At 41.2% G+C, this 144,179-nt stretch overlaps 9 protein-coding genes across 15 annotated transcripts; 5 read left to right on the top strand and 4 right to left on the bottom strand.

Annotated features, from left to right (window-relative positions):
- Positions 1-8,111: 8,111 nt before the first annotated feature.
- LOC308303872 (neuroligin-3-like) lies at positions 8,112-23,685 on the top strand (the record flags this gene model as incomplete). Of its 3 annotated transcripts, XM_080748384.1 has the most annotated exons (6): positions 8,112-8,592; positions 12,491-12,550; positions 13,682-13,831; positions 14,335-14,520; positions 19,245-20,034; positions 22,887-23,685. In XM_080748384.1, 6 exons carry the CDS (start codon positions 8,112-8,114, stop codon positions 23,683-23,685), a joined length of 2,466 nt encoding a protein of 821 aa, XP_080604510.1. The 3 variants fall into 3 exon arrangements, with proteins under 3 accessions (XP_080604510.1, XP_080604512.1, XP_080604511.1); XM_080748386.1 differs by lacking the exon at positions 12,491-12,550; XM_080748385.1 differs by lacking the exon at positions 12,491-12,550 and having other exon boundaries at positions 13,655-13,831.
- Positions 23,686-31,341: 7,656 nt separating this feature from the next.
- Positions 31,342-34,067, top strand: plp1b (proteolipid protein 1b; the record flags this gene model as incomplete). The annotated part of the gene is made up of 7 exons (XM_080749386.1): positions 31,342-31,381; positions 31,756-31,942; positions 32,058-32,214; positions 32,533-32,707; positions 33,125-33,198; positions 33,432-33,497; positions 33,993-34,067. 7 exons carry the CDS (start codon positions 31,342-31,344, stop codon positions 34,065-34,067), a joined length of 774 nt encoding a protein of 257 aa, XP_080605512.1.
- A 15,346-nt stretch (positions 34,068-49,413) lies between these two features.
- LOC308304755 (short transient receptor potential channel 2-like) lies at positions 49,414-59,030 on the bottom strand (the record flags this gene model as incomplete). The annotated part of the gene is made up of 13 exons (XM_080749385.1): positions 49,414-50,333; positions 51,174-51,288; positions 51,648-51,723; positions 52,506-52,633; positions 53,355-53,547; positions 55,099-55,191; positions 55,465-55,627; positions 56,163-56,381; positions 56,500-56,674; positions 56,995-57,159; positions 57,574-57,771; positions 57,867-58,559; positions 59,016-59,030. 13 exons carry the CDS (start codon positions 59,028-59,030, stop codon positions 49,414-49,416), a joined length of 3,153 nt encoding a protein of 1,050 aa, XP_080605511.1.
- A 996-nt stretch (positions 59,031-60,026) lies between these two features.
- On the bottom strand, positions 60,027-95,384 carry rb1 (retinoblastoma 1). The gene is made up of 27 exons (XM_080748380.1): positions 95,168-95,384; positions 94,445-94,565; positions 93,790-93,893; positions 93,565-93,699; positions 93,317-93,355; positions 93,146-93,195; positions 92,877-92,987; positions 92,586-92,731; positions 92,102-92,179; positions 88,563-88,672; positions 88,373-88,447; positions 87,026-87,113; positions 86,796-86,912; positions 86,646-86,702; positions 85,543-85,574; positions 85,308-85,384; positions 84,498-84,721; positions 71,015-71,130; positions 70,683-70,840; positions 67,601-67,746; positions 66,477-66,581; positions 65,755-65,868; positions 65,501-65,652; positions 64,635-64,665; positions 64,349-64,494; positions 62,210-62,256; positions 60,027-61,453 (listed from the first exon to the last, which is right to left on the bottom strand). Exons 1-27 carry the CDS (start codon positions 95,248-95,250, stop codon positions 61,389-61,391), a joined length of 2,727 nt encoding a protein of 908 aa, XP_080604506.1. The 5' UTR covers positions 95,251-95,384; the 3' UTR covers positions 60,027-61,388.
- Positions 73,064-74,158, top strand: lpar6b (lysophosphatidic acid receptor 6b; the record flags this gene model as incomplete). The annotated part of the gene is made up of 1 exon (XM_080748622.1): positions 73,064-74,158. The coding sequence occupies one exon, from the start codon at positions 73,064-73,066 to the stop codon at positions 74,156-74,158; it is 1,095 nt and encodes a 364-aa protein (XP_080604748.1).
- Positions 79,796-109,671, bottom strand: slc6a7 (solute carrier family 6 member 7). 3 transcript variants are annotated; one of them, XR_013963028.1, is made up of 14 exons: positions 109,489-109,671; positions 107,933-108,155; positions 107,221-107,352; positions 105,108-105,324; positions 103,769-103,907; positions 102,552-102,686; positions 102,133-102,454; positions 101,807-101,919; positions 101,314-101,451; positions 99,860-99,959; positions 99,552-99,670; positions 98,722-98,895; positions 97,990-98,450; positions 79,796-79,848 (listed from the first exon to the last, which is right to left on the bottom strand). XR_013963028.1 is itself a non-coding variant. In XM_080748382.1 (14 exons), exons 1-14 carry the CDS (start codon positions 109,549-109,551, stop codon positions 98,280-98,282), a joined length of 1,953 nt encoding a protein of 650 aa, XP_080604508.1. In that variant the 5' UTR covers positions 109,552-109,671; the 3' UTR covers positions 96,631-98,279. The 3 variants fall into 3 exon arrangements, 2 of the variants coding, with proteins under 2 accessions (XP_080604508.1, XP_080604507.1); XM_080748382.1 differs by lacking the exon at positions 79,796-79,848 and having other exon boundaries at positions 96,631-98,450; positions 102,133-102,257; positions 102,351-102,454; XM_080748381.1 differs by lacking the exon at positions 79,796-79,848 and having other exon boundaries at positions 96,631-98,450.
- On the top strand, positions 82,519-83,526 carry LOC308304062 (lysophosphatidic acid receptor 6; the record flags this gene model as incomplete). The annotated part of the gene is made up of 1 exon (XM_080748621.1): positions 82,519-83,526. One exon carries the CDS (start codon positions 82,519-82,521, stop codon positions 83,524-83,526), a length of 1,008 nt encoding a protein of 335 aa, XP_080604747.1.
- A 3,727-nt stretch (positions 109,672-113,398) lies between the features above and the next one.
- On the top strand, positions 113,399-114,199 carry LOC308304754 (uncharacterized protein; the record flags this gene model as incomplete). The annotated part of the gene is made up of 1 exon (XM_080749384.1): positions 113,399-114,199. One exon carries the CDS (start codon positions 113,399-113,401, stop codon positions 114,197-114,199), a length of 801 nt encoding a protein of 266 aa, XP_080605510.1.
- Positions 114,200-117,898: 3,699 nt separating this feature from the next.
- On the bottom strand, positions 117,899-142,163 carry taf1 (TAF1 RNA polymerase II, TATA box binding protein (TBP)-associated factor). Of its 3 annotated transcripts, none has more exons than XM_080749816.1 (41): positions 141,944-142,163; positions 141,089-141,206; positions 140,099-140,222; positions 139,709-139,822; positions 139,358-139,480; positions 139,021-139,262; positions 138,478-138,693; positions 137,929-138,168; positions 137,586-137,799; positions 137,188-137,295; positions 136,912-137,082; positions 136,322-136,449; positions 135,619-135,726; positions 135,350-135,523; positions 134,650-134,823; positions 134,441-134,545; positions 134,128-134,328; positions 133,863-134,004; positions 133,605-133,649; positions 132,900-133,030; positions 132,726-132,806; positions 132,461-132,610; positions 132,222-132,341; positions 131,940-132,115; positions 131,390-131,622; positions 130,739-130,946; positions 129,509-129,680; positions 129,066-129,277; positions 128,834-128,942; positions 128,629-128,727; positions 128,362-128,539; positions 128,126-128,193; positions 127,907-128,029; positions 127,662-127,754; positions 125,297-125,381; positions 125,039-125,106; positions 124,803-124,919; positions 121,605-121,700; positions 120,284-120,506; positions 118,963-119,137; positions 117,899-118,469 (listed from the first exon to the last, which is right to left on the bottom strand). In XM_080749816.1, exons 2-41 carry the CDS (start codon positions 141,203-141,205, stop codon positions 118,256-118,258), a joined length of 5,877 nt encoding a protein of 1,958 aa, XP_080605942.1. In that variant the 5' UTR covers position 141,206; positions 141,944-142,163; the 3' UTR covers positions 117,899-118,255. The 3 variants fall into 3 exon arrangements, with proteins under 3 accessions (XP_080605942.1, XP_080605944.1, XP_080605943.1); XM_080749818.1 differs by lacking the exon at positions 133,605-133,649 and adding an exon at positions 122,035-122,139; XM_080749817.1 differs by lacking the exon at positions 133,605-133,649.
- Between the last annotated feature and the right edge of the window lie 2,016 nt (positions 142,164-144,179).

Genomic DNA, 144,179 nt, shown 5'->3' with positions numbered 1-144,179 from the left:
GCAATGGAGGACGCATGCAGTACAGGAGTCAGGAGCAGGACGGATGACGGACGAAGACACTCCTTGATTGTAAACAAATATAATCAGCCTACTGTAAATAACCTCGTCTCGTGTACCGTCTTTTCCCACACGGCGGAGATATAGTCTATATAACTGTACTGTATGGCATGTGCCCAGTGCCCACATGTCTCTGGTGCCCAGTTGTCCAGGTGCCCACATGTCTCTAGTAGTGCCCAGTTGGGTTTGTTGCCCACCTGACCTGTTAACTTTGTTTTTTTACAACAAGGGTTATATTTTAGAGAAAAGAAAAGATGAGTGTTTAAATGTTTTAATTTGGCTGCTTTCTATAGCGATTTGAGTACCGGTAGTTTGATTTCAGTGGGTGGGGACATTCGTAATGGCTAAATATGTCTTTTTAGACAGACTGGCAATTTCTTTCTGTTACTATTTACACATGAAATATTGCAGTGCATCTTGGGATTGGGCTTATTGGGCTGTATTTTGATTGTCTTAAGTACCAGCTCTTATGCCTTAAAGTTATACTATGTAACTTTTTTAATAAAACAAATCTTAAAATTTTCCTAACTATTAAATCGCTAAAGTTTTAGAACACCCACTCCGTTAATTTCAGCCCCAAAAGCCTTTTCTTTATGTTTTCTACAGACCCTTGACAGGGGCTGTATTTCCCGGCAAAATGATGTCATCTCCCACATGATACACTACCGGCCAATCACAGCGCCGATCATACACCACCGGCCAATCACAGCGAGTCTTGCTGTCTCTTCAGAAAATAGCTTCCCTTAGCAACTGTGTTTACATTGGTGAAAGAATCTTGCTTGCTACTCCCTCAATCCTGGTCTAAAAATGACGGGAGACGGCTCTATGGATTCGTATCGGCGAGGCGGAGGCGGTCGCGGGGGTCGCGGCGGCCGCGGTGGTCCGCGGGCCCCCGTTTCGGTGGTCCGCGGCGAAAAACGGCCGAAAAAAGCAATACCGCTACTGACCACTAGTTGAGCAGCTTCCACAGTACAGCTTTAACTTAAAGGCCTGTCCATACTGTCGATCCGACCACCAAACATTTCGTCAGAGAGTTCCGACTTTCCGACATGCAGCTTTCCAAACTCTAATTCGGGGTAATGCTTTTCAGAAGATGCGAGTGATGTCATTTTGTAGTTGAACCGGACCTTTCCGAAGAAAAGTTCGGTGGTCGGAGACAGTATGGACAGGCCTTTAAGTTAAGGTATAAGAGCTGCACTTACAATCAAAATAGAGCCAAATATTGTGTCTAAAAAGACATATTTAGTTAAAATCACTAAAACGATAGAAAGAAGTAAATGAAAACATTTTAACATGCATCTTTTCTTTTCTCTAATGACTATAAAATATATGAACAATTGTTGTAAAAAAACAAAGTTGTCCTTTAAGTCAACCCCTCCAGGGAAATAATCCCACACTAATAAGCCTATATAGCCTTACTGTAGCCTATAGCATGACATAAAGCATGTTAGCATTAAAAACTAACCAAGATAGACAATAGTGTACGTACGGAGCCCCCTAGATATAGGGGTAGTCTAATGTGCTGACAATTAATCGATGGAAGTTTGAGGGCAATGTTATATAGAAGCACTTGGAGTGAGTCATATAGGCCTATAAGTCAGGTTGCAATGTCTAGCCATTTTGTTGCGACCGTCAGGTCGCAGTTACTATCAAAACCTCCACAGGCTGTCTGTCAGTCAGTCTGTCAGCACTCTGATCTAACGCGGACAGTTTCTGTAGGCAGATAGGCGGACCCAGAGAATCTCTCCGGGAGTCTCCGGCCAATAGCATGCATGCATGTGTTCTCCTCCCCCCACCCCCTTCTGCTCCTCTGCTCAGCGCAGAGAACGCTGCTGCGTCATGACGTCAACGAATTCGGTGCGACGCCCCTCTGCATTCTGATTGGTTAGGGAAATTCTACACTTCCTCCAACAGTGATTTTAACGCGATCGCCCAGGCTTATTTTTCTTCCGATCGCCAAAATAATCTCCGCCACCGTTGCCCCGATCCATGCCAAACTTTGCACACACACTCCTTGGCTGCCAAACCACAACCTCCACCCTCATTCTCACATGGCCCTCTTCTGCCACCATGAGGCCGATTCTTGCAAGACACATTTTTGGACACTGCTCCTACAGGTTTTCCCCTAAAATCATGCAAAGCGGTACACATTATCTCTAAAGTCATGTCATCAACATGATCTGTCCCATTTCCCATACTCCCTCCTGAATCTGATTAGCTACCATTGCCTTCTAAAGTTTGTCTATGCGACCTGACAGTCGCTTATCTCCCGATTTAGGGAGTCTTAATGGTAGTAACATAGTTCTGAGCAGGAAACATGAATGGAAAGCAGGCTTAATAAGCATAAAACGACTCCTTGAATTGCAGAAAACAATAGCAAAATGTCCCACTCCCTGCTCCCATTTGGGTATTTCATAAAAGGTTAGTCATGCATTCATGGAAGATCCATTTGTTCTGTGCAAGGGAACAGAATAAAGTATTTAATTTAAATGCACGGTGGTAATGCGCCCTGGCCCCTTGAGGTGGTACAACAACATGCACATTCAAATGGGCTATAATGTTGTCATTTTAGTTTTTATATCTGACTAACTGTTTGACATTAAAGGAGTAGTTCACCCCCAAAATGACTTTATATCTATTGATTACTCATGCCATGGAGACTTGTTTTTTTTTTGTAATTTTTCCCTCTTATCTATCTTTTCTTATGTCTCTGTAACTTTGTAAATAACTGTATAGACCTACTGCTGTGCTTCTACTGGACAACTGAATTTCCCCCTTGGGATAATAAAGGTATCTATCTATCTATCTACTTGAGTTCAATAATATTTTGTTGTATTTGTCACATTCAGAAATGTGATAATAGTAAATTTACCCCCATTGATTCCGGATGGGGACCCAAATGCATGGCACTGGTTGGGGACCCAAATGAATGGCAGTGGATGGGGTAAACATTTTTATTTAATGTATTTTTTGTCTTGGGAATGCGACAAAAATCCAAAAATATTATTGAACTCAAGTCTCCATGAGTAATCAATAGAAAAATGTCATTTTGGGGGTGAACTACTCCTTTAAAGCCCCATGGTATTTGATAATTGGCAATTTAATGACTTAATGAGAAGCAGACAGAATTATTATTACAATTGGTAATAACATACAATTACTTACCATTGCAATACAATAGGCTATAATTACTCCCAAGTATTTGCTACAAACAACAAGTATTAGACCTGTCACAGGAGGGAATTCCCCTCTGTGTTATGTATTTAAATTAGTACCTATAAAGTTAAGCTATTGCAAACTTGAAAACCTGTCACATCATCATCATAAACCAGAGAGAAGAGCGCAATAATGCATCTTGTTGATCTTAGAACATTTTTAATCTACTCTGTTTATTGATTGATAGCTCTTTAATTATTTAAGAAAATGTTTGTTTGTTATTGTTATTATTATTATTCTATTAGGTAATATTATTATTAATATGTCTACTATTATTGTTGTTATTATTATTATTACCCCTATTATTAATATATATATAGGCCTATAAATATATATATAGGCCTATATATATTCTGTACATCTCATGGTGGCTTAATTATTAGGTTTACGTCGCCTTACATGCCGCTTGGCCAGACGTATCCTTAAATTGTACAGTAGCTAGGCCTACAGTGTAGGGTCTACTGTCTGTAGCTACTAATAGCCTAGTGTTTGCTCGGGCACAACACGTGCCATGACCGTTGTCTTGTCCCAGGAAGGTTGTTAATTATTTCTAATTATAAATGAGGACTTGTCAGTCGTTGGCGTTTGGTGTGGAATCTGAGCAAGAAGCGTTAATATAATGTTCTGGCGTATCTCAATGGTTGCCTAGCAACGCGTTGGCAGTGGGTGCCATAGGGATCTCTATGGTGGGCGCTCCATTAAAATCGTTGGCGCTCCTGACCTTGGCGTCGTGAATGCGCAAAGCGCACAGACTTCTGCGAGCAATATATCCATCTGGATTCAACACGCTAGACAGGAATATGACAGTAGAAACATTTTCCACCGAATTAGGGAGGATGTTTTGCCCAGATGCTGCTTATTGCCTAGAGGACTGACGAAAATGGTGATAAAGAAAATCTCGGAACGGAGCGCAAGACAGCCGAAAGCAGGTGAGTTAATAATCGTATTTTCTGGGAGATAGATGGCGAGCTTCATTCATATTCATCAGGCATCTAGAATAATCATGCATGCGAAGTTGGTCCTGCTTGAGATCAGTTCAACATAGGTAGCCAGTATCATTTTTCCCCCAAAATGTTCCAGGTCCTATAGACCTAGATTAAACAGCTCCACACTGCCTTCATTATGAAATAGCCCACAGACTACAGCAGGCTATTTGGGCTGTGGCTTGCTTGGTATCCAGCACATCAGGATTCCTATCTCAAATCAGTGTTCGTTTGGAACCTGCTCATCTTTTATGTGCATGTAAGGCTACACCAATCTCCTCTTTTTGCATTGATGAATTATGGCGATACAGTAAAAATGCGTGTAGCCTAAATTACATCAATCTAATGATTACAAGGGCATAGGAGCCCCACTATTATTGAGCCGATCAGATGATATGCTGGGCTTTTCTATAGCCTGTACCCTGGGCCGCGGCAAAATGGCCTTTAAAAGGAAAATGTTATGACATAAAATATTTCATAGGCTATATGAACATGTCAGTCAAAAGGCATTGATACAGACTACAACTTTTTCTGGCAACTTAGATGAGCATGTTGATGTTCCCATGAGATAGAAGCCAAATTGTTGGAAATATTTGATCCTATAGCCTACATGTTTCACTTTTAGCCTACACCAAAAATGACAAATGAATTGACACTAGAAGGATTGCTTGCCCAGTGACAAGTTGTAATAAAGTCTTGTAGGATTCTGGTAGGCCTATACTAGGCCTACTTTATAGCCTATTAATGTTACTGTAGGTATTGCAATTGTCACACCTGTTTGTGTTTAGGGTGAAGGCCTAAGATTTGATTGTCCCCATAGTGTCAGTAATTGGCTAAAATTAAAACATGGGAATTGCAGACCCCAAAACAAGCAGTCTAGATGTGGTATCCCAATACATTCAATCTAGATATAAGCCTCTAATGATTTGAGTAAAGGTTAAATTAACATGTTATCTTATATCTTAAGAATAGTATTTTGTTTGTTTGATTAAGGTACTGTATAGCCTAAGAGTAATATTGATCACAAACATCTGTGATAGAACTTCACAAACATAACATCCTGCATGTTGTTAGCTGAGGTCCAGAACTTCAGAAAACAAGTATTTTCTCATCACAATCATTTCCTCATCATTCCACAATTTTGAAGGAGATAAACTCCTGTCCTGTATTTGGTTTGTGGGTTCACTGGGTGAATCAGATATAGAAATTGCATACTTTTGTGAGAATAAAAAGAAACGTGTACATCCTGATAATTTCAGAATAAGCTGCCTGCCACATTTAACTTACTATTTTAGTCACAACGGATAGAAGGTGACTTATGGTTTTGGTTATGGTCATAATTGTTCATTTAGATTTATTACTGCAGTCTTTATCAGAAAGTAGGGTGGGCTTTCTACAGGAACAACCATGCATTGTGTTCATATACAAAGCACCTGGTTATTCTGAAATACAAATCAAATATGTGCCACACTCATAGTGCCCGTCTTTAGACATTGATCCCTAGGCCAACATTGACTTAGGAAGTTAACATTAATTATCATTCCCCACATAAGTGGAAGGACCTTCAGAGCACTGCAACATTGGACAGATTGATTCTATTTTCTCAATTGAAATCTATCTTGTATGATATGCAGAGTTTGTTCTTAGCATTTCTTGTCTGCCAATTTAAACTTGTGTTACGTGTTTTGTTTTGGCCTTTATATGGTTGTATGTTATATGTTACATGTTTTGTAACCAGTTCATCATTGAAAAAGAGAGCTTTCTCATAAGTGTCCCTAGTCTGTCATAAGAGCATGGGAGAAATGTGAACATGGGACTCGATGCCACATGTGTCCAGTATGTCAAGTTAATTTGCCATAATTGCACAGCTTGAATAACAATTAAAAGTGTTAACATTGTCATTTTTAATTTACAGCTTGTAGTTGAGATATGCAGACATGGTCTAATTAGTCATGCAGGTGTGTGAAGAAGTCAGACTCATAAACAGAGAAAAAGCTCAATGATACTCAGGACAATATGCATTAATAACTGTTTAGTCATTAGTGTAACAAGGTTGTTTTATTGATGAACCTATTGGAAGATGAATGTCAAGCAATGTGAATGTAGGCCTATTACTAGGTTGCAGTTAGTTTATGGATTCATAAAATGTCATTCACTGGATGCCCTGTTGTTATTTTGTGTTTTCGTGTGCTTTGTGAACTTGTGATACAAGACTCAGATGCTCTAGCAGATGGTTTTTGTACAAGATGTCAGTATAGTGAGCGTTTTATTTATACCATAAGACAAGACATGATGAAAAACAACTTCGCAGAAGATTATAGTGGAGACATTTTGAATGAAGTGCATTTGTTAAGGTGGTGGAACTCCGCCTCATTTGATTTAGATATAAAACCAGTAAGACTCCCTAATCAGGAGATAATCGACCGTCAGGTCGCATACACAAACTTTAGAAGTCAATTGTAGCCAATCAGGAGGGAATATGAGAAATGGGCCAGATCCACGTTGGTGACATGACTTTAGAGATACTGTGGGCCATGTGAGAAATCAGGACTGGTGGTTGTGGTTTGCCAGCCAAGGAGTTTGTGTGCAATGTTTGGCATGGATAGGGGCAACGGTGCCGGAGATAAGAGTAGGGGCAAAAGTGTGACAGACAGACAGCCGGTGAAGCTTTTCATAGTAACTTGCAACCTGGCGGTCGCAACAATCAGTGAAAAGTATTTTATTTTCACTAGTAATAAATAATGCATTAAGAGGCCTGCCTATATGGATGAGTGATTTTCTTGAGTACATCCGTTTCCATTTTATAAGATTGTTATACTATACAAGCCTGCCTGGCCTCTTCAGACATGTTATATGCAACTGCTATACATCTGAAACAAGTTTAATTGTTGCTTTGATGTTTTACATTTTAAAATGCCAATACTAAAAAAAGAAACACACTAAGCAAAAGTAAAATCACTGATGGTGTCACAGTCAAATCAGAGAGTTATATCCATTGTAATCTTCACATACATACCCATCCAGTGCCCATGCACCTTCTTTGCTATTTTTATTCATTCTTTAATCTGTAAGTAAACGTTTATTTCAGGTACCATCTCTTGGAAACAATAGACAATTTAGAACAATATACATGGCCTTTGTTAACTGTACACTCACATGTACTTGTATTACATTAGGTTATGTTTTCCTTTCTTGTTTTATATATTGATATACATTTTTAATTAATCGTCTTGCTTGCATATCAGCCACCCATGAGGACCACAGTGGAGTGGAAATATGTTTTTAACATTTCTGTTATCCTCAATTAATTGAATTATCTATTTGTTCAGCAAATTACATTTGTATTATATTTGGTTATTTTAAAGTACATATCAATCAATTAGGCCTACTCATTTTACACAATTTATCCAAAAATGTAAATGGCAAGTATTATGTGTGCACATGTCTTCTGTGACATATAGATAATGAGGTATATTTTTAGAGGCTTCAGTTTTGCTCTGATGAAGGTCTGATATAGTTCAAAATAGACCAAAGTACATAGATCAAAATGTCCTCTATCAGAGGCCTCAGTTAAATAACATGGCAGCATATCTTTCATGTATTTGTAGGCGTAATATCTTGCACGTGATTTTGATATGTTTTCTGGTCTGTTTTTGTTTTCAGATCTGGTCACACTGCAATGACAAGTAGAACTGGGTTGTGAGGATATACCTGGCTGAAGAGTATTTAATTTTGACAGCATTTGGAGCCAAAGGCACAATGAGTGATGTCTGGTTAACAGGATCAGGGCAGAGTGACTAAGAGGACACTGTAGTGGGCATTTGTGTTGTACGAGGGCACTGTCTTGCCCAGACCATGTGGCTGGCTACATTTAGAGACCATCTGTTGCCTGCACACCTACTACATCAGCAAGGGACTGTGACCATCACCCACTGTGCCCTTCTTTGGTGGATATTATGTTCCTGCTGGTCATTCACCAAGGCAACAAGCCAGAAATTCTATCCAACGGTGACCACCCAATTTGGGAAGCTGAGGGGCCTCAGGGTGCCTGTGCCCAGTGAGGTGCTTCGGCCTGTCGACCAGTATCTAGGGGTTCCATATGCAGCACCTCCCTTGGGTGAGAAAAGATTCATGCCCCCAGACCAGCCCTCCTCTTGGTCAGGGATCAAGAATGCTACCCACTTCATGCCCGTGTGCCCACAGAACATCCACAACACAGTACCAGAGATCATGATGCCCATATGGTTCACATACAACCTGGACACAGTAGCCACGTACATTCAGGACCAGAACGAGGACTGTTTATATCTAAACATCTACGCTCCAACGGAGGATGGTGAGTTGGCTTGGTAAACTGGACAACAGTGACTCTCCATGTCCGTCGATCACCATTGTGGCCGTGATGTCATTGTACTTTCATTATAGAGCATGGGCATCATTCCATTTCATTACTGTCACCGAAGGTTGATTTACCATCCAAAGACATATCACCGTCTCATCACCAGTGGCCTTGCAATCCTTTTAAACAAAGCCATGGTTCTGCATAAAGAGAAAATAATAGTTGTGTGGTAAGCCTGAAGAATCTATTTATCTACAGCATAGATGTACCTGAAGGGGTAGAACTGATTGTTGAGCACTCTTTTGTTCTCCACTAATAGTAGAACTATAAATAAAATAATTGCAAGGTCAGAGCTTTTCTTCCAAACGACATTCCATAATAATATCTTTGTTTTCATGTTCAAAATGATGAAACAAGCACACTTGGATGTTTCCACTGAGTAAACAGAAAATCAATGCTTTGTTCAGACAATGATAAACCCAATCAAAACATACCATACCAGGTGTCAGCTGTGAATCTATTGGTACAAAAGAATGCTCAACTTCAGTTCTTTCCTCTCTGATTACCCTGCCTGTCTCCGCATCATGAACCAGAACCAGTCTGTCTTTTTAGGAACATTTCATCACCTCATCTGTTTTTTGATGTAAAGATCTATTTTTGTACTGTGAATCATCTGTAGATTCAAATACTGTAACATTTGAATACTGTAATTAAGGTAATCTTCTGCAAAAAGACACTGTATTAATATACATTTTACAGATGGCAGCTCCTTTTCCATGTATAAATAGTACTCCCTCTATGCATTCAGAGAATTATGATTGAAGTTGACAGAGTTTAATCTGTTTCAACTTTAATAATATGCAGCACGCTTCTCTTTCACCACTCTCCTGGTACAGTAGCATAGCAACAATTGTTATGCAACCTGCTTGAAAGGTAGCCCTTTTAAAAGTCTCCAGTGTGAACACTGTCTGTGTGCAGCTGCACAGCAGAATGCATGTTTGTTATTACTAGAAGCTCGGGCGGCCGAGCGTCTAGTCGGCGCCCTGGCCAACTCGGGAACAATGTAAATAGGGGATGAATGCCCCGCCCTTTAATGCAAACCCCATTATACCTGTTGTCATAGGATCTGTTTTGACCATCTGTTTGCGTGTGTCCATTTATGCCCATGGCTTGTGAGATGCGTCAGTTATCTCCATATATAGAGATTCAACACGTGCAAAGTACAGGAGTGATGTCAGAATGAGTCAGCAGAAGTGATGTCAGAATGCCCATATGCCCATATATGGAGATCTCTGTATCTGTGTCCTCTTTATGCCCATATACGGAGATTGCGTCCATTTTATGTCACAATGAGTCAGCGCTTGCGCCGATACGTCCATTTATGCCCATATATGGAGATGTGCGGCCGAGCGTCTAGTCGGCGCCCTAGCCAACTCGGGAACAATGTAAATATGCCCATATATGGAGATCTCTGTAGGACCCGTTATGCCCATATATGGAGATGCGCGGCCGAGCGTCTAGTCGGCGCCCTAGCCAACTCGGGAACAATGTAAATATGCCCATATATGGAGATCTCTGTAGGACCCGTTTTGACCATCTGTTTGCCTGTTTGTCTTTGAGTGAGATCTCTGTAGGACCCGTTATGCCCATATATGGAGATGCGCGGCCGAACGTCTAGTCGGCGCCCTAGCCAACTCGGGAACAATGTAAATATGCCCATATATGGAGATCTCTGTAGGACCCGTTTTGACCATCTGTTTGCCTGATACGTCCATTTATGCCCATTGACTCATGTGGCGTACGTGATGTCAAAGCCTTTTATGAAGTGATGTCACAATGAGTCAGCGATTGTGCCGATTTCCTCAGTAACAGCCTGATGTCAACAATCAGCTCCGCATATGGTGATTCGGAACGTTTTGTTCCGGTTCGGGAAAACCGTGCGTCGGGTCGGGTCGAGGCCCGGCACTGCACTCCGCGTCGCGGCGGGGAACGCGCGTGCCGAATCTGAAGCCGGTGGGACGAACGGTTCTCGAGATACGCGGATTACATACAGACAGAGATTTGTCGCATTTATAGATAGATAATAATACCAGTAAGACTCCCTAATCGGGAGATAAGCGACCGTTGGTCGCTTATCTCCCGATATGCCCATATATGGAGATATCTGTCTATTTGCGTCCATTTTATGCCCATATATGGAGATCTCTGTATCTGTCTGTCTGTGTCCCTTTATGCCCGTATATGGAGATCTTTGTGATTCTGCGTCCATTTTATGCCCATATATGCCATATATGGAGATATCTGTTTATCTGCGTCCATTTTATGCCCATATATGAGATCTCTGTTGCTTTTTGTTTGTTTCTTCTTTAAGCAGAATATGCAGCCTGCTTAAATCTGCATCATTCAAGTCATCCTCCCAGTCCCACGCTTTGTTGCTTGTCTTATGTTTGTCTTTGTCTCTGCCATATATGGAGATGCGCGGCCGAGCGTCTAGTCGGCGCCCTAGCCTACTCGGGAATCTGTGTCCCCTTTATGCCCAAATATGCCCGTGTTGTCATAGGAGTGTGGGGTCATGTGGTGTACGTGATGTCAGAGCCTTTTATGAAGTGATGTCACAATGACATGATTTCCTCCGGAACAGCCTGATGTCAACAATCAGCTCCGCATAAGGAGATTCCGAACGTTTTGCGCCGTTTCGGAAAAAACGCGCGTCGGGTCGGGTCGAGGCCGGGCACTGCACTCCGCGCCGTGGCGGAGAACGCGCGTGCCGAATCTGAAGCCGGTGGGACGAACGGTTCTCGAGATACGCGGATTACATACACGCAGACACGCAGAGACTTCTCGCATTTATAGATAGATTACATCAAATATTATCGAAATCGAAACTGTGGCGTCCTGATAGACAAGTATTTACCACATTGCGTAACATTCAATGATCAGCAAGTGTCCAGTTCAATTCCCGTCCAGCCGGACTGTTTGCTTTATATATTATCTCATTTCCTCACTCCACTGTCACTATCAAGCAAAACATAAACCACAGAAACTACATTTATTTGGCAACGTGCAATAGTGCAGGCCAGTTCCCTGTCTTTTTGAATCTCTATTTCAAAAACACCTTGAACTTTCTGAGCCTGATGTCTGATGGGTGCAAGGAAAAGGAAACGTTCTCTGCACATTTCAGTTTCTTACACCTTTTCCCCCCTTTTACGACTATGTCAAATTAACGAGTCTATCTTTGCAGTCTCATGTTTTTTTTTATATTCTTTAAATAGCTTGCACCCTGACCAAGTCAGTATGTGATTGTGCATTCCTCTCTTTTCAATATATTCATATACTCAACCACAAATCCTTAGGTGACACCCAGAGAATCTGAAACCAAGCAGGCAAAATAGTTTGTGTGAAAGTACGGACCCAAAGCAAGATAAAAAAGGAGCCAGGCCGGCCTTCTGACTTCTGTTTAAACCAGGCCTAATTGAGCACTATATTAAAGCTATAGTAAATAAACACATGATATATGAATTATGTATCTGTCATTTTAGTATCCATTCACGGTGTGTCTGTGTCTGTGTCTACCTGTATGTGTGTCTGTGTACCATTCCTTAGCAAATCTAGCAAACACATTATATTCATGTCCAAATAATTGCTTTGTAATAGGGGACATTTGTGTAATTGTCCCATGCATGTTTGAAGAATTTACAATGCCATCTCCAGTTTTTATGTAAGCAGAAAAGCATTTTACATGCAAAGGCATACTTTTTTACAATTTCTTTAACTTTTTTAACTTTATTGTATTTTATTTTGTGGGCTAGACTGGACATCAGATTCAAAACCATTCAAAACCATCAATCTTGCTATTTTGAATTCTGTACTTCTTTTTTCCTCATGCGACTCCCAGGCTCCCAACACAAGAAAAAAGGGGCGGCTTTCTCACATGGTGACAGTGATAAATCTGAAGGTATTTTTTAGAGCTCAGTCTTAATGCATGGATTCTTTTTGCTCTCTTTTTCAATTTTTTGGGGCGACGCGTGGAAGACGCTGAATCAGAATCAAGTTCATTAAAGTGAATTCTAAATAGTTTCTTTTTGCCCCGTCTCACCTGCTTTGAACAACAATTTTGTAAGGGCCACTTTTTAATTGCCACCGATTTTGATTTTGGCATGGCATGATCTATTTTGCCTCATTATGGACCTACTGAAGACAACACTCACTCACAAATCAGCTTCAAATCTCTTAACGGTGGATCTCCTGTGCCTTGTGCCTTTACAGAAACATGTACATATTCAGTTTTGACTTTGGATTTCATTGACTGTACCTGGGTCCTGATGGGCTGCAGCTCAGAATACATGATGCATTTTTAGTGAAAATCTCTTTTAACAAGGTGAAAAAGGCCAAAAGTACTCATGAATATTGCACATTATGTGGTGTTTTCTTTTATCCTGTGCATGCATGTCATATGATCAAAAATATTGATACAATGTCATTTTCATTTTAGAATAACTACTCTCAGTTGAAATAATATGGGTCAAATTCAAATGTGTGTGTTATATATGATATTTTATCCTCCCTGAGCATTGTGGGTTCAGACCTTCAATGACAGGGACACAAAGATATAGTATACTACGGTGCATGAAGCAGCACTATGTCTTTGGAACATGCTTAATTGATACAAGTTTGTACAAAAAAGTGTTGTGGTTAGACTTCACCATGTCTTCTTTTAACCACTTAAACCCCTTTCCGAAGATGTCTTTTTTCCCTCTACACCAAATCTCTTCATTGAAAAGAGAAGATCTACAAGACTCACGTGTTGTGAGGATGTAGATTGTCTATTTGCACTGAATGCATATCTAACTTTGTCGAATGTTCGCCTGTTATGAGCATAGGGATGCTGGTGTTCAAGTGGTTAAACCGTGTAAGAGGGTACCTTACTACACATTACTATATTTTGCCTCTAGCTCTACACTCAGTGGTGTCTCTATCTATAGACTGGGAAACAGTGCTTTGGTGTGGAACATTTCCAGTTCCATCACATTGCTGTTGCCAGTGCAATTGTTTTGTTGAGCATGTGTTTTGTTGACTGATGTTGCAGACATACGGGACTCTGAAGCACGTCCAGTGATGGTGTACATCCACGGCGGCTCCTACATGGAAGGAACAGGGAACATGATGGATGGTAGCGTGCTCGCCAGTTATGGGAATGTCGTTGTCGTCACGCTCAACTACAGGATTGGCATACTAGGTGATTGAAATAGCCCTGTATTTAAATGGAGGAGGTATATTGAGGTGAGGTGATACTAAGTGAAACACAATATGAGGTAAAAATCTGATTTTGGCAGCATAGCTGGACAGTATCCTACTGCATTATAATATGCACTCATCTTACTGTATTGTACTGAAAATAGCCTTCTACAGTAGGAGGGAATAGGGATGCAGGGAGGTCAGGGGTATTTCTTTCCCCAGTGGGTTAACATCCATTACAATGCATAGGTTTAAGGTGAAAGTGAACAAACAAAGGAAGGAGGAGCCAATGAATTATAAGTGCTGATGGTGGCATGAATGTAACGAATCGTCAGAGACCATTTAAAGACATGATCAGTAAGGCTTCATTTTGTGTTTCTCCATACAACAATGCTTAAAGGCTTTAGGTCCTGATGATGGGTATTACGTTATTTAACAACTAAGCAAAACAACGACTATGTCATTTACCACCTGTGTTCTTTCTCTGTAATGTGCATGTTATAGGCTTCCTAAGTACTGGCGACCAGGCAGCGAAAGGCAACTATGGACTCTTGGACCAGATCCAAGCACTCCGTTGGATCAGTAAGAACATTGGTTACTTTGGAGGAGACCCGGGTCGTATCACAGTGTTTGGATCAGGGATTGGGGCTGCCTGTGTCAGTCTGCTAACACTGTCCCACCACTCAGAGGGTAAGACTGTAGGAGGAGACATGCACATACAGTAGGCTACAAAAATGCACGCACGCACGCATGAACACATTTCGTTTCAAATCCATCTAATACTCTACACATTTCATCACTTTGAGGTTTTTACAGTATACATATTATGTAGCTGTTTATTATCCAGGTCCACTGCAGCTCTGCGTGGTCCATGGAGTGTTCTGTGTTCTCATGTGGGAGCAGTGTAGCTGCATGGGGTTTTGGTTAAGTGAGTGACTGCTATTGTTTGCCTCAAATCCAATCAGGCTAAAAGCTTTGCCTCTTTAAAGAGAGAATCTCTTAAAGGGGCATATCTGTGTCATAACATTTTCATCATCTCATCATGTTCACCTGCATTTCATACATAAACATCTGCTGTTTACCATTTCACTTGGTTCATTTCTTAGTGTTTATTATTGTTTATTTTTAGCCCTGCCACCATCCAATGGCCTTTCCTCTAGCACCACCCGTAGGTCAACATTTCTAAATGGACACACAATACAATAGTAGAATCTAAATGGGCAGATTGCCAGGAAACTTAATGTGCTCAGCCAGGATGAACCTTACTGATTTTGATTATCCCATGGTCTTTCCTCTACTCTACTCACTGCATTCTTTGGCTAAACCTTCCACTTGAACACAAGTTATCTCCAAATCTAATGGACAGATTTCCATAAAACTTGCTGAGCACATTCATGCTCCCTGGAGGAAGAACACTAACTATTTGAGTGATCCCATAGCACCCCCATCAAGCCAAAATGTAAACTTTGCATACAAGATATATCTCATAATCTAATAGGCAGATTGCAGGATGAATTGTGTTGATTTAGAAAACATCTAATCGATTTATAAAAATCAGATTTTACATTAATTAAACTGGACCGTTAGTATGTGATTATTATTCGCCTACTTCCCAGGGACTGAAAGAAAAGCATGTTACGATTCTACAAAGTAAAATTATATATGGATGTCATAGGCTCATAGCCCTTTCACAGGGATGTCAGGCTCTGTCACAGCCCTGAAACCGGGATGTCAGGCCCTGCCACAGCCCTGAAACCGGGATGTCAGGCCCTGTCACAGCCCTGAAACCGGGATGTCAGGCCCTGCCACAGCCCTGAAACCAGGATGTCAGGCCCTGTCACAGCCCTGAAACCGGGATGTCAGGCCCTGTCACAGCCCTGAAACCGGGATGTCAGGCCCTGTCACAGCCCTGAAACCAGGATGTCAGGCCCTGTCACAGGGATGTCAGGCCCTGTCACAGCCCTGAAACCAGGATGTCAGGCCCTGTCACAGCCCTGAAACCGGGATGTCAGGCCCTGTCACAGCCCTGAAACCAGGATGTCAGGCCCTGTCACAGCCCTGAAACCGGGATGTCAGGCCCTGTCACAGCCCTGAAACCAGGATGTCAGGCCCTGTCACAGCCCTGAAACCAGGATGTCAGGCCCTGTCACAGCCCTGAAACCGGGATGTCAGGCCCTGTCACAGCCCTGAAACCAGGATGTCAGGCCCTGTCACAGCCCTGAAACCGGGATGTCAGGCCCTGTCACAGCCCTGAAACCAGGATGTCAGGCCCTGTCACAGCCCTGAAACCGGGATGTCAGGCCCTGTCACAGCCCTGAAACCAGGATGTCAGGCCCTGTCACAGCCCTGAAACCAGGATGTCAGGCCCTGTCACAGCCCACAGCCCTATCATGTCAATATCATGATGCCAGTATCATGTCAGTATCATCATGCCAGTATGGTCTGTATCATGTTCCGTATCATGTCAGTATCATGTCCGTATCATGTCAGTATCATATCATGACAGTATCACAGTCAGTATTGTGTCACTATCATAGGTAACATGGTAACATGATACCATGTTACCATGACGGCCGTGTGACAGGCCTGTCAGGCCTCATTTGACTGCAGCGTTAATGAAAGTCTAGGAAGAAATTAAGAAAATGTGCACTTGAATATAGCACCTCGCGGACCCCAATAAAAGAATATATTGCTTTCAGCGCCCCCCGAACTTCTCCGTTGAGAAACACTACTCTAGTGCCACCCTTCAACCAACATTTACATCTGGGTGTAACGAGCAGCATGGCCATAGGGGCTTTTAATCTCTGTCTATGTTTTATTATATAACGCCCAACTTCGAATTCAAATCTTCAGCTTGGGGTCAGGGGCGTCACAAGGGGGGGAAAGTGGGACTGAGTTACTATAGGGCCCAAGGTGGAGGGGCCTTAATTATTTAGCTATTGAAAAATAGATATACAAGCTCAAAGCCGCGCAATTTTCTTTTTTTTTTTCATTTATTTATTTATTTCGAACAAATTAAAATATTCAAAAAGACAAAGAAAATAAAAGGAAGAATTAGATTTAAAAAAAAATAAAAAAGAATAACGCCCAAAATTTCATATCTTCCTTGAATTATAATCCATATTCGAAAAAGGAGTAGGAAGAAGTTTGTGCAACTTATCTAGTCCTACCCCTGCATTTTCTAACATAAATATCTTACGTAGTTGTTAGTATTATGGTTTTCCGCCCCAGTGTTTATACACTTGAATTAGAAAAAATAAAGCAAAAATAAACAATAAACAATCAATCAGGCTTACTAGTCAAAACAATCCAGATCTGAACCAGATCTGCTGTACATATCTATTCTAACTGATATCTATTTATTATGTCTATTTTATACATTTTCTTAAACCTGTTCCATGATATACTTTGTTTCAGTTCGTCTCTAAGATTATTCCATAGAATAACCCCTTTTGCAGATATACAGTGTTGTTTTGCATTGATCCTCACAAATGGATGTTCAAACATACATATACCTCTCAAATCATAATGACACTCCCTCCCTTGGAACCACTTTTGGATGTTGTGCGGCAATGTTTTATTTTCTGCTTTGTACATTATATGAGCTGTTTTCAGGTCAACCAGATCTTTGAATTTTAGAGTTTTTAATAGGATAAAGAGTTTATTAGTTGGTTCTCTATAATTAGTTTTATTTATAATTCGTATAGCTCTTTTTTGAAGTATAAATATTGAGTAAGTATTTGTTATGTATGTGTTTCCCCACACCTCCATACAGTAAGTTATGTATGGTAGTATAAAGGAACAATATAACAGATATAATGCAGTTTTATTTAAATAATCTTTAACCTTGTATAATATTGCAATTGACTTGGCTATTTTAGTTTTTATATAATTTATATGTGGCTTCCAGCATATTTTATTATCTATAATTACTCCAAGAAATTTGACCTCAGTTACTTCTTCAATTTCTATTTCATTTATTGTTAGTTTTTTAGTATTATTTATTCTACGATTACCAAATATTATATACTTTGTTTTATTTAAATTTAGCGTTAATTCATTAGAATCAAACCAAATCTTTAATGTCTTCAGTTCCTGCTCCACTGTATCCAAAAGTTTTTCCAAGTTTTCTCCGCAACAGATCAAATTTGTATCATCTGCAAAGACTATTGTTTTCATTAGTCTCGAAACCTCATCGTTAACATACAAGATGAAGAGCAAAGGGCCCAACACAATCTTTTAAGCGAAGCGATTTGTAACTCAAATTTTGCTTCTGGGAGGTCCCTGGAACGTAATATTTTGAGATGGGGGTCCATGGCCCAATACATATCATTTTGGGGGTCATTCAAAGACTTGCACACATTTTTCACGATTTAAAAAAAATAGCAGATCTACAAGCTCGCAGCGCGGCACTCGGTGCCGCGCTGTGAGCTTGTATATCTGCTACTTTTTCAATAGTTAAAGCACAAAATAATGCGTACTAATGCGTTCCCAGTCTAAATGGTTTAAACCCCCTCCCCCTATGAAGAACATTCATGGGGGCCCGCAGTGAATCCTTGTACCCAGGGCCCAGAATTTGTTGGGACACCCCTGTTGTGGTTCCTGGTGGCTCAGCCAGAGCAGAGACCATAATACTCGTGAGGGCTTGGTTTGAATCCAGTCCCCATCTTGACTCTCATGTCTTACTGCCCTTTGTTTCCTGTCTCTTTACTCTGATCTATCTAAAATAAAGGCAAAAATAAAATAAAGAAATACAATCTTCAGCTTGATTGTGTAGCTTGATATCTCCCATATTGCAAAACCTCCCTCATATTGGGTTGGCAAAGGTGGTTTATATGGGGAGGCGTTGGACTTAGTTGCAAGGACCACAATATTATATTTACTTAGTTTTCCTATTGTTGGCCATATAGATATATATAAAAATGAATAATATTTGACTGTCTTTTTTCACTGACTGTATTATTTCTTTATTACAATATTGCCTTGGTGTGGCTGTCACTCAAAGTGGTATTTCCTAATGCAATTTCTATTTCAATATCTAACTGCTTAAAGTCATGTATGTAACTTTTTCAAATAAACAAAAGTTATTTTTAATTTAATCTTTCACCGGTATACTTTTCCTGTAGCACCACCCTTTGGCCAAACTTTTCACATGCACACAAGTTACCAGATTTCTATGAAAAGTACTGGCACATTCATGCTCCCCGAAGGAGGAACCCTAACCATTTGAGTGACACAATGTGACCTATCTCCACTGAATTTCCACTAGTTAAAATAAGCCATTGACCATCAGGTAAGCAGCTGCCTAGCAGGGCCTTTCAAGCCCTTTTAGTCTTGTTACAGAACTAAATGAACGTTCGGGATTTTACTCTGACCTTTCCTGTCTTTTTGTGTGGCATGTTGTGCTTTCTCAGGTCTGTTCCACAGAGCCATCATCCAAAGTGGCTCAGCTTTATCCAGCTGGGCTGTCAACTACCAGCCTGTCAAATACGCACGCCTGCTGGCCGAGCGGGTGGGCTGTAACGTCCTGGACACAGTGGACATGGTTTTATGCCTGCAGAAGAAGACCGCCAAGGAGCTGGTGGAGCAAGACATCCAGGCCGCCCGCTACCGCGTGGCCTTTGGGCCGGTCATTGACGGAGACGTCATACCAGATGATCCAGAGATCCTCATGGAGCAAGGCGAGTTCCTCAACTATGACATAATGCTGGGTGTTAATCAGGGCGAGGGGCTGCGCTTTGTGGAGAACGTGATGGACCTGGAGGACGGCGTGTCTGGCAGTGACTTTGACTTTGCCGTCTCTGACTTTGTGGACAGCCTCTATGGCTATCCAGAGGGGAAGGACACCCTGAGGGAGACCATTAAGTTCATGTACACAGACTGGGCTGACAAGGACAACCCGGAGACGAGGAGGAAGACTCTGGTGGCTCTGTTCACTGACCACCAATGGGTGGAGCCCTCAGTGGTGACAGCTGACCTTCACGCCCGCTACGGCTCCCCCACCTACTTCTACGCCTTCTATCACCACTGCCAGAGCCTCATGAAGCCGGTGTGGTCTGACTCGGCACACGGAGATGAGGTGCCATACGTGTTTGGCATTCCCATGGTGGGCCCGACTGATCTTTTCCCATGCAACTTCTCCAGGAATGACATCATGCTCAGTGCTGTGGTCATGACGTATTGGACCAACTTTGCCAAGAGCGGGTGAGTAAAACGAATTCCTAATTTATACTCTGTCAGACGACTGTGTAGCTTGCTGACAAGATCTGTTCGTTTCAATGATTGACACCATCATGCGATGGTGTGTATTGGTTTTGAAGATAAGGTAGCCTATGTTTGGGCTGATTTATTTTGTGTTGCTCGCCAAAAGTCTAAGCAATAAACTCTATTATCTTCTGCAAATACAGTTCTAGACTTACAAACGTGTAACTGTTAGGAAACCATAGTGAGAATTTAAACATACCGGTATTTAAGGAAAGTTGTAAAGTGATGTTATTATTTAATACAGTTTCTCATTTTGCCTTCCTGTCTTGGCTTATGAATAGGATTAAATGTTAGTGTTGGAGCTTAACATGTTTAAGGCTAATTAATTTAATTTTACAGTGAGCTGTTGCCTGTTTCAACTCTTCTTAACTTATGTTTCATTTGGCCCTCTTTTTATTACTTTAATGAACAAACAATCTTCACACACACCCAAGGATTTACCCTTTCAGAGAAAATAAAACTGTTAAGTTTAAGAGTTTAAGAGTAACTGTTGGAATTTCAGGATTGAGCCCAATATTATTAATTATCTAGGATCCATTTTCCTTCTATGAAGCTTATCTTTAATACAGAGCCAAAAAGAATTGCTCCTCCTTCCTTCAGCAATGCAAACAACAGCACAGACGTTCAAGTCAAAGCCACCTCAGGGGTAAAGTAACAACACAATTATAAATAACTGAAGGAGGGAGCAGCCAGTAAATATAAAAAACAACAACAAAACAATTTATTTGGCAGCTACATCAGTAACACAAAACATAGAGGATTCAAATACAATCTGGCAGCTCCCTTCTCCTGTTTGTTCTACCTTACTTACGATCCCTTAGTCAACCTCAGCTCAACCTGAACCTCATGCTTTGCTTTAGTTTAAAAAGAAATAATGAAAAAATAAACCAATTATCTGAGTCGCTCTTCAGAGGTACTGTACTTTCTTCTGTAATTCTTGTAGAATTCGTTCTATTCGTGGCACATTTTCACTGCCCTGGGAGTGGAGGGTGGGTGGGTTCCAGATTCCAGGTTACAAAGACCCATTTTTTATATCAGGGTCCCTATACAGAATCATTTGAAAGTTCATGGTCAGTTGAAAGTCAATTTGGGGGTCTGTGACATGAAAAAACCCCTGTCCTAAGACACATACAAATGTCTGCAAAGGGAAAAGTGGAGCAACGATGCAAAGTGTAGCTGTCATGTGATTTTTACAACCAATGACAAAAGAGATCATTCTCTCTACAGCATGGGTCTTCAACAGGGAGTCCGGGAGGGGGGCTGCCAATGGTTTTGTGTGATTTGCCAAAGGTTTTAAATGTCTAAATAAAACACATTAACCACTTGAACCACTTACAAGCAGATCAAAAATTGAAGATCTGATATTGTTGTTGCATACTGTACATAACATGAATCCAACATATTATTAGCAAAGTGTGTAAATGAACACACACAACAAAAACATTTAATTTACACAGCATTGGTGATAGTGTTGTCAAACTAATCTATCGGCTTCACTTGGAGGCAATCCATAGTCACTTGAAAGAAAATCCTGTGGAATACTTCCAAGCAAGTCTCATAATCCTCAATGGTCAACAGACATTGATGAGATAGTCAGCTGAAGTGAGCTACAGTGAGCTACAGTGAGCTACAGTGATTAAAATGCATAGGCCTATACTATGATGTTTAATATGCAACACAGTTGTATATAGTGGGGGTCCTAGCTCCATCTACAGAAAATTATTAAAACACAACAACTCAGACACTCAGTTTGTTGGGGTGAATTATAACATTCCTCACAAAAGACAACTTATGTAACTTCTTATGCATAATTATGGCTTAATGTATATAATTGCAATTTGCAACTACCGATAATGACATATTGCAAAGGAAAGCATGATGTTGAAAGGATAAGGCAGTAGTCATACTGTATCTGACGGGTGTCTTCATCATACTGTGTCCAACAAATGCACAGATATAGTATCTGTAGAGAAGAGAAGCACCCATCATGATCAATGCAGTTTCACTGCACTGCTCCCTTGGCGGTGTTACCCAGAGAATTGCAGCAAATGCCGCCTCTGTAAAAGGTGACCCTGGCAGTGGCAGCAGCAGACAGCACAGGGTAGATCATTGTGGACTGCTGACTACTATGTAACAATAAGAGAATACTGAGCCCTTGAGGAGAGACAGCAGCATTGCATCACAGACAACACTGCTGTACTGCAGTGAACAGAGATGCCATTTGTAGTTGGAGCATTATAATTTATATTTGGACAGGCAACACTTTGATTTATTAACTACGTAAGACCTACAGTATATACCGGTACTTCCATCATACAAGAAATACCTAGAATAGCCAAGCTACATACTTGTAGATCTGCTGTTTCTTGCTATTTCTGACTATTTGTCTAACATTTTTGAGTGGTGCTTCTGGAAGGAGCTAAGTTCCAACATCTGGCTTTGTCCGGGAAGCAAAGCATGGCCTACATCTGGCCTACATCTTGAAACAAAGTGCTCAAAGTTTGTTGTTCGCCCACTAAATGTCCGGGCTCTGAAGCGTGGCCTATATCTGGCCTACATCTTGGCACAAAGCGCTCAAAGTTTGGTGTATACGTATGCCCAAGGTCACACTGGCCAAGCTTTGTGGGACGCTTAATGAAATTAACTCTTAAATAGCCCTGCTCACTTCACACTACAGTAGGTTTGACTTTTTATTTGGCTATATTTGACAATATAATGATTAATGACATGGCCAAAATAGGGAAGCTAGGTTGAAGTTGTTAAGACATGCTTTCTGTCTGTTGTGTCATTAGAGATCCTAACAAGCCAGTGCCGCAGGACACCAAGTTCATCCACACGAAGGCCAACCGCTTCGAGGAGGTGGCCTGGTCAAAGTACGACCCCTATGACCAGCTCTACCTACACATCGGCCTGAAGCCTCGGATCCGAGACCACTACCGCGCCACCAAGGTGGCCTTCTGGAAACACCTGGTGCCCCATCTGTACAACCTCCACGACATGTTCCACTACTCCTCCACCACCACCAAGGTCACACCGCTGGACTCCACACAGGCCGGTGGTAAGACCAGGTCCTCCAGTACGGGACGAACTCCTGTATCCACTGCCCACAGCAGCGACGGGGAGGGAGGAAAGGAAATGGGCCCTCTTATCATGCCCAACCCAAGAGATTACTCCACAGAGCTAAGTGTCACCATCGCTGTGGGGGCGTCGCTGCTCTTCCTCAACGTGCTGGCCTTCGCCGCTCTCTACTACCGGAAGGACAAGCGCAGCCGTCAAGATTCGTCCCAGCAGCACAGCCCTCACCGCCAGAGCAAAGGGAACAACGTCAGCCACACCAGCACCATTGACGAGACGGTGTCCCAGATGAACCAGTGTGACTCCCTCCACGACCCCTTGCACGTCTCCCCCAGCATGGACTATTCAATGTCCCTGCGCCGCTGCCCCGACGACATCCCCCTCATGACCCCCAACAACATTACCATGATCCCCAACTCCCTCATGGGCCTCCCCAACATGAGTCCCTACAGCACTTTCCCCACTGGCTACAGCTCTGCAGGCATGCCCAGCACCCACTCCACTACTCGGGTATAGCCTGATTTGACATGAGACTGAGAAAGGAGCGTGAATAGCGGAGTAAATACAGTAATAAATGTAAATGTAAATTCATATTTAGGATATGTGTGGGTAAAATAGGCTTGAATGTTCATTCTGTCTTTTCGGGGGCGAGGGGTGGGGGGTCTGTAAGACGACCAACATTCTGCCTTTGCTTTCTCATAATAGGAAGTCTATCCGCAGAGTCATTTTATAATACTCATTTTCAAAGGTACTGTAGTGAAAAGAAGAAAAAAAGAAACAAAGAATTACATTTCATTTTCCACTTTTGTCTTTGAAAATCACATTTTTTGGAACTTTACCTAGTAAGAACTCAGTATAATGTTTATACAGTTGGATTTGTATGGGGAGTTTTTTCTTACTCTATGATACGTATTTTGATCTCCTGTGTGGAACAAAGTGAGATTACGAATCCTGGGGGACAGAGAGGATATTGTTGCTGTCGGGTTGAATCCTTAATCCTTCTGTCCAAATCTGTTACTTTACTGCAAATGGAAAAAACTAAAAACTGTTTTCCAATGGATGCAGTATTGTTATTATTTAGTCCTTGCTATTACTTCATGGTTCAATATTTATAAAACCCACAGTTTCACATTCACGTTCGCTTTTTGGAGCTGTGTGGAACACAAGCTCCCTATACGTGGCCGTGTGTGTGGGTCTGTCTGTCTGTCTCCGTGTCTCCGTGTCTGTCTGTAGCCTGCAGTAACCTTTTCTGACCACACATGTTAAGGGAGGGGCGCTGTTGCACACACACACACACACACACACACACACACACACACACACACACACACACACACACACACACACACACACACACACACACAGCTCCACTTCGAACAGAGGTTCGATTTTTAAAGACAATAGCAAAAATAGCAGATCTTAAATGCATCATATCACAACGCGTTGTGGGCTTGTAGATCGCCTATCTTTGCTACTTTTGTGTGCTATGACCAAGTAGTGCATTCATTTACAAAAAGCTGAATTATGGAGATATGAGGTTTCTGCCTGACAGCAACAATATCTGGGGAGAGTTGTAAAAAGTAGTGTTACTATTAAGCTGTTTTATACATATTTCTCATGGTACATTATATTATTAAAAGGGTATTTTTACGGTATACTTACTTAAAATGGCTTGTGCTACAACATGCTCATATAGGCAATTAACATGTTATTGTAACTACAATGCGTTGAGATTTTACTGGAATAATGATAGTGGTGAAAATATCAAAGTTATCCAAAAAGATTTCCATTTTATATTATGCAAAAATATGCCAATCCTCTGTGTGTGTGTGTGTGTGTGTGTGTGTGTGTGTGTGTGTGTGTGTGTGCGTGTGCGTGTGCGTGTGTGTGTGTTCTGTGAGTGTGTATGCATATGTGTGGGTGTGTAATGCAAACAAATATGAATGTGTATATTTGCACGCTTGCACATGCATGAATGGGTGTGTGTGAATTCAGTTTGTGTTACTGTGTGTACGAATGTGAGTGTGTGTGTGTGTGTGTGTGTGTGTGTGTGTGTGTGTGTGTGTGTGTGTGTGTGTGCGTGCGTGCGTGCGTGTTTGCGAATGCATGTGTGTGTGTGTGTGTGTGTGTGTGTGTGTGTGTGTGTGTGTGTGTGTGTGCGTGCGTGCGTGCGTGCATGGCAATATGATATAAAACTGTAAAATTAAGGAATCATTTGAAATTAATTTTGGTTCTGTTTTTGCATATATATATATATACACGTATACGGTATGTTGTACAATCTATTGTAGTCTATTTGAGTATCCTTGCTGTATCTTTCTTTCATGTGTCCACTTTTGTTTCATACATTGTAATAATATGACTTTTGCTTCATTATAAAAAATGACAGCTGCTTAAAATGTATTCTCCTATTCTAACCAACTCATTGCTCTTTTGGCTTGGCTTGTTTGTATAGAATAAACTTAGACCAACGTTTTATTTGTTGTTTATTAATAGCCTATACTGTAAGGTCTCAGAGAGAGATTACTGTAATAACATTGTAGTTGTATGTATGTATTCCACCCAAGTCATTCACATTTAAAGAGTTGAAGCTCCATTCATACCTACTAGGTATGAATTGGGCTTTAATGTGAAAGTTGTGTGAAACTACTCTTAGTCATGGGACAGTGTTGCATGTTGAAAATAACAACGTGCTGGGAGCTTGTAGGTCTGTTATTCTCAGCGTGTGACACCACTGCACGATGGAGCATACATTTGGTTTAATGCTCCTTTTGCTCAATCCTGCAAATAATCAAAGTTGTATCCAAGTATTATCGAGGTTCTCTGGTTCAAAGTGGTGGCTGTTGCATTTGTGAAGATGCAAGCAGAGGAACTGTCCACTTTGATTTCTCTGATCCTGTCATAATGTTATTTAATCTAAATGAGCTGACTATTAAAAGATTTTTGGAACTATGTATGAGTCTTGTGAACTTGCTAAGTTCTATGTGAACTTGCTTAGAATAACGGGTACACATTATTGTGTATTATTATTTTATGCTTTAACTATTGTAAAATAGCAGATATACAAGCTCACAGCGTGGCACCGAGTGCCGCACTGCGAGCTTATAGATCTGCTATTTTTGAAAAATCGTGAAAATTAGAGTTTTGACCCGATTCTATAAGTGTCTTTTGAATCCTAAGATTTTTTTTAAAAACTATGTTTCTATGTCGCTAATCTGGCTAGCCATTGTCAAAGAAAAGGTCCTTTTCGCTTAAATGGAGCTCAGTTAAAACCACTGTAAAAGCCTCCTTTGACTACTATGTCAGTGGTTCTCAAAACTTTTCATGTGAAGTACCCCCAAAATTATATCTATTTGGCCATGGACCCCCATCTCAAAATATTTAGTTCCAGGGACCACCCAGAAGCAAAATTTGAGTTACAAACGTTCGCTTTGAAAATACATATATTCAAAGATTTGCACTTATTTTCACGACTTTTTCAAAAAATAGCAGATCTACAAGCTCGCAGCGCGGCACTCAGTGCCGCGCTGTGAGCTTGTATATCTGCTATTTTTCACTGGTTAAAGCATTCAATAATTCTAGGCCTAAATGGGTTAAAGGGATATTCCACTTTCAACAGGGAGCAGTGGTAGGACCTCTCTCCACAAACAAACCCATTGTAACTTCAAACTCCATTTTAACCATGATAGATTCATTAAAAACACCCATTATTTCTTCTGGTGACTCATTTTACCCTCCTAATACGTGAGCAGGCCGTGTTTTTTCATAACTTTTTTCATTTATTTTTAATAATTATTTTGGAAAATAGAAAAAATTAAATACAAAAAAGTAATTATTAAAAATAAATGAAAAAGGTTATCGAAAAAACACGGCCTGATCACGTATTAGGAGGGTAGTATGAGTCACCAGAAAAAATAATGGGTGTTTTTAATGAATCTATCATGGTTAAAATGAAGTTTGAAGTTACAATGGGTGTGTGTGTGGAGAGGCCCTGGGCCTAGAGGGCCTTGTAACATTTACATCAAATATCTAAATATTCAATCAAGCTAATTAAAAACTGTTCAGGGTGTTCATAAAAGCCTGATTAGATTATAAAATTACCAAAAGTTTTTTTGAAAGTGAAATATCCCTTTAAGGGAAGTTGGAAAACTGTTGAACCATGCAGTGCAGAGTTTGTGTGCCATTTATACCCATCATAAGATGCAAAAACAGTAAGTAATTGATGACCTACTGGTACTGATGGGATTTTGGTTTAATTCCCATATTTGTAATTCCATATTGGATATGGAATTACAAATATCCATATATATCCCATATTGATTTGAAGACACAATAAAGGGAGACCACACCGGGGAATATGGGTTTTCTGTTAGTTGTATTGAAAATATAGTCAGAGTTCAAATTGTACTGTACAAGTACAGTAGAGCATTTTCACCCATAGTATCTCTGAGTACAAAGCATAATGATTTCACAGATATATGGAGTTACAGAATACATTAGTCACATTCTGATTGGACAATTAAGCATAACAAGGTATCAGGAGATGTTTTCGTGTTGTTGGCCCCAGTAGCAAGGCCAGATATCATGGCTTGGTAATATCATTTTGTTATCCTGTATCCTGGGCATTGTGACCTGCAGCGGACAGATCTCATTGCGAGGATTACTCATTTGTCCTAACACAGTATGGCATTGACGTTTAACACTGAAAATGATATCTATACCGTGTTAATCCTAACAACAGGAACATTTTAATCAATTATCTTATCAGGTACCTAACCTGGTGGTTAACATTTGCCTCGAAAAACAATAGAACATGCATTCATCCTGTGGGTACAACAGGATTTGTGAAAATATTTTGTACACATCTAACAGAGGGGTGAATCCTAAAAGATGGCACAGTATTTGCCCCTGCCCCACACTGGCTCCTTTGTACTGGACCCAGCTTTGACATCAACTGGGTCAGAAATGAGGGAGGGAGGGAGGGACAGAGAGTAGCAGTCTCAATGCCCCCTTGTTAGCCTACATCATCAATGTTAGTGACAGGCATATGAGTTATTTTGCTCTGTGTTGTCTAAGTGTGCTACTTATATCTGAGTGTTCTGAAGATGCTGCTCTCTGTCAGACAAATTAACAATATCATGTTGACTTCTACTGTACCGGTACAATGGGTCATTCATTAAATGCAGGCAGAAAGCATATATCGTCAATGTCGGACAGAAACCTGGTATGTCCAAAACTGTTCAGAAAAAGTGAGCATTGCAGAACTACGATCTCACAATGTGTCTCAGCGGGGCTTGTTGTAGACCTGCTTTTTTCCCTAATTCTGCTTGACACGCTTGAAGTAACTCCGAAACAAAAACGGAAAAAAATAAATAAAATAAACATAAAAAGTTATAATTTGGAGATACAAGGTTTCTGTTAGACAGCGATGATATCTGTACTATACATCTGTACATTGCAGACCATGAAGATCTGAACCACTTCAAGCTGACAAACTGTTCTGATGCCTACTAAACAGTAAAGTACTCTTGTGTCCAATAATACTACAAAAAGCACTATAAAATATTTTTAATAATCAGATAAGGTGTGTTGATTTGTTAGCAAACCAACAAATAATATATAGCCTACTTTATCCACTTACAGTGAAACTTTGCTTGCATAGCAACTTGAAGAAAACAAATCCTTAGTGCATCAATTTCCCAATGCAATAGATGTTGTAAGTACAGGACTTTCAACATGCATTTATGGTAAAGTTTACATAGTGGCTTTTGAAGAAACAAATGAATGCCATAATATTCATTTGTGTGAAGTCACTGGTATGTTAAGGTATGAAAAGTGTGAAGGTATGGAAAGAAATGTGCATTTTCTCCTAGACTCGCTACTCCTTACTTCATATTAGAAGCAGTGATAAGAATTTTTGTCACGTTTTCTAAAATAGAGCAACGGGACAATTCCACTGGATACCACCAGACACCAAGAACAAGCCTCTTATTGGAGGTTGTGACCCGTGCCGTGTCCTCATCAGCACTGAACCCACGGCGCCATAAATAATCACTGGCAGCTGAAATGGGACTTTGTGACTTTAAGATGTGACTCTGGGACATGGGGTCTATCTATTGTTGATGAGACAAAAGCGCAAGTCAGATTCATATAGGAGTGGAGGGGAATAAGTTCTCATATCCTCATAACACGGTCACAAGCCAAGCAAAACTTCAATAACCCCATACTTCTGTCTGGACATGGGTGAGTGCAATTATTTTGTGTTGTTTATCATTAATGAGGCATTTGCATAGATTTGCAATATATTTAATGAAATATTCCCTTTTTACACCTACAGTACCTTTAGTAGTAAAGAACTGACGGTTTGTTGCAGCTGAATCCTATTGCTTTATTTGTCGTAAACATTGTTTTATGCACCTTCGCATTATTGGTTTATCATCCATGGATTATGTGTGCTTTCCAGCCCTTTTTGTGAAGTTATGTTAATATTTCTTTATAGAAATAAAGTAATCATTTTGAATCACCCAGCAAATGAAATACACAGAAGGGGATATAATGTATACTGGAAGTGAAGACATAACCCATGATGCCATCCTCTAACCCTGTGTTTCTCACACTTTTACATTTTGCTGAGGATAACATGGAACACCCTTCAAGGATCCCCGGGGGAACCCGGACCCCACTTTGAGAACCACGCCTAACCTTATACTAATAGAGTAAATATAATTAATAAGTAGTATTATTTGGGATATGACCCACATAATTCCAACACACTTTGATAGTTTGGGTTAAGCAAATACCAACCGGACTGTAGATCAGAATCAGTAGAACCACAGCAGCTCACAGTGACAGTCAGTGACCTCCTGCAAGGCCAAGGCCATACAAGGTCACTCGTGTCAATGAGGAATACTCCAGCAGCAAGAGAATTAGAAAATGTCTGCCCCAAACTGCTGACTTTGGAGTTGAGACGAATCTGTTCAGATTGTACTTTATGATCTATAATTTTATGTTGTCATGATGCTTTCTGCTGTCTTTGCATTTTCATTAACTCTTTGACTGCCAGATGTAAAACATTGTCTGCTCTGCCCGTGTTTTCATGTACCTTTTAAAAATCATAGAATATTAGAGAGGTGTTAAATGGTAATTTACTTGTCATGCTTTCCACTGTTACTGAGAAGTTTGAGTGTGCGTTGCCAGAGTAAATTGAACAGGAGAAAGGCTTTTCTAAGGATGAGACCTTAGACAGAGACGAGGACAAAAGTTTCAGCAACAAGACTATCATCAGCACCATATCATATGAAACATATTTTTAGGGAAACCAATACTGTTGCAGCTTTTATTGTTTGTTTCTGTTTCCTTTAATGCACCTCTGTTCCCTCTACACTAAAAGGAAGAACAGTGCACAGACACTTTGAGAACACTTTCTCAGCGTCTGAAAATGACGTTGGCTCAAACATTCATAAATATCTCTTAGTCATACAGTGTTGAGAAGCAAGGCTGTTGTTGTGAAGATATTCAAATGATCCCTCTCGTTCACCCTGCCTCCACCCACTGTTGACCACTTGAACTTAGCTGCCCCCCCGCAGACATTGACGCTCTGCAGAGGTACCAGTACCAGGCTCAGCCAGATGTGAATGGAGGCCAGCCTGAGTGACGTTGCTCTCAGAAAGCTGGTATCCCTGCCGCAACCAGAGAGTTGATTACGTGCGTGCGTGTGTGTGTGTGTGTGCGTGTGCGTGTGTGCGTGTGCGTGTGTGCGCGTGCGTGCGTGCGTATGAGTCCGTGCGTGTGCGCCATGGCACTGTGGTCTTTGTTTGTTTGACCTCAACGCCCTTTGTTCCTCTCTGATCATGGCAAAGACAAAGGATATTGTGTCCCCTGCCACAAAGACAAGTTGTTTCGCCAGCCAGGCCCCTGAAGCACCAAGTCCCACTACCATATCTCACTTGCTTGGTGACGCCTGTGACCAGTGGTGGAGGAGGTGCTGGACGAGAGACAGTAAGGGCTGAGCTGTGAGGCATTGTCACAAGCAGAACAGCTGTCACATGCGGATGAAGCCACAGCAGAGAGCGTTGTCTTTCAGTAGCAGTACCTTGCAGACGGTCCTGTAAACTCACCGGTTGACGTTGGAATCTTGCTTGTTTTGCGGGAGTACGGGATCAAAAGCAGCAAATGTTTCCGGTCAGGCAGCCTTGGCTTTGCAAAGCCTTAGGTGCTTTTCCTCTCTCCCATTTCTACCAATGCAATTATTAACAACCTGGATATTTGCTACAGTATACCTGCTTGAACAGCTCTGCTTGCCCTGGAAGAGTTGTGTGAGACTGGTGACTGGGTTTTGTATGGACGCTTTATTGGGACTCACTGCTTGAACACTTGGCTTTCACTGCTGTCGTTAACTTTTATGTTGCTTTCATGTCTGTTGATGGAGTTGGGTGTACTATGCTGATGGATTTGGCAAGCAGAACGAGGCCATTTCCTTAACTGCCCGCAGAAGGGTGAAAGGGGTCACGGCGGTGGTTTAGATGTGCTGTGTGATAGTATGTGCGGTGTGTGCCGCTGGTGTGCTGATATATTATGCCCCCTCAGGTTGTTATGATTGCTGTATCCGGTGCTTCGGGGCAGTGCCCTACCCGTCCTTGGTGGCCACATTGCTGTGCTTTGCGGGCATGGCATTATTTTGTGGCTGCGGGCACGAAGCGCTCACTCAGACCGAAGTGCTCGTCGAAACGTACTTCGCCCGCAATGCCCAGGACTACGTGGTCCTGTCATCTTTGTGAGTGGCACATAAATAAGACCTTTTTATGTTTTCCTTTCTTGCTGGCAAAATATCTCTCAGCTGTATCTCACCATACCATCTTTAACTTTCCCTTATGATTTGTTCCATACAGTATCCAGTACTTCCAGTATGTGATCTATGGCCTGGCATCATTCTTCTTTCTCTATGGCATCCTGCTGCTAGCAGAGGGCTTCTATGCAACCAGCGCTGTCAAGCAGACCTTTGGTGAATTCAGGAGCACCCACTGTGGACGCTGCCTCAGTCTGACTGTGAGTAAATGGAGGGGCGTGGAGAGGGAATGAGGGAGGGGGAATATGAGGTCATGGTCATGTCATTGTTGAGATGCTGAATGGTCATCTGTTTTAGCTTGTAAACATGCGGTTGCTTTGTTTGTGTGTGTGTGTGTGTGTGTGTGTGTGCGCGCGCGTGTGCGTGTGTGTGTGTGTGTGTGTGTGTGTTATACACTGTATATACAGCATATAATGATATTGGGGTTGAAATAAAGACAACATGGTTAATGCAAAACCTGCACTTCTGCTGTTATATTATTTGTCTCTGTTAACCTTCTGTACTGCCTCCTTCCACAGTTTATCGTAGTGACGTACATCTTGGCTGTCATCTGGCTGGCCGTGTTTGCCTTCACAGCCATCCCTGTGTACTTCTTCTTCAACATGGCTCAGACCTGCCATAACATAAACATCCTGGCCGAGGGCTCCCCTCTTACTCAGCATGGTTGGATTTGCATGGACGCCAGGCAGTATGGTATGTTGTTTTTGTTGCAAACCCATGACTTTAATTTAAGAATGACTGTAGTAACTCTAGTTTCATAGTCATAACTATAATATTAAATAGTTTGGGATAGGAAATACTGTGTGAAGTGTATAGAAGCTATAACTGCACCTGGTCCTCATTCGAGAATCTGTTGCATGTTTCATTCATATTTAACTACAGAACTGTACATGCAAGAAATAATAGAGCCATTTCATGATAACACACAATGCCATCCTCTAACCCTGTGGTTCTCAAACATTTGAAATTCAGGGACCCAGTTTGGCATTAGGCCACAGACTCCCGCGTAAAAAAACTATGGATAGTTAGGAAATATGGAATCTTATGATATGAGTTTTAAGGGAAATTCATAATTCCACTTTGTACACACTCACAATGTCTTTATTTAAGGTCTGCTGCCTTGGAATGCAATGCCAGGAAAGGCATGTGGATTGACCTTGGCATCCATTTGTAAAAGCAGTGAAGTAAGTATATGTATCCACTATTCAATGATCACTTATCCTTCACGTGTCCTTACACAGTATTGTGAAGCAGGCTGTTGTAAACAAATCCACTCGCTTAGTACGGTGCATCTAATTTAATGTGAACTGGATGGCATGAATCAAAAATGTATTATTCACAATAAGGTCACCCCAAAAGCAAAAAGACAGGATTGATGAACCTCTGCTGAACTACATTGTGTTTGATGTCTTCACAGTTCCACCTCACATATGACTTGTACATTGCTGCGTTTGCTGGTGCTGGGGTTGCTCTCTTAGCTCTGGTGAGTAAGACATAGAGTTTAGCCTTCCTCTCGAGTAAAAGGCACTAGTGGTGCAGTCAGTGTGCTTTTAGCATATCGTCGTTGTCGGGTGGAAACCTTGTACGTCCAAAACCGTTTGTTTTGTATTTATCATTTTTTAAATGATTTAAATTAGTGAAAACAGTCATTCTACAAGCACACACCGCCTCGAACAGCGAGGCGTTGTGTGCTTGTAGATCAGCTGTTTTCACTACCTTTGTGCGATGGCCTTGTATGATGAAGCAGTGCTTTACTTTGTGAAAGAAATGTACAAATTTGAAACTTGGAGATACAAGGTTTCTGCCCGACGGTGACGATATACTGTAGGTGTAGTAAGGTTGAAATGAATGCAAAGTACCTGGTTACCTTCCACATCGCTGCACACGTGCCCTCGAGGACTCGCTTGCATCATTAGTGCTGACCCATGCTTCCTGCTCCTTTCCATTCTTCCTCCATCCTTCCCCATCTCCTCTATAGGTTCTGTACGTGGTGGCAGCCACCTATAACTACGCAGTCCTGCGGTTCCTGGGCAGGAAAGGCCTGCGCTGGTGAATGTAGACCTACAGCTACTGTTCAAATCAGTCCCATTTGGCATGGAATGGACAGTGGACAATTTGCACACCACATCCTCTGTACACCAACAAACCCTGCATCATCTGCTTATACTGTTGTTTAAGATTTGTGCCATATAACTGATGTCATGATTGGTGAGAATAATTAATTTATACTTTGTCTAACAACGGTGTCACTCGACCAAGATCTTTTTTGTCAAAAAGATTTTAGACTAAAAAGCACGACACATCAACACTGTCCGACAAAGTATACATTTATGGATTAAGGGGTTTAGTTAGATTTGTCATATGTGAGTTTGATATCATGCTTCACAATTTAAGGTGTAAGTTACTGGTCAAATAGTTTAAACCTCTTTTTCAATTGGCAGTACGGTTACTGAGAAATGTCCATCCCATCCATTAATGGAAACGAATGGGATCAGCTAGCCACTATCTAAAAGCTGACATCAGCATTGCTACAACATGCTAACAAGCTTGCGGGGCATTTCCCATAGTGCCGATTGAATTTATTTCTAAGCTATTAAACAAGACCCATGGGAGATGCACTAATAAAAAATAAAAGAAACAGAACTATCCCTTTAAGGTGGAGGAATGTACATACAGTATAACTCATCGCAACCAATAACATGCTCTGCTTACAAAATCCTACTTTCAAATGTCATTACAAGGGGTAGATTCCCTGAAGTTTGTGATTCATTTCCCCCTTGGGGCAGGAAATCTCTCATTTTGAGTTACACATTTTGTTGTGCTTTGTTGATGCTGATGTATCTGCCAATAGCAGAATAAATGACAGTTCCCTGAGCTAATCATCATTGCAGCATAGAATCCCTTCAGTGATTATAATGATGTCTGTATCTATTTTGAATATAATTTGCTCCCATTGTGTTTCCTGTGATACAGTACATAATATTATTATGTATCTACATTTCCTTTCCACTAATGCAAATAAAGATCAATGCGTCAAAGTTCTGTGCCCACAATGATGTCTAGGCTGTAGTAGGCTATATCTTGTTTCCATCTGATTTGAAACCTTTTTGTCTAGAGTTCATGTGTCAATTTTGGGGGGTATAGTTGTTGCTTAAAAGAAGCCATATCTTGTGTCCACTCCACTGGCATTGTGGTGGTCTTAACAATTTATATTTTTTATTCCCAAGTGGCTTCTTTTTGATGAAGTCCAACCATTTACTGAGCTGGTCTGTGTGTATGCTCTTTTGAAATGATGACTTTGATTAAAACTTTTGAACCTCCATTGTAATTTTATTTAATTCTCTTGCAAAGTCCTGTAATGAAAATGCATATGTAGTAGAGTTTTTCCTTTTGACATTTCAACATATTAGAATATGTTTTTGAACATAGGATTTGGCAATAGAGTAGACTTAAAGATATAACATAAGACAGTGTAAACCTCTTTATAGTCATACAAGGTGCAACTGTGGTAACTACAGTACAGCAGAAATATTACCAAAGAATTTAACATTATTTCATTACATACTATGTGTTACTGATTTCTCTGATATTTCTCAATAAAGTTTGTGTTTATATATAAAAAAGAAATATATATAAAGCATAACGATAATGGCAGAAAGGTTCCTGTAATCACAGTATTCATGATGGTCCTTCTCTAGGGTCTTGGTTAATTAAGGCCTAGATGGTTTTTGCGAAGCAGATTCCACAGTGGATGACTTGCTCATGCAGGAACATTGGTGTCATCATGTCTCCCAGGGCTGTACTACACACACCACACTGCAATAATGATCATCACATTCAATATTAGCTTTGATGCTGCCGCACTGGATAGATAACATCAAACAAAATGAATGACACAACCTCCGACACATGTACTGTATGTATCCCAACAGGTACAGACAACAGAACTAACCTTCAAGCAGTCGGGGTGGCTGTATGCTGGAGGGTAACTAATTGTGATCTTGATGCTTCCATCCACTGCCTTTTTACAGTATGTACAAATGGGCATACCGTCCCTTTAGTGGACAACAGTTAAAAGAATACATGTATCATGAAGCTTCATAAATGTTGTGTTATTTGAACTGTTAAAATAAATAAAAAAAGGTTACTCAAAAATAGCTAAATTACACTACGACTGTGTTAAACTTTCAAGCTATCTTGAGGATGTACTACATATCTCATCATAGCTTTTGTCTGTCTCTGTTGCACTCCCATCTATAAATACATTAAATCAATAGTGTCACAAAATACGCAGAAATTCACAACTCACTTCATCTCAGGTTGTGCCAAAACACTCCAGTCCACCGGAGGCTTTTCAAAGGTCTCAGTGCTGAAGAAATAATTGGCAAAGGAAAGGATTTCTTTTTAACAAAGACAAATACACATGGCACAGGCAGTGCACACACAACAACGATTTGTATGAGGAACACTCACATTAATACTGTGTTGGTGCTGGCAGGTTGTTGGTTTGGAGTTAACTCTGGTGTGCTTGAATCTTCTGCCATGTCCACATGTTCACCTACAGCTTCAACAGCAGATGACTCCACCTGCAGCGCAGCAGCCAGTTCAAAGTTACTTTCCTCCAGTTGACTCTGCACAGCTTGAGAGACTGACTCACTCACAGTCTCAGCAGTAATCTCAACACTGGACTCATCTGTGTGATCAATGGCAGCCTCAGGCGTTGGTTCACAACCTTGCTCTACAGCAGCTACATCCACAGACTGGACTTCATGGGCAACTACAATGGCAGCTTCAGGCTCACTCACAGGGACAGAGACTGGGTCTGATTGAGCAGTAGTTTCAGCTACAGCTTCAACAACAGCCACTTCTTCAGGAAGCTCATTGAGAATAGGACTGACTGGTTCTGCAGCAGCAGCTGGGTCTTGGGCCACAGGTTCTGCTCCTGCTGGTGCAGCATCGGTTACAACGGTGCTCTCAACAGCCTGCTCTACAGCAGGCTGTGTAACAGGTTCTACAGCACCCCCCATTGTGTTATCCTCAGTAAGCTCCTCTGCTGGCAGGGGAGTTGATTCCATTCCAACCTCCTCCAGGTTGGATTTTCTAGCTGGCTCTTGGTCAGCAGCAGGTTTCACTTCGGGGTTCTCTGTGCTTTCTGCTTTTGGTTCATCTGTGAGCTCTACACTGATTTGAGAATTGTCTTGACTCGGCTCTGTTTCTTGACTCGGCTCTGCCACAGCCTCGGCTGATGATTCTTCAACTGGATCGACGTGGAGATCTGCAGGGACCTCGGTAGCTGTCTCACTGGGTTCTGCGTTCGATTGGTCAACTGGTGCATCAATATGTTCTTCCTTATGTTCAGCAGTTCCATTGGCAAGAGCTTGCTCAGTTGGCTCCACCACCAAGTCTTCCACTGAATTTCCATTTAAGCCAGTTAGATTAACTGGTTCCATAGTGTCATTTTGTCCTGTGGGTATTGCAGTGCTGAGACACAGACAGGATTATTAATTCCAAAATATACCAAGATATAACAATATGGTTGTACAGCCTTTCTGCTGTGTAAAAATGGTGTAGTATGATTTAAAGATGAGACAAGGGAATTTTCATAAAGAGTGATAAGAAAACAGCTGTGTGTTCATTTACCTCAATAATATGTCAGACATACTAACCTTTCTGTCGGCTTCTCAACAGCATCAGTCGGTTGGACTTCTACCTTAGTAGGGCTAACATTGTTGTTAGGTTGACTTTCTGAATCACTAAAAGAGAAACGACCCAATACAGGAATTTCAGCATTGAACATTCATAGCCTACCAAATTCAGTCTGAAATCTAAACCTATAATACTGTAAACAGACATCATATTGGTTATCATGGGAAAAACTATGCTCAAGAGTATAATATTGTTTACACCTTAAACAATTTACACATCAGAACTGAAATGCAAACCTTTTAGTCATGCATTCCGTGAAGTCTTCTTTTGTTGGGGAGGACACTGATCTGAGGGATGAGAGACCTTGATAAACAACCACGTTCTGACAGCTAACAGTGTACAGTTGACTATTTGATGCTAAAAAGTGTTAGCCAAGATGACATTTCAAGGGTGATTCAAGATACAAATAAAATACATTTAACATCAAATGTTCACAATGGTTTTCTAATCTAGACAATTTACACTTTGTAAATTTGATTAAGCAGTAAGAGACAATTCTATGAATATGTCAGGTACTCACCCAAATCTCTTGGCTGTTGAGAGGACATATGAACTCTGTCTAACCATAGGAGGCCGAGGTCTGCTGGTCTCCACAGCATCCTCATCTCTACAAAAGAAATTAATTCATATAGTGAATATTCAGCATGACTATTGATAAATGGGCTCCTGATTGGTTGAAAATTTGCAATCCACCTGAATGTAGCGCTCTGTTTATTAAAGAGCTGGAGAGATGGGGGCGACCCCATATCAGAATATAGTGCTTTCACCTTTTAACCAAAACCCTTATGTTTGACCCAAGAATATCACCCTATTAATTATGACAGCTTGCTCTTGTTGTGACCCATTCACTACAAATGCGTTGTCAGAAGCCATAGACCTGCAATCAGTGAAAAGCTTGCTTCTGGGAATACATGATCTATGTGTGGTGATAAAGCTGTAATAGTCCTTATTCCTAAGTAATATGTGGTTTCTTTGATATACTTTGGAAACATCAAAGTCCTTGGCATCAGTGGCATGCAGTTTCTGATCTATTACATGCCAGAGTGTGCACACAATTTCATTGAATCCCCTTTCTAATATTCTCAAGGCATTTTGATAAATTATGATCTACTAGCCCTTACCCGTTCAAAGATATGAGCTCCAAAATGATGTGCAGTGTGTGGGTTATGGGATGTGCACTGTGCATACAGTATATGAGGGATGGAAAGTAACTTTAACTGGTGCTTGCATGTTAATATGTAGGAGCATCAATGTAAGAAATACCCGTTTCGTTTAATGGCTACCCCCCCCCCCCCCCCCATTCTGTTAGGATTCCCTAACAGAATCCCTTTTATGCCCATATATGGAGATCCCTAACAGAATCCCTTTTATGCCCATATATTATGGAGAAATCCCTGCTCTGAGTATCTGACATCAGTGTGATGTCACCTGTTTATGCCCATATATGGAGATCCCTGCTCTGCGTATCTGGTTGCTATGGTAAACAGTTGGTTGCTAGGGTAAAAAAAACATGGTTGCTATGGTAAACAGTTGGTTGCTAGGGTAAACAGTTGGTTGCTAGGGTAAAACCATGGTTGCTAAGGTGGTTGCTAACGTACACTAACAGACCAGCAACAACAGACTGTTGCCACAGCAACGTACACCAGTAAGACTCCCTAATCGGGAGATAAGCGACCGTTGGTCGCTTATCTCCACAAATAGGCCAAAAGTTTGTTTTACCAATTATTACACTCTATGTGAACATTTACATCAACAAATCCCAAGTACTATGCAGAACGACCCATTTCAAGTTTTTAATGTACAACAATATTTAGAAAATAGGTCTACAAGCTGACAGTCCTCGTCCCTTATATTCCCATAGGTTATATGGAGATCTCAGTGTTTGTCAGTCCTTGTTCATTTATGCCCATATATGGACATCTCTATATCTACTGTAACAGTCCTTGTCCCTTTATGCCCATATATGGAGATCTCTTAACTCATTGAGTGCCAATCCCGAACTAGTTCGGCTTTATTATCGTATCGCAGAGTGCCGATCCCGAACAAGTTCGGCTTTTGGAAAAAAAAAAAATGATTTTTTTTTTGATTTTTTTTTGGACCCCATCAAATCTGGTGAACATGATTTCAATCGTGATTTTGCATGTTCCACCCCCATACAACCCCATCTAACATACAGGGCAGCCATGTTTGTTTACATAACATGTAAAACATAATGGCGATTATCTCAAGAATGCCTGAACGGATTTCCAATCGGATTTTTTTGTTTGAAAGCTGTGAACAAACTGCACAAATCGATTTTTTAGAGCTCATTCTTCTCTGTTTTTTTCCCATGCATGAGGTGTGCAAGGTTTAATCATGGCTAAGTTGACGAAAATAAGGCTTCTAAAATGCTTGGTAGCCAATAGCTAACTTCAAGCTAACTTCATCCTCTTCCTGTACATGCACAAAGGAAAGTGTTCAGGCAAGTCATGGCTGCAGGGCTTCTGCATATACCAGCATATCTCTATGGGATTTTCTATGGCCACTGGGCGCCCTCTAGTGGTGAAAGGGGTGGCACTAAATGAGTTAACTGTAAGTCCTTGTCCCTTTTATGCCCATATATGGATATTCCTGATGTTAAGATTAAGAGTTAAGATCTGTTTATTTGACAGGGACCTTGCTCATTAATGGACATGTCAGTTTTCACTTCAATGTAAATGAGCCAGATTTAGCCCGCTGTGGGCTAATTTCCATCTGCAGTCCCTGGACCCCCATTGGTGGTCATCAGTATATGAACATATATGGGCTTTCTGATATGCCCATATATGGAGATCTCTTAACTGTAAGCCCTTGTCCCTTTTATGCCCATATATGGATATCCCTGATGTCATCCGTATATGCCCATATATGGGCTTTCTAATATGCCCATATATGGAGATCTCTGTATCTCCATATATGGGTATAAAAGGATACTTCAGGTCTGACATCAGGTTTGTTTATATTGGGTTGCTAGGTTTGACATCACAAACTCTATGGGCCATCTGACCTAGAAATCTATATTTGGGCATAGATGACTCATCGTGACCTCATCACACGTCGACCGCACGTGTGACGTGCGGTCGACCGCACGTGTGACCGACGGACGGCCGGTGGAGGTTTTCATACTAAACTGCGACCTTACGGTCGCAATAATTCTTCACCCCTGCTATAGCATATCATTTTACAATTTACAATTTAGGAATTTAGCAGACATGATCCAGAGTGATTTACAATAAGCAAGGACAGTAATTCATCAATACATCAACATCAATACATCACATTTTGTGAGATGTTAGAAAACTAATACATTTTCATGTAATTAGTTGAACCACAACACAATGCAAAACTATTTTTATGAGGCAGTCTGTAGGTTTGTATGTGTATAATCCTGCAACATAGACATACTGTATATCTTACCTAACCAGTAAGACTCCCTAATCACAACCTCCACCTCTCACGTCATACGGGTAGCCATAGTTACACCTGGAATGTTGAATCTCCATATATGGAGATAACCTAAGCATCACACAAAGTCTGACCTCACCAGCCCATACTTGGGCATGGACGACTTATATCTCCATATACGGAGATGGCCATATATGGAGATACGATGACATCACAGAGTCCACAGCTGATGATGTGGCGTGATGTCATACAATACACAAACAAGCCCTATATAAAGGGGCAATTCTCACCAGGGAAGAGAGCATTGCCTGGAATGTTGAATCTCCATATATGGAGATAACCTACGCATCACACAAAGTCTGACCTCACCAGCCCATACTTGGGCATGGACGACTTATATCTCCATATACGGAGATGGCCATATATGGAGATACGATGACATCACAGAGTCCACAGCTGATGATGTGGCGTGATGTCATACAATAAACAAACAAGCCCTATATACTGATGCGATACGATGACATCACAGAGTCCACAGCTGATGATGTGGCGTGATGTCATACAATAAACAAACAAGCCCTATATACTGATGCGGAGATATGAGCAGGGCAAAGGTGTGACGTGTGACCGACCGACCGACCGACCGACGGACAGACGGACGGCCGGTGGAGGTTTTCATAGTAAACTGCTCCCTGACGGTCGCAACCAGAGAAGCAGCAATTCTCACTGTATATTCTGTATATCCTCAGTCCCAGGGAATATGCAATTCAAAACAATATGGTCACTCACTACACGTTTTAGATTTTACAGTTTATTACCTTTTAATTGTATTTGACCGTTTTTATATGGAGGAAAATCCCATTGAGATAAAATATCTATTTTACAAGGGAGCCTTTACTAAAATATGACTGAATACCAGTAAGACTCCCTAATCGGGAGATTGGTCTGTTATATTTTTATTACCTGTGTATTACATTTTGCTCTATATAATGCTGGACACATTTCACTGCTCAAGGTGACAAATAGAATCTTATGAATCTGTATATGTAAGTCATTCTGTCTGCAATTGCTTCCACCAGGGAGTGCTCAAATAAGTGCAAAAGTATCTACAAATATATTATGTTCGTATATTTGTGTTAATAATAATAATAACATCAATCAATCAAAAAACATTGGTGCAAAATACCGTGGTTTCTCCTCTTCAACTGCTGCTGTACCTCTTTGGATCCAACTGCCATCTCCCTTCAGGTTAGTGCGCACCCTGGTGGTTTGAAACACCTTGGCTTTGTCAACATCTGAAAGACATACAGAAAGCACACTTAATGGCCCACCCATAGTAGGCCTAGTAGCCTAATTGCCTAAAATTTAAATTGTAAATTGTAGTAGTAATAATAAAATCACACCCAGTGTGAAGTGAGCGTGCCTTTGAGTAGTTCATTTCATTAAGCTATATTTATATATGAATTATTGTGTTATATCCCTTAAGTTCAAGGCTGCTTAACATACAGACATACACACTTGGCCAAATGGTGGAGCGGTTGGCACCGCTCAATAACAATAATAGCAAGACATGTTTACCACTATATCTTGTTCATGCACATTCATCTCTCTCTCTCTCTTTCTTACTCTCTTTTGCTCTCTCTCTCTCTCTCTCTCTCTCTCTGTCTCTCACACACACAGCCAGCACACACCCCTGTGGACGGTTTGGGAATGCAAAACCTTCTTCTCAGTTTACACAAATAACATTGTTGCAGCATAAACTGAATTTACCTTTTGACATAATGATATTGGTTTTCTCCTCAACTTCTGAAAAATCTGAAATCTGAAAAAAAGATAACAAAAGATCCATTCACAAATGGGAATCAATCAATCAATATAGAATAAGTATAGATATAAAGACAGTATTTACACACACGCATACATAAAATCTATGTGAACCATGGCCATGGGCATTGTTAGTCAGGCACAGATTATGGCTTGTGCAAGGTGTGCACGTGCACAGGGTCCCTATGCCAATGGGGGCCCTTGGATTTAATAGCATTCTTTGTATTTTTGTATATATTCTATATTTCTGTATAAACACTTTCTGTAAAACGCAATATGTTTTGTAATATTGCGATGTTGTGCACAGGGCCCATTTTCACTTGAATCCGTCCATGTTGATTGGTCTATCCTATGCTAATCAATTTAATTTTAAGAAACCATGAATCCAAAAACAAAAGACTTGTAAGAACCTCATACTTGGCAGTTAAGTGTAAGTGAGTTATTACACATAGATTATCATCATTAACTTCACAACTTGTTCTGAAGCATTCTGCAGCACAATAACAGCAATGCCAAGTATTGCTAATTCCAGTGAAAGTATTGAGAATACCACACTGAAAGATAAGCATGTGTGCAAGGTTTAAAAAGTTTTGTTTTTTGTCTATAAAACACACACACTTGGGGTGCTCACAGAACATTATGCTTTGGATGCACAATAGTGTCACAGTTTTGGAAAACTGTTATAAAAAAGCTCTGATATCGTGTGATTTAGAGATGGATAAACCCTTATTGAGTGCCCAAGCAAAATTCAAGGTCGCATAGCACCAGCAGCAGCAGTAGTAAAGTAAAAAGAAAAATAAGAACAGGAGTAAAAATTCAAGAACCAAACCAAAACACCATATTCAGCAGAACAATGTATATAAAATACACTAACACGGTTCTGCATAAGCAGAAGTACTAGTAATCATGAGTAGCTCTCACCTGTAAACTTCAGTGGTGTTAACGTTGTCTATTAGGAGCTCGTCTTTCAGCTATCTTCCTCACACACCTGCCACCCACACACTAAATGACCCTGCAGACTTCAAACCGTCTTTAACAGGTGGAAAACACTTCAAATTCCTTACCATCCAAGATTCCATCCTATCATTCGGGCGCCACGCCTTGATGCTGGTATGCAGGGTGTGTATGTTCGTGCTTCTGTGTGTGTGGATGCCTGGATGGTTCACCATAGGCACATTAACCCATTTAGGCCTATGATTATTGAATGCTTTAACCAGTGAAAAATAGCAGATATACAAGCTCACAGCGCGGCACCGAGTGCCGCGCTGCGAGCTTGTAGATCTGCTATTTTTGAAAAAGTCGTGAAAATGTGTGCAAATCTATGACTTTATGTATTTTCAAAGGGAACGTTTGTAACTCAAATTTAGCTTCTGGGGGGTCCCTGGAACAAAATATTTTGAGATGGGGGTCCGTGGCCAAACAAATATAATTTTGGGGGGCCTTCACATGAAAAGGTTTGAGAACCTCTGACAAAGTAGTCTCTCAAGAACAGACTAACTGAGCTCCAGTTAAGTGAAAAGGACCTTTTCTTTGACGATGGCTGGCCAGATTGCTGACATAGAAACATAGGGGTTTTCAAAAAACCTTAGAAGGATTCAAAAGACACTTATAGAATCGGGTCAAAATTCTAATTTTCACGATTTTTCAAAAATAGCAGATCTACAAGCTCGCAGCGCGGCACTCGGTGCAGCGCTGTGAGCTTGTATATCTGCTATTTTTCAATAGTTAAGTTGGGTAGTGTGTACTGCATATGGTTCCTGACACTTCTAATAGATGTCATCTATATTATTGAGAGAGAATGATTCATTCATTTAATTAAATTATCAATGCAACGCTGCCACCCCAGATAAATATTGTTCAGGATTATTGTGTTCTGAGAAAGACATGACATGACAATTAGTAGAGTGCTGAAATAAATTAAAACAAAGCAAATTAGACCATCACAAATGCAGCAGTACACAGTATGATTCAAACAACAACCTGCCCTCAGGCAGTTGGTCTCTGTTTCCTTAAGAATCAAGAGAAACCAGAATTTAAGTGTAGCTTAAACCCAATTAACCCGGTCAGCATTCTGCTTTAAAAAACACAAGTTAAATTAAGCAACATGTGCATTGACCTGCACCCTCAAAATGTTTATGTTTTATGTCTGGAGAAAATATTACGACATGACGTCTGCTTGCCATCTATTATTATATCTATTATGATATAATTTGGCCCCACTCAGTACTTGCTCTCTCAAGCATGCAGCTGCATACCGTATAAGTGAATGCCTATTGGGAGTTCTCTCTCTCTCTCTCTCTCTGCACTCTTGGATCAATTTGGTAAAGTCCTATGAAACCAGTGCGATAGTATTGATACACAGAGGATCATGCCTATAGCCTACATTCCCTTAGACCTTTGTTCCCTTATACAGCAGTGGTTCGCAAACTCTTTCATGTCAAGGACCCCCAAATGTAATTGGGCCTCCCATCTGAAATGATTTTGTGCCAGGAATTTGAAAACAGTTGATCTACAAGTTCATAACATGCAGCATCGTGACTCGTTGTGAGCTTGTAGATCTGCTATTTTCAAGAATATTTTAACATTTTAACAACACAAAATATTTTCAGACGGGGGACCACAGCCAAATATGAGTTTGGGGATCCTTGAAATGTAAAGGTTTGAGAGACCCTTGGAATTCCTTACAAAGTAACTTGATGTATGTTACTGATGATTTCTTGGTTCTTGGTTTACCTACAATCCTAGATTACTATTGCTATGCATTTGATGAATTACCTTGTGCTGTCCTTGCTTATTGTAAGTCGCTCTGGATTAAGAGCTTCTGCTAAGTGCCTAAATCATAAATTGTATTTTAATGGGTGGGTGGGTACGTATGCATTCATTCACACAGTGTTCGAATGGGTGGAATGTAGTAGGACCTGCCCCATAAGTGCTTCCATCAAACAACGACAACCTCTGTCTAGGACGACAAATTCTAGGAATTTGAATCTGCCTCACGTTATCGAAACAAGACAAAGGATCTGTCAACGTGGGGAAACTTTGTGAACACAACATATCATGTCATAATATATGACCGACCTGTTGACACACATGTGATTTACATTGAGTGAGACATTTTTACAATGAATGTATCTTTGGCAGGGCGCAGGTACATTCTGACCTAGTTGGAGTCTGTTGATGCAAGACAACAGGTGAGAACCGTGAGATAGTGGATGTGACCAAAATATAACAATTATATAATCACACATGTATTTTTATTTATTAGCTCCATTTTGACTGCCATTCTCCAAACTAAGTTTTACCAAATGTCAGAATGGTCCAATCCTCCAATTTGTCTTGGAGTTCATGGCGACAAATGCAAACCAATTTTGCAGGTAACCTGCACACATTGCCATTGAGCGCAGTTGGACTGCACTTCTGCTGCATCCCATCCGTTTACTGCTTTATGTCATGATTATCTCAAGCTAGTTTCCTGCTGCTACCCTTATGAATCAAGATAATCTAGAATCAGGTTTATTAGTCACTTATGGCTACAGGTGAAAGCAGTGAAACGCAGGTGGCATGGTACATGTTGCTGCAGCACCCACCGTTTCCCAAACACTGGTTTGGGACCCATGTGTGGGTCACGGACCAATTTGTATGGGTCGTGAGTAATTATTCTTTTTTTCAGATTTAATTTTTATTATTTTAAAATATCTTTAAATAAATCTAAAAACATCTAAAAAAAATACCATAAATCTAATAAATTCAATACGTTTGAAAATAAATGTTTAAGAAGTAGTGAAAATAGCCGATCTACAAGCTCTGAGATTGTTTGGTCAACCCACTGAGGAGAGAAATAGAATGACAGTTAGTAGGAAATAGGGTAGGATCGGTTATTGTCAATAGGGTTGCTTTAGAAAATATACAATACAGGAAAAGCCGTGGAATGCAAAAACTGTGGAATATTTATTGACACTACAGTTGTGCACAACTAAGAAAGACACTAAGAGGTCCGGAACACAGGTATGTGTTCGTTTCTCTGTTTCCTGAATTTAAACAAGTTTCACACATCATAACTTCTGCTGCAGTGCAAACACGTTCTCCAACATAATCTTACACTGCATAATGTAGAAGGATAACCAAATAGTTTTACATGACTTAACAAATGCAAACAGGAGAGTATTTACACAGCCAAGTCCTCAGGGTGGTGTATTTTTGGGGGAGAGGAGGACAGAAAAGGCTAATAGTCAGATATAACCCACATGCATCTACTCATGAGGCAATGTGTTCTATGAAAAACATACTGTAGGATGCTTGTGTTCTTGTGAGAAATGTGAGAATTCATCAGTTGGTTTAAAAGACAACTTGATATACGTAAGCCTATTGGCTCCATGGCTGACTTCTTTTCCTAATTCCCCAGCATTTCGACATTTTAACTACCTTTTTTTTCAGAAATTATTTAAAAAGGTAGTCAGACAAAAACATTACAAACATTACTTCATAATTAATAATTATTCATTAGATGATTAAAAAGAAATACATTAGGCCTAAATGCTATATCAGAGACTTCCACTTCAAAGTACTTTATTTTCCTTTCTGAACTTACTATGTACAATGGTTAAAAGACAACATCCATTCACAATACATAGATGGTCACTATAAAAAGCACTACCTACAGGCTCACAAAGCAAAACATATACAGGTATAGCCTATATTATTTACAACTTCGCACTTCTACTACTACTACTACTAGGCCTACTACAGGATGGAATGAATGGCACCACCCTCGCATTGAAAAACAGTCTATTCGTGTGCATGTCAAATAGCGTGACAGTTGTCTCTTTTGCTAAATATATCCTTTGAGTTTCTTAACAATGTTGGTTAAACAAAGAGATTCACTGAAAAGATGTCTCTTAACCAGGCATTTCCTGGTTGTGAAGCCTGTCCATGCTGCTTTTGTTTATTCCCTAATCTATGCTCTGTTGAACGACGGTCGTGCACTTAAAATAGCAGATCTATAGGCTCACATCAGCTATTTTGGGTAGCAGCATGAGCTACAGTATGATTGGTTTTGAGGACCTAAATTCATACAGACAAAGCCTGTTAAAGATGGCTTGGCCTTCGGCCACGCTGTATTATATTATCGTGTGGCATTTTCAAATACATGTCTATGCTGTAGCTGCACACACATCAGAGCACGGATGTGTTCCCTATTAAAAATGGCTGACAACAATCAAGCTAGAATGTTGCAGCGTTGTGACGATGGACTAAAGAGCAGCCAGGTTGTTTTTCCACTGTAATTTGTCGTGCAGCAGGGAACGGGATGCTTCAGGAGATGAATTAATGAGCTGGTTGTTGCAACCACTAGGGAACAGCCAGTGTAAAGCAAGCTGAGCCTTGCAGATACTGTAGCATCATGTATAGTCTCTTTGCCACATACAGAAAGGGAGGACACTGCAACAGAATTACTCCTAATCATAATGTTTTAGGAGTTGACTGCATTGAGATTCCTTGAAGCATTGATTAAATGCAGACAAAACAAAATTAGAAGAATTGTTCAATTGTTTTATTTGTATTCAAATTCACTATAGGGGAAACACTTTGTAAGCAATTCAACCCAATCTTGAATATTTTCATGTGAGATTGCAAATTCACATTAAGAGGAAGCACATGATAACAAGCATTACCGTAGGTCTTCATACTCAACCACTCCACTATGGAGCAGCCCTACACCGTTTTTCCTTGTGTGCTATTGTAATTTGGGGTAAGATATTGATTAATGTAGTGGTTCTTGTACATGCAAGGCAGCCCTGACTGCTGCCACTGATGCTGTCCTAGGCTTATTGATTTAAGTTGCCTTCTAAACCAATTACTAAGCTGACTTCAGCATGACAAGTATGTTTTTAAAGGGACACTATCACAATTTTCAACTAACCCGAAACCCTAACCCTAATGTTCAATTTTCCATTACAACACTGATCAGATCATATCTTCTGTGAACGGTGTGATTCTGAAATGCTGCCAACGTTTACCCCAGTGAGTGTTGGAATAACATCTGCAAATGTGAAACAATTCCTGTTGTTTAGCCATTACCCTTGGTGGCTGTGACATTGGCTGGGTTTATGGCAAAATAGGGATCTTGACTTCAGAAAATAGCTAGGCCAATGTGTGTAGGAATATAGAGAAAGGACAGGACAATACCTGACAGTGTGTCGCGGGTTTGAATCCCGTTCCAGACGACCTTGTTGTTGTTGCGTGTCACTCCCCATCTCTCTCTCGCCCTTTCCTGTCAGTCTACTGTCCTATCAATAAAGGCATAAAAAATCTAAAAACAAAAATAAAATAAGAAATCTCTGTCAATATGGAATCGCATCATTGTTTGTATAAAGTAGACTATGATAATGATCACCTATGTGCGGAAATGAAAGAGTGATAGTGTCCCTTTAAGCAGAGAAATGCTGAGATCAGGGTCTTCCTAGTGCTCCATCGATAGAGCCCTCCCCTTCCTGTGAACCAAAGCCAGTGTCCTTGGAGCTGCTGCTTCCTGTCGGAGAAGGAACCACCTTAGTGTTTGCTGGTGCCACGGTGCCCTCCTTCACACCAGCCTTCTGCGCTACAGTATCCTCCTTCTGTCTACCAGCCTTCCACCTTCCCTCCACCTTCTTTTCCTTCAGTTCTATGTCTTTGAGCCCTTTCTCTACCTCTGTCACGTCTGCTATGTTGACCTTTCCCTCACCCACGCCTCCGCCTGCCTTATTGGCTTCTGTGACTCTGCCTTGTTCACCTTCTTCCGCAGGGCACTTGTCGTCACCCGCCTTGCCCCCACCTTCGAGTCTTTCGCCCTGACTTTTGTCTTTGGTGTCTTTAACGTCAACCTTTCCCTCAACATGTGTTACCAAACTTTTTTCTGTCCCCTTTTTGTTCACATTACCGTCTGTGTTCTTTTGTTTTTCAGCTTGCTCATTGCTTTCCTCTTTCTCCTTCTGCTCTTCGACCTTTACCCTGCCTTCTTCCATTCTAACAACATCTGTGTCTGTGACCTGCTCAGCTCCCTCCTCAGCCTCCCCCCTCTCCTCCGAATCCACCTGCTCCTTTTTCTCATCTAATACATCCTGTTCTTCATCTACATGCTCGTCATGTGGGACAGCCAACTCTTCCTCCGTATGGTGCTGAAGAGGCACGTGTCCCGCATTCTGCCTGTTGTTGAAACCCCTGAAGTTGTTTTTTGCACCCATGATGTATTTTCCCAGAACGGAGGAGCCTTCTTTCATGGATCCTTCCCGTGCAATGTGGCCTTCGTCCACCAGAGTGTGCTTCAGCTGTTTGACGTCACTGTGTAGCCTGCCCACCACTTTGCTCAGCTCTGTGATCCGATTGCCAATATCTGAAATAATCATAGTAATCACAATGCATCACTTAATGATGGAATGTCTTCCTATTTCTTAAGCTGTTCAGGATTGAAGTCAGCCTTTATTACATTGTATCACAATGACTGTGTTGGACACTACACCATGCCTTTATGTTTCAAAAGGTGACAACACAACATGTGGTGTGAACCCTTGAGTTTTCAATCTACAGTCTATCTATTATCTGTCTTTCATGCACTGCTGATGTACAGGAAATAAGGGTGTTTTATTGACCGAGGACACATTTGTTACACTATGTATATTATTAAGATTCCTCAGGGCGACAAGCCATGTCTTGGCCATCTGGCAAGTGATGTATATTGGACCAGTTACCCATACATGGAGACCCCTGGAACCCATATACTGTATGGAGATCCATGTACTGTATATGGAGATATGCTGTGAGAGCCCAAACATGCTTACTCAGTTATTCGTTATGTGAAAGTCCTATGATGTCTATGACATCTGACATCATACATACAATCCCTTTTATGCCCACACATGGAGATCCCTGTCTGTAGAACCAGCCACACAGATATGGGCTGTCTTGGCTATATATGGATTCTGTTAGTGTGTTATGTGGCCAATGTGGCCTCCATATATGGGCATAAAAGGGATTCTGTTAGTTTGGTTCCCCTGACATCACAGTGATGTCAGAGCAGCAAAACCATAGACCGTAAAAATGTGTACACGTCCAGACAGACAGACGGAGACATGATGTGCAGTTTCACATACTAAACTGCGACCTTGGTCGCAATTACACTGTAATGTTACTTTTTATATACATTATAGAAGTTATAAATAATAATCATATCTACCTTTTCTTTTGGTCTCCTCAAACTCACGGCGCGCTGACTCGATGTATCTCTGAACCAGAGCCTGAACCACCTGCTGCCGGAATGTCTGGCTTTCATCAAGACCGCCATTACCGCTCTGAATGCAGAAATATGACAGATCATTTTGATTCTCTCGCTCTTATTTTTTAAAGGATCCCCAGTTTGGTTTGCATTATGCCACAGAGACCCATAATAAGGGTCTATTTTGTTCCTAACTATCAGTCATTTAGTTGGGGAGTAGAAGCATTTAAATATTTTTTTAAATACTCAAGTAAAGTAAAAGTACCTCAAAATTGTATTCAGGTAATATAAGTGCAGTACTTGAATAAATATATTTTGTTACGTTCCAACACTACTAAAGAGACAGGAGTCTACATAGTCCCTGGGCACAATTCCAAGTTATTTCAGCATTCATTTTACACATTGTATTTGAGCAACAAACAAAACAATACTTACCATACCACCAGCTATAGGGGGATAATCTGGCTCCGACTTGCATTTACAGCAACAGCATAGTCGCCTAAAGATAGCCCTTGAACACAAAATAGTGACTAAATAAATAAAAATATAAACTTGTAAGGTGCGGACAAATCTCCGCCAGGAGGCATACCCTAATGGTATAGCGATGTGTGCAGTTACATTTCTATCTACAGCCTGTACCTAATCTCTATTGTCTGCAAAGTAATTATCAAATAACTGTAGTGGAGTAACAAGTACAATATTTACTGTACCTTTGGGATGTAATGGAATAATAGTATTAAAAATGGAAATACTTGTGTAAAAGAAAAGTTAACTTTGTTAAAATAAGTGTTAATTTATTTACTGATAGTAAATATTGCTGTAGAATGTTTGTTCAGTAACAAGTATGTTCCTGACTGTCCAACTCATTGTTAAACAAAAAATACATTTTCAGGTCAGGAAACCAATTTCATCCCCAGGCTGTATCCTTGGTCCCCTGCTTTTCCCCTCTACACCAAATCTCTTGCTCAAAAATAGCCAATCTCCGAGCTCACAATGCATCACACTGCAATGTGCAATTTTCTCTGAATGGTCACCTATTTTAGACATGATATTGCCTACTATGACATTCCCAGAATAGAGACACCAGGGTTCAAGTGGTTAATAAAAATAAGTGACATAGCCTACTGTAGTTCAACTAGTCCAATTTAAATAAATATCGAAAATAGAGGTTCTTGGCCTGCTGAGAGTGTACGCAAGAAATTACACTCAGTAGCCTATTATGCAAGACGGGCACACAGCCTTAGAAAGATTTGTAATTATGAATTTCTAGAGAATGTTGTAAACATTTCTTACCGTAAGAGGTAAAAGAACGCCTTTGGAGAAGGGATAATATTGAAGGGCACAGGCATAGTGAGACCCTCTCGGAAGTAACTGAGATACAGTTTTGACCTGGCAAACTTCCACTCCACGTCCGCGTCATCCTGAGGTCAAAACGACAAAAAACAGTGAATACTGTCTGCAGAATGCCTTGCGTGCAACATCAGACAAGCTTGTGCCACTGGATTAACGCCATCTAACACCTCAACTCAGGGGCGTCACAAGGGGGGGAAAAGTGGGACTGAGTTACTAAGGCCCAAGGTGGAGGGGCCTTAATTATTTTATACTTTAGTTATTGAAAAATAGCAGATCTACAGGCTCACAGTGCGGCTGTGAGCTTGTAGATCTGCTATTTTTGAAAATGCAATCTGCTATTTTTGAAAATGTGTGCAAATCTTTGAATATATGTATTTTTTAAGCGAACATTTATAACTCAAATTTAGCTTCTGGGGGGTCCCTGGAACTAAATATTTTGAGATGGGGGTCCGTGGCCAAATACATATCATTTTGGGGGTCCTTCACATGAAAAAGTTTGAGCACCACTGATATAGAAACATGGGTTTTTCAAAAAACCCTAGAAGGATTGGATTTTTTCAAGATTTTTCGAAAATAGCAGATCTACAAGCTTGCAGCGCAGCACTTGGTACCGCGCTGTGAGCTTGTATATCTGCTATTTTTCAATAGTTAAAGCACAAAACAATGCGTTCCCAGTCTAAATGGGTTAAACCCCCTCCCCCTATGAAGAACATTCATGGTGGCCCCACAGTGGATCATTGTACCCAGGGCCCAGAATTTGCTGCGACACCCCTGCATCTAAGACCTCACCTCGATCTTTTGGAAAGAGTTGGTGATCATAGCAATAAGCATGTTGAGCAGGACGATCACAATGACGAGGGTGTAGATGCCATACAGTATCCTGCCCACAAACTCTGCCACCACAAAGCTTGGCATATCCACGTAGTCCTGGTTGGCTACGCCAAACATGGTCCAGAACAGGAAGCGGAAGGTCTCGTTGAATCTACATTGGAAGGGTTGAAATGATTATCCCGATTAGTGTTAATCAATCTAACCAACACATTTCATGCCAAAGAAGGAGATCTCCTTCTTATCTCTATTTCCTAGTTCCGTGCTAATACACTGATTAAATAAAAAGAAATGGGCTCGCTAAAAACCCCTAGCATCTAATGTGTTAATACTTGGCAGTCTTTGGTTTGCTTGTTCAGTGGTTCTCAACCTGTGGGTTGGGACCCCCAGGGGGGTCCCCAAATTATTTTGGGGGGTCCCCAGATGGCCAGATGATTAACTTAATGTGCAACATTGTTTCCTCACAACCAGCATAAAGTTGAAGTGTGTGTGGAGGGTATCTGCACATTTCATTTCTAACGTGAGGCGTGGTGAGCATGTAGATCTGCTATTTTCACAATAGAACCGTGTTATACAAAATGTAATGCCTCATCTCTTAGTGCTCGTCAGGGTGGTGGGGGGGTCCCCAGTTAAAATATGATTATTTGGGGGGTTGCGGCCTGAAAAGGTTATTACCACCGCCCTGGGGAAGTACTTGGGGGAAGTTAGTGTTAAATGCATAAACAGTTTGATATAGTATTTCCATGTGTATTTGAAACTGTTTGTACATAAAGTTGCAGGTAAACATTTTATTTATCTTAAAACACCCACTGCCATCAGTGTTTGGTCGAACAAACAAGACAAAGTGGGCCCTGACAATGCCCCCTGCTGCAGTGGTGTGTGTAATGAGCTCTCTGTAATGAATAGAATTGAAACACTGAAAATTATTCAGGATAATCTACAACTGAGGAAATTATCTCCACCCGCGGTCGTTCAACCCTGTACGTGTGTGCGCCTGGAGCTACTCTCAGAAACTACTGAACGCATCAGCACCAAATGCAGGCTGCCAGTAGGCCATGGAAGACACGCCAAAGGTTTTACATGGTGGTGCTATGCCTGCTTTACATTTTGGTCTATAGCTCTTGAACCATATAATAATACAATCCCTGGATTCTTTGGTTCATACACAACTCCCTGTATAGGCCTCATTTCACATTTATAGATTTCTTTATATTCCATAACAACTGGCTGTAACATGGCTTCCAAAGTTTGTGGAAGGAGCCTATTTGACCTAAAGACTATGTATACATTAACCCCAGATTTGAATCACATTCTAAGGGGCATCTACACAAGATTTTATTTAGAAGCATTAGGGGTGCCACAAATGCGACAGATCTTTGTTGCAGAAACATGATTTCTTAGATTTTGTATTATAATTATCATAATTTGTAAAAATACAATTCCTTCCATTTCCAAACCAAGGGATTTTTGTGGACAAGGTACAGTAAAAAAAAAAAAAAAACATGTTTTTCACTTTGCATCATGTTGTCTATTGTGTGATGTTTGGTATTTATTGGTGCTTTTTTTTGTGTACATTTCTGTTTTGTTAGTTAGTTAGTTTTTTCAAATGCTTTGGATGGTAATGTAATTATTTTAATGTTGATTTTATCTTTTTGTGTCAGATGAATAATTATTTATGAATAATTGAATCTTTAACCTCTCTTACTTGCCAAGACGTGGAGAGATGACGTACGGAACATAGACATTGTTGATACCACAGAGGAAGGCTGTTCCGATGATCATCAGTATGAACATGAATCTGAAGGAAAATTAAAAAATTATTTTATTTTCATCTACTGTAACTGTGATGTGTGAAATATACCTTTAATCTTATTTTATAATCTCAGTTCAATGACAATTTTACTGTGCGATATTATACAGTAGTATCATACCTCTATAAGTCACTCTTATTTATTTATCATACAGTGTTTCTTCTGTGTGATATTATAGGGTGTGGTAATAATGGTATACCATCACCTTGAATATTGAATAGCACAAAACCTTTAAATTGCTGTTAAGCCGGGTCTCTCACCTCATCATGTCGTCAATCATCTTCCCTATGGAGATCTGCAGCGTGCCCAGAGACTCATGGGCAGGTAGGATGTATGCCAGACGGGTGAAGCTCAGCATGCTGGTCACAGCAAACAAGACCTCTGCTATGAGCTGAGGGTCTTCCTGTAACCACTCCTCACGCCCTACAACACAGCAACACATGAGACCCACTCCATACAGTGACTTTCCAAAGCCATTAGCCAGGTAGCCGGATAAAACTCATAGTGTTGATCAACTAAAACTATGACGAAAAATGTACGTCGACTAAAAACTAAGCTATAATGACTAAAAGTATGACTAAATATACTATACATTTCGCCAACAAATAAAAACTAGACTAAAATGTCATTTTATGTTTTGCGCTCGGGTGTCTTACTCTGAAAATAGCAGATCTACAAGCTCAGAACGCAGCACGACACGTTGTGAGCTAATAGATCGCCTATTTTCAGCATGCAGCCAAGTGAAAATCAGCCATTACAACGTCATCAAGGCCCACCAAAATACATTTTAGTCGACTAAATCAACTGTCAACTAAAATCTTACAATATTTAGTCGATTTAACTAGACTAAAAGTAAAACCTTTAAGATGACTAAAGTATGACCAAAACTAAACAGAATTCTATTCAAAAGACTATGACTAAAACTAAATAAGGATTTTCTGTCAAAATCAAAACTCACCAGTTTCAGTGAAATAGATGCACTCCTCATATATTACTGTAATGTTAGGAGCCGGATGAGCCACGCAGAGGAGGTGACCTTTGAGCAATACGAGCACGCGCAACGTGAAGGAGGCGATGTACATGCTGAGCACCATCACGTCCAGGCAGTTCCACCAGTCCCAGAAGTAACTCCGCAGCCCTTCGAGAAACACCTCCTTGCACTCGTACCAGAAGAATCCTACATAGTGACATGGCACAACGTCATAGTATGATATAGGAGCAAACTGGTTGCTGTGTGAATATGGTCTATGGTCATAAATAGTAGGAAGGTATTACAGTAGAGAGAGATGGCCTACCAACAACCCAAACCATGTGGAATGAGCTGTGCAGGAGGGTCTGCTCGCGCGAAGCGAATTTGTCTCGATATATTTCCATGGTTATCGACTCCCCGAGCAGTGTGATGAGAAACCACAAGTAAGACGCGGCGTGAAGGAGGAACTTGATGACAGGAATCTTAAGTATCTTTCCCATCTGGTGAACAAAGACAGCAAGGTTGAGGAACACTGTCAATGTCAATATGTATACAATGTGAATTACCCTCTGTATCACAGCTCACTAGGACAGTGTTTCTCAAACTTTCACATTTCAAGGTCTTCCCGTCAGGGTTCATGTGGTTCCATTTGTACACTGCCAGAGTTACAGACTTGTATGGGTCCATTTAGACCCCCCTAAAGGAACCCACAGACTCCATGGAATCCACTTTGAGAACCACTGCACTAGGAAATATACATGAAAAGGAGCTATACTGTTCTAAATAAACAAGCCATCCCAAAATGGTACTGTTTGGTGACCTTTGACTTGGGTGCTATCCAGTAGATGAGGCTGAGGAGAGGCATGGTGAAAAAGATAACCAACGACACCAGCAGCTTCCAGGCAGTCCTACTGCCCCTCCAGCCTGCCAGGTTTCCACACCAGATAGACGATAACACCTGCTGGCAGATTGGATGGGCCACAAACTGCAAACAGTAACACGCATAGTAAGTAGTCACACAACCAAAAGCACAGAAGCCATGAATTAAGACAGTGTGAGTGAGAGAGAGAGAGAGAGAGAGAGAGAGAGAGAGAGAGAGAGAGAGAGAGAGAGAGAGAGAGAGAGAGAGAGAGAGAGAGAGAGAGAGAGAGAGAGAGAGAAATTGAGAACAGATAGACATGAGTAACTTTAGGTGAAAAGGGTCAAAGGACAAGGTCACAATCAAGATGTGATGACAGATTTAGTTAAATTGACAAGCCTTATCTCAACAACGGAGAGTTATATTACAATGTTGGTGCGAGCAGTGTTCACGCTCCCAGATCCCTTTTTAATTAAAAAGGGTTTTTGATGACATTTGCTTTGTGGTTTCTTAATTTACATATGTATATTTTCATTCTACCTGCTTGTGGTTGTATTTCACAGCAAGTCGGAGACGTGACAGGCTGGGGATACCCTTTTCAAAAGCCTGCTCCCTAGACTCCTCGTTTGTGAGCCCATAGCTGTTCAGAATGGTTGTCACCTCACTCTGGTTGCGACACATTCCCAGCAATTCCACGGCGAAGTCCTCACAGATCAGCTCCAGGGCCAGATAATCAGGCTTAGGAAAGAGGTACCACAAAATAATCATCAAATACTTTAGTATTTCTAAATGCCCAAAACTCAATCCATGCAAGGAAAAAAACAATGTCAGACCTTGAACTCTGGCTCCTTCTTGGCAAGTTTGCGCAGCTCCTTGCTGAGGGTAAAAGCTTTGAGCATTGCGTCTTCAGACGTGATGCACAGATAGGCACGGCTGGCGATGCCACGGTAGGTGTTGATGCGGGATAAAGAGAACTTGAGCAGGTCGTACTGCCGGCCATTTCGACACTCCAGGCAGTCACAGGAGATCTTGTGTGGCAACGGGATGGAGTGGCCTTTCTTGGAGAGCATGGTGACTATCTCATACAGGTCCTTCTGGCAGGCCAAGGTCAGAGGGGTCACCCCGGGGGCAAACTGGGAATTGTCAATAGAGCTGTCAAAGATGGCCAGAGAGAAGGAGCGCACGTCCACCTTGTTGCCTTTCTCCAGGTCCAGACGGTCCAGCAGACGCTTGACCACCCTGGGCTGATTGGTGTCCACAGCAACCAGCAGCGCTTCGTGGATCTGACGGAAGTCAAACTTGACTCCCTGCAGGAGTGTAACCATGGCATCCTCGTTGCCCAGGCGGATGCTCAGGTTGAGAGCTTCCCTCCACAGTCGGTCCTCGGAGTCGTCCAGCTGGCGGATGATGCCATCCCCAGTCTGCAGCAGTCTGCACATCTTATCCACCCTCCCTTCCTGGATGGCCGGGATGAGCTCCGGAGGGAACATCATCTTCTTGTTCACAATCTCGCGCCATTCTTCTGGCTGGAAATGACAGAGGCACAAAGGACTATATTTTGTGTCTACTGTCACATTGAATGAACAAACTGAACATTTTATATTATATTAGAGAAAGAATGGCAACTTCCAATGTAATTAAGTCATTGTTGTAACTAATGACAAGGACAAAATCTAAATTTTGCTGAAACAAAAAGTCATGCATTTTATGACATACACACACACACACACACACACACACACACACACATATATATATATATATATATATATATATATATATAATGACAATAGTTATTAGATATATAAAGACAATTATATAAATTAATAATGTCAATAATTCCTGAGTTATTCATTTAAAACATATGTAGCCTACTTACTCATTCATTTAAAGAACAGCTGGGAATATGCTGGTTTTAGATTGTGACAAAAGCATAGCTCATCAAATTCAATTAATGATATTGTATAAATAAATATGCTTACCGTGAGGTTTTCCATTGACAGTTCAGTACAGTAAAAGAGTAGCCTAAAGATCCAAGTGGTGTCTTCCTAAATATTAAAACAGCATCACTCAGCTGAGTAGATTAAACTATCAGCGGGTTGTCACCAACTAAACACTATGGAACGTGTTCATGCGCTAGTCGCTGACTGTTCAGACTATGGAATCATCCACACAAACCAAATAACACATCTTCAACCCCAGGGGCCAGGGCCAATTAAAATGTAACCGTGTGCTTCACGCTTGGCCTGGCCCCTGAACTCAAACAGGATTCAACTATGCCCTTCCCAGAGGAAACACTTGACGATACAATTAAGGTAGCTGTTACCATCTCAGCAGCAGCTGCCGCGTTGGTTCCCCAGTGGAGTTGGGAAATAAGTTCACAATGGTGAAATAAACAAGGAGCAGGCACTATTTCAAATGTTTCAGGTTTGTTCGGGCCAGCACATTCCCTATAACAAACCTTTTAGCCTGTGACCCAAACTAGTGAAAACGGCAGATCTACAGTACAAGCTCACAACGCTTCCCGCCACGTTGTAAGCTTGTAGATCGGCTATTTTCACTACTTCTTAAACATTTGTACTCTAATTTATGGTATTTCTTAGATTTTTCCTTTATTTCGTCATGAAATTACTGAAGAATCTTTGAATTTGTTTTTAATTCATGAAAAAATATATTTTTGGGTAATGTTTTAAGAAAATATTTTGAATATATATATTTTTTTAAATGTAGTAAACAAAAAACAAAGGGACCAATATGTCTGCGAGACACAAATGGCAAAGCCCACTGTTTGGCAAAGAGTGCCCTATAGCCTCTGTAGGGACAGCATTCACAATCAAAGACCAACTACAACAGCAGCATAGCAACAAGACGTCTCATAAGAAACATACAGAGCATTGGGTTTCACATTTATTTACAAATATAAAGATGGGCAACAACACATGTAAAATATGATTGAAGTTATAGTGAATGCTGTATGATTCACAACTTCCAACAGATGATTTTCAACTCAACTAATTAATCCTGGTCTACATGTAGGCGACAATAGCAAAAGAAAAGCACTGCGTCTGTTGTAGTGATTAGCAAAAGGAAAAAAAAGAAGGAAAGACATGTAGCATCCTCCCTCTGCAATCAAGTACCAGATAACTATGACAAAGAGAAATCAAATTAATTGCCTATGAATGAATTATTTATTACATTCTTCAAACAGCTACTTCAATAAAAAATGATCATGTTTTATTTCTTTTAAAACTCTGACATATTAAGCACATTTAAAGGAATATTACACTTTGGTGAAACACCCTTTTTTCACTATCACTTTTTCAAATTCGTGTTACAAATCATTTCAAATGGACAAAATAAGAATCCAGGTGGAAACAAATGTCAACAGCCAACCCACATTTTAGACAAAAACCTAAGTAAATTTAGCCAATAAGTTAGAAACTTAACTGGTTACCGGGAGACTTCTTGTGTCCGTTATAAATACTAAAACAAACATTATACCAAAGTGAATAACTAATAGAAATGTAACTGAATGTGTTAACTGAATGAGAATGCATTCAAGAAATTACAAGAGGACTTTTGACTTTGTGCCTGTCAGAGTTCAAGAGCAGTCAACCACAATCATATAAGTGTAGATCACTAGAGCATCATAGACACTTATTTTGATTAGTGTTACCTTATTGTTATGGCTACGGAAAACCTAAACATTAGCAGTGACAGTCAGTGGTGTAGATCGACTGTTCTTGAACAACAGGCAATGTGAAATGAAAACATTCTTCCAAAGTTAAATATCACACTAATGATTAATTGATTTGAATTGTACATCATTACCCACAGAGCCTGGCAGGTGATGTACTTTGAGGAACGTAATCATTATTTCACATATCATGACTGGAACATATGAGTTTAGTTATTATGCCAGTCAAAAACCAGGGAAGTCAGCAGTTCCAGCAACACAAGAGGGATGACTATGATAAAAGATCTAACAGAGCAAGTGAACATTCCTGAAATAAAAGCATGACAAAGACAAAATAATTTCTCACACAATATTCACAAATTAAAGTTCCTCTAAATTAATCTTCGAGTCTAAAACATGGTCAGCCATGGGAACTCGACACCGCAAATCCAATGAAAATAAAACTTGCTCAATTAAAACACTGTTGTGTACTGTATGATTATGCGTAAACAAAAGGTTCTCTATATACACATATTGCTCTGCAAAAGAAAATTGCTCACAGAAACACATTAGGTTTGAAGTAAAATCTACACCAATCTTTTTTTTCCTTCTTCCTTTTTTCCACTTAACTTCAGGGGAAGACAAAGAAACCAGGGTTTATGTTGTGGTAAACGTCAGGTCACTCCTTCCTTGATTCAGCATCCTCTTTCATTTTCTGCTCCTGCATGCGACTTCGAGTGGAACCTAATTGAAAATATATCACATTATCATCGTTAAATTAGACATACCGATGTCCACAGACGTACATCCAAAGGACAGACCATGATGGTGCTAGTGACAGAAATATTACATTATATATATATATATACCGGTATATATATATATATATATATATATATATATATATATATATATATATATATATTTAACAACAGTGGAATTGATGGGTTTGAACGTGTGACACACAGCAGTGGTATCAGTACACTAATGTAGAATGTCATTTTACACCAATGGTTCACATTGGAGTCAATTCTGAAGTTTCATTTATGTTGACCCTCAAACATCAACTTAAAGAATCATGCTTGTACCTAGCCTGGCGGGCCAGGCTCTTTCACACTTTGTGCGGTCTGGTTTTTACCAGGCTAGCTTGTACCTACCTCTAAAGAGGATGAAGTTGCACCCAATATAATGCATACTTCATAGTATACTCATGATGTTGGCCCCTGTCCTGTTTTGCCCTATGACGGGGGTTCTCAAATGTTTTTATATCACAACCTCATTTTGTGAGGGACTTTTTTTTTTTTGGCTTTTCTTTAGTCTGTTTTTTATTCTGACCTAGTATAGCACATGGTTGGCCTTGTCATTGTAAATGTGCTCTATAAATAAAGTTGAGTAACAGCAGCTCATAACACTGCAGTGGGTACAGCGGTTCCCAGCAGAGGGCGCCAGTGTACCACCCTCAAACTAAAGGTCTTTGTCTCCAAGACAGTTTTCACTTACTAATCTCTGCAAGCTTCTGTATCATTGTAGAATCTCCATTGGTTTTGCTGTCAAAAAGAAACAAGGATGTCAGCAATACAGTACATATGATAATATAAAAACATTATTTTACTTCACTAACCTCTTGGGAATGAGAATTGTACAATGTACAATAATGTGGTCACAGAGTCACATCAGACATGATTTTTTTTGTTGCCTTTTTAAGTGTAAAACTTAACGAGTCAACTCTTATTTATATTGTTATACAGTAGATATATTAAGTCTAACTTAACTTAAACCTTCCTTTTTGATAATATAACTTACATATTTCTCAGATTAAATGAGTTGCTCACTATTTGCTTTCAATTTCCCAAACTTCTTGATCTGTCCCTGATTATTTTAAGATTGTGATCCACCTCTTCTTCTCAAAAGACCCATCTATTTGTAACGATTACAGGCCAAAAACATTTTGGAAATCCTCATTACAACTTATGGAAGCCGTGAAATACAATAATACTGACATATTTGAACATTTTCATTCAGGATTTAAAAATCACCACAGTACCAAGACTGCACTTGCATTAGTCAAACTACCTTTGACTAAAACAAAACTGCAGATTTAGTTTATGTAACTTATTGACCACTTCCGCCCCTCTAACTTGTGGAGTGCCCCAAGGTTACATTTCTTTAGTTGCTTTCACTTGGCAATATTATACATAGACTGTTAGATTGTTATGCATTGCAGACAATATACCATTTTATCTTCAAGTGAAGCCCAATAACCATCCAAATGTGTCCTGTTCATTATCTAGGAGATACTGAAGACTGGATATGAGATATTCAATTAAATTGAGTACATCTGAAATTCTGGGCCAGATCACTTGAATTCTCAAATGTAGTCATTACTTCTGCCGGGTCTGTTGTCAAAACATTGGGTGTCTTATTTGATCCCGGCCTAAACTTTGAGAGCCACATTAACAAACTTGCAAAACTGCAATGGTGTTTTAACATGTCTTGAGCAAGAAGAAGGGAAAAAAAGAGGTTGACCAAGAAACACCTGGAGGCGGGATCTCCAGGCAGAAGACTAAGGATACACCTGGTATCACTGATACTGTAGGAAGGAACGCAAATGACCAGGAACTCTGGAGACCCCCAAGTAATATAATGTAGTTGTCGGGGTGGAAACCTTGTATGTCTAAAACCGTTCGTTTTGTTGTTTATCACTTTAAATATGATTTGAAATAGTGAAAATAGCTGATCTACAAGCACACAACGCCTCGCAATGCGAGGCGCTGCTATTTTCACTGGTTTTGTGCGAAAGTCTTCTATGATGAAGCAGGGCTTTACTTTACGAAAAAAAAACATACATATTTGAAACTTGGAGATACAAGGTTTGCCTCCGCTCTGACATGACAAGGCTGAGGAGCACATGCCTGCTAAATCATTGTCTGTAATAGTGTTCTTTTTTTTTTACGTTATTGTATTTTATGACTTTCTATTTTATTTTATTTTATTTTTTGTTTCACGAAAGGCACTTTGTAACTGCTTTAATAAGTGTTGTATAAATAAAGTGTATTATTATTATCACAAAAACTCAACGATGACCTATTTATCACTGACAGTCACTGTACTGCTCTGTACACATAACAAGGTTCCCCTGAGATGTCTATTCCTTCACGTATTTTAAATTCTAATCATGACACAATGTACAAAAGAGAAAAAAAAACAATGCTTGTTGTTTTTCATTTTCTGTGACTTGATACTGATAACTTGGTACTGATAATTCAGAACTGCCATTTTATATGGTGATACTCAGATTGCATGTAATTGAGCTAGCACCTCCCCCCTACACAGGTGGGGATGATTATTTGTATCCTATATAAATGGATTCACATTGAATTGTATCACTTTTTAAAACTTGCTCTGAAGAAGGCTTCACGCCGAAACGCGTCAGCATTCAGAATAAAATGGAACTTAATATCTGAGCCCGTCTCATTCTGGTGTGCTGCTTTTTCCACTCATGTGGATCCTTGAATACACATAACAATACTCTGTGGAAAAGAACCAGGGAATGTTGTTCCATAAACAACAATGAAGAGGCCATCACAAAGCACCAGTGAGCATGCAGGGAGTTAAGCCACAAGACCATTTTATACCAACCTGCCATCAGCTTCATCTTGGCCTTCCCCGTCAAATTTGAGCCTTTTCAGGGGCTTGGGGGAAGCACCAAGGTCCAGGACCCTCTTGAAGGAGCGCTCGCCTGTGCTGCTCACCATCTGGTTGATCTTCTGGAACCTATTGGACAGCTGCGAGTGGAGAAACAAAATGACAATTAAAAAAAAAAAAATGGAAAAGGCCATGATTGTCTTATCAGAGCAGGTCAATAAAAGAACTGTAGGATGCAGATGTTTAGGGGTGTTGCAGAATACACATAATAGGCACGTACCCCAAATGATTCACCGATCGATACCAGCATTCTGAAAAGACAAAAACAAACTCTGGTTAATAAAATTACCTGGAATCAAAGGACACTTACATTTAAATTTTTACACTTTATTTTTTTACAACAAGGGTTCATGATTGTAATTAATAAATGAATTAAAACAAAATCGTTTACTGCTTTCGTTTTAGAGATTTTGTTTTCAGTGGGCGGGGGCATGCGGGACAAGTAAGCCGGTAATTTCTTTATTACTATTTACAGTAACACTACTAGGCCCCATAAGTCACATCTGCCCATGCATCTTGGGAATGGGAAGAGGGAGGTAAAAAATGAGTCTACTACACGCATTATGGCAGCTCCACTCACTAACACTGTTGCTATCACTAAAACGATAGCAGTAAATGAAAAAGATTCAACACTCGTCTTTTCTTTTCTCCAATTACAATCTAAAACATGAACCCTTGTTGTAAAAAGTTGTCCTTTAAGATGAATTTTAGAGGATATTATTTAACTGTGATTACATTAACAGTATTTGCATCAATGGGTTCAAAAGTGATGTACAAGCTTGCTCGGGTGGCACAGTGGTAAAGTATCTGGCTTTGTCAAGGGTCTCTAAACGAACACAACTGGCCCTTGTTTGGGGGAGGGAAGCCGGGAGGGGAGGGTGATATTTGTACTACACATACTACAGGGCTGGGAGAGGCACCTGTGAGCAGGGAGTGTTGGGCGGGCGGAGTAGGACGAAGGCTCTGTGTCCTCCCGGTGGGGGCACCTCATTGGCAGGTGAGCCAGTAGGATACAACAGCAGTGACAACACACCCAAATGTGTGTGTGGAGGAATCAATTGTCAGTACATAAAGTGATGTACTGACCTGGAGCGAGGCGTCATGATCCCTGGGGACATGCGTGGGCTTTTCATGGGCGAGATGTACACATTGTTGCTTCCAGGCACACGTAGAGGGGAACTGGGGAACTTATTATAGGGGCTGCGTGGTATTTGTGGGATTGGAGAGAGGGTAGGGGGCTAGAAAAAACAAAACAAAACAAGGATTATAATGTTTGTTCATTCATTTGATTCCGACTTAGAGTTCTTAACATGATCACTGGGTTTCTCATATTCTCTCACCCTGGTGGAGGCGTACTGCAGGATGTTGGTTTTCAGCTTTTGCATGAACACCTGGTTGTAGAAGACGATGATGGAGTCGTAGTGGCCCTCGGTGATCAACACATGCTTAAAGGTCTGAAACAGAGACATTATGTCGACACGGTCAAATGACTTTCACATACACATCCAGGGGTGTCACAAGGGGTAGGAAAGTGGGACCGAGTTACTGGGGCCCAAGGTGGAGGGGCCCTAATAACTTTATCTATTGAAAAATAGCAGATATACAAGCTCACAGCGCGGCACCGAGTGCCGCGCTGCGAGCTTGTAGATCTGCTATTTTTGAAAAGTTGTGAAAATGTGTGAAAATCTTTGAATATGTGTATTTTTTAAGCGAACATTTCTAACTCAAATTTTGCTTCTGGGGGTCCCTGGAACTAAATATTTTGAGATTGGGGTCTGTGGCCAAATAAATATCATCTTGGGGGTCCTTGACATAGGTTTCTTGCACACATTTTCACGATTTTTCAAAAATAGCAGATATACAAGCTCGCAGCGCGGCACTCGGTGCCGCGCTGTGAGCTTGTATATCTGCTATTTTTCAATAGTTAACATTCATGGGGGGCCCGCAGTGAATCCTTGTACCCAGAATTTGGTGTGACGCCCCTGTACACATCTATTTGATTCAAAGTGCAAAGAATCCCATCCGGCCTGTGGGGTAAGTCATGGTTCACACATTGCCTCACCTCCTGATGGGTGTTGGGCATGTTCTTGTAGGCCGTGACGATGGTCTTGAAACGCAGGTCCACGTTCTTCACTTTACAAATGGCGTACATGGCTGACATCATCAACTGAAAGAACAGGAGGAACAGTGGTTATGGTAGTAAAAGAGAGAGAGAAAGAGAAATATAGCATATTTTTTAAACAGCATATCCTTGCTGTTGGGCAAAACTGTTATTTTTCAAGAAAAGGAAAAAAGAACTTGTGTTACAATGGATCCAGTGTAGTTATTATTTAGTAAAAACAATTATTTTTTATTAGCCTGGCTCAGCCCCTGAATCGCTAGCCATTCCCATTAAAACATTTGTTTTGGCGATTCAGGGGTCTGGTGACTCTCTCAATGGGTTTCGACTCGATGACGCCGGGGCTTCTGACCAGCGTGGGTGGGGTTAACCAAGATCTCATGTCCAAGTAACGCAGCGCCGGACCGTACCGCACATTCCCAAACATAAACAAACGCTGCATAGCCTGCCGCGGTAACATGCGATCATATCGATCTCGCTATGAAACATCAGTAGCAGACATGTTTTACTGTGTTTGATTACTAGTTAGTACAGTAGTGCTCCTATTCTGCCAGTTTCTTTGATTAGCAAGTAGCAACAGGTTAGCCAGCCACATAACAACACCAATAAGGGTCGCTTAACAACGTCATCTGCTTTGCTACTGTTGTGATTGATCAGGCGGTGAACCAATCGCAGAAGACTGCCACTTTGGCAACGCCCATCCCAGAAACGGCTGCAGTAGGAAGGGATTTCAGACTGAATAATGTAGTTTGAAAAATGTTGTGCGCTACTTTTGTTCGGAAATGTATACAATAGAATTAAAGATGACACATAACATTAATTCAAGAAATAAAAAGATGAGGAGCTAAAACGTTTCTGCCCGACAGCGACGACATGAAGGTCAGGAGTAGAGTTCTCAACGGGCCTGAAAATTAAGGCCCGGCCCTAACTAGGGCCCGAGGCCCTACCCGGCACGACTAATTATCATACATTTTAGGCCCTACCCTACCCTAAATGTCGGGTCGGGTTCGGGTATGGTCGGGTTCGGGCAGAATTTGAGAACTCTAGTCAGGAGTGGTTGTGGTTACCTGGTCAAGGTGGCGGTCTTTCATGAGCTCATATTCATGCTGCAACGTGTGTTGGAACAACGTCCACATGATGGGCTCCAGTTCAGGGTGATTGGACAGCAGGTAGGAGCACAACATTTTGAGCCTCATGTAGGCCAGTCGGTACACTACAGGTAGATGGAAACACAAGAGAAACAATGAGACACAATAACTTCAGGGCCAACAGTAGTGCTTCTACTACCATGATAACTACTGTTGAAACACCTTTTAACAGCTCATCCGCACTGCCCACGACACGAGCATCACGATGCAACGCGAACGATAAAATATAATTAAAATGCCTTTGTTTCAATGAGACCGTACCGCGAGCGATAAACATGTCGTGCCACGATGTCGTCCACCCATCCTATTATTTTTCGCTCGCAGTCTCTCTATTCGCAGTCTCTCTATTTTTTTCACGCCGCCCGCAAACACTTTTTACTGATCACAGGGAAGCGTCTCCCTGGAGGCAGCTCAACACAGATGGACAAAGTACTCGTCTCGACCCCAGTAATAGAGTACAGATACTCCTGGTCAAAATGTACTCCACTACAAATAAAAGTAGCTTAGTCAAAATGTTACTCGGGTAAGTGTAATAAGTATCAAAACAATGTAATACTCAAGTAAAGTAGGCCTACAGATCCTACTTAAATACAGTACTCAAGTAAATTTCCTCCGTTACTGTCCACCACTGCACTGCCTGCCACTGCTTCAAGCTACGTCGCAACGCAATGGCCGACGCTCCATATGCTGACAGTATTTTTGTGCGACGTTGCGTCGCGGGCAGTGCGGATGAGCTGTGAAGACCTCAGACCGATTCTACAAATGCTTTCAAAATCAGTAGTTCTCACATTCTCAAGAGTAACATGCTGTGAGCTTGTACATCTGCTATTTTTGAATGGCCAACTGCAAAAATCTAAAACGACACAGATGCTTTCCCGGTTTTAATGGGTTAAGCATGTTTCTACAGTGTGGCTCTGCAAGAGGCTAGCCATCTATGACCGGGTCTGCGTTTATATGTGTCTGTCTGTCTGTCTGTCTGTCTGACTGACTGACTGGAGCTAATCTCACAAACCACTGGACCAACACCAGACTTTGTATGCATGCTGCCATGCATCTTTAGATCATCATTTTAAGACATGAGGAACAGTGAGTAAACCAGATAACGAGCAAGAAAACCTCAACACTAATCAACATCACCAAAACGATCTCATCAAGTCCATAGAATCCAACCGCTATCATTATGATCTAATCAAGAACATACATTCTATCTAAGGTCTGGTAATGAAATCGTCATTAACACCCAGTGTTGCAGTAGTCTTGGGTCGCGCGCCCCCGACGACCCATATCTTTTTTTGAGCCGGGGTCTCGCACCCCCGGAAGTTCACACCTCAACAACCGTTTAACAAAGAAACTAGCCTATTTGCATATCAATAGACCTGTATAGTAGGTGTCGAGCGACGTTCGCGACCCCCCAAACATTGAATCACCACTGCACCACTGGTGTGTGAGTAACCAAAGAATGAATCCAAAATAATTCTCCCCTTAGGAGATGAGTGTCAATGTCACCTCCTCTACAAGGACACTTCATAGCCTTGATCCCAATGTATAGGGCGGGTAATATATGGTCTGCGACATACTAGCGTCATGTCCAGGGGGTGTATTGAGCCTCAGGCTGCCTCACGTTACAGAAACAGAGATAGGCCAGAGATATGGGCCTCATGGCTCGGTTAGGCCAAGTCCCAATTTGTAAAACAGCATGAAAAGAATCCCATACACTAGCACTCTGTATAGACGGGTTTCTGGTCCACGTTACACTGATAAAACTAGATCCGTGCGCAGGGTCGGTACCAAAATTAGCCAATGAAACCAGCTCTCCCCAAAACAACAGGTTTGGGGATTGGACGGAATTGATTACATGATAGTCAGCTGTGCATTTAGTCTCAATGTTTGTAAACAAGAAACCCGTCTATACTAAACTATTCGCACAAAATGTAAAGATTTATGAAATGTTTTATTATTGTTCTAAACCTGTGGTCCTGCTGTTTTACAGACAGACAACAAGAATTAGCAGAAGTTATAACTTTTGTTTTTATGAAATATTGAAGACCATTAGGGTTTTATACTTCTGAACATGCATTCTATTGCTCCTTTGACTAATTTAAATACTCTTTCATCTTAACCACTTGAATCCTAGCGTTCCTAGTCTGTGAAAACAGCAGATCTACAAGCACAAAACGTTTCACAACAAGACGTGTTGTAAGCTTGTAGATATGCTTTTTCTGAGAAAAGATTTGGTGTAGAGAGAAATACTCACAGACTTAATATAACCCCGGTGGACCGGTCAACTAAGTATTTAGGGCTAAAATAAATGATTGTCTGTTTTCTTACTGTAGGGCTTGACTTTACCAGGGTTATCCCTGATAATAGGTAAATCACTGCTTGGTTGTGAGTATAGAACTAGAACTATAGAGAATTACAGCTCTCAACACCTATTTCACACCAACACCACTTGACTATTTCTAACTAGAGGGGAAATGAAAGTGGAGATTTCAACACCCTTTCAACAGCCATCCTGTGGGTAAAAACCAGAACCCTGTAGTACTTAACTTAGAAGGTGCCACACCGTGAGAATGGTGACATGGATTCATATTTTGAATAAAGCCATAAACATTTTACCTCCTTCACATCTTATGTATATATGCTCGCTTTCAATTAAATTGAAATATTTGAATTAACATTAAAACACAGAGAGTCAATCACAGACTGCAGCGGAGAATAGCTTAAGAGTTTTTATGAACAATTATGGCCATAAGGAAGTGAACGGGGCAATGAATGATACGATTTCACTTGTCTTCCTCCCTATCAGTTGTGAAAATGAAAGTTGGATGGCTATCATAGGCTATGTCATTTACATTAAACATCAGTTTAACATCAGTTAGTTAAATGAGAGATGTCAGGACGAAGAGCAGACTGAAAACAACTAACAAACCCATATGTTCAAGACAATGATGTCAACCAAGTCGATAGCAAACTAGTGATGAGGACCCAAGCCGAGGCTTACACTTTTTGTAGAAGAGGCTGAGTGAGTTAGATCTGGGGTGCCGGGGGGTCTGGCTGGCAGCCTGGGCAGAAACCTGAGCGGCAGATTGAGAACCAGGCACGGTCGGAAACTCGGGAGGAGCAACGGGATAGTGGCTTGGACGAATGGGGGAAAGGTATCTGTACGGGCAAGAGGGAACAATCCAGTGAGCGAAGTGTGAATTATTAGTAAGCAGACATGCCACAACCATTTGAAAATGAAAATGTGCAATGTTGCAGACACTCTGTTCCTTACGGGCTTTGTTGCATGTGTACAAGTGTGACCTGTATAATGGTGTGGAATGGTGGACTCACAAGTCAGCTGCAGTGTGGTTGTGCTGCAAAGGTTGGTTAAAGGTGGCAGGGGGCTCAACCTGTTCTGCTGGTCCTTCCTCCTGTGCTTGTCTCAGCAGTTCGAACAGAGGGGAGTCCTGTAGGGAAGAAATAACCAACATTGTGGTCACATTTAACATACATCTGTCATAAAAGGTATTTAAGTGCACCTAATACACAATATGGAAACTGATTGGGGAGATATGATTTGAGACAACAGAGGAGATCGATAGAGGGCACATCTGGGTTTGTGTTTTCTATGCTGCAAGACGCACGCCTGCAAGACCAAGATTCAACAACAAGAAACATGGCAGGCTAACAACATTCCAGGAATTCACTGCTCAGATAATTTACAAATCTGCCCTTAATCTCTATGAAACCCAATATCCAGTGGTTACATGTAAACACATGACTAGCAATACCTTTTGGACGTTTGTTGATATAAGGAGTAGCACTCCCTGCCTTAGATCATATGATTAAACAGTCAGGTATAAGAATGAAACACCCCCTCCAAGTATGCTCAAGTAGCTACTTTTATTGACCAAAATATGTGAGTTCACATTCTAAATTAGAAACAGAAGCCATAGTGACAAACTAAACAATGCACACGGTTACGCTGGCCACAAGCCAAGCAACATTTCAATAAAGATAAGGTATAGTGGAATACTATGCCCACCGACAAAACGTGGTCATGAGGCATTGTAGTAGGCTTACTGATCACTGAGTCAAATGGTGAGTCTGCAGGTATAGGCATGCTATGCTATGATTACAACATTCCTCATCTTGTCATTATCTGCTGCTCCCTGCTGACGCCATTGGCAACAGCTTTCAAAAGTTCAACAAGGTGCTTGAGGCTAAGTATGGGAAATGATAAGATTGATTTTGTTGATACCAATGCCATTAGTGATTCTGCTTATCAGTCGATTCTTTAGGATTCTTTTATTGATTCCTAAAAACATTGATGAAAGAAATTGAGCTCACAGGCATACAATGTAGATTTTTACAGTTAGCAATTCCAATTCTCTAATAATTTCAGGTTCTCAATTCCCTTCCCTACTTCAAGCATTTAAGATATCCAACATTGAACATTACTGAATTCAAACATAGCACTGTTATGTTTAAATTGGCTGTATAAAAATCACCAAAAAATTACATGCAGATTGCTGTATTAAAATTACATTACAATGTGGTTGTTAGAATGTGTAGATTGTTTGATATTTACAACAGGTAAGGGAAAATAGGATTAGGCTCAAGCTCAAAATGATAATGAGCTGATACCGTGACCAACAAAAGAAAACGGGTCACACCCGTCTTTGGCCAAGTCCCATTGTTAAGAGACAGCAATAGATTGCATAAACACGGCTGTTGGATGTTAATGGGAGGACTTTGACTGGTAGATACTCCACCCACCTTCTTTCTGCAGCCCTGTGAGCACTTTGTGTTAGAGGCTTCGCCTACTAGTACAAGCCTGATAAGGCAGAGGACAGGCAACAGAAGAGTGACACCCCTTTTTAGCACGTTTGTAAGCCTGAACGTGACCGCCACAGGTGCTGCTACGGGAACATACAGGAAAGAAGCAGAGAAGAAAAAAGCCACACTCGACGCAAAAGCTACACATTTCAACTCAAAACAGGGGACAACTCTCATCAAACCTCTTTCAAACAAGGATTATAGGAACCAGAGGACAACATTTGGGATTTCCTCATTACCGAGCCACTGGATATACATTGGATAAAGGAGCGGTTCCTTCAAATACAGATCTTTCTAAGGACTTTGGATACAATACAGGTATTAAGTGGAGAGGCAGACTACTCCCTTAAATACTTCAAAAAATTACTAACTCATGTGTAATTATTCATGGGTGCATTTTCATGACTATGTTTAGCCTGTCCTTTTTCTTCAGCCAACAGCCCACAGTGAATTACATTACTTGAAATTGGCAAATTTTATCATATAATTGCAGCTGAAGTAACTGCAGAGTTAAACTGGACTTTGTCATTCTGTGTATCGAACCACCAGTCATCTCTAAGCATGTATAACAGTACTCCACAAACTTATAACATCACTTCACCGAGCTACAATAACGTGAGCAATTGTAGCAGGAATGATGCATTTAAGTACACCCTCTACAGTTCAGTTTTCAGCCTGGTTTTCATAATTGGACTTCTATTCAACATGGCTGCTGTTTACATTTTTGCATGTAGGTTAAAGCTGCGTAATGAGACCACAACGTTCATGATGAATCTAGTGGTTTCAGACTTACTTTTTGTTCTCACTCTACCTTTTCGGATATTCTACTTCATCAATCGTGAGTGGCCATTTGGGGATTTCCTCTGCAAGCTATCCGTCTCGTTGTTCTATACAAACATGTATGGCAGCATCATGTTCCTCACCTGCATTAGCTTGGACCGTTTCCTGGCCATCGTGCACCCATTTCGGTCCCAGACCATTCGCACCAAGAGGAACGCCAAACTGGCCTGCTTAGCGGTGTGGGTGCTGGTTCTGTCAGGCAGCCTACCCACAGGCTTCAACCTAGAAGTCAGCTCCCGCAAAAACCAAGCCGACGAAGACCTAAACTACTGCTTTGAGAACTTCTCCAACAAGCAGTGGGTATCCAAACTGTCCAAGGTGGTGGTGTTTATTGAAACAGTGGGCTTCCTCATCCCACTGATGCTCAATGTATTCTGTTCGGTTAAGGTTCTTCAGAAACTGAAGAACCCTGACACACTCAGCCGTGGAAGCCAGCTCAACAAGACAAAAATCCTACGGATGATCATTGTGCATCTACTCATCTTCTGCTTCTGCTTCATCCCCTACAATGTCAACCTGGTCTTCTACTCCTTGGTCCGTTCCAAAGCATTGACCAGCTGCACTGTAGAATCAGTGGTCAGAACCATCTACCCCATTGCCCTGTGCATAGCGGTGACCAACTGCTGCTTTGATCCAGTCATTTATTACTTCACCTCAGAGACCATACAGAACTCCATGAGGCGAACACTCAAACAAAAATCGGTCTTCAGCAGACTGCAGACTACAGAAAGCACAGTGACCAGCCCTGTGAAAGGCAACCTGCGAGTTCTAAAAGATAAAGCCTTTAACAGCGAGTCTAGTCAGTCTACAGTGTGATATCAAAGAACCTGTTTATGGGCCAGAATGAGCCTGTTGGTGAAAGAGACTAAACAACTTAAAGTGGCAGATGACAGTAGAACTTATGGACACTGCAAGTACATTATGGGTGCTAAGGAGCAACTCTCCCATCTACTGGACATCAGAGACTCATAAATATGTATGACAGGAAGTGGACGTGGAGATATTTATTTTTTTAAACAAATGTATCAAGATGAATTGGCCATCTTGCAACTCACCGACTAAACATGGACTAATATACGCGTACTGATGGTCAATTTAGTGTGGACCTTTACAATTATACTGTATGCATAATCTACAACAGTACTGGAGTCTTTTCCACCTTTTCAGGAACAGATATGTGTGTGTGAACTATAGACTGGTGCATGATAACAAAAAGACTGAGTGGCAACACAATATATTGAGAATTCACAGATCTAAGTATCTGCCCAGAAGCCTTTTTAAAGACTTCTGCCATGGCTATACTAAAACAGTGTTAGAGCTCTCTTTTAAATAGTATATTGTGCAATACATAATTGTAAAATAAATGTGTCATGAACAAAAAGGTTCCAAGCACTTTACCAAACTTTTTCTTCAACATGTTTTCAACGTGAATTTAAAATGGATTAATCAATTAATAAAAACTAAAATGTACCCATTTGTTGTTCCATTTTGTGGTTGGAAGAGTGATTAGAAGTTAATGTTAAAGGAAAGATGTTTTACATAATAATGAAGCTATTAAGTAAATAATCTAGAGCAGGTCATGTTTGGAATGTAACAGCTGAAATCAATAATATATCAGTATTCCGGTATTAACGTGCAGGTCGCATTAAGTGAAGGTGGGGGCCGCATGTGGCCCCCGGGCCGCCAGTTGCCCATGTGTGATCTAGAGGCAGTAGTACAAGACAGGCAAATAATATGAATCCAATGTTAGTCAATGAATTCAAAGTGCAAGGTTCCAGATAACATTTAGGCGTGCTCTATAAGGCACAGAAGCATAGGCTAATATTTACAATTGCAAGATCCTTTGTGTTAAAGCATCTGTCAATTATGTGGAAAACCTAGGCATACTCTCAGAGTATACTAAAAGTCTGGCAAGCAAGGACTATCATATACCATTCACAGAAGTATTATTTCAATCCTCTAGTTGCAGATACTTAGTATAACGGAGATATCATTGTAGCTTTTTGCTGCACATATCTGAGAGCTATAACACCATCGGGAATTCAAACGAATTACGAAACAGTCAGAGTGGATTAGGGGTGGACGATATGGAAAAATACAATATCACCATATTTTCCCAAGCTGTATCACGATACACAATTTTATCACGATTCTTTTTCACGTTGGTTTTTATGTTTTTTTTTCAAGTTACTTGACAAAAACTAGACTCTCTGGGTTCCTTTTTGGCAGGTCTAATTTGAACTTTACAAGTATGTAACTCTGACAGTATACAAATGAAACAAAATGGACCGTAAGGGTCCATTTTTAAGTGGAGGCCTTGACATTTTAAAGTTTGAGAACTACTGATTTAGACCAAAATGCAGGTTTAAATTGAATTCTGCAATGAATCCCTGTATTAACGATTAAACAGGATGTTTTACAAGGCTCCCTCAATTGTATCACGAGATATACGATACCTCTGAAAAGGCATACCGTGGAGACATTGTATCGTCTCAACGATAATTATCACCATATCGCCCACCCCTAGAGTGGATGAGTCAAATTTGTCCCATCTCATAAGAACATTGCATGTTAGACGAACTGTTGCCACATTCCTGCTGAGACATAGCCCTGGGGGTCGTCTCTAACGACCTCGCGTCATCACAGATCTGCAGAAAGAATTGTGAAAACAAGCCAGGCAAGTAACCACCTGCCTCACTAGGGGAAAGTATGTCGATTATAGAGAGTCCAAATATTTAAGAGAAGGCATGATACATCAGACAAGTAAGATTTTAACATGCATTAGGGGTGCAACAGTTAATTGAACTAACAGATTTAATCATTATAAAAACATTTGAATTTATTAAAATAATACATTTTCAAAAATGACGAAAATAGACAGTCTACAAGCTCACAAAGCATTGTGAACTTGTAGATTGGCTATTTTCGTATGGTAAAACAATTCAATACAATAATTGCTACAAAGATAATCGATATATGTGTTGTAGCTATTTTGCTTTATAGCAGTGCAGAGTAGAAGGTTGTCTCAATGATAGATATAGCTGGTTAATATTGAAACTGCATCCCCAGTAGTCTCCACCAGCAGGAACATGCAGAGAATGTTGAGAGTAAATGAGAGGCAGTAGGCATTGACACTAAGGCTTGCCCACCTGCCCCCGGCAGGTAAATAAAACTGTCGGGCAGGTGAAATTTTCTTTCAGGTTGCCCGACCGGGCAAATGCTCATTTGAGAGGGGAGGCAACTGTCTATAAACACAACACAAGATGTCTGTCTAAACACGTGAACATGGCCAAATCACTCTGTCTTCTGGTCTGTGGAATGTAAAATAAGAGCTCTGTTTACCATGTGCTTTTTTCACTGTTGCTACACTTAAAAATATAGAATAGTAAGTGTGAAACCATAGACATATTCAATCATAGCTATGTAGGTATTTGGATTTGGAGGTATTGAGGAGGATGACATTTCTTTTATGGCACAGCCCCAGAAAGTAAATAAATAAGTGTTAAATTGAGCTGTATTTAAAATCTTACCTATCATTTTATATGATTAATTTTCGGCAAGTGCCTCTGAGACCTTAGTGTCCACCCCTGGGCAGGGTCTGAAATTTCAAAAAGGGCATTTTGGTGGAGATATCAGAAAATAGCAGACCTCCAAGCTCACAACGCGTCGCAGTGGGCTATTTTCGGTGTGTGATACCACACTGAACTAAGCATACTGGAGATGTGGCGTAAGATGCTGCATTCAAGTTCAGGAGTTTGGACAATGCAATTCTCTTGAATGCAGCCTTCAGGTATGGCATGGAAAGAGGGCATTTGCATTTCCTTCACCATAGTAAAAACTGCATTCATGGTCTGGAGAGGGCACTTTTTACAGACGGATAAAAGGGCAGCTGCTCAAGCCCCCTTTGATGTCTATGTGTGCACGACACGTGCCTGTCCACCAGGCAGTGTGACCAATCACTGTCTTCCGTCTTACTGTCGCTGCTGACTGACTGCAATGACCCCAGACAGCAGTGGTGGATAAAGTACTCAAATGTTTTACTTAAATAAAAGTACGGAATTCAAAATGTACTTGAATGAAAGTACAAAAGTATTGGCATCAAAATGTACTTAAAGTACCAAAACGCATTGTGAGCTTGTAGATCTAGCTATTTTCAAAAATAGACGAAATGTATATAGGGCTGATGTTGTTAATATGTTTTGTAATAATAATCAATCAACAAACTAACTAGTAACTAAAGTTTTAAAGGACAACTTTGTTTTTTACAACAAGGGTTCAATTTTAGATTGTAATTAGAGAAAAGAAAAGATGAGTGTTAAAATGTTTCCATTTACTTGTTTCTATTGTTTTAGCTATTTTAGCATTTTGATTTCAGTGGGTTGGGGCATGCATACAAGTGGCTAAATATGTATTTTTAGACACAATAAGCCGGCAATTTCTTTGTATCTATTTACACCAGCCCCCATAAGTCACATCTGAGCATGAAAGATTGTGGTGCATCTTGGGAATGGGCTTATCCAAAAATGTATCCAAAAATACATATTTAGCCACTTGGATGCATGCCCCCAACCTGGGGGCTTGCATGCAAATCAAAACCGTTAAAATCACTAAAACGATAGAAAGAAGTAAATGAAAACATTTTAACACTCATCTTTTCTTTTCTCTAATGACTAGTCAATTACAAGCATTACAGTAAAATATGAACCCTTGTTGTGAAAATACAAAGTGGTCCTTTAAAATAAATGTAGTGGAGTAAAAGTACAATATTTGATCCGAGATATAGTGGAGTAGAAGTAAAAGTATTGGAAATTGGAAATACTCAAGTACAAATACCTCAATATTGTACTTAAGTACAGTACTTAAGTAAAGGTACTTTACACCACTGCCAGACAGTACCAGTGTTACTTTAACTGGCTAATTAAATGGTTTGACAAAAACACTCAAGTGATCAATAGTCTACTAACTAATAAGACATTAACAGAAGAAGAGGGAAATTATTTTTTGGCTTCCTCCTCAAGAAGATAGAGCAGCACTTATTTAGAAATCAAGATATTTTGGAGCCAGTACCCTGTTTTTACACCAGTAATTCATAATGTCAGATAATTGGCCAAACTCCTTTCAAGCAAATCACAAGCAGGTTCAGATTTGCCAACAGTCTCTCCTCTGAAACCTTGCATGTTCTAAATGGAGAACACCAACTTCTGCCCTCTAATGGTGATGTTTGAAAGTCCCTCGATTTAAACACAACAGGCTAAAGGATTACTTTAAACATCAATCAATCCGGCAGCTAAACCAAAATGAGTGTGCTGATAACAGATCTCATTCCAGTATATAATTGATATATCTTAAATAAATGTTCATGAAAAAGGGTGTCATATTATGTGTAATTGTGTTTTTATCCCATGTTTAAACCTCTTCAATGGAACTGCCAAAGGATGTAAAAAAGCTTTACCCCCCATCATATCTAAACCAAAAGATTTGTGAAGTTGCACACAATTAAGCAATCTACACAGTAATACTACATTACAAGCATTTAACTGTCTTAGTGACAGCTATATGGGAAACTTAAGATCGATTTAAAAGAGTATTTGTTTCCACACTGGGTTTTGTATGTGCATTGAATATTAGGAGACAAACAATTTTCTAAACTAGATTTTACCAATTGATTGATTGAATACATTATTAATCAGAAATGTAAACAGCACAAGGTACAGTCAGACATCGAGGCTAAAATGATAACACAAAGACCAGGGGTCTTGTTTCTGCATTTATGCTGTTTGTTATGTGGATGCATTAAAAGACATTTAGTTGTATGTCTCATACAGTGACAAATAAACATCTTGTCTTATCTCATCTCAATGTGGTCCTATGTGGCTCAATACTTTAATTTATAATTGTTATTTACAATTATCATCATTCATTTGTTATTTAATTATTAAAATAGAATATTATTTTGGGCGCTAGCTGGCCTAGCAATTGGGAATCCCGTTCCCGACGACCTTTGCTGCGTGTCACTCCCCATCTCTCTCGTCCTGTTTCCTGTCTATCTCCCTATCAATAAAGGCAGAAAGGCCTGGGCCACAGGGTAGTGGTCCAGGCACCTAGGCTGGTGATCCAGCCCTTGCAGCATCGCAGGTTCGAGTCCTGATTCTGACAACCTTTCCTTTCCTGTCAGCCTACTGTACACCTATCAATAAAACATATATTAAAAAAAATCACACCCGTGTGAACTGAGCGGTGGTTTACCCACCAACTAGTCTCAACAGCACCCTCTTACCCACCAACCCCTCCCCCCTTCCCCCCTGTGTGTGTGTGTGTGTGTGTGTGTGTGCGTGTGTGTGTGTGTGCCTGGCCTGGCCTGAAAACAGCGCCCCTCCCTTAACATGTGTGGTCAAAAAAGGTACTACACCACAGGCTTGAGGCTACATACAGACCCACCCACCCACCCACAAACAAACATACATACCTACACACACGGCCACGCTATGGAGACGGTGTGACCACCGCTCAAAAATAATAAAGGCAGAAAAAAATATATATATATATATAAAAAAATAAAGAGTATTATTTAATAATTTAGCTGTATTATCATTCCCAGGTATTTGCTGTTGCATAGCAACCATACAGGTGGGGTGTATTGCACTCTAAAGCAAAAATGTATGCTTTGACACACGGCGGTGTCGCACGTCGAAAATAGCCGATCAACAAGTTAACAATGTGACGAGGATGCAGCGCATTGTGAGCTTGTAAGTCAGCTATTTTGACAGGCGACACCACCGTGCAACGAACTATGAATGAATGGGGCTCAAGAGTGCGTAAAAGAGCAGCCCAGAGCCTGTGTGTAAAGGTGGGAGTGACACAATACGTATGGAGTGTAGTGTCCAGCTGTCATTGTAAACCCACTAGTGGACTATGACAATTCAACCTTCCGCTGAACATCTGCTGACTGGAGACTTGGAAAGGACCATTTCATTGCGTGGATGGATTCCCAATACTGGTGAGTTAAAATGAGTTTCTTGCCTATTCATATCCAAATAACTTATTTCATTTACATTGACATATTTAAGGAATTAATATAATGTAATATAATTACATAAATATACGGTTTTATATGCAGACTGTCAATTAGTGGAATCTGAAAATGTAACATATAATATATAAGTCTGGACATTTCCAAAATAATAAATCATTTATCTATATTAATAAAAATGCATGTGGTAGTATAAGCTAGGGTTATACTATATTGATTATTTATAGCTGACAGTTTGTGGATCAGACTATTAACGCAATTCAAAATCTGTTGCATATCATTGCCGTCGTATTATTGCAACTTTTGTGTCTCACTGTAGGAACAGCATTAATTTGAGGAAAAAACTAAAAGATGACATAATAACACAATAAAAAGGTTTCCGACGATACGTAGGTCACTAGTATTTACTTTAGAACACCTCACAGTAGAAATAATAATACTTGATCAAAGTATTATTTTAGAAGACAGTTTTAAACCAATACAAAACAACAAAAACAGAGAACAAAATGTTGGACTAATTCCAGTCAATCTTTAAACTTCTGTTTTATATTTGGCTTGATCAATAAAAGCTAAATCAATGAAAGGATTCATGTTAAACAGTTGTGATATTGATCACATCTGCTTGGCTGAATAGGATGAACAGAACGAGAGAAAATCAATGTAGGTATTTTAGGGCATCTCAATATTATATGAAAGGGGAGGAAACACATTCTTTAATCACTATGTTCACACAGGGTGACAGATGATGGTACTGCAGGAAAGACATTTAATTTGGAATTTGAATGTGATTCTGCTCTGCCAGAATACAAATACATTGCATTGAATTTTAACAACTAATGTTACTTTTGTTTTGTTATCCACACTGTTGAGGAAGCTTTAAGTAAAATAACGTCTATATAAACATTGCCTATAATGCTGCTACCAATGTATTGTATGTGTATAATGTGACAATAAACACCTTGAGGTGGAAAGTGGAAAATTCCATGTGCCGTGGTACCAGGTGCGTGAGTGAGTGTGTGTGTGTACTGTATACTGTATGTGCAAGCATGATTTATGAGAATGGGGAGAGGCGGTTAAGATTTTGTTGACAGAATTGGATTGACTCTCATCCTGCACATCAAACACTATTCAGCTGTGTGTCAGCAGCGGTCCCATTTTTAAGGCCGCCCTTCTGCAAATTTACACTCCATAAACTCTATTTTGAGTTAATTAAAGCTGCACTGACCACAGGTTTAAATATTGTCCTTATCTCCCATAAATATCTTTCATGAAGGGTTTAGCCCCCCTTTCCCCCTCTGGCCACACTTGTAAATAAGAATCCGTTTTTAATTTGTTTTTGGCTGGTTAAATGAATCCACCTCTTTCCGCGGGAGTTTGCTGGAGGCGACTGGAGATTATTTGGACCACACTTCCGGTTTAACTCATATGCTGCCATTTAACAATACCTTCGTACTCTTTAACTGCCATTCGTCTCCATAGACTTCCATGTAATTCATAGTGCACGGATCATGCACACCCATGCCTAGATAATGCACCACGTGTGTCCACATTGCTCACAGCTTTCAAACAAAAAAATCCGAATGGAAATCCGTTCAGGCATTCATGAGATAGCAGCCATTATGTTTTACACTGTTGTGAGCTTGGAGGTCTGCTACCTGAGTTGTATGGGGGTTGTATGGGGGTTAAACAAGCAATTTCGCGATCGCTATCATGCCTACTAACGTTTTTGGGGTCCAAAAAAAATTAAAAAAAAAAAAAAAAAAAAAAAAAAAACTTTTTTTTTTTTTTTTTTTTTTTTATTCACGGGATTCACGGGCGTGGCAGGGTGGGACAACGGGATTTTTAAGGGATTCACGTTTTTGGCAGTTAATGAGTTAACAGCAGACATACAAGCTCACGTCGCGTCGCAGATGCAGCCTGTTGTGAGCTTGTAAATCACACTCGGCTGCGGCGCCGGAAGCTCGGTACAGCGTCTGCGCAATGCACTATGGGGCGTTGGAAACTCGTGGATAAAAAATACGAAAATAAGAAAAAATGGGTTTTCAACAGCAGCTACTGGATAATTACTCATGAAACCTTTTGTTCACTTCAACCTACTTCCTTTCTTCCAGACATGCTGATGGAGACGCAGTAATCACACTGAGTAATGGAGCTGTGGAACAACACTGACACCGTGACCACGCCACTCTCCTCGCTATCCAACTGCACGGTGGACACCAGCTACCGCTTCATCTTCTACCAGGTGTCCTACAGCGTCATCTTCACGTTGGGGCTGGCCACCAACAGCCTGGCTCTGCGCCGGCTGTGGCTCTCCCCCAACACCTTCACCAGCACAGCCGTCTACATGGCCAATCTCTCCGCGGCAGATTTATTTTTCGTGGTCTCACTGCCACCAAGGATCTACTATTACCACATAAGGTCCCGAGCCTTGCGCTCAGACGCTGGCGACCTGTCTTCTTGGACGCCAGGGGGGACCTTCTGCCAGGTCACCTTCACCCTAAAATACATCAGCCTGTATGGTGGCATCTTCTTCCTGGTGTGCATCGCCGTGGATCGCTACTTTGCCGTGGTGCATCCATTGGTGTCAGCCCTGCGCCGGCTGCGCACCGCCCAGCTGGTCAGTGGGGGGTTGTGGTGTCTGGTGCTGGGGCTGAGCGTGGCCCTGCCTCTGCTGCACTCGGCCGCTACCCACCAACAACAACCCTGCCTGATGGACCCCTCCTCCCTGCGCCAGCGCTCCCTCATCCTGACTGCCTTGGGCCTGGTGCTGGGGGCATTCCTGCTGCCCACTGCGGTGCTGGTCTTCAGCTACTGCAGCGTGTTGAGGGCACTCAGACACCCCCGACACCGCCAGCGCCTCAGCCGCCAGCACACCCTCACGGTGATCTACTGGGTGCTGGCCGTCTTCCTGCTCTGCTTCACCCCCTACCATGTCAACCTGTTAGGGTATACCCTCACCCATGTGGGGCTGCTGCACAGCTGCAGCCTGGCCAAGGTGACCAAAGTCTTGCACCCTGTAGTGCTGTCACTGGCCAGCTCCAACTGTTGCCTCAACCCGCTCCTCTACTACTTCTCCAGCAGCCTGGTACACAAGGAGCCTGCCAGCAGTAGGGCAATGGAAGCCAACGAGAGCTTCACTGCCTCACGACAGTGACCGGCGGACTTGTTAAATCTACCAACACTGTAAGCCCAACCCATGAAAACCACTTTCAAGCTGGCATACCTATTTGGGGCATGTCATTATAGGCAAAAATGAAAATTTACTTTAATATAATAATGTATTATAATTATAAAACAAATTGCATTGCAACATGTTGTGAGCTTGTAGATTGGCCATTGAACTTAGAACAAGGACGCCAGCACTCACTTTAGAGTAACAGCGTTGAGTTACACGCTGAGGAAGGCCTGTTGGGCCGAAACGTCCATTTGTTTGCTGCTGCTGGGGGGAAAACCTTCAATAAAACAAGAATAATTCATTCTAAAGTGAGTGCTGGCATCCTTGTTCTAAGTTCATTGTTTGCCCGAGCCATGCACCCAAGACAAATATATTTCTGAACTCCTCCCACATCGGCCAAAAAACTAGAAGTCGAAAAACGTGCCAATGCGCCTCAGGTTGTGAATTTGCCCGTGCGCTGTGCACCTCATGCCAGCGTGCCTAGTAAACAGGGCCCTCATGTCTCCTTAATGCTAATATGTACTCGACCTACATATTCTCACGAGATGTGAGGTCCAAATATTACAAGTGATTACGCAAACGGAATGCCACCTATGTAGACTCGACATTTAAAACAAGACAATGTTGTAACTAAAAACATTGAAAGCAAGTTAAAAACACTGACAACAAGGCTGGTAGAGTTGCAGAGTGAAGCCTGTTTAAACCTACTCAGCACAGTCAGTTGCATACCATTGGCAAAAGTGGATTATGATCATTCATCTACACGACGATACACAATAGGGCATCATCTGCATCACGATCAGATGCTATCGACCGACCAAGAGACAAAATATTACTAACAGGGCATGAGGATGAGAATGCAATATGCATTGGCTCTTCACGTTGACTGACATTGAATAAACACTATAAACTGTTACCAGTGGAATGGGGGCTTTGTGTAAGAAACTGACCGTTCGCCATGCAATGGTCTCCATGATGAGGTGTTCACAGCTCTCCAGATGTTTGACTATGTCTTTGCTCAGGCTGGGCTCCGCTTTGATGAAGCTCTCGATGACTTTGTAGAAGTCGAATGCGGCCAGCTTGAACACGTCCAGGATCCAGGGGAAGCACAGGTCCATCTCCGCTGAGTCAGCGCTACTCCCATGGTTGTAGCCCCCACTCTTGAATGAGTTCCCTGTTTATTGAGGGGCAATTGACATAAATTATACCCTGAACATGATGTCCACTAGGGCTGTCACAATTATTACATAATCGTCTAATCGTGATTATTTGACATTATCGCAATTATTTTGTCATAATCGTCATAATCGGGAATGTTGAAAAATGTCAGAAATAGTGGAAATAGCAGATCTACAAGCTCGGCTATTTCCACTATCAAAGTTATTATAAGTAGTAAGTTGTCAAATATGTCAGTAATTTCTTTGTATATTTAGATTATGTCTCATATCTACCATGTACAACTTCAAAGCCTAAAAGCCAAACAGAAATGTAATTATCAACGACAAAAACACAATTAAATCGTTAATCGCCAATTATTTGAGTGACAATTAATCGTCATGTAAAATGTCATATCGTGACAGCCCTAATGTCCACTAGATGTGGACACATTTCTCAACACCATTAATTTGCTGTACGTGACAAAGTAGAAAAGGACACGGGGGGGGGGGGGGGGGGTAACGTCACTGTAAAATCTGTGTCAATTTCACTCTGGGAGTGAAGAAATTGACCCGTGTTATGAAATAGTATTTAGAGAAACCCACCGTCATAGGTTGCCATGACCACCTCCAAAGCACATGCCAACAGTGAGGTATGGAATGCGGAGTCGTTGAGTAGTTTACTGGAACGGAAATCACATGTTTCATCTCAAGGTAAAGAATGCATCACTACACATCAGAACCAAAGAGAGGCTGGTATGCATTCCCTTCCGTCACATCATGTGAGAACAGCAGTTGGTCATTCCGTCATGCTTTTTTAATGAAACTTGAGGACACATACCTGAAATTCTGCACCGACAATCTTTTCTCCTCCTATAGAATTAAAAGTATTTCAAGAAAGCAAGATCATGAGAAGACATTTTTTAACTTATCTGAAATGACAACATGTAGCAATTAGGGCTGGGATGCGATTAAAATTTTTAATCTAATTAACTGTTCTGCTGCCCTTGACGACGCTCACCGTCAGTGAAAGGGTTAATACCATGGCGCCGTTGACGGCGAGGACTGTCAATCTTACTGTATATACAGTAAAGATATTATTACTTACTGTACGTCGCTCCGGTCCCGCCCGCATCGGTAATGTCCGCGATTTGTTTACAACGCACGTCGGGCGTGCACGCAAAGTTAACGTCCTCCATAGTAAATCCATTTAGAGGCCCATAAAGAGACTTCATTTTCTCCAAAAGGGACATTCTTATACAAAGGATGGTCTCCACTCTCCATACTGTACACAAAAGCTGGGCGCAGCCATGTTCTCTTCTGGGCTCACACTGTCATGTGACTAGATGACGTAATCGTTGCCGTCAAGTGATAATCCAAAAAAACAAAAACAACCCCCTTCCGGCCCTTCAAAATAATAGCGGCGGCCTATGGAGGAAACGGCGTGGCACCGAGGCACCAAGCAAACCTTCAGATTAAGAGGCAGTAGTTGTGTTAATTACAGGCTCTGTGATTAATTAATCGCAACTAATCGCATTTTAATCGCACATTGATATTTGAACTGAGAAGCATTTTTTTCAAGTAAAACACATTTTGTTGTAAGAGTGAATCAACGAGTGAGTTTTTTAAATCTAAATTTCGCCAAGCAAATCGCTCTGATCGGCTACTTCTCCCTTTGCGTTTGTTGTCTCTTCTTGGTTGGTGCATCGCTATGATCGGTATGCCCGAAACTGAAGATGCTGTGGTGCAAAAACTAAGTGCGATTAAAATGTGTTAATTTTTTTAATCGCGTTAATTTTCTGTAATTAATTAATCGCAATTAATCAGTTAAAGTCCCAGCCCTAGTAGCAATACAATTAAATGATGCATTGATCTATCAGTCGGGACAATAATATACACATTGTAATCTTTAAATAAAAGAAATTAAAAAAAAAAAAAACTTACTGATTTAAGCATCGACTCCATGACTCTGTAATACAGCCGCACACCAAGGGTAAATCTCTGAAAGGTAGAAGAGAATATTAAAGACTTGAGTGTTGGTACTCTTGTATTCACAACCACATCATCATTGGGTTTTCAAGTATTAACTGGTACCTGTTTCCCCAGAATCACACAACGGGGGCCGACTGCCTGCGCAAACCTCTGACCAAACAGCTGGCCAAGTGTCTCCACTCGCATCAGCACCGCCTCTGTAGGATCCACTGTGCAGTTCTGATCACGGAGAGAAGGGAAATAGTAGGAGATGAAAGGCTGTTATGACAAAAACAAGTTGTGTATAATTGTGGAACTATACATAGAAAGGTTGCCAAGCTATGGAGACCCACTTTGAAATACATAGCGAGGTTAGCGGAAGGTTGGTCCCCACTGGAGGTGAGATCGACCCTCAACTGCTGAATGGAGTTCATGGCGGCTCTGATAATAGAAGGACGGGATCAGACATGCAATACATTTCAGACTGTGGTCCATGCACTGAAATAAACACATTTGAGGATGACTTGCACACAACATATCGTTGTTGTCGGGTGGAAACCATGTATGTCCAAAACCATTCGTTTTGTATTTATCATTTAAAAATCACACTCGTGTGAACTGAGCGGTGGTGTGTGTGTGTGTGTGTGTGTGTGTGTGTGTGTGTGTGTGTGTGTGTGTGTGTGTGTGTGCAACAGCGCCCCTCCCTTAACATGTGTGGTCAGAAAAGGTTACTGCAGGCTACAGACAGACAGACAGACACGGAGACACAGAGACAGACAGACAGACAGACCCACACACACGGCCACGTATAGGAGCGTTGTGACCACCGCTCAAAAAGAAAATTAAACTAGTGAAAATAGCCGATCTGCAAGCACACAACGCCTCGTTATGCATGTAGATCTGCTATTTTCACTAGTTTTGTGCCAGTCTTGCATGATGAACAAAAAAACATACGAATTTGAAACTTGGTTTCTGCCCGACAGTGACGATATACAACATGGATTTGTCTATATATTAGCCACATAATTAGACAGACATTTTAGATAAGATTACAATGCTCCACACGATTTTCACAGAATATTTGCCTGTTATGACAGGCTCAGAGTAGGGACACTAGGGGTCAATGAATTATGTTTGGCGCGCGCGCGTGTGTTAGAGAGGGGGTAGTCTCTCAAGAACAGCCGAACTGAGCTCGAGTTACAACTGAGCTCCCGTTAAAAGTGAAAAGAGCGACGAACTTTTCCTTGACTATGGCTAGCCAGATTGGAGAGGGAGAGGAGTGTCCGTTCACTTCACACTGGTCGCAACAACTTTTTAAGCGTTTCTTGGTTAAAATATATTCATAATTTTTTTGGTCGGCAATGTGCGACCTCAATGGCACCTTCCCGTGACCTCACGTTGGGTCGTGACCCATAGTTTGAGAACCGCTGCATTAGAGGGACATGGCTGTTGTTGTAAAGGTCAGAGAAGTGGGCTTGTGAGTGGTCAAGATCGGGTTTTTTGAATGACTATTTTTTGCTGTCTACACAACTATCATCAAGGAGCCTGTGATGATAGTTTATGTTTGTTGAAGATTGGTTAAAAAGAATATATGCGCTCAGCATTTCTTCCATAAATAATGTACATATCAGATCATTCTTTATCAGTAAAGATATTAAGGAAGGATGAACAGATGAAAGCCTGGCTACGATGGTGCTCACCTAACAGGTGTCTGGGGTGGAATGGTCACTTCCTCCTCAACGTGGTTCTTCTTTGGTGTTCTTTCCACCTGCATCCTGGATGGTTTTTGTAAACAATGATTTAGAAATGCTGCCAATATACTGTAGGATCACAGATCACAAAGGCCTACAATGAGAAGAAATGTTATCAATGCAGAACTGATGCAGTTACATTTCTATTTTAGGAGAAAGAAGAGTCTCATCTCCGTCCAGGAATAGCCGTCCGTCAAAGTCTCTGCTCTTGAGGTAGTGCTCCTCGTACTGCATGTTGAGGTCACTGGCCTAGAGAAGGAGGGAAAGGTTTACTATACTGTATATTTTCAAAAACAACAACAACAACAACAACCGGAGATTGTTTGAGCCTCTGTGGGTGTCTTTTGTAATTGTTATGAATGTGAATGGAGCATTTTGTTAGCTGCTTTTGCCTTGCGTATATGCACTAAATGCGCCTCCAGTTTAAAGACATACTGTATATAACTCAAAGCAGATAAGCGCTCAAGATCATAGCTGCTTTTTTCCCTCTGTTCAATCGAATGAGTTGAGATGACCCTTCTGTCGCAAACGGAGAAGAACATTCAATGGCACTGAACACTGTAGAAAGGTTGGGTGTGGCTACTACTTTGTATCCAGAGCTGTATGATTTTGTTACTAAACCACGGTGAACTGGTGAACAGACAAAGAGATTGTTCTAAAGACAACTCCTGTGTGATAGGGCGGAATTTAATCTGTTTAAACTATTTATTTGCATTTTTGTCATGGGATATCAAGGGATTATATATATTGGCGTATTATATTATTAGTATTTAGTATGAAGTCCAAATCAATTTCTTGTCATTCACATTGTTTCCAGGTTCAGCCCAGTCGGAAGAGCTTTCGGCTTTGGACCACAACGTCATGGGTTCGATCCCGTCATCCATGGCAACATAATGCTTACTTTGTCTGTTATCCATTTAATCCAATTCAAACAGGTTCTATTGGCGTGAAATACAACTGTACACACATCTAAATAGGATCTAAATTAAAGTGGTTTTCTTATTACTTATATAAAAGTAAAACAAATTCTTTATCCTGTCCACTCATAAGCCAATAACAGCTAGAACAAATAATTATTTAGCCACCAGCTGGAGTGAAACACTTCTGAAAAATGCCCAGTCTCTGTTACCTGGCAACTACAGTAATGCTAGCATTATAAAATGTGTACCTTTATCCCTCTTCAGATAAGTATGTCAATTTGAAGCAAACAATCACATCCTGCCTCAGGTGGCTTTACATGTGCTGCAGCCGCTGCAATTACAGTACATAGCACCTTGTCGTACTACTACTCTGTGTGCTCAACAAAGCCTTTTCCTGACACCATGCATGGAAAGCAAATATAGAAGATGAACTAAAAGAACACTGCACAGCTGTCGGACACTTAAAACATTCTGCAAGGCCTATAGCGGCCTGGAACACTTAACTAATGGCAACAGCAAGACAGGTAAGTAATGTCAATGTTTATCAGCATCACAATTGATGGGATCGGAGGTTTGACGCACAGCAGCGTAATCTGTAAAGCTGGTGCTAAATGACAGGCATTGTGTTCAAACTAATGAGGTTTTGCGTGGCACACTATGAAAAACGAGTAAGTGATTCCATTGCTATTAAGCTGCTAAATAACAATGTTGTAGTTTTGGACAGGTGTGACAGTTCTTGAAGTATGTATGTTTAAGAAGTCTTGACGTTTCAAAGTCTAGAAGACTGAAGACAAAAGGAGATCGGGCCTTTGCCACCTGATTAGGCTGGCAAATTCAGTGATTTCTTTCAAATCACTTTTTAAAACTAAAGTTTATAGACTTCCTTTTACTACCCAATTACAGTCTGTTTTTGTTTTCTTATCTTTTTTATGCTCTTTTATTTTTTATTGCACACGATTAACCCTTCCTTGCAACATCTATTTTTTAAATCATCTTTGATGCTGTGTGAAGCACTTTGTTAATCTATTTTAAGAAGTTCAGGTTCAGGTCAGGTTTATTTGTCACACGCATATCCATACAGGTACAGATATACAATGAAATGCTTGTGCCAGGAGCACTCTCAGCCTTATTACACACACGAGACAACCCAAAACAACAAGACAACAAGTCACCCAAGACAACCCAAAACAACAAAAACCATACAGTGCTATACAAATAACGATTATACGTGTAAGTCCTTACTATTATCATTGTTATTATTATTTAATAACTTTATTATAATACTTCATTCAGTTCTGTCAAGTGATTTGTAAGGAGTCAGGACAATAATAAGACTAATGATTATGCCAAACTATGAAGATCTGATAACAGAGCAAGTGGCTTAGAGAAGACATTACTGCTGAATATCTTATGCCAGTTAGGATAGCTCCTGTCCTTCCTTGGTTCTTGTTTTACAGGCTTTATAAATCATGTCTTGTTAGCAGACATAATGATTGGCACTAGTCAAGTCTTAAAAAGAATTCTGCTGGATAGAACAAATCATATATTAACTTCACAGATAATCAGTTTAAATATTCCAAAGACTTGTGTGTATATATCCCTTAAAGGAAATTTTAAACAAATAGAAGTCAAATCTCAATCTTCCAAAGCATTCTGATCATGTTATCATTGTCTTCAAAGAGGGATACCCGAATAGAATGTGAGAGGTCTGTTTTAGGGTGGCCTTTCACTACCCGATAATCAAGGCATTTAACGACCCTCCCGAGTATCAGGGCGGCTGCGTCTAGATCCGGGGCGAATCTCAGGCATAAATCTACTAGTCTAGTGTGAGGGTTCAAAGATCCAATCTTAACCCTGCCGAGTTGCTCGTAGGACGGTCGGAGCCACCCCAACTATTTTCAAAAATGTTTGATATATATCTGGATTGCTACTGATATGTAACAGCACAGCGGGCTAGAGCGAGGGAGAGGCCGTTCACCTCACACTTACTCACTCTCACACACACAGAGGAGGTGGTGGATGATGTCCAACAGACTTTTAAAACATGTTTGCTTGCCATGTGTGTGCATGTTTAGATTATCAACGATTATCCTGTAGTGTCTGGCGCTGCTACCAGATTTCAATGCCCGGATTATGTTAGTGTGTTGCCACCCATACTGGTATGCTCACGAGACTATGCAAGTACAATGGGGCAATACTGTCAGACACGTGGGAATTTCAGGGTTAATACACATTTTGACATATGGATTTCTATGACTTTTCCATGACATTTCAACAATATTTCATGACAACAATATTTCATGACAAAACATTCCATGAAAAATCTCCATGCATACAGTACATTTAAAAGTGAGCAAGGTGATTTAGGTGCAATATGGATTATATAAGTGTGGAATCTAATATACAGTATGACTACAATATGCTTTTGAGCTGTATGTAAAGGGGCAAGGCGAGATGATGATACATTACATATCGTTGCTGTCGGGCAGAAACCTTGTATCTCCATATTTCAACTTTACTACAGTGTAACACAAAAGTAGCTAAATCTGCAGATCTACAAGCTCACAATGCAGATCTAATAGTTTTACTATTTAAAGCAAATTTGTTACTAAATATTTAAACTATATTGGATCTACTGGAACACAGGTACCTTTTTCCTCAAAAGTAACCGTTTCGGATATACAAGGCTTCTGCCCAACGAGGTCGAAAAGCAACATATAGGGTGTTGTTAGCAGTTGATGTAACATACTAATCCTACCTGAGGGAGATCTTGGGATCTTGAGAGGTCCACAGACTCCAAGAAAGCAGAGAAACTGGTCTGGTACACATTTCTCACCTGAAAAGTGAAATTGAAACAAACACAGAGTGAAACAATATTGTATTTTGTTTGCGAGACAAGATATGACAAGATGAGATACTCACAGTCACAGCTTTATTTGTCTTTACACTTTACACACTTTACATCAGAATATTGAAAACAACAACATCAGGTACACATGTAAAACATCACATGACATTAGAGACATACATAAACATGTAGGACATGATAGATACATGATCATTTAGCATACATTATGTAGTCCATACATCCACAGTAAAATGCTCTGTTAATGTATCTATTTACGAGTCCACTTGGTTACATTTGCACCACTCAGTGTTAAATTAGCTGTGTTGTTTTTCTTTTACTGTGTAGTGACTAGTGAGTATAGTTAATATATTTGTAAAGAGAGGAGAGCACAGACCTCTTCCATGTTGCAGTCATTGTCTTTGCACAGGGTTTCAAGCAGCTGTACGTCCAGCTCTGGCTCTGGAGGACGTGACTTGGCTTTACTCTGACTGCGACGAGACGTCCGTGTCGGGGGGCTCGGAGCTTTGTTGGTGGCCGATTCTAAAAGAAAACACAGTCAGCCTGTATTCTAAATATGATCCACAAACATGATTTCCTCCATCACAGTACACAGCCAGGTTAGCTATCCAGAAATCCTAGGAAGAAATCATCAGGAGGAAAAGAGGGGCATGAGACTGAGGCTTACGGTAGAGCGGCTGCAAGAGGCCTGGAGGACAGCGCTTGATGAAGAACTCCAGGACACACAACAGTAGTTGGAAACATATGACCAAGTCATCTTCCATCTGCAGAACCCTTCCTGTAGACAGCAGAGATGCAACGTGTGAATAGCAATAACTGATCTAATGGCAATACTATCACAAGCATCACCATGAGGACAAAACAGCTTAATCTCATCCTAGTGGTTTTCATTCATTGAAATGTGTTTTTCTTTATCTGTAATGAAGGTTAACCCACCTTTTGCTAACAGAAACATTGTCCAAATGTTCTCGATGGTCTCCTTTTCCCTTAAACACAACACACTGAGCTATTAATCAAACATTATCATCTTTGATTGTGCAAAGACACAGTTGAAGAAAGAATGCAATAATGCATTCAATTAATGTGGTAGAAGATTCTTTAACTTACTTGCCATCAGAACCCAAAGTAAAGATATTCTTGCTTATTCTGGAACAAAAACAAGGTAATGATCAATTAATAACACATAACCAAAACATGGATAAATGCACAGGCGTACAGAAATATAACTCTTAACCTTTATTCACCCCCTGACAGGGTGGTTATTAAGCCATGTGAAAATGGTCAATGAGAAGTGATGAAGTAACAAACAGTGGATTGGCTCTATTGTATTGTGCTGTTCCTACGCGGTAACTCACTTCTCAAACCTCTGGTAGAGAGCAAGCGTCACGTCATACTTCTTCTCCAGTCGGGTCAGTACGGAATTAACTTGGGTGCTTATAGTATCCACGTTCACATCCAGTTTCCTCACCAAATCCAGGAACTGCTTCAAACTACAAAAAAATAAAATAAACAATACAAGAATATATGCCATAGACCTAGCAGTCCTTTTCCCACCACAGTAATTAATGCATTATACTTACTTCAGATCTACAGCTTTCTGAATCTGTGTTACAGTAAAACTGGCAACATCAAGGTCTGTCACAGTCACATACAGGCATGCTCCCCAGAGCCGTCTCTGCATGGCCTATGTAGACAGTTTGAGGAAAGAACATTAAAGTGGATAAGGTTGCAAAACAAAACAAAATAATTTCTAGTGACAGAGCGACTACAGTAAGTGCAGGCCTGGGCTCATAGGCTGGTGCCAACAATGAGATAGTGATATTCAAAGTTATTTTATGATTACGTTCATACATCATTATGATTTGGAACAATATAAACATTTAATACATTTGACTGTGCCAGTTTGTTATAACATAGTCATGTACCCAATACGTCACAATGCAATTTTTACCGATCTAACTTTACATGGGTGTCGAGCCTAGCCTACATTCTCCATCAAAAAACTAATTCAGATAAAGGTTGGGCTTAAGTTCATACAGATGCCAAGAGCAGCACTTTGAGACTCATGGCACAGAAAGAAATACTAAGGCAATAACACTATGTGGCTTGGCTTTGGTGGTTTATACAAATTCCACCTCACATACACTGTACCATGACAACATCTGGACCTGCGACTATTGTCAAATGGGTTTACTGCTGTGTGTATGCCCAGAGGTTCGTAAATTGGAGACCTACGGGAGCATTATCCATGGATTCTTGAACAGCCTTCCATAGCGTCCAGGCTCGATCACACACCGTGTCTGTCACCCGAAGGCTCTTACACAGGTTCAGAAATTCTGTGTCCTTTTCCCTGTGTCTGGTTGGATGGAACAAAACAAAACAACCTTTAGAACATATTGGGCTGGGAGCAGTCTACAGAGGAACATATACTGTAAAACTAACAATTACATTTGAGTAGTACAAGACACACATAGAAGACTTACTAGGTCATTAGAGAACTATATGTCATAGTGTGGCTACACACAGCAATTCATTTATCCATTAGTAACTCTGGGAATATACAAATGGAACCAAATGAACCCTTATACCGTTTAATTTGGTTCCATTTGTACACTATTTGCAGAGTACACATTGTTATTGAGCAGTTATTAACCTGTCAGTGGCCAATCTGTAGGTTCCCCATATTTATCACAACAAACAATAACACAATGGCAAACTGGGCTTTTTCACCGACAGATAGAGGTCGAATGTATCATTCATGTTAGCTATAGCTAATGGTTTGTCAAATACAGTAGTAGTAGTAGTACAAACTGCAAAGCAATGCCATCGCCATGGAATAAAGTAGCACTTTGCCAAAGCAACATCATTATTCGTGTAACTGAGTAAATCACTGTTAGCAGTAGCACAGACATTACAGTTTATTATAGTTAATGGCGTGTGGACCGGCGGGTAGCTTACTTTTTAATAGAGAACTCTGGGTTCTCCTTCTTGTCTGGAGTGGCACTTTTAACTGTGGCACCGCTACGCTTTTTGGGTGGCATGGTTCCTCCTGACAGCCAAGTAGCCGAAGAAATTACACTAAAATGCGAAAAAAGTGACACTATTTCAAATACAATAGTGTCCCTGTTGAAGCTAGTGTTTACGTAGCTTTTAAATCCCACTCCTCCTCCGCTAGAGTCCGTGCAACGACACAACACAACACACACACAACCCTGACTTCCTGGAAGCTGTGGGAAGAGGACGTTCGTTTACCCTGTCGGGAGTGCCCGCCAGTGCCAATACCGCCACTACAAGAACCTCGTTTCATTCATCCGTGTGTTTATTTGTCCATAGAAAGGTTTAATGAAAGCACGTGAGTCTATTTCAGCTAGTGTTGCAAAACGCTGACGTTATATCAGAAGTTATTTTGCCCTGGCTCAAAACGGCATCCCCCGTGAACCGTGTGGGTCACGTGATGCAAGGTGGCACTGTTGTGACACTAAACGAACGAGCCCAAATCCACCAGATGGAAACGCGGGAAACTCTCTGAACGCAACATCCGCCCAGAGCCTCCAGCGCGCCATCCCCCCATGACTCACTCACTGTCACACAAAGGATAACTTGAAAACAAACCAAGTCTAATATAGATGATAACTCAAGCTTTTTCGTTTCAAGGACCGCTTGTTATTCATTTTTAGGCATCAGACGCAATTTGAAATTATATTTTTGGGGCCCTTTTTTTTATTTTTTATTGTTGGTAGGCCTACAGAGATTTGGTCTAGATTCCTTTACTGATTTCATAGCTATGATAAAATCATTAAAATCATCATCATAAAATATGATAAAATCATTAGCCTGTAATAGCTGATATATTTGAATAAATATAAAACAAACAAAGACAACAATGCTGGTAATAATATATAGTTACAGTTTCACTGACATTATTCCTTTGCAACTGTTATGGCAGTATTTGGACTGTCAAATATTGATCTATCATTTCACGTCTGTATGTATATTGAGATTCCATTTGTGTCACTACTTTGATTAAAGAGAGGGTGCTGCCACACAATACCCTGCCCCACCTTTGTGTGAATTCCTGCTTAGAAATATTAGATATAAAGTGACTGGAATAGACATGGGCATAAAGGGCTTGGGATGGGATGCTCCTACTGTACTACATTCTTGTTCCATAAGAATCCCATAGCTGAGCATTTGTAATACTTTCCTTGGTTTTAAAAAATAAATACAAATAGGATATAAAACACTATATGATATATATGAATACTATATGAAGTATTGAGATTCAGTAAAGTATCATAATGTGGTTCAAAACATTTGAATGCTATTCTGGGGAATGCAAAAACAGGTTTATTTTGGTAGGCTACCTCGCCTTTATACAACAGAAAAGTAGGCCCTACTAATTAATCTACCATCTACAAAAAAGGACTCATAGAATTAGTAGCCTACCATACATAACATAGCCTACATTCAACATACTGTAACAAATGTATCAATAAGCCAATAAGGCACACACATTTTTAAAATGTTTTTTTTTTCTTTCTTCTTTGTTATACAAGTCATGTCGGTTATATGTGAACATTCAATGCAAATTGAACCAAAAGACACTCTTCCAGCTGTGCAAAAAAAATGAAAACGTAACTACTAATACAAGAAGGAAAACATATACTATACACAATTATTTATACAAAAATAAATAAACTATGCATGGACATTCAATATAAATAAGCTAAACAAGCTTACTATTGAGTTGATGCCCAATTACAGCATTCAAGTTTTGCCTCCAGTGTGCCTGTTATTGGGAAAGCGGTCATCTCTTCATGCTAGTAACAGACACTTGTGAGGATTTAAAAACTCACACCCAATTAAATTATGTATTTATTCACTTATCAAATTATTAAAATCATATTAATTAGCCTAGTAGTTAAAACTTGGCAGTAATCTGACCAGTGTTACTTCTGCTTCATTAGTCAGTCACTGACCGCTGATGCGAGTGGGGTGTAACCCGGGTGTAACAAGTATAATACGTCTGAGTTGGGATCAATCCCATAATATCACATGCTGTGCCAGCGAGATAGATAGAAAAAGCTTTTCTCTATAACCATCTATTCTAAGAGTTCAAAAGAACATATGCAGGCAACAGTCATTCAAATTTTAGCCCACTTTAACTCAAAAAATAAAACATAGAAAATGACTCTATAATCCTCAAGTAATAATCCTTTGGTGAAACATACATTTTCAGCTCAGAACCACAATGATGGTTCCAGTGGGTATGTATGAACTCGATAGACCCTTCTCACAACAGAAGGAAACCCTGCTTACAGGGCCTGACAGAAAGATTAGTCCATTTATAACATGAAGTCTCCATTGTAATATGCTGCCTCTATATCTAAAGTGGAAGCATTTAGCATTAGGTAGTTTTGTGTTAAAACAAACCAGCCTCCCCTCCCCTTCATATAGATGTGTTTTACCATAAATAGCCTTTGACAACGGCAAAATATAAAAATCATGGGTTTACCCACGTTTAAAAACATGATACCCATAGTGGCTAAAGATCAGAGCCCTACGAGACAGATTTTCAGCAAACGACACTGTTGTTCGACTAAGTATGAATTAGATTTACTCTTGCATATTTCTGGCAAGTATAAATCACAATATAACTGTGACAGAACAGTATAGGGGGAGGCCTGGTCACAGCACGAAGGCCAACATGTTCAGAATATACAGAGTCTGCTCACTTTAAAAGCCACTTTTTGCTGCCGTCAGTGTCAGTCTATTGCTACCATAAAAAGAAATCACTATCAGCTGAGTTACTGGACATCCCTCCCCCTTTCAAATGCCCTGTATTAGTCCAGCCTACTACATTCACCCAGTATCTGATGATTCTGCACTTTGTTTTTTTTTCTTTTCTTACATGATGACGCAAACACACATCAAATTAGTATAAATAAAAAAATACCCTGCAAGACATACAATACAGTCTCTGTTGATACAAGGACACCAGATTCTAGCTGGGCCCCCTAAAAAGTAACAGAGTTGAGTCTCTTGAAAACACTGTTCTCTTTTAGAGTGGTCATGTATCAATTCCTGAATCCCATGTCATAGCAGTAAAATCCATGTCTGTAAGTGTGACTGTGAAGGGAGCCTCCACTCTCTCTTGTTCAACCCGCTCCTCTGCCCTTGCGGCGCTGTTCAAGTTGTTTACCCTCCAGGAGTTTAGAGGTCGAATGGCTTTATGAAAACGCTGCAAACAGAGAGAAAATCAATAAGTCTTGAGTCTCTATATTACAAATAGTCCTCAGCGTCTCTTTTACTGCTGGCAAATGTCCATTGACCATGTAATTATCTATCTCTCTATACACATATGTACATATCAATATATACATATCTATCTATCCATCCATCTATCTATGCACATACAACACAATAGTTAAGTATGAATCTGTCTGAGCTGCACTGAGGCGGGAGTGTAACATGGCCCTCTGCTGATAGAGTTACACTCAGGTGATACTGACGTCTTTCAGTGTTCCAGATTCCTTGCTGATCGCCACGGCAGCCCAGATAGGGATCTGCAGACAGCAGGTGGCGCCCATGCACACACCTAGTGCCTTTCCCCAGCGTGGAAACACATAAGACCCATAGTGGAGTGGAGTGTTGTACATCTCAATGAAGATATAGGTCAGGATGAACTGGAGTCACACGGAAAGGATTACATGGGAAAAAGGTTATTTAAACATTAAATGCTTATTCCAAGAGGTTATTTATAAAAATTGTGACAGTGGAAGTCATTTAGAGGGAAGCTTGGAGGGGGGCAGATCGTATGTCTCTCTTTGTCTTTCTCCTTTGTCTTTCTCTTTTTAATTATTCACTTGTTAACATTCCATTACAGAGACTGAAATTACATTTAAAAGTAACATTCTTCAATGTTAGCTGGGTCAATTACTAATACATTTAAGCAGTTATTTCACAACTGAATTTAAGTGATTCTGTGGAATAATAGCGAATCTATTTTCATTTGATGGTCAGTAGATTTGCCTTTTTTGCTGTACACAGTGGGTACTTGTTGAAAGCTGATTGCATAACAGATAATTGATTAAGTAATAATACTTAGTCATGATTTGTTGTGGCTTTGGGAATGAAAGGAATTAGATCAGAGGGAAGCCAGCCACTCAGGTTTTCAATTGTCTTGCTTTAAAATAAAAGAGCCAATCATGTTATAAACAGGTTAACATTTTGTTACATAAGTTCATATCTACATTACATGGGTCACTGAAAGCTAAAGACATATTGTGTATTAGTGCCAACCACGCATTTATTGTAAGATGTCTAAAACGGCTCTGCTTACCAGTAGAAGGAAAGGCGTACAAAATACCCAGCATGCTTTGAAGTACAAAAGCACTTTGGTGCACCAGGGAGGACAGTGGCAGATCATGTCAATGATGTCTTGACAGAACTGGTTGACTCCTAAATGCAAAAGAGCACAAAACCTCATAACATCATCATCGACAGAACAAAGATGATGCAAAGATGTGTTTAAAAAAAAAGGAATGAGAAGTGTAATGAGGGTTAAGCCTGGTATATACTTTATCGTGCAGCATGGTCCTACAACACAGTATGAATGAATGAGTAATTAGGGGGTGAGGGATGTTCTACCATAGAAGAATGAGATGCCAATGCACATGAAGAGGGTGATGATGATGAGGCCAAAGCTAGTGCTGAAGGAGTCGATGAGAGTGAACCAGTAAATCCCTCCCTATGAAGAGACAGACATTGTTGTAAACATGAGAACAACCAACTGTATAGAGAACACCACATACTGTAGTGTGCAGGGGTCTTCAACAGGGGGTACGGGGCCCCTAGGGGGTCCTTAGAGTTACAGGGGGGCCGCCAAATCCTTGTTTGAACGGATAATTCTTTTAAATGAACAACTTGACCCCTCGCATCCCTATTCCAAAAATAGCAAGCTCTCAACGCCTCACGCTGCAAGGTGTTGAGAGCTTGTAGATCGGCTATTTTTGGCAAATAGGTTTGGTGTAGAGGTAAAAATCACACCCGTGTGAAGTGGAGCTGTGTGTGTGTGTGTGTGTGTGTGTGTGTGTGTGTGTGTGTGTGTGTGTGGATCATGTGTACCGATTTTTGTGACATTTGAAGAAAATATGTAGGAAAAGGAGCAAAAAGTGTGTTTTGGAGAAAATTCAAGATGGCGGAAAATCTATCATGGCGCAAATGGGCGTGGCCTATATGGGGAGATGCGTCATGACCCAAGGAATCCAGGGAAAAAATATTTTTAATTTTCCGACCTACGGTTCAAGAGTTACAGGCCAAAACGTAAAGTGGGGTGTTATGGCGCCACCATGCGGCCAAATGACACAATTATTTTTTATTTAATCCTTGAAATCATTATGAACCTCCTCTCCAAGTCTTGAAACTCTAGCCCCTATGGTTTGCGAGAGACAAATAATTGAATGTGAGTTTTTGCAATTCCCATTATAAGTCAATGGGGAAAATTAATTCACTAATAAATTAATATCAATTAAACTATAGAACCTTTCTCTTAGAAAAGTAATAGCCCACGATTCCCGAGTAAGCCGGTCGATTTGACATATGGCGCGAGTGTGTGGTGGCAAAACTGTGGGACTAGTGGCGTGCCGAAGTTTAGGAAGTTCAGGCTACATACACACAGACACACACACAGACACACACACACACACACAGACCCACACAGCCACGTATAGGGAGCCTGTGCTTCACACAGCTCCAAAAAGAGAAGACCAAGTACATAGTGAAAGATAACATTACAAAATATTGATGATTTAAGTGGTTAAATGTCTGAAAATACACATTAACAAGAATCCAACATAGACTGATGACAGTGCTGTCAAACAAGTCTAGGAATCTATCTACAAAATCGAAAATCTGCATCACACATTTATACAATATGTAGAGGGGGTCCCTGCTTCATCTCTCTCTCAGCTAAGGGGTCCTTGGCCTGAAAAGGTTGAAGACCCCTGCTGTAGTGTACATGGTAGAGAGCATGCAGTTACACCTTACTCGCTGACATGTTTACAGAGGGTCAATGAAACAAGTAACAACACACTCAAACTTACATCAGTGATTAGCAGGAGACCCATCAGATAGAAGGTAAAACACAGCAGACCCAGGAACAATGACTTGTGCATCATGTTCCCTCTTAGATGTGGAAACTCATCCAGGACCGCTGTAGTGATGCCCTCCATATTACCAAACTGTGAGGTGGCAGGGCAGAAATAAATACTGATTATTTTTCTATTATCAAACAACACAAAATAATCTTGTTATTCACAGAGAGAATAAATCTTAATTATTTCTGCCGGCCCAAAGGCAAGGGCGGATATTATGTTTTTGTCCTCGTCTGTCCAGGGCTAATCTCGCAAAGTGCTGGACTGATTGGTGCCAAATGTCTAGCATACACTGCCAGAGGGCAAGTCAATAATTGATTTTATAATGTAAGTCAGTGGGGGTCTGAGCGGACTGAAACTATTACATTTTCAAGCTAACAATGCAAAAAGCTACACCGTATAAATTAGTATGAGTATATATATGAGGCTTAATGGGCCTTACCAGAGTGTCAATGCCCAGCATGAACAGCATGACGAAGAAAAGGATGGACCAGAACACTGAGCCTGGTAACAGGGCAAGGGCCTCTGGGTACGCCACAAAGGCCAACCCAGGACCTGGAGACAGATAAAACAAAAAAACAAAAAAACAACAACAATATAATGTATTATTATTAATAAATAATATACTATTATACTGTAAGAACAAGGATATTTCTTTAAATAACACATTTTTCAAATAATTCTGTATTTTCTGATTAAGCCAAACCGTTCTGACAAATTACTAAAAGAGCTTCAACTTCATCGTTGAGAGATGACTAAAGTATCTACCTGTGTCTGCCACCTTCCCGACAGGAACCCCCTTCCTCCATGCCATGTGACCTAGGATTGAGAAGATGGCAAATCCCGCTAAGAAACTGGTGGTGCAGTTCCCTATGGTGATAATCAGAGTGTCCCTGAAATAAACAGCACCAACATGATTAAGTTCTTGACTCTTGTCATGACTGTGGCAGAGAGCACCAAAATGAGAAACCAGAGCACCTACAAACCTGATGACGTTGTTGTCAAACTTATTATAGGAAGCCATTGACAGCAGCCCTCCCACTCCAATACCCAATGAATAGAAGATCTGCGAGGCTGCATCATTCCAAACCTGTGACGTATCATTTGTTAACCAAGTGATTGTTTGTCCTTATAACAAAAACAATGTGTGCATAGTTTTCTCAATCTCACGGTGCCGTGACAAATACCTGTGCACTAGCCAACTGTTTCCAGTCCGGTGTGAGGTAAAAAGCAACACCTTGAAGAGAGCCTTCCAGCGTTGCGCCTCTGATTATCAGAACAATGAGCACGAGGTACGGGAATGTGGCCGTGACATACACCACCTGAAAATACAGTAGGGATGTGTCACAAGACTGCATCAAACAGCTTTCCTGAGTTAAGAAACACACTGCAACCATTACTTGACTGGATTTGTGAAAATAGACTTGTTTTGAATGTAGCAAAAAACAAAAGTATTGTATTCACTTCTAGACATGCCACCATGAAGGATAATCAGCTGTGCTTATCACTCAAAGACTCAGATATTGAACAGGTTCAAGAGGCTCTTTTGCTTGGTGTCACACTTGATGGACAGTTAACATGGGAGAAACACATCGAAAATATTGTCAAAAAAATGGGTAGAGGAATAGCATGCATTAAAAGGTGTTCCTTGTTTTTGACCCCAGCTTCTAGAGTGCTAGTGACACAGGCACTAGTACTATCTCACCTCGATTACTGCTCTACAATATGGTCCAGCGCAGACAAGAAACATTTGTCTAAACTTCAAATAGCTCAGAATAAAGCTGCAAGGCTTGCACTGCACTGTCCATTGGGTGTGAGGCAGAGTACTGAGAGATTCCATGCCAGTCTTTCATGGCTCAGAGTAGAGGTTGGCATGCAATTTAGTGAGCTTCTTTAGGAATATTTGTCATTGTAGGCAACCAGTTTGTCTGTACTCACAAATACAATGTGAGAGATCGTCATAATCATGATACCAGGCAGGCTACGAGGGGTGACATTGTTAAAGAAAAACCCAGAACAAATGCAGTATGTAGATCTGTAATGCATAGGGCAATTTTTATATGGTTACCAATGATCACTGAAGTAAGGCTAGTTTTAAGAGACTCCTTAAAAGATATTTGATTAATTATCCTCATTTTAGTTTAAATTAACTGACCTGTAGTTGTTTTTTATTGGACTTTTATTGTCTTGAATCTATTTTTTTTGTAAGACTGTACATGTTTTTATTGTGTTATGTATTGTATTATGTATTGTTATGTTTTTTGTGGACCCCAGGAAGAGTAGCTGCTACTTTGGTGGCAGCTAATGGGGATCCGTATGAATAAAGAATAAACAAGACACTCAGTTTTGCACATTTTGCTGGTAGTGAGGACAAGGGCTTTAGAATAACATTGTGCTGACTCACCTTGCCAGAGCTGCGGATGCCTTTGAGCATACAGAAGAAGATGATGACCCAGGCAGCAAGGAGACACAGGGCTAGAGGCCATCGGACAGGGCCTGGGTCATGGAGGCCCTCGCTATTTACTACACCCAGCACACGCTCACTAGAGAACACACGCACGCACACACACACACACACAAACGCACGCACGCACGCATGCACACACGCACGCACGCACGCAAACACACGCACGCAAACACACGCACGCACACACACACACACACACACACACACACACACACACACACACACACACACACACAAACGCACGCACACGCACACACACACACACACACACACACACACACACACACACACACACACACACTCACACACACACACACACACACACACACACACACACGCGCAAGGACAGAGGCATGTTTTAGTGACACACAGGAAGCCAGAAAGCAACCATGCTAAACTGCATTTATATTGGATCTTCATTCATCACAGTACTTTAGTCTCGGTGGGAGGTAAAAAGGAGTGGCTTTTTCTTCCAAGCCCTTGGGTGAATTGTCATAGTTCAAAATGAAGACAAGCCCAACAGAGCAGGGGTAGGAAACCTTAGGTACACGCTACACGTGCCACCATTGGCACAGGGATAATCACTGGCATAAGTATGAGAGAGGATTTCAAAAAGAAAAACAAAACTATATATAGTATATTTGTTCAAATATTGAACAAATATACTATACTCAGTTAACTTAACAGTAGTATTTTTTTTGTAGACTTTGAAGCATGTAGCCTACGTCACATGCCAACCCACAATGATAGTTCTGCTGTAGTTCGGCTTAGAGGATCAATGCCAAAATGTTAAATTAAGCTAAAATAGATGGTTTTGGTATTCCAGCCCTCAGAAAAATATGGTTTTGCTTATGTTTATGTCTTGAAAAGGTTGTTTGCCAAACAACTCTGAACTCTGACTGATGAATAATATAATACTGGTCCGAGGACAAACATCCCTTTACATTACAATGCATATTCCCTCAGATTTGGCAGCTAATCCTATTTGCTTAACTTTATTTGCACCTTTCATGAAATTAAATGCAGCTCAAAGTGCTTTACAGAGCAAAAGCGAAGCTCAAGTGCGTAACAGAAAAAGTACAAAATTATTAACAATAAAGCAGAAAAGAAGAGTAAAAACATGTGCTATAACGCTTTATAAATGAAAATGTTTATATAAAGTATTTATAGTGTTTAGAAACCATAGTCCTTCAACAGTCTTCCCCTTGTGATTGTACGTGATGTGGGGTGACTTCTTCGACAATAATGGTAGAAAAGCAATGCAAGTGTCACTTACTTCCAGAAGACCTCTGTGGGGCTGAGGCTTCTCCCAGTGGTGCTGTTGTCAGAGGTGTTGTTGCCGCATGAGCTGAGAGCAGCATTGGACATAGCTTCACATGTCCACGGTAACGGGCTCTGAAACGAGCTGCCCAGGTAGTAAAATGTCCAGGCTATGATGACATTGTAGTAGAGGCACACCAACGTGGACACACAGAGCATCCCAATGCCAATACCTACAGCAGGAGAATCAGTGAAGAGTTTAACAACACGTGGATGCATTACAAACTAATACTAAAGCATCATACTGCATATAAAGATGTCTGATTCAATTTATGTAAAACATCATACTATATGAGAAGAGGCCTGATTCTACTTTGAATTATGTTAAGTCAAGTGTGGTTGTGTCCATAGGATCAAATATAATAATTTAATAGTTCAATGTAAAAGCGCACTGTTGTGATCCTAAAAGCCATCTCTACCAAGAGTAAGCCTTCATGCAGTTGAATGAGCTCAGAGAAGATGACAGAAAGGTATACACAGCATGATCTGATGTTTATTAACCACGTATTACAGAGAATATATCCACCTCTTTCCACGGGAGTTTACTGGAGATTATTTGGACCTATTTGGACCACACTTCCGGTTTAACACGGTTAACCCGTGGATACAGTTGCTGAGGTCACTCACACACATGTGGCCGTAATATATGAATAGACACTAGGGCCAGACGCAGTTTAACTCCCTCTGCCAGGTTGTCTTTTTTTTACCCCAGAACAACTCCATCTTTCAAACATGGCAGCCATGTTTGTTTACATATGAAGAACACATTATGGCCTCTATCTCCTGAATGCCTGAATGGATTTCCAAGTGGAATTTTTTGTTTGAAAGCTGTGAAAAGCATGCACATGCGTGGTGCATGATCTATGCAAGATTCGTGCACGCTATTTTTTTAACCATTTGTACCCTTTGGTGGCAGAGAAAAAGGTAAGATTTTTAAAGCTGGCACTCTATGGGTTAAGAGTGATTAAATAGTATTATAAGATAATTACAGATACCGGGGTGTGGGTCAAGTTCCACTTTTAGTTTCTGAGTTTGGAGCCCACACACCTGGTATAAGTATATTAAGATTAACCTAGAAAACAAGTCTTGTGCACCCTTGGTGTAATGTGCTTTCACACACACATACTGTATGTTGCATCAACCTATTGTTGTGACCTACTAATGCCATGTCATCCACAGTTTCAGGAAATCTAGGGCAGGTCTGCTTTATGTCATAAAATTGGAGAAGCAGCATTCACTTTTACTGTGAACATGAGCTTCGACATGCGATAGGATGCCAAGTCGAAAATGGCCTGGCATCAGTCTATATAAAAATGCTATCTAAATTACATTTAGCCTTTGCCTGTATGGTCATCGAGGGTAGGCAAGTGCTATTGTGCTATGGGGTAAGGCTGAGTCTGAAGAGGTGAGGCTTCAGACTCAGCTGAAGCTAGGGAGTGTGTTTGCAGTTCTAATTACAGTTCTAATTGCTATTTCATTGTGAAATGTTGTGAAATTGACATTGTGAAATGTGGATGTTTTTGTCAGCCTTGATGCTTGACTGGTAGAGGCTGTGAGGACAACTTGAAAATGGATTCATTCAAATTGTTTAAAGTCCACAAAACTAGCATAGCTTGACCCTTGTATGATTTAATATCCATAATCCATCATTTCAATATGGATGAGTTTTGCTGGAGCTCCAATTGGTTCCCTTTGTACACTTCCTGAGTATAATACACACTAAGGATTTTACTGGGTAGTACAGTAGCTGTGTGCTGGATTTGCATTACTGGACAATACTACTACTACTACTACTACTATTAATAATAATAACTAGAAATACTGTTTCTATGAAACAGTGTGGGCTCACTGGTGACTATATTCTGCAGCGTGCTAACGGCCATGTGAAGCTCAACCAATACTCCAGCTAACACCACTCCCAGATTTTCCACCCCTCAATTGCACCTCATTGGCTAAGGGCCCTGCCTTTGTACTGTCTGCGACGGAACTCACTATATAAATAATGAAGATAACATAGTGTTCTCGCCTTTCAGGCGAGCCCACAACAATAATCCAGATCAGGACATTACCTTTGAGCAGAGGGCAGCATTTCCATACAGTGATGGGACCAGCTGCTCCATACTGGCCAAGACTGAGCTCCATAAGGAACAGTGGAACACCAGTGAAGAAGAGCATAATGAAATAGGGGATGAGAAACACGCCTGTGAACATAATATAAATAGGTCAAGCTGGAGAAAGAGATTCATGTTCAGTACATTGTAATAGATCAGTAACAGCCAAGACACAGCATCACACAGGCATTAGTTGCATGTTGGTTTCTCACACCGAAATTAGCCATCTACAAGCTCAAAAGGCGAGGTGCCAAATATAAAACTCACATGAGTCATCACTCACATCATCTATACTCCATCTAAATTAAACAAATGTCTTCCTCTTTTGCTCTTGTTAACTCTCAACATATGTCAGTGTCAAATGGAGATTTCATTCAGTATGTGATGATGTCAACAGCGTGACCAGGTTCTACTGCAGACCACAGGCCTGGGTGTATATCTGAGGACTGTACTTTTTTCCTCTTATAGGGAACATCAGGTACATTGCTTGTGCTGCAGGCTACCATTGATATCTCTGGATTCAGTTCATGAGATAATTGACCTTACTTAGAAGGGCTGGTGCATGTCCTGAGGCTGGGTTGAGCAAAGCTCTTTCTGTATGGGTGTAACGTGTCGAGCATTGAATGCTTTTGTTAACTTTGGGTAATGAACCTGCTTAAGGATTACTCACCTCCGCCATTGCGGTAACAAAGGTAAGGGAACCGCCACACGTTCCCCAGGCCCACACAGTATCCCAGACAGGACAACAAGAACTCATACTTCCCTCCCCATTGCTCCCGTTCAATGGGTGGAGTTTGGGGAGGGGACGGGATTGGCGGATGTGATTCTACCTCTGGTGTGGGGTTGGGTTGGGTATTATTCGCTGGAGAATGCCCGTTCAAATTTACAGAATTCTACAAAGAAAGAAATGTACAATACAGTTTGCATTAATAATACACACAGTAAAATCAAATCCTCGCTGTTAATTTAACACTGAGAGTAAATTAATAAGTTAACAATGAGGATTTTACCACGCAGCCAACATAAAATATCAATGCCAACGTGCCATTGTTCATTATTCAGATAATTATTGATGCCCCCCCCCCCCCCCCTCAATTAGGACTATATACTTGTATAAAAGGGCTTAGAGGGTGTTTCGCTACAGTATTGTATTTGTACTATCACTGTTAGCTTACCAGTGAAGTAATGAAACCATTCATACGTTACTTTAGTTCCTGCCTGCAGGGAATGCTTTTATTTAGGAACAAAAGGGGAACTAGTTTCACTGTAGATGTGAAGTTGAATGAAGGTCACACAGAGGAAGTAATTATAAAGAGGAATACATCTAGATAATAATTTTACTTCAAATATTGGCTCAGAGCACAATAGGATCTAGAACGGAGCTTTGCCTAGATACAAGACCCCAGAGTAATTGTTTTATAAGAGTAGACCTAGTGTGTATAGCCTATATCCCCAAACATGTCCTCACAGACCAAGATCAATATGTATGATGTGATCAATGCTAGCTAGAGCATCAAATAGATCTGTAAAATAGAAAAGAATCCATAAGGACTATGGCTGACATCACCTTACATCCGACCTGTTGTTGTACTCAGTGGTTTAAAGTAACTAAGTAAGTACATTTACTTACTGTAAGTACTGTACTTAAGTACAACATTGAGTTTTTTTTTTCTTTGTTATTTTTTTTTTACTTTAGTTGAGTGTTTCCAATTTCCACTACCTTGGATCTAAATATTGTACTTTTAATCCACTACATTTAGTTGAAAACTTTAGTTACTAGTTATTTTTTAGATTTTGACTATTAATACAAAACATACATTAACACAACCACTTATAGGCCTAAACATTTCTGCATAATGAGTACATTTTAGTATATGCCTACATTTTGATACGAATACTTTTGTAGTTGCAAGTACTTTTGTAATTATTTCTACATTGCAATATACGTTTTCCACCAATGTGTAACAATATTGATATAAACTGTGTAAATGACGCGCAGACAGTCCAAACAGGTCAAACTGGTTAGGCAACTCCACCGTGCGTTAGCCAAGTATAGACCGACGGACAATAGACCATATGGCTATCTTTATAAATTAATTGATTTAAAAGTCATCTACACTCAACTCAACAACACATCTATCGTCATAAGTGAGCGCAGCAGCAGGAGACTGTAAAGTGATCCAATGTTGAACAGACTGCAGGGAAAGCTATACAGCATATTCCTACCTGTTGTGTTTCATTCACTGAAATGCTGTTCCCAGGTACCGTTTTCGGATCTTCGTTCTTCATTTCCCGAGTCGATTCACTGTTGTTATGTTTTCTGTTAATCAGAAGGCTACATTTTCACGACGAAATGCTATGGAAAAAATGCATGTTTTTAGTAAAAACAGACGTTCGTTGGTCAGTGTGCGTGGATCGGCTTATGATGATGTTAAGGAAATGGTCTAAAGTCCTGGGACAGGATTCGGCGCCGCGCAGGTGCAGAGGCGCTGCATGACAGAGAAGATGACACTACTGTATGGCATAGGGAGGGAGACGCCTATAGACTGCAAGTCTGCAACTGCACTCTACACCAGTGGTTCTCAAACTTTTTCATGTCAAGGACCCCCAAATTGACACTTATTAGCCTGCGGACCCTCATTTGAAAATATATGCCAGCAGGGACCCCAAAGATGTTTAGGGCTCTAGCAGTAGACTATTCTATTCCCATGAACCATTTTAATTTCAAGGACCCCCCAGTTTGACATGCAGGCTACGGACCCCCATTTAATGGAATTTCTATCTCTGAGACCCCAATTTCAAATGAATGTTAATTTAACTCTGAGAGTGTACAAATGGAACCAAACACTACACTCTCTGAGTTACAGGCTCCTAAAGGGCCCATTTGGTTCATAACTAGCTATCATTTGGCTGGGTACCCCCTGAAATTCCCCCAATGACCCCTGGGGGCTGGGGGTCCCCGGACCCCACTTTGAGAACCACTGTGTGTCATGAACTACTGGCGGGATTTGAACCCGGTTCTCCCGCATGGAAGACGAACCGTTCTTCTTCAAGATGGGGGAGATCATCTACTGCTTTTATGAGCTTCAGTAGCCTACAGCTGTGGGTGTCCTCGAGATGTGCTTCAATTTCAGATGTGCTACAATATAGTGCTATGGCCATGCTGTTATTGCTGTATGCATGGATAACAACACCACGTGGCCATTACCAGCCAGGTTGGTTACAGAACCTCTGAGGGTCAAGACTCATAATAACCTATCCACTAGTTCTCCACTCTAGCTCCTACTTCACAGTTTTTCTTTTAGGTATAACCCAATAAGACACATGCTCACAGTCATATTTATATGAATCTGCCAAAGGCACAGACATTTGTGGAGAATACTAATAATGTGAAAATAGAAAATACTTTAATTAGTGTTGAAAATCCTTGTATAAAATCCCAGTCCTTGTGACATCAGAGCCAGGGGCATACTGTACTGTATTAGTTTACAGTTTGTTTAGCAAAAATCCCACACTGTGTGGTGCTGGGGTAAAGTTCCTATACCCACCACTTAGAGGAAAGTTCAGTTCCTCCACAGTGCCTCTGGCCACCCCTTGAAAGGAAGGCCATGTTCACTGGTGGGAAGCCGTCAGAGGAGGACACTCTCTGCCGCAGCAATATCAACACTTACAGCACCGGTTCTCAACCTTTTCAGGCCGTGACCCCCCCAAATAATCATATTTAAACTGGGGACCCCCCCATCCTGATAAGCACTTGGAATGTTGGAGTTGAGGAGGCATTATGATAAACAGTGAAAATAGCAGATCTACAAGCTCACACGAGGTGTTGAATTCTTGCCTATTTCTTATATTGTTTGACGCCAAATAATGTATTTTTTAAAACCAATACGATACTGAATTTAAAAATGTTGAAATACTCAATGCTTGAGTTGAATTCAGGTCTCTATTGTATATCTGTCACATCACATATTTTAAGTCACATGTGTTCATCTGTACAGATCATACATTATGTCTTATGAGACCAGAAGACTATCTGATGCCCACTTTATGGTTTGATTTCAACCTTGTTAACTAGAGTGCATGTTACATAATGGTTACCCCTTATATTCGGGTATGAGTGTCCCTTTCATGTCTATGTATGGAGATCATAGTACTGACGTCATAGACTGGCCTCCAAGTACAAATGGGTATTGCGCTCGGGACTCTGACAACAGGTAATTGTCAGTGGAGCAGCCTGACTGATCCACTGTTCACCTCATCAGAGAGGTCAAAAAACGTTTAGGCCAGGGGATCGGTAGACAGATTTTTCTCAACCTGGCAACCACTTATCACATACTTTGAGGGTCTGAGGACACTTGCAGTAGACTGACCAACACTGTACAACTCAGAATATTTAATGGCCACCTCTCGGGGCAACTTGTAATGATATACATAATTGAGGAGGATGATGTCTGTTAGCACTCTATCGACTTGATCTGTGTAAATAATACAACTATGGTTTCTAGGAGACTTAATTCCATTGGTATTTTATTATATATATTATATATATATATATATATTATTTTTTTATTTTAATTTATTGTACTTAACTTTGTTTGTGTAACTATTTTTCTTTACTATCGTGCATATTGTGTACGCTGATTTATTGTTTTGTATTTATTTTATTGTTACTGTCTTTATTATTGTTTCAAGGAGTGATTAATGATAGCAACATGGGGGGAGGGTTGGGGAAAAGGGGAAAAAAAAGAAAAAAAAAAAAAGAATGTCTTTGCAATATTGACTTGTTTGATGTACAATGTTGAAACATATGTGACATGAATAAAGATATATATAAAAAAAAAAAAAAAACGTTTAGGCCTACTTGGGGTGGAAACGTGCAACATATCCTGAGGTTAAACATCAAGCAGTAATAAAATATAATTCATGCAAGGTGCACTATTGTCAAACCTTTGAATCAAGGTGTGCTTGAATGATGATAGTGATGAAATGGAAACTATATTATATTTAAATAGATGTTTATAGTTACATTGATATGTGGTGAGAAGAATCAGAATCATCTGTGGGGAAATTATTTTTTGTATTCATTAATTTAAAAGGTTATTTCAGTCCTGGAAAGAATAGGACAACGCTACTTTGGGGTGAGGGATTGCAAAATAGGATGTTGATGGCTAACAATTGATTGCACTTTATTACAGTTTAGTTTTGGTAAACAATAGCCTGCAAATGAACAATGGTCTAAAATATTAGATTCAAGTGCATTCAATTCTTCATTTTTTACGCAAGCCTCACAGTTAACCAGGGCTTTTGGTCTAGTAGTCTAGAGCAGGGGTCTTCAACAGGGGGTTCGGGACCCCTAGGGGGTCCTCAGAGGTACTACTACCGGTACATGGAGTCCTTCAAATCTTTGTGTGATAGAAACTTTTTATATTAACCACTTGAACCCTAATCTCTCGAGACAGCCTCAGAGTCGCTACGCTTCAAAGGAAGAGAGACAGACCTAGTGGGCGTCGCCCTTTCTTTGATCTGGGTTCCCAGATTGCTTGAACCCTAACTCCATATTCTGAGAACTTTAGCCAAAAATAGCAGATCTACAAGCTCACAATGCCTCACCCTGCAAGGCGTTGTGAGCTTGTAGATCGTCTATTTTCGGCAAAGAGGTTTGGTGTAGAGGGGAAAAAAGAGCACATTAAGTACAGAGTGAAAGGTCAAGTTTGTAAAGTATTGACCCTTTAAGTGGTTACATATCTGTTAACACAAATTGACATGAATCCAAAATACACAGATGATTGTCCTGTCAAACTATAAGGAATCTATGAAAAGGTTGTGGGGGTCCCTGCTTCATCTCTCTCTCAACTAAGGGGTCCTTGGCCTGAAAACGTTGAAGACCCCTGGTCTAGAAGTCTAGAGGGATCGCCATGGAAACACTGATTACGACATAACACTTCATGAATTATCTATATAAGCGCAAAAGGCGCTAAATGGAACATAAGAGATAACAAAGACTATATAACAGTAAGAGGTCATTTAATTGAAGGGATAATATTGTGAAATCTTTCAACGGGAGCTCCTGTCAAAAGGTAGGTAATCCAAATATTACTGTGTAAATACTTGCTAACCAACCTAAGTAATTTTCCGAATGGAAAACCAGTCTTATGGTATGTTCCCTCAGGGCGTCATAGCTCCTGTTGACGATTCAACGAAGGATGACTGTCTCCCAACTGAGACACAAGACAACATCCACAGAATCCAGCAGCAGAATGGCGAAAATACCCCTCAGCTGTTAAACCCGCAGGTAACAGGGGGCTCTACCACCACGGCGCTGCCTGGGAACACCCCCGTCTACACCAACCCCCCTACCCCCATCACAGCCGCCACATCAGCTTCAGAAGGATCTGGAATACGGCCAACACTACAGAACATTGTATCTACAGTGAATCTGGGCTGCAAGCTGGATCTGAAGACCATCGTACAGAAAGCCAGGAATGCCGAGTACAACCCCAAGCGTTTCGCTGCCATCATCATGAGAATACGAGAGCCCAGGACCACTGCTCTCACTTTCAGCTCTGGAAAGATGGTGTGCACCGGAGCCAAGAGTGAAAACCAGTCCAGGTTAGCGGCGAGGAAGTTTGCCCGCGTCGTGCAAAAGCTGGGTTTCCCTGCCAAGTTCTTGGAATTTAAGATTCAGAACATGGTGGGCAGCTGTGATGTGAAATTTCCCATAAGACTAGAGGCACTGTATCTCACACACAGACAGTTCAGCACCTATGAGCCTGAGATTTTCCCAGGGCTAATCTATAGAATGCTCATTCCCAGAATTGTCCTGCTCATCTTTGTGTCTGGAAAGGTTGTGTTGACAGGTGCCAAGGAGAGACGAGAGATCTATGATGCGTTTGAGAACATCTACCCCATCCTAAAACAATTCCGGAAAACAACGTAGACACCTGCTCTCCTCTGCCCTCTCCATCAATGTCTCTTTTGCTCTTTCATTCTCCTTTTCAGCCCACATACAGTGACCTCTACAATGGACTGTCATAGAAGCTGTTGTGATTTTATTTAATATATCCATGCCATGAGGAAACTTCAGTTGTCATAGCAGCACTGCAGTGTGAAATACAGAACAGATATGGGTAGAGAGTGACGCATCCAAGCTTCAAGAGTATTTGCCCAACCCAGCCTCATTGCTGTGCAGCAATGAGGCTGGGCCTCCGTGGGCCGGTCAGATAGAAGTAAAATGAAAGTACAACTCTGCAAAGGTTTGCCTTAAAGGGATAGTTCACCCCCAAAATGTCTTTTTTTCCCCTCTATCGATTATTCATCCCATGGAGACTAATATATGGATATTCTTTCGTTTTTGTTGCATTCTTAAGACAATAATGTGATGACCAGCAGTGTTTACCAATGGAGCCTGCTTTGTTCCTATGAAGACACATAAAGTCTCCTCAAATTATTGGTTTAGGAATGTGACAAAAACAAAAACATATCTATGAATTCAAGTTTCCATGGGGTGAGTAATCAATAGATAAAGTTATTTTGGGGGCGAGTTATCCCTTTAAGAGTTGTACTTTCATTTGCTTAAAGTCTCTTCAATTACTCAATACAGTTTGGGACCACAGTATAAAACTCATCTAAACCCTCAGCTGATATTATCAAATGATGTACCAAATATCTAATAAATGTGACCAATTTAGTGGGAATGTGTCATCACGCTATGTAAATTATGTCACTTCTGTCCACCCTTTTTGCAACAGTGTTTCCACAGCTGGCCGCTGGCTTTGAGATTGCCGAATAGGCTTCCCATTAATTTGTGAACTGTTTGTGAGATTCAAGTGATTTCTAATCTTTATATTTCTCAGAAGTACAAAGCACTCACAGCACACACAAGGCACAAAACACGAAATGTTTGTGTCTGATATCAGTGCATGTTGTCCCGCCAACCCACCCATTAAACAATTTGAATATACGATAGGATAGGATATGTGAAGCAAGACAAAGCCACAGTATTTGACAGTGGGTTATGCAGATTTGTTAGAGGAATTTGTTATTGGGATTGTGATAGTGATTATATTGTGAATTACAGGATATGAAATGTTCATCTGCATTTGGCTTTGGGAACCAACGGTTGTTGAGCCATGTGGTCAGTGGTCCATACCATCTCTTGTCTGTAACAGTCCTAATAATATTAATACACACACTCACAACACTGCAAGAGTGAACATGCACATTTTCCCTTTTTTTTTCTCCAACCTTTTTGAAGCGGTGAAAGCCACTCCAAGGAGTGGCTTTGTGTGTCCCGTTCATGTCCATATAATATGGTCATTCCAGTCCAGAATGAACAGGTTTTATCTGTCCCGTACATGTGTGTCCCGTGTGTGTCCCATGTGTGTCCCGTTCATGTCCATATATGGTCATTCCAGTCCAGAATGAACAGGTTTTATCTGTCCCGTACATCCAGAATATGTGTAACGTCCGGATGAATGTATAGATCACAGAGTTCATAGCTCTAGAACACATAGAATAAAAGTTCACCGCTTCACTTCGAACCGAGGTTTGATTTTTTACTTTACCTAACCTCATGTGTCTCAGTCTCAAATGTTTCACTTTATAAATGTTTCTCATTATGTTAAGATTGCCAAGCAACCATTTTTCTCCATTTACCTCTTTTGTGATACACTTTTTTTTTTCTTGGGAATAATGCCTCCATGTAGACTTTCAACTGAGCTAACATTTGATCACCAAGGGTTAGGATATACAGTTACAGTAGGTTGCTCAATACTCTCTTTAGACTTACTGTATAGGCTATACTGCGGTTAACTTGTCAATACTAAGAGAACTAGAGAGGTGCAATGGGAAATTGCAAGTATGGTTGCCTTTGACTCTAATGGGGAGCCAATCAGAGAGGGGGAAAAGGATGACATCACAATATCAAAGGTATTGTGATGTCTGATTGGCTGAAGGAAGGATACATGAGGTGATGAGTAAGAATGCCAATAACAATAGTGTGTTGCCATGCGGGGCAACCACACTAACTAGAAAGCAAAAATTTTGGAAATTGCGAGTGTGGTTGCCTTGACGTGAGTCACATTTGGAAATAGAATTCTGCAATTCTATTATCAGAACACCTGCAATTCTTAATCTAGTTCTGATATATGCATTATGTGTACTCCTTGCTTAGCTCTGAATTCTGCAGGCACAAGGTGCCTTCTAGCAATGTAATTAGTGTGGTGAGGAATGAGGAATGAAGAAACAGAAGAAAAACGTTTAGCCAATGAGGAAGGTGCATAAAGGTGACGTCATGAAAATGGTGGTTCCTCATTGGCTCCGTAAACTCCAACTGATAACAATAGCGTGTTCATTGGCTGAACGTGATTTTAGCCAATGAGGAAGCTGCATAAAGGTCACATCACGAAAATGCTGGTTCCTCATTGGCTATATGTTACTCAGTGAACTCAAGTTGATAACAATAGTGTGTTGCCCTTCAGGCAACCACACTAATATTCTCTAATGACAGAATGCTCAGCTTATGATCCCTCAGCCCTATGTTCCCAGATCTCTCAAACACTAACCTGAAGCCTAACCCAAACCTCCTCAAGCTTAACCCTAAAATGAGGAAACATAGGGCAGAGGGAACTGTGAGTGAGAACAGCCCACTATTATTCCATGAGCCTAAACATAAGCCAACTACTCAAAACAACATAGTCAAAGAACAGTGAACAAAATATAATGATACGCAAAACAACTTAAACATGAATACATAGTACTCCTCCTAAGCTTATTTCAGTCCTGGGTAAGTTGAGTCAAGTCTGCATTGTGAAATAGGCGGTTGTCATTAGGCGGAACCTACCAGTTTGCAAAGCAAAGACGTACAGTAAGTAGATTGATATCATGCTGCAAAACCGGTGCATGAAATACGTAAGCTTAACAGGAAATATGTGGTTTTGATGTAGTGTATATTCTTATTTTGAAACATCGAATACATTTAAGTGGATACATTTCCTGTTTGTGTGCTGATTAGAGGCATGCGTTTCAATTTGGATTTATTACCAATTATTGACGTTTCTTTCAGTCGGAGCCGTCAACAGATATTGAGCCTCAATTATTTTCTAAAGGCATAAGATGTGAATAAATATTGAAATATGATAGTTTTCTTGTGTATACCTGAATGGTGAGATGTAATTGAGATAACCTGACTGCATGCTTTTGTGGGTTTTGTGGACATTTGTCCCTCTGAAGTGGAGTAACATCTTTTTTTTTGTATGGGCCACACACAGTGGTCTAGCCTTGGATGCCAGACAGAAAATCCTTCCCAACTAATACATCCACAAAGCACAATATCGGCACCATTTAGTTCAACTAAATTATGATACAGAACATGTCATGCGTTTCCTACTCTATTAGGGCTTGAGATCTTTACTCTTCAAGTTGCAAACATTGTGTCCTTTTTCCTTGTAGAAATCATTTTCTCAAATATAAATCCCCTTGTGTATTTGTGTGACGGTCTGTGACCACAAAAATAGTTCTCATCACCATGTCTACAAATGCAGAACACTTTATTTAAGCTCTATTTAAAGCAAAGCGATAAAAAAGCTACACAGTTCACATAGTGTAATATAATACAAATACGTCTATGAAGAGCACACTCGATGTCGATCGATGCATCTAGATTTGAAGTGATTTACCATTTATGTACATTTTTTAAAGCTCAGTACAGATGATTTATTTTTAAATGAAATAGACAAGCAATGTTGAGGTGAAATTACATTTAAACAATGTTGCCTTAGTTGTAACTAAAAAGAACAACAGGGCAGAAACACCTCAATTTCAAATTATATTCCATAGTAAAATGGAAATTCAGCATGGAACTCAAAATGCTGAAAAGAAATGTGACCAAACAAACATAAACCATGACATCGTTTAGTTAACGAGCCAGGGTGTTTAATGTCAGGGTGTAAAATGTCTTTGGGCTGGAGATTTGATAAACTGTTCAAACACTCAGCTAATTGGAGTCCATGTCACTGTCGCCACCGATGGATCTGAATTCCTCACTCTCCTCATCTTCGCTGAGCTGGACCTGGGATAATACGGCAGGACCCCTCCTCGTGGCCTCCTCTTCCTCTTCTTCCTCCTCCTCCTCGCTGATACCATATCCCTCTCCGTTATCCATGGGCTGCAGCTGACTCTGACTCTCTGTCTCTTCATAGCTCCCGTAACTAGAGCGGAGAACAAAAGAAAAAGTGGGAAAGCGTTGAATGAAGGTTCCAATCAAACTTCAGTTGCAATGTGTCGTCACTTCTTCAATATGTTTAATGTGATTCCATAATCAAAACAGAGCTTTTACTGATGGAACTGAGTCAAATGCTTTGCTGTAATAAAAGCAAATCTCAAAAAGTATAAAAATTTGTAAGGAGTAAAAAAACAAGCACACATACGTGTGTAAAGCTGAACAAATTGAAGTTTGAACGACATTTGTAGCTCAAAGAATGTGGAACTAGTAGGGTGCCAAAAAAAGTGGCTAGGACAACAATTACAATTTAGGCAGATTCAGAGTGACTTTCAATGTGAAGGTCGGAGCAAGTGCCATGAACCCTAATTAACCAACAGCCACATACAATATTCACAATTCACTTGTACAAATGGGGATTTTTTTTTCATTGATATTATTTAATCTCTACTAATGGCAGCTGGGTTGATCCCAGTCAGTACCTGACATTGCTGTCCTCCATGTGCTGCTCATGGGGCCCGACTCCTTCATATGACATCATGCTCTCATCCTGCTCCATGCCCATGCAGCTCATCTCCTGGTGAGCTCTGTGTGGAGGAGGAGGACGCACGTCCACGTCTCGGTCCGAGTCACTGCCGCTCTCCGACAGGTGAATGGCTGCGGGTGAAAGGACATATCGCGCTGTTAGGAGATGAACTCACAACATGTGCACGTTTGTCATTTTAAGCAAGTCTCATACTGCCACGGCGAGCGTTACTCAAATACTTATTTGGGCATGGAAGCACAGAGGGCGCTTGATCGCAGTCTGTCAATTATCCCAACAGCACAGAGGTAGAGTGCAGCCAGAAGTCTCATGATCTAAACCAAATCAAGATGGTTTACTTTTGTTTACAAAAATAAAATAAAAAAAAGTTTCTCTGTTTTGTGCTGATATTGGGCGAAAACAAGCCACAGTCAACTGGCTATATCTCTGCACTGGATTATCTGTCCGGTTAATCCACCCCCCGACGATAGAAGACCTGTGCACGCCTTTTAACGCCACCCACGGATGAAAATAATGGATGGATAATATTCTATGATTTTTCAAAAGGTACGTGAAAACACTCGGATTTGCTGGCGAGGGCAGAGCAGACGATGTTTTAGCTTAGGCTACATCTGGCAGTCAAAGGTTAAAGCGAACATTAGTAACTCCAATCTTCTCAAATTTTGAGATGGGGGTCTGCAGTCAAATACATATACTTCTAGGGGTCCTGGCTATTAAAAGGTTTGAGCACCACTGATATAGTAACATCCGTTTTTCAGAAAAAGGATTTAGAAGACATTTTTAGAATCGGCCTCAGGTCTTAATGGTTAAACTCAGATTAGCTGTCAATTAGAGATACTCTGAGCATTTTTGGGGCAGATACCGATCACCGATCAACTGGAATGAGTATCTGCCGATACCAATATTCCTGATCGATCTTCAAATCCACAAATTCTTCTATTTATTGTGTTACTGTAGCAGAATTTATATATTATTGATTCTTCTTACAAAACATTGACATTGTATATTAAGAATAAACATTAGGAGATTGCAGGCTGAGGTCCTTTAGTATCCAATTCGATAGAGGCATTATCGGCTGATCGAGATCACTCACCGATCAATCAGCACATCTCTACTGTCAATTACATCAGAATTAACTGCTTAACTAGGCATGGGTTAAGTAATGACTCAACTCAGCAACCATGCTTCTTTGTTGCAGTGAAATTCTCAAATGTTACAGGTAAGGATGGTGGCATGATGCTCCTGACAGCAGCACTTACCGGAGAAAGGGTTGTCGCCCTCCTCTTCGCTGCCATCGTCCTCCCCGTCTGACATGAGCAGGTCTTCGTACAGGACACTGGCCTGGGGCGGCCGGCTGGAGCCTTCATCCTCTCCTTCCTCCTCCTCCTCCTCCTCCTCTTGGCCAAGCATCCGCCTGCGGGGGGGCAGCAGCATCTCCTCTTCATCCTCCTCATCCTCCAGGTCTCCTTCTCCGTCCTCTGCCTAGTGAGTCACAATGGGAAATGTCAGTTTAACAACCTGAAAGGCGTTTTTAAGATGAATTTGGTGAAAAGGGTCGACGGTTGGTTTCTTTTGAGATGCACCGTTATGGTTTTTCATAACAATGCGCAAGGAAAAGCAATAATGGGCAATTCTGTAGTTGAAGGCAGAATTCTGAAGTTGAGGCAGAATTAATGCTACATCCTTATGTTGGTTTAAGGGAGGCAGTCCAGGCCATAGAGTATTATTATATATAATAGAGAGTGGAAAGCCCCGCCCCCAGCTATTCATTTCAATGCAGGTTGCTCAGTGGCGTTTTGAAGCATGCGGAAGTAGCTGAATCCAGGTGCACTGTGGGGGAATTAGATTTTTCTTACGTCGACAAACGTCTTCCTTCACGTCCGTCACAAACTTGTCAAATGACGCCCAGTGAACCCCATAGCAGACCCCAGCGGCGCACTCTTTTGCTCGTGCATGCATTTATCACCCCGCCCGCAGTTCCAGCTTTGGTAGGGCAGTAGCTTCAATATTTACAAGCCGTTCTGGGGGCTTGGTCCGGGCGGACCTTTGACTTCATGCTCATGCCACAACTTCCTCACGCTCACGTCACCATGACTCAGCCATTAAAATATACAGAGATCCCAATACAGCTACGACCAAATGGAGTGCACTGTTGTCTAAACTCAACATGTCATCATGGCACCAGGCGCAAACAAATCAGTCAGCTCCATATATGGGCTCAAAAGGGGGCATGCCCATATATGGGCATTTACTGATGACATCAGCATAAAAGGGACACAGACTGACAGATACAGAGATCTCAACATAAGGGCATATCAGTTGGATCGGCAATGCGACGAAGGTGTGCTAGATGTGAGGCTGCGTAGAGGCCCGAACCTCTAGTCTAGTAAACCCAATAAGCTTCGTTTGACCTCTGTGCTTCTAGCCTTAATTTGTCCATTTCACACAGATCTAGATAATGAAAAGCTGTTTTATGTGTTTCATGGCAAGACTGGTAGGTGATTTATTAAAAATATATATTGTTGCGTATATCTGACTACAGCCATAAAACACATTTCTCTGATAATCTGTCCATCTTACAGGAGCTGGAGTCTTGGGCTTTCCGTCATCTTCCTCCTCAAAGCCTTCGATATCTACGTCAGACTCTTCTTCCCCAAGCCTCCTGCCATGGCGACCCTGTAGGTCACACGCAGATATAAGGTGTGTCAAAAGACTCTTGCCGGTATACACAGAAGATCAAGTCTTAACTTACTGCTTCTGTGCCATGCTTATAGTGCTACTCTTGTTCTGTCCTGATTTGGATAATGGGCATTCTCATATGAGCGTGTTAAAAACAAAAGCAATGAACCAATGAACCCCCAATACTATCTAATTCACAAGTTCAAGCAATGTTCTGATGGAATGGCATAACGCAGGGGATATGGTAAGTGAGTTATGGGAGGGCTGAGCAAGGAGGGTTGTTTAAGGAGAGGTGACATCCAGGTTGAAAGCCAAATTTCTCTCTCCATACCTGCCCCCCTCTCTTCTCTGGAGCAACCACTAGAGGTCCTTCAGAGTACAAGCCGGTCTCTGTGGGCAGACTCCCTGGAGCCCCACTGTCAAACAGATCAGCAGGCTGTCCAGCACCAATCACACAACAGCGCACACGCACACACACACACACACACACACACACACACACACACACACACACACACACACACACACACACACACACACACACACACACACACACACACACACACACACACACACACACACACACACACACACACACACACAGAGAGAAGACATGACGACAGGAGGGCAGGAGAAAAACACAGGTTGGGAGAGAAGAGAAACTACAGTGAAGAAACTAGAGTTAACAGAGGAAGGTAAAGAAAGGCAAAGGTTTAGAAAGGGGTCTACTACAGAGACAAGCTAAAGAGGTTCTAAAAGGGCAGAGGGTAAAGCAACACTAAACTAAAGGGCTGTGCATTTCCCAGTAGCATACGGTAAGATTACAGTGATAATACTAAGTCTATCAATATTGGTAGATTAATCAATACTGGTACTACCCTTCGACACCAAACACCATCACAAATACAGGCACACCACGCCCAGACGTCGTCCATCCACACTATTCAATAATATGCAGCACTCAGAGCACTGTTCCCTTGACCGCATGTTCCGTAACTACTGCAGCCACTTTTATGACTTGCACTACATATACAGTATATCTATCTATCTCTCTCTATATATATATCAATTTGCTCCATTGTTAACTTCCAAGCCCTCCATAAAGTGCTGGCTGGAGAGCTCTGTTGGCCACCAAATTGGTTCAAATCCACCGTGGTTCCTGCCATCCGGCTTTGTCCAGCAGCTACAGTATACAGCCTGTGTCCGGACGGGGAGGGTGATATTTGTCACTGCACGTAATCCTACAGGCTGGGACAGCACCCGTCAGCAGGGAGTGTTGGGCGGGAGGAGTAGGACGAAGGCTCTACTACCTCCCGGTGGATGCTCCTCACTGGCAGGTGAGTCAGTAGGATACAACAGCAGTGATAACACAAAAATGTGTGTGGGGAGGAATCAACTGGCTGGCCTGCACCGTGCACACTATGCTGACATTACCAGCCCATGTGCTGTGGTCTGGGTTGGGTGTATCTTGACTTTATACTGTCTTTTACATTTCATTGTAACCCCATTTCACACTTTCACACAAAAGGGTAATGCACAGCATGCAGAAATTGGCACGTGACATAAGAAGTGTATAACTCTTAAGAAAGCTTAGATGAAAACAATGTCAAATGCTTCAGTTGTCCCACTACAAATCAACAACTATGCAGAAGCATTCGCAACACTGTCCATTAGCCTACTACTAGCTTCAACGAGAAGTTGCTATCATGTTATGTGCAGGTGAAACCACAGTGCTAATCACAAAGATGGACATGGAATACGCCGTTATTACTTGAATTGTAAGGCTCTAGGATTCTGTACATCATCTCCACAAAAGCTTAATCGGCTGTCCCCGGCCTGGGCCGTGGTCCAGCGTTCCAGGCACCTAGGCTGAAGTGTAGCCTGACAGAGCATTGCGCGTTTGACTCCCATTCTCGATCTTTGCTGTGTGTCTCTCCCCATCTCTCTCTCCCTGTTTCCTGTCTGTCTCTACTGTAACCTATAAATAAAGCCTTCAGGCTATATTCCATGTTTATGACTCCTTTATGTTCAATTGTTTTAAATCTAAATATAATGCTGTAACATAAACTGTTAAGCTACATTGTTAATGCACCTGCTTGTGTTAATAGATATGGCCGTTTTTTACGTTTTTATACCAGACGTCTGTTAAACTGTAATCATTCCAGTAATTCTGGTCGGCAGTTTAAAAACCTAGTTAATCAGATAATACTTTTGTTATATTTTGCTTTACTATGAGCATTTTTATCTTTGCTTCCTGCAAAGCTGCCACAGCTGTATTGTACAGTATGTGTCAATAAAACAAGAAATAACCATTACTGTACATTTTGCAGTAAATGATTACAATGTAACTGGGGGCCAAATATATTGTAATCTCATGCAACCGGGAGAGTAATTTACATATTATAGTTGAATGCTGATTCACCTTCAAAATAATACTTTTAGAACGAGAATAACATTTTCTGTCATTGCCCATTACTGCAGGTAGAAGAGGCCAGAGTGGAATAATGAAGAAGTTGACGAATTCCTTAAATGGCTTAAGGTGGGGCGCCGCTGGCCTAGAGATTAATGCGCTAGGCCAGCGCCCATATAGGCTCTAATGGAGCCTGACAGCAAGTTGCAGGTTCGATTCCCGAGCCAGACAACTTTTGCTGCGTGTCACTCCGTCTCTCCCAGTTTTTTTTCAACTGTGTACAATCAATAAAGTTCAGAGCTCAGAGCTTGGACTCTGTACCTGGTGTCAAAATTTAAGTTGACGATTAATTGTCACACAAATAATTGCGATTAACGATTTAATTTGTTTTTGGCATTTAACATTGGAACATTTGAATACAAACCTTATCTCCGTTTGCCTTACGGGCTTCGTAATAAAAAATGCACAAGGCAGATATGACAAATAACTTAAATATACAAAGAAATTACTGAGATATTTAATAATTTTGTAATTTAGAAAGAATAGCTGATCTACCAGCTTGCTGATCTGCTTTTTCTGTTATTTTTAGAATGTGATATAAAATGTATGAACACTTTTCAACATGGAATCATGACGATTATTCAAAAAATAATTTAGATTATCTCAAATAATTGCGATTAGGCGCCAACCTGGGGTGTGTATGGTCCGGGGGTCATTGGGTCCAGGCACTCCAGGTCGGCTGCGTCCAGAGCAGCCTCTTTAGCGGTGGAGATGTCCTTCTCCAGCTGGGTCAGGTGCTCGTCATACTGGGAAGTCACAAATGGAAATTAAAGTGCTGATCAATGAATGGTGACCTCGGCCTTCTTTCAGCCTGACTCTGTGGAGTGTGGGCTGTGAAAGATTATTTAAAATGCACCACACATACCTCTTCCAAGGTGTGTTTGCACACGTTAACGATATCCAGAGCTGTCTTAGTGTAAGGACTGTCTGGGCCTGAGAGGGACATCAAAGCAAGAATAAGTCCTGTTTTTATACATATCATTGATCATACCACTAAACCGTACAATTATGATGTGTGTATACCAAGGATTTTCTTTCTTTCTAGTAGGAAAAATGCCTTCAAAGCCGCTGGGCTTTGAAGAGTATTAAGGAGGTTGTCTTAAGTAGATAGATTCCTACTGACCGTTGTACTTGATACTGTTGGCGTGGATGTAACCGACGTCAGTCAAGAAGACTTCGCGGTTCTGGTACTTGTGTTTGGAGATGTTCTGTTGTATCACAGCAATCAGAGGGAGAGACAGACAGACAACTCAGATTATTGTGATAAAAATGACAGAGAAGGTGATAAACTATATCAGTCTTGGGGATAGTAACTGTTGAGTGTTGACCAATCAACACAAGCTGAAATGCCACTGTGCACTGTAAGAACAACAAAATATTTGCCAAACACAGTTACTGCGGATGGTGTAGAACTGAAGAGCCACTGGCGTTAATCTGGGCACAAAGGATTGTAACGTGTATTAGATGATGAATAGACAGAGCCATGAGAACTGAGGCCAATGTTTGAGTTGAGTTAAAAAACAAAAACTGCATTGCAGAAACAATCCAAACTTTTTTCAAAGATTTATTTTTGGGCTTTTATGCCTTTACTGTCAATAGACTGACAGGAAATGGGGGGAGAGATGGGGAGTGACACGCGGCAAGGGTCGTCCGGATCGGGAATCGAACCGGCGGCACCGCCAGGCATCCATGCCTATGTGGCAATGCCTAAGTGGTATGCGCATGGACCAGTAGGTCAGCGGGTGCCACCACAATCCAAACCTTTAGGGTGGTTATTTACATTGGGAAATTCTTATTAGTTGTTCCTGCCAGGGTTCTAGCAACTACCTTGAATTTTGAAGTGTAGGCAGATATCTCCAATCATCTGGCAACATGATACTGTATATCAGGGGTGCCCAACCTTTTTTGACCCAAGGTCCACTTTGAAAATGTGCCACCTAGCTGAGGGCTACCAGCCCAAAATGTACCGTAACACCCATTCAATATACATGTAAAAAACAGAAAATATTAATAGATATTATAACATTGTACTCACTGTACTGTACTGTAATCATACTGTATAGTAGGAATTGTAATTGAATGAAACGATTGCAACTTCTCACATTGGGCATACAGACAGCATGACCATTTATTGCACACTCTGCATATTATGCACTGACAACACAGTTTAGTTTTTTTTTTCTTCTTTTTTTATAGTTTTTTTTTATAGTTTTTTTATAGTTTTTTTTTTGTCCTTTATTCCATGTCAGTCTCTCTACCTTAGTGGGAAACCTGGCACTGGGAAGAGGAGGCTAGCTTGTCAAAGTCAGGGTTGTATGAGCTGGTTGCAAGTTTTAGGCAGGCCACAAGGTGCTCATCTGTCATTGTGGCTCTGTACTTTGACTTGATGAACTTCATGTGAGAAAAAGCAGACTCACACAGGTAGGTTGATCCAAATTCAAATGGGTCTGAGCGGCTTTGGAGAGAGGAATTTCCTCCGCTCCATTCCTCCGCTCCGCTCCGCTCCAAGCCGACCCTATTGGGGCCGCGCGCCGCATGTTTCCAACAAAACAGAGCCGTGCGCAGTAGCCTACTAGTGCAGTGAAGCCTTGTTGGCACCGCGGAGACGGAGAGGAGAACAGACAGAGAATTCCCTTTATCACGATTTCACTCATCCACACACGTAGGCTATGTTTATAATACATAGCCTACCTTGTGTCAGTTAAGTTATATATCACCAGCCAGTCAACGGATACGAATTCAAGTGAGACTGATTGAAAAACACACGCCACGACTCGCCTCCGTCTCTCGGTTGTGGTGATTAATCAATAACCAGCTGGATTTAATATTGCCCGTCTTATTAAAAAATACAATGCCTTAGATTAGATGGCGTCTTTTGTAACAGTGAACGCAGGTCTCCATCAAGCCGAGGCTCACGTAACGTTACCGCAGGCATTTGTGTTGGGAACACTTGTTGTGCAAAGCAAAGGAGAAAGTGTTTCGCATATGGTAGCAAAATCCTTTTTTTATTTTGGCTGGTGACTCTGATTGACGACCCTGAGCGGAGCGTGGAGCGAGCGCGGAGCGAGAAATGCGAAAATCAACGTGAGCGACGGAGCGGCGGGGAGCGGAGCGGTGCGGTGGCCGACCAGAGCGATGAGCGAGCGGGACAAGAGCCCTCTGGAGCGCGGAGCGGCTTTAGTTGCCGCTCCACTCCGCTCACATGCTCTGCTACACGTTGAGTTGAGTTCAGTCAACATCATCCACTCGCTCGGAGTCGTTTCACTGAAACGCCCGATGTATGTCCTCCCCCCCCCGAATTAATAAATTATTTCTTTGAAATCATCTCGCGGTCCACTGGTAACCAGCCCGCGATCTACCGGTCGACCGCGATCGACTGGTTGGGCACCCCTGCTGTATATGAATAACCTCTGGCAACAACAAATGCCCAAGTGATAATCTATATTTATATATCATGTTCCAGGATAGGAACCTTGTCACTCTCTCACCTTGCGGAGGTTCTCCAGGTCCATGGGGTTGACGATCACCTTGTAATAATCTGGCACAAACTTCTTGTTGACTGGGTGGTGGAATGGCCATGACTAGAGAAGAAGGAAGGGAAGGAACTATAAAATTGTACTTAATGACAACTTAATGACGGTTTATTAATATCCAGACTGCAACAAAAGAAAAGGTGAGGTTAGGCAAGTGTGTCAACATCTAGAGAAAGCAAGGAGAGGATGTGTTAACTCACATCAGGGACAACCATCATTTTCTGTGTCACAATATTGTCCAGGATGAAGGAAAAGGCCACCTGGTCATCGTCATCCAGCAGAGGGTTGATGGCTTTCTCCAGCCTTACCAACCTGTCTTCCTTCTGCAAACAGACAGACAGCATCCAGAGGGTCAGAGTGGTCAACAACAGGAGAACATAGGAATGGAGGCTGGGAGTCGTACGCAGTTTCACACTCACCTCTTTCAGTTTAGCGTCACACAGGTCCAGCATGGTCTGAGCCACCTGGGTTATTGGATGCTTTGCACCTATATGTCCAACAGAGAGAATAGTTTAACATCTACTACTCACCTACTGAATCAACCTCAAAAGTTTATAATAAGTGTTAAAAGTAATAATAGATAGGATGGACAGAATTTCATGTAAGTTACAATACAATTAAAATATTCCATTCCAATTCAGACAGCTTGGGTTACCATTGTATGTGGCACTGTTTTTAACGATAAGCTCCACATTCTCGCGGAACTCCTCCCGAGACGGGTACATTCTCTTCCGCACGTTCTCCCTCAGCGTTTGCAAGTCCATCGGTCGAGTGATTATCTTGTAGTAATCCTTCACTACCTTGGCGTTGACTGGCGTGTGGAATGGATATGTCTGTGTGCAGAAGGCAAAGATAGTTATGCAGAGCCTGTGATATTTGAATGAGGCTGTATTTATGTTTTTGCGAGTGTGATCCATCTCACATTAGGGTGATCCCGCATGTCGTTGATGATGCTCTCCAGCACAGAAGATAAGGTCACCATGGGGTCTGTACGTCTGCGGTGGATGGACTTGTGTGGTCTCTGAACAGAGGTGTGATAAAGAGTCAAGCAGAAGTTACAAGAAGACAGACAATGAAATGGTCGTCTTTAACGAGGACAACGTGGTAGAAAGCAGAAAAGAGCTCACGTTGAGGTAGTCGCAGTGCACTGCACTGCCAACGCGTCTCTTCTTCTTAGGCGGGAGTTGCTGTTTGGGGAACTTGAGCACTAAAGACTTCCTGCGCACCTCATCAGCACTATGGGGGAAGGTGTGGATTAGTTATGTGTTCATATTTTAACTCATTTACTGCCTATGACAAGTATAACGAGCTATATAAATGCGTCCGTTCCGCCTATTCCGCCTATGACAAGTCTAATACCTTTCAATGAGCTGCTTGCCCAAAACGATCTTGGTGCCTTCCACCTTGATCAGCTCCTCGTTATCGTTGTGGATGACGGTCTTCTCAAGCTCCTCCTCCTGCTCCTCCGTCATGGCAACAGGGTTGGAGGGAGGAGCGTTGGTCTGGTAGTACAGTGGGCAGAACTTATTGGTTCTCATGTGTCCGATGGCGCCACACGCTCCGCACTTTAGCTAGGGAAAAGAGGCAGACATTAAGGAAGAGAACGTGTGCTGTTCACAGTCAAACGTGGTTAATATCAATACATTTGGAAGAAGAGTAGTGGGAGTGAATTCTCACACCATTCCAAGGTTAAAAAACAAGCCAAAAAAAAACCTCAAATGTGCAGCTAGCCAGCAAGCTGGTGAGGAATAAGAAAGCGATAGAGAGGTAAAAGTTAAAAGTAATAAACTCTGCAAGCTTACTTTTACTTTGAGGTCCGGCCTCTCCTTGACCTTCTTCGGCTTCTTCTCCGGAGGGCTCTTGAATCTGTCCTTCTCCTGATTCCGTTTCAGCCTCCTCAGCTGCTCCTGGATGCGCCGCCGTTCCTTCCTCATCTCCTCTCTGTGCTGCTCGTCGAAGAGGGCGAACTTGCGTCTGCAAGAGGCAGAAAATACATAAACTCAGTAGAGCTGACAAAATTGTCCAAAAAAAGGTAGTTTTAATTAGTTATTTAAAAAAAGATCTAACCAATCAAACAGTGAATTTCAAACCTATAGATATTATATTAAAGTTATACCATGTAACTTTTTTTATAAAACAAATCTTAAAATTGTCCTAACTGTTAAATCGCTAAAGTTTTAGAACCCCCACTCTGTTATTTTCAGCTTCTGAAGCCTTCTCTTTATATGTTTTCTATGAGTTGTGAGGGGGGGAGAATTTCCCGGCAAAATGATGTCATCTCCCACATGATACACTACCGGCCAATCACAGCGCCGATCATACACCACCGGCCAATCACAGCGAGTCTTGCTGTCTCTAAAGGAAGTAGCTTCCCTCAGCAACTGTGTTTACATTGGTGAAGGAATCTTGCTTGCTACTCCCTCAATTCTGGTCTAAAAATGATGGGAGACGGCTCTAAGGAATCGTATCGGCAAGGCGGAGGTGCTCGCGGCGGACCCCCGTTCCGGTGGTCCGCGGCGACTCCGGCCGAAAAAAGCAATACCGCTACTGACCACTAGTTGAGCAGCTTCCACAGTACAGCTTTAAAGATATTGAATTCCGTAAACCTCAACTTAAAGACCGCATCTCTCTCTCTACACTGTGGTTGTTGCTGAGAAATCTCTTCGGAGATCAAATAAATGATTCATACTTTATAGCTTAGTCTATAGCCTCATTTTAGTAGGTAAGAAATTCAAATTATTGATTATTGACATTCATCACAAAGTGCTGTGATGGAAGTTCTTTGCTTTGACATGAAAGGGGAATTTAAAACAGGTTGTTTTTTTAACGAACAAAAGAGAAACAGAGCTCTGGAATGTTAAAGAGATGGTCATAAATAAACACATTTACACTAGTACTTGTTAATAGAACAGCAGCACAATTAGAGCACAATTAAGAGGGAAGTTGGCTGGCTGTATCCTGACTTAATTAAAAAATAAACGTTAAATCATGACCTCGTCGCACATATCTCTGGAATGTTCGACTGCACTCACATGAAGTCGTCGTCCTTGGTGGTTCTGATCCTGAGGTAGGCGTCGATGACCGATGCCTTGCGCACCGTCTCGCAGCGCACGTACTCCTTGCCGTCCTCGTCCCTGAAGGTTCGGTAGATCTTCAGCCGTCGCCCTGTGGCCGAGGAGTTGAGGCTGGTGACGGAGGAGGCATCGTCGTCCTTGTGGGAGCCGGTGGACAAGGCACTGGCTGTGGATCAGAGAGGGGGAAGAGGTAAAAACTGACCAAGAAGATGATAAATTATCAATATCCTGTATGATATAATCATAATAATACACATTTGCGTCTTTTTGGTTATGAAAACCTAATCGGTCTTCATCAGGTTCAAGAACCATGAACCTGATAATGACCACTTAGGTCTTAGGTATAAATGTTGTTAGTTGGGCGCCCGCGGGCCTAGCGGTCCAGGTGCATACCACATATAGGCTCTTTGCAGCCTGACAGGTTTGAGTCCCGTTCCCGGCGACCTTTGCTGCGTGTCACTCCCCATCTCTCTCTCCCTGTTTCCTTCCCATCTCCACTATCCCCAATCAATAAAGGCAGAAAAGGCCCCAAAATAGATCGATTTAAAAAGAAATGTTGTTAGTTTAAGTCATGCGGAGGAACACAGACTCAATCCCATGCAAACTCACAGAATCCTTTGCGGCGCTCCTTGCGTCCCTTGTTGTCGCGGTCGCTCTCGTCCCCCATCAGCATCCTCTGCAGTTCCTTTCTCTCTTGCTCCTCCCTCTCGCGGGACAGCTGGGAGCTGGTCTTCTTGTTCTGCAGCATGTTCTCAATGTTCTTCCCCAACTCCTCCAAGTCGCTGTCCTCGGCTGAGCTGCTGTCCGTGTCCGTGGAAAGCACCTCTGTGGACTCCAACACCCTGGGGAAAAGGAGCGATGTCTATTAGCTGTTTTCCCTGCGGTGATACTGTGAGTGGGTTAAATGAAAGGAAACAGAAAGGTGAGGAATGGAACCGGGGGTGAAAATGAGGTCACAGGAAAAGTTCAAGAACGCAATTAGCCAGTAGCTATGCCCCTCCCCTAAATGCTTTTGTCTAATGCTAGCTTAGCAACCGGCAGCTTGCCAAGGCTGTTGCCAAGGCAAACCTTGGCAAGCAGGAAGTTATTTTAAGCTAGCATTGGACAAAAGCTTTTTGGGAGGGGCATAGCTACTGGCTAATTGTTTTGGGGGTCTCACTTGTTCTGCAGGTCAAAGATCCTCTGGCACTCTTCCTTGTAGCGTTCTTGATGTTCAGCCACAGAGAAACGGGATCCTCTGGCAAACTTGCTCATGGGTCCCTCACCCGTACGCGCCTGCTCTGTGGACATGGTCCTCACCACGTCTATCACCTCCCAGCGGGAGAGCTTCTTAATCTGAGACAGGCAGAGACATATTGTTTTCATAGCGATACCTTTTCATTATTATCAACTGTGCTTGTACTTCTACAGCGTTTTACAGCAATTTCTGCACAAATTTCACCTCTTCTTCAGGAACGCCAAATTTGCGCAGCAGTTGCTTGGCATTTTTAAGTGACAGTCTCCTCAGATCAGCATCTGTCCCCGTCACAGTCTTCTTGGCTGGCTGAGGCTCTCTGTCATCCTAGGAAAAAGAACGCACAGCAATAAAAGAACAGAACGTAAAAGAATGATCAAACAGCTGCCTGTATAGACGATAAGGGTGGGCTCAAAGGAGAGGCTGAGAGGAGCAGAGCCTCTCACCTTGGTTTGAGTGGGCTTATTGGGCACTTTGACATAAGAGAAGCCCTCTCCGCAGCCGGTGGGATCAGCTACACCAGTGACCTCCAACAGACACTTCCCCTTCATGGCAGCAATGAAGGCTCTCGTTGTGTTCCATGGGGCTGTTCGGACCTAAAGGGGGTCAACAGAGGAACAGGTTGGTAAGGCAGGGAGAAACTTCTTTTTTTGTGTGTACAAATCCAAAACACCTCGAAATCTATTGTGACAGAAACACAATGATCTACACCTCATCATCAATCTTCATCTGGAAGTCTTCTTCATTCTCCTCCTCTGGAGCAAAGAAGGATTTCTCACCATAACCAGCATCCTGAAAGGAGGAACATAACTTAGTGCTGTAGCAGACTTATGACAAACTTTCTATCATCACATCTATGGTATGTAAGCAAGCAGAATATTTTACCTTAAGCCTTTGTTCGGCCACCTGCATACTGTAGTAAGCGCAGCATTGCTCGGGAGACGCCATGGCTCTGATCTCCTCCTCTGTAGGCAGTCTGAAGTCAGGCTTCAGTACCCACCAGTTAGAGTCCATCCCTGGAATGGGAGTCATGCCAACATTAGCCATTTTCTCCTATGTACCTAAATTGATCGCTTACTATACCATAAGATGTGCAACCATCATCATAATTTCCATTACAGGCAGACATTGCAGTTAGAACAGAGAGCCTGTTAATGATTTCATTTTCACTGGATTGCCTTCCGGTAGCCATGTCAAATGGATTATTATGATTCATAACAGCTTAGGAATGGAACATTTAGCTGAAGGTACAAAGCATTTGTACCTTTTGAACCGAAGGTACTGAACCAGATTGTACCTTTTGAACCGAACGTACTCAACATTTGTACCTTTTGAACCGAAGGTACTGAACAGTTGTAACTTTTTAACCTTATACAATCTTTGTGAGGCCCCATACTCCTTCCGACGTCTGAACTTTTCTTCGGAAAGGGAGGTCATATAACTACAAAGTGATGTAATTTCCGAACTTCGGGTGGCGGTCTCAGAACTCCTGTGCACCACCACATGTCCTGACTCTCCCAACAATAGTTTGAAAAGCCAGGAAGATTTTCTGACGTTGGAAGGAGTATGTACCTTTACACTACCTCTTACCTCTGTAGTTAAATCCATAGTCTCTCTGCCTGTCCAGGTGCCTATCTGCCAAAGTAAGGCACACTATTGCTGAGCTCAAACAGTTGTTAGACACGGTATTGCTGCTCTGAAAACATAGCCTGATAAGGTAGCCCAAACCATTATTACAAACTTCAGCCAGTTCAATGATGCTGGACATCCAGTCAAATGGTCAAAATGAGTCAATGCCAAGCCATGGGTTAAGCAGACATAGATGTGGGAGGGAGGGACATTCTCTACCTGTGCGCTTGAAGTCGGCACAGAGTTTTAAGCGTTTACGGATGCTGCTCTCTGAATGTGAGGGAAAGGCTTTCTTTATGTCCTCCATACGAATCCTCCGTGGCCGATCTTTGCTCTTCCAGAACAGACGGTAGATGAACACCTTCAGAATAAGGACACAGCACAGGGGAATATTGGAAGGGTTAGGGCGGCTGTGTTACTGTCACCGTTGATTAAACTGCCTATATTACCGCAGTTTCAATTCTTTGACACAGTGTGCACATGCCTGTAGGAAGTCTCTGATGTGGGTGTTTGCTCGTTTGGAGTTGGGCCCTGGAACCTCAAACAGAGGACATTCTTGCCCAACCACAAAGATGTCCACGAGCTCTCTTATGTAGTAGCCCTGACGCGTTCGCAGAACCAGGAAGTCCGTTTCCGGCATTTTGTGCAGGTAAACGGGGGCACGGAAAAGGTTGTTCTCGAACGCCTGAAAGAAGGCAGATAACATTTTATGTTATTGATTTGGCAATACATGGTTTCCATGAAAATGGATCAGCGAGGTTCACTAGTGAGTCATTGGCTTTGACTTCAACACTGACTTGCATCAGCTGTCCAGGGTGCAGAGAGCCCAGGAAGGGAGAGGTGTGGCAGTACACCGTCTCTCCATATTTGCAGTCTGGTGCTCCAGGATCCTTCCCAGGTTTCTGATGAACGAACAACCAACGTTTCAGAAATCACAAAACGACTTTATTTCCGGGTATATTTGCATGTACTGGGAATTTCTTAACAAAAAACATTAAAGGCCCACCCTCTTGTAGTAGTTTTTTATCTTGGTGGCCATGCCAACTTGCATGATGAGCGGGGGGTATTCCTCGCTGTACTCTGCCAGGATCAGGTCTCCGTCTTTGCCGGTCAAGTCCGGCGCTGTTCGCATAAAGAACATGTCTCCTCCACCTGCTGCCTGGCGCTCCTGCTCCCTCATCTATGAGAAAACACACAGTATACAACAGGTAGTTCCAACGAAGCAATCTGATTGGTTGAAACAATCATGTGTCCGTGATCATATTCAGCATTATGTAACGCTCTCATCAATCAAAGAACTCAGCTGCGCTGGTCGCAAAAAAGCTGCCGGGGCTGACTGTCCCAGCACTATGCTAGCGGCTAGGCTAGCAGTTTTCATGTGGCGTTTAGCGACATAGTAGCTAAATGAGGCATCAAGAAATTACACATTTCTATCGAATAACTTAATTACAATGAAATGAAGTCAACGTGAAGGGCAACGGTTGTATAATCACAATATTACACTTGAAGGTGTGCCATATCGTTAGATATCATCACTTCCTTGCTGCCAACGGAACTCGCCCTAAAATAAATAAACTGATATCTGACGATATGGCACACCCTCTCATGTAATATTGCTTAACTATACACCAACAAACATTAGCCATATAGTACATGACTCCAAGTTGTCTGTAAAGTAACGTCTGGTAATTAAACAAGGCTCCAACCTTGGCCTTCTTCTTTATGTGTTTGAGTAGAGGCTGGGCAGGGTGGGGACCAGGCTGAGCCAACGCTCCAAATGAATACTTCTTCAGGGAGGGTCGGTGGAACAGCCGGAGCTTCATGGGGCCCATGTGGGTGGGGAAGAATGGCTGCCGGAGCTCCACGGCCGGGATGGAGTGCTGGTGGTCAAGAAGCAAATGTACAGTGAATGAGCGACTACTAAAGTCTTCACTTTAATCCGGTGTAACCTGTTCTCTGCGGGTCGAGGGCTCACCTGAATGATGTTGCCGCCAAAGCTCCCTCTCAGGCCCTGTTGTTTGGGGTAGTAGAACTCATCGTTGGACAGGTTCCAGGAGTCCTTCACTTCGGGCTGAGACATGTTCTGGGCGTGCAAACATTTTTGAGTTTAAGTGATTTAGTAAAATTAAAGTTTATTAGTCAAATGCACAGTAACGACACATCCGGGTAGTAATTACTGCTGGCAATTAAATGCTCATACTCAACAATCCCTGTGCTAAATTCAAATTTACATATGTCAATAAATAAAGCAAGAAGTCCTAGCAAGACTGAAAAAAAATGTTATTTTACACATATATAAAGTGAAGTAAGTAAAATAAAATGTATTCTTGTCTTACACACATCAAATGCAACATGTATCCTTAAATGAATGCATGATTTAACGAGCTGTCATGAAACTATCCCTGGTTTCATATAGCAATCGTAGGTAACACTACCCATTTCTATGCATTTTGAAGTGACAGAGCAAATTCGTTTTTTCACTTAAACTATTCATCTTTACAATAGTGTTTTGGTTTTGTATGTACATTTCAATGCACAATTCAATCATTCAACATTACACTTCGTTTATTACACATTATCACAGTGACAACATTTAGTACATTTAACAGCCACACACACGCATGAACACACTATTTAAGAGATATTTTATCTACCAATATGTTGAAATAACTGTGTACCTGCTGTGGTTCATCCTTTATAACCCCGGTCTTCCCCAACAGGATGCGGCTCTTCTTCAGCGCAGACTCCTTTTTGTTCTCTTTGGACGGGGAGTTGGACGTTCTCTCCTCCTTCTCGTCGGGAATTTCTAAACGAGACAAGTCAGACAACTGCATGTTCATTTCGCTGACTAAAGTCTTTTGTCCACTGAGGAAAACGAAATAAAAACTAAGCTATGATGACTAAAACTATGACTAAATATATTGACAATTTCAACAAAAAATTTAAACTAGACTGAAATGTTAGGGAGAAACTACTGGAGAAGAGACCCAGTACACCTGAGACAAGTCATTTTATGCTTGGTTGCGTGCGGGTGTCGTACTAAAAAGTATAAATTAGGCATTATGAGGCCAACATGGCCATCAAAACTAACTGTAGATTTAATTGACTAAAATCGTATGATATACGAAATAAAACATTTTAGTTGACTAAAATACGAAAAAATATAAATTGAATTGTATTCAAAAGACCATGAATAATCACATTTGGGTGATGTAGATTCAAAAACCAGACGTCAAGTGTCAATCTAAAGCGCAACACACATCCATACCCAGAATGATGTTCTCGTCGTTGGGGTCCAGAGTAAGGACGGGTGGCTTGAGAAAACGATCCATTGCCTGGTCGTCCCAAATGATGTTGTCCTCCCAGCGCCCATATACCAGCTCCTCACTGTCAATGGGGAAGATGGAGAACCAGGGGCAGTCGTCTTCATGCAGCATGGCTGTGCAGGATGGCAAATCAATCAATTAATCAATCAGTGAAATAATAGAGGAATAGTCAATATGAGGATTTACAACAGAAAACGAAATACTACACAGTGCCATACCTTGATTGTCATGGTTGTTTTTGTCCCGCTTCGAGCCAGAGATCGAAGAGGCTTTGGGCATGGGTGGCAGTGTGGGGGGCACCAACAGGGAGTTACTTCTAGAGAGACCTGTTGATACAGACAAAAGTGTGCAGGAGGAGGCATGCCATCTTTCTGTCTGTGTGGTGCATGTGGTGAAAATGTTTGGAGTCGTGCATGTGTAAGTGTATGAAAAGGCACAGGGCAATGAAAAAGGGGAAGGGTCTAAGACAGGGGTTCTCAAACTTTTTTCTAGCACAACCCCATATTATGAGGGATTTATTTTGGCGACCCCATTAAAAGCTGGTGACTAAAGTGCACAATGCAAGGACTAATACTTCACCATATGTAGTGCAACACAACATGGCATCGTCGCTTACCCTGCTGTACGTTGTAAGCGTTGGCATTGCGGGTCATGCTAGAGGGTAACCACCCTGCTAGACTCGCCCGTGTCGTCTTAGTTCCCTTGTGCTTCACGTCCTCCCCGTTCCAGATGATGTCTTCCTCCCACTGGAGCTGGGTGACCATCAGGAACAGCTCGTTCTCAAGAACTTGTTTGTCCTTCTCCTCACCATCATCCCCCTCTTCCTGAAACTAAAGCGATACAACATACACAAATTGAACAACACCACAAGTGTAGACATTATTTTACTGATTTGTTTATTTGGTATTCATTGAACACTGTCAATATCGCCACTCAGGTCAAGTCTCTGGTCCACAAACCTCTTGAGAAGGCTTTTGTGGTTCGGGGATCTCTTGCTTCTCAGGTTCCTCACTCTCCTCTTCTTTCATTTTGAAGCCGTAGTTAAAGTTGGTCCCGTCCTCAGGGACGCCCAGCATGTCGTACCACAGCTGAGCTGGACCGTATCGCCACTCCGCCACTTTGGGCCGAGACTCTGTCTCCTTGTCCCCATCACCGCATGTTTGGGAGAACTTGGATTCTACTGGTGCCATCATGGTAATCTTGGGAGTGTGAAGGATATTGAGAAAATGTACAGTACATTCTCATGATATACTGATATAGTGTGGTTGACCTTGTATAAATTGATGAACTGAAAAAAGAAAGATTCCAGCAATAAAAATATAGTTTTTCTGTGTGTTTACAAAGGTTGCATGAACTGTCACATAACGCCAATGAAGGTGTTGTGCTGAAAGGACTCGTTTGTTCTAAAATGTTGCTGGACTTCTGAGTGGTAATGACATTACTATAATCCTTTTACTAGTTGGTGTTAGAAGAACTTCAAGCAGTCGCAGAATCTTTTAGACTTTTACCTCATCATCAGAAAGACACTGCTCTGGTGGGGGTGGGGGTGCGTACTCGCATGTCCAACCAGACTTCTCCTCGAGGGGTTGCTCCGTGGGCTCACTCTCCGGAGGTGGGGTCCCAGGCTGATGCTCACGATGCTTCCGTTTCTTCTTCCGGCGGGCACTTCTCCAAACCGACGGCATGTTCTTCCCTGGTCCAAACAGTCGTAGGAATCTCAGCACCTGGTGGAATTTAAACACATCATCCATAGGGCTCTTGGGAGGCAGCACAGTCACTTTCACTTCATAATCATAGCACCCGTCATCCAACTAAGTATTGATATCATGAAAGAACATGGGTGCCACCTGATAATCCACTAGATGGGTTTCTAAAAGGGCTTCTTAATGTAATCGTGTGGCTGCACTCTAACACCAGACACCACGGCAACCCTTATCAGCACATTCCCATTGTGTAAGCGTGTGATCTCTGAAAATTCATTCGAAGACAGCACTGCCACTGGGTGCTGGGCAGCTGTGTTGACTTATGCGCAGTGATTGAAGCCAGCTCACCTTTCCGGGCCTAAACTCCGGGAAGAGCTCAGTAACACCCGGCAATGCTTTGGCAGCATCCTTCTGCATGATACCAGCTAGTGGAAGGGTGAGGCACCCTTGGGGCCCACCTGCACCATCTCCCTGACCTGGACGATCAGTCTCTGACTCCGAGTCTGAGGAACTGCTGAAGTCCACCTTATCTCCTACAGAGGATGGAGCTATGATGGAAGGCAGGATGATGCCATCACCCTCTTCCCCTGCTGTGAGGAGACACAGACCACACCAATGATGGAGTCGAACAAGAACTTTGGATAAAATTATTTTTTATAAAGCAAATAAAGCTATGCCTCCTTACGACTTGCAGTCTGAGGAGAAGGTTCCTCTTTCTTTCCAGGTGTAGGAAGAGTTGGAGGTGGAGGTGGGGGCATGAGTTTAGAATCAATATCCTCACAGTCTGCATCATAATCATCCTCATCATCTTGGGCAGAAAAGAAAGTTAACACAATCAATTTAATTTTAACATTACTGGATGATTTCAGCTAGAAGAATAAGAATGGGATTGTATGATGTAATCTTCCAACACTGAATCATATACTGTATATACAACGTTTTCTAAAACCTAGTAAGACATATTCTATACGCTGAAATGTTGACTATAAGGAGTAAGCGAAATAATAGTGCATACAGACATATTTGCGTTCATTACCAGTTCTCCTTGCAGGCTGCAGACTTCCCATGGCCTGGCGATACTTTGTCTCATCTTCAGCGACTTCACTGATGTCAGAATAGTCGACTGCATCGTCTGTGCTTTTCACCCAACCTGGAAATGTGTAATAATGTAATGAATTAAGGCCTTTATCCTTCACAGACTTAGGTCCCCATGGGGTCTATATTTGGTTGGATCCTTTTTTCCTTCTACACAGACTTGTAGATGTTTTTCGCAGAATTTTCGCATATTTTCACTGAATGTTCGCCCTACTATGACATGCCTCGAGTAGGGATATGCTATGGTTCATCTAGTTAATCATTGCAATTACAATTCACAATCATGATCAACTGCAGAGGTGTGCAATTATTTAAAAGGTGCATCCCTCACCCTCTGCATCTGTGCCACCAGTGTCTCCGTTTTCTTCTTGCTCATCCTCCTCAGTAGCAGTGATCTCTGTAATGAGTGAGCCCAGACCCAGGGAACCTAAACCAGCCAGGTGCTTCTTGGACTCCTGGGGTGAGAAAAGAAATCAGACAGACTGCATGGAAAAAGTGACAACACAGGAGAGGTTCAGGAGGTACAGGAGAAAACTAAATCAAGGAAGTTGCTTGAAAGTTGGAAGTAGACCCCCGACGCCATGGACAACAAAAAACAATTATCAGCGTCCTATTGAACAGTGAATAAAAATTGGTCTATTTGGCTGCCTTGTTCAAAGAAAAGAATATTATTTTAATAATAAATTATTATTAATTAAAAATATATTATTTTTTAACCTGAAGATTGAGTGCCTTAATGTTTCTTTAAAGGTTCTTGTCTCTTGCACCACTTGGGGACTACAAATCAAGCAAGAAATTAAGAATATGAGTGGATTTTGTTTTATATAGACGGGTTTCTGGTCCACGTTACACTGATAAGAACTGGATGCGTGCGCAGGGTCGGTACCAAAATTTGCCAATGAAACCAGCGTTCCCCAAAACAACAGGTTTGGGGATTAGACGGAATTGATTACATGATAGTCAGCTGTGCATTTAGTCTCAATGTTTGTAAACAAGAAACCCGTCTATAGATCTAACTGTACGTACAAAAGAGCACCTGTAGTGTGAGGCATTAGAACCATGCAACGCTTCCTTCTTCTATTGTAAACACATACCATAGTCAGTTCCTGACCTGATGTACTGTTTGCTTTGCAAACATAAATAATTCAACTCTAAAACGAATCATAACTTTAACCACTTAAACAATAATTTACTTTTTTGAACAGGGTCACGAAGGGTCGGTACTTGGCCCCTTCCCTTTTCCCCTCAACACAAATCAATGTCTTTGCCAAAAGTACCAGAACAGGGATGATAGTAGAGTTGATGGGGTTGCCATGCTTACATTGTCCAAAATGCAGTCATCCTCATCAAGCTGGCCATCTTCGTTGATGTTTCCAAAGAGGAAACCAGTTAGAGAGAACGGGCGGTCTTGGTCCTCATCACTGTCTGAGTCTGACATGCTTCAATAAAGTATTGGAAGACGAGAACACAGTATTTGTATAGTTTCACAATAACAACAACAAGAGACATTTAAACACTTAATCTGAACTGTACAGCATGATCCAACCAACAACAGTTATGTGTCTGTTGATACCTTGTATAATTTGGTGAATGTCATTACGGGTTGGAAGGCACATTCCAAAAGTCATTTATTGTCCATTAAATGTTATAGTATTACATAAATATGGCCTGGCTGCATGGCAATTCGCATCCCATCCACAATTATCTCATATTTCGCAAATAAACCAGATCAATACAGCTCATATAATCATTTTTCTATTAAAAGAGCTGTAACGAGCTTCACTTTTATTATACCTTTCATAATGTTAACATGACATGCGATTGTATTTTCTCCTCTCTTGCAACAACCTCCGTCTCTGCGACTTTATCTGTCTAGAGTAACTATAGACATCATGTGATTGTTGCAAGGGAAATCACTTCTAAACCAGTAATTTTGTTGTTTTAGTCCGATATGGGCATTCACGTCTGTCTCTCAGACAGAAAACTTTGAATTGATCAAGATGATCATGAATAAGTATGCACTATGCATTGCATACATGTATTGAATGAAGTGGTATGTACGAACATTACGACTGGAAAGCAGACTGACTGGCATTTTTTTGCACTGCAAAGTAGCAATGATACTACTAGTCTAGTGAAACTATTTGATATGAGTTTAGTTGAAATGTAAACTTACCTTGTGTTGGCCTGTGTTCAGATTCTGATGACTTGCTTTTCAGCCAGCTTTATTTGCTGAATGCTAACTTGCGTTAGCTGGAAGTTGAAAAGCTAACATGTAAACATCGGCTTGAGCCAGACCCGACAGCTATTCAAGTTAAGCGGATACATACATATCCATAACTAAACGTATACAACTTATATATATTTTAGTACAACTTGTAAATTGGTTGTTTTGATTAATTGATTTTGTTTTCATGTAAAACGCGCTTGTGTATCAAAACAGTAGGACACCAGCTGCACTGCACTGCACTGCAGCAGGCTGCACTGTTCCAGCTAACAGTAGCAACTAGCAGCTACACAGCAGACGCAGCACCGTTGAAAGGACCCGGATGTCTAGATTCTCTTCTAGATTCTAGAACACCGTTTCACCAACAGGGGGACTGAGTAAAAATCCAATTTTCTTTTCCTTCAAATAATAATAATAATAATAAAATAATAATTATGAAGTCGTAAAATAATAATGATATATATAAGAAGTCGTGAAAATAGCCGATTTACAAGCTTATAGATCTGCTGTTTGACCAGTAATGCCTGCACGCCACTAGAGGGCAGACTATTGGGGCTCTGTGGCTTTGTGTGTTGAGTCCAGGGAGTGGGAGTACAGGGACCATAGGGACTGGGACTATTGAGTTTGCTGACTCTTGTCTTATCACACATTCTAAATCGGCCTGCTAATACCTGAAAGCTGGCACGGGTTTGAATACTAAGACAAGAAGTGTCTAATGTTAGCCTATATTACTTATTGGGCCGGTGGGGCTGTTGCCAGGGGCCCTTGGCTCTCAGGGGCCAAGGGGGGAACTGTGCTGCGTGGTCATTGACAGTTTACTAAAATTAAATGTATACGTTAATTAAAAATCAAATGTGTGGGCCCCTCCTCTATCTGTTGTCAACAGGCAGGTGCTTTTTGGCCCACAGATCATTATGTCTTAAAATCCAAGCTGGGTAATGCGCGTCGGGAGGCAGGGGGGTATGGTGGAGATTTTTATTGCACTCATGAAAATCTAAAATTCATATCCATATCTCACAATATTAGAATATTACACACAACATGACTACTCAAAAGAAGGATTCATAATACAGAAATGCCAAACTTCTGAATTTAAAAGTATGTTAATTTATGCAGGCCTACTTGGTAGCCTACTTTTGAACAAATTTCTTCATCAATGTGTGGCATAAAGTTATCAGCCTGTGGTACTGCTGCTCAGAAGCCCATGCAGGTTTGTTTTGATAGGGGCGTTTTTCTTAACAATACAACACAGATTCCCAGTTAAGCACCGTAATACCATGGTCAGTACACCAGTTACTAGTAGTTTTGACTCAATGAGCAGGAACCAAGACAAGTGCTTCTTCTTCTTTCGTGTATCATCGTCCTTGATGATTGGTTGACGACATTTTATTTCACAAGATTTCTTCTGGAAAAGGAACTCATCATCTTCATAAAGCTTGTCAATGTAGGCTATACAGAAGCACAAATTGCTCTAAAATCTCCTGGTAGAGATGTCTGTGTTGACTCAAGACTTGATAAAACACAGTGGACCAACACCAGCAGATGACAAGAAACCCTTGACACCATCAAGCAACTTCTGCATTATTGGAAATCAAGGTCCCAGAGTATCTGGAGGAAGACTGAGAGGTACTGAGATAAAGTTGCTTGAAGTCCAGCGTGATCGCAGTCAGTGATGATTTGCGGTGCTATCGCATTCCATCTACTGGTTTTGGTCAGTTCAGTCAGCATAGCCAGGGATTTTAGAGCACTTTGTGCTTCTGTACGTTGACAAGCTTTATGGTGATGCTGATTTCCTTTTCCAGAAGCACTTGGCACCTGCCCACAGAACCAAAACTAGTAACTGGTGTACTGGCCATGCTGTATTATGCTTAACTGACCAGTCAAATGGCTTGACCTGACCTGAAACCCATGGATAATCTGTGTTGTATTGTCAAGAGGAAGATGAGAGACAACAGATCCAACCACACAGATGAGCTAAAGGCCTCTATCAAAGCAAACCTGGGCTTCCATAACACCTCAGCAGTACCAGGCTGATAACCTTCATGCCACGCCCCATTATTGATGAATTTGTTCAATATCAGGGCATTTAAAGTAACATACTTTTCAGAAGTTTGGCATTTCTGTATTATAAATCCTAATTTTGAGTTGCCACATGTATATTCTAATATTTTGAGAAGTATTTTAG

The sequence above is a fragment of the Nannobrachium achirus genome (genome assembly GCF_963921795.1).
Source record: "Nannobrachium achirus genome assembly, chromosome: 19".
Lineage (NCBI taxonomy): Eukaryota > Metazoa > Chordata > Actinopteri > Myctophiformes > Myctophidae > Nannobrachium > Nannobrachium achirus.
This window is presented reverse-complemented; position numbering and strand designations above follow the sequence as displayed.

Bases quoted from the DNA above. Each gene is read 5' to 3' on its own strand.
- rb1 (XM_080748380.1), bottom strand. From the start codon at position 95,250: ATGCCACCCAAAAAGCGTAGCGGTGCCACAGTTAAAAGTGCCACTCCA. The intron at 92,180-92,585 runs GTCTGTGCTCTC...TTCACTTTTCAG, and splicing joins ATGACTGCAACATGGAAGAG to GTGAGAAATGTGTACCAGAC. The intron at 71,131-84,497 runs GTCAGTTTCTTA...TCTTCCCTACAG, and splicing joins AGACCATTGCATGGCGAACG to GACTCCCCTCTGTTCGAACT.
- slc6a7 (XM_080748381.1), bottom strand. From the start codon at position 109,551: ATGAAGAACGAAGATCCGAAAACGGTACCTGGGAACAGCATTTCAGTG. The intron at 102,687-103,768 runs GTGAGTCAGCAC...CTGTATTTTCAG, and splicing joins GCATCCGCAGCTCTGGCAAG to GTGGTGTATGTCACGGCCAC. The intron at 102,455-102,551 runs GTATTTGTCACG...GATACGTCACAG, and splicing joins AACAGTTGGCTAGTGCACAG to GTTTGGAATGATGCAGCCTC.
- taf1 (XM_080749818.1), bottom strand. From the start codon at position 141,205: ATGTCAGACTCAGACAGTGATGAGGACCAAGACCGCCCGTTCTCTCTA. The intron at 130,947-131,389 runs GTGAGTTTGCAT...TCTGATCCACAG, and splicing joins GGAGCGCCGCAAAGGATTCT to CCAGTGCCTTGTCCACCGGC. The intron at 119,138-120,283 runs GTAAGTGCTGCT...TTTCACCCGCAG, and splicing joins GGGCGACAACCCTTTCTCCG to CCATTCACCTGTCGGAGAGC.